Here is a 101,111-nt window from a genome sequence, read left to right as displayed (position 1 = left end):
ATCCGAAAACAATCAGTCCAGACTCATATAAATATTACGTGGAAAAAGCTCTCTATCAAAATAACTAACATTTTTTATAGATTTAATAAACCATCATATGCTTTAATACGTTAAACATTCCCTATACATTTAACAAAGTGCCTTATACATTTCATTGAACCACCTAATGTTTTAATATGATAATTATCAGATAGTTATATAGTGCGCTGATAGATTTGGGTCTAACACTGGAATTTAAATGTTATATGGAAATTTGATAAAATTGAATTTGTGAGGAATGCAACATTCAACATGATAACCATATAAGCAAATACAAATATTTGTATTTGATATAAGTTTGATATACTTTTGAAAGTCTAATGTAGCAATCATTGGAAATTCCAATAGTGGTGAGTTACATGAATATCGCATAATATGGATGTAGCGATTCCGCTCAGTGTAGTGCAGAGTGCCGTATTTTTTACAGCGGATTGTTGCTGTCAAAAGAAAACAGCTGTCATATGTGTCACTGCATTAAATTTTGTCTGAGAGCCTCTCTTTATAATATTTCGCTCGTACATCGAATTTCTGTCATGTGAGATATTTTTTTTCTTTCGCCCATCGTTGACTACTAAGCACGTCAAATCACCAGCTAGCAGCTACTTTTTAGTAGTGGACGAGAGCAGCCGACGAACGGAGTTGCAACAACAGCAGCAGTTAGTGAACTTCATTTTTCTCCGGTAAGAGGAAATCCCGAATTAAAATCTTTCCTATTTTTAGTTTTAATCCTGTTTTAAACGCAATATTAAAAGGTTGGAGAAGGAATGTTACATTTTGTATTTTGTTCGATTTTTTTTCAGTTGAACAGTTTCCGCAAACCCCGCTGGCAAAATGGCCCTGAGCGACGCAGATGTCCAGAAGCAGGTGAGTGTTACCTCTGGAGCTGGTTAAACTAGGATATAATTGTTGCGTAATGTGCACGCTTACCCCAGGATATTCTGGTTTATCTGCAAGAAAATCCACTGAAGGGATCAATGTGTTTTTCGCTTGTCAGAACGAGAAAAATCTGGTTGAAACTACGAATGTTTCAGTCCGGAGAATCCACGGAGTGAGCTATCGACGGGAACACCGATATATCCGATATTGGCCAAACGTACAATATTGTGAATTATATTCGTATCTTTCCAAAACGAAAAGATTCCTACCCTGCTGGTCACGGGACTCGTCATGTGAAATGAATGACATCGTCAATCGTGTGTATGTGTGTGGGAATACTTTCGATTACAGAAGATAAAAGCGATAATTTGCCTTTTAACGATATCTGGCAAGTTTTAATTCGATGGAAAATTTCAAGATTCAAATAGATCGAAATGGATCCATTTGGATCTGGTAGATGCTGCCAGATATGGATCCAAAATTCTAATCTTCAATCATCGGTCCGGGAACGAGCGAAAACAAAAGTGTCACATGACCACTACCATCGTAGTCGTAGCGTAAAGTGTAAAAGAGCAGCGCCATGTTATTGAGGCGCGTTTCCAATGCATGTGTGCACTAGGTTGATTTTGACTACAGACTACAAAGTGACCGATAGTGGCCCAGGCTGAAGAGACGTTCTAACGAACTGTTTCATTTTTTGGAAAGAGGGCACATCAAACGTAATAACACTTTCAACATTTCATGTTGCATTTTTTCGTTGTAAATAGTGCTGAAAATGCATTCCATTTTATAGGCCCATCGTGCCATATGTTCTACTTGTAATTTGAAATGTTAGTTTTATCAGTCTTAGTTGGGTTACAAATGAAGAGATAAAAGAGTGAAACTTGTTTATTGGATAACCCTCCGGAATGTTAGGAAATTTAGATGAATGGGACCACAGGGAACAGACGTGTTAGCTCGAACCAAATTTATTTAAATACTATAGCCGTCTTTTAGTTCTTGTTTGCTGAAAATCAGTAAAGAGTAAATATCAGCTGGTATCAGGACCGATCGTATAGACTTAACATAAGCCTTCCAATATACTTTTTCAGTTCAATTCAAATATCCTTAAAAACGTGTGGCTAACTACTGCCGTCTACTCAACTTTTTGATACACGCCCAACCAAAAAATTGGTTGATTTTTTTATTTGGATTAATATTTCAGCGAATATAGTTCTTGTTTAAAACAATAATCTGGCGCTCATTTTAATTTCGGACATGAAATCCTTCAGAGGTCAGTAATTGAAAAACATAACATATACGTTACATATAAAAAACTCCTTAAACGGGCTTATTCCAAATGGCCTATGTCAGGCCATTTGGAATAAGCCCGTTTGGCATACTGTCGTTTAGCATAAAAGTCATTATGCGTAAAGTCAACTGGGATAATGGTCATTTGGCATAATGGTAATTTGGTATAACGGGCGCTTGGTATAATAGTATTTGACATAAGGTTCATTTGGCATAAGGAAAGTGGCGTAGCTACATTAGACGGCAGCAAATATCAGGCCCTATTCTCACAGTCACGTCACTTGGTGACTAGAAGGAAATTTTCTTCTAGTCACTAGGTGACGTGACTGCGAGAATAGGGCCCGATCTTTTAATTTAGAGCATTGGAAGCAACGGTACATCGCAAGCAAACCTGTAATCCACTCGGATTACTCAAACATAGGGGCTATCGCTAGTTTAAGTCCGACTGAGCGGTAGCGAAGTCGGACAGCACGATTGGAAAGCGATGTGGTGTAGCCACATTAGGCGGTGGTATTTTTTAAATTTATTTATAGTGTCGGAAGCAGCCAGCAAACCTGTAATCGCAACACGATTTTCTTTTGATTTTGTAATTATTATTCCGTCCAAAGTATTCGTTTCAGTGCAGTGATTATGCCGTATAATCATTATATCAAATAACCTTTATGCCAAACGGCCGTTATGCCAAATGACCGTTGTGTCAAATAAATTTAAAGAAACCTTATGCCAAATGAGGTCCAATCGTTATGGGTACTTAGTTCTATGATATTGTCAATTGTTATCCTACAAGATGTTCATTTACATTATCCGGGATTAGTAGGTGAAGATTCGGCATGCCGCCTTATCAGCACTGCGATATCTAGCGTCGGCATTGGGCTACCAACTTAATTATAGCTAACGAGGTACCGCATTTATCCTTCCATCTCCCCATTTCGGGTCAGATTCTGTTTCGAGCCGCTCGTAACACGGACAATTTTTTGCACTCCCCCTCCCGCCGGTTTTGTCGTAGCCTAGTTGACACCGCGGGTAGATAAGAATTATGAATTCTGTATCAGAGGCTTTTGACCACATAGTAATACCTCATGTTGCAGGATGATACAGCTTTGCCATGAAATTTTATATAATGCAAATTTCGAGTAGATTGGCAGCAAATTACATCGGGTGTCTTTTGTCGCTAATGTACAACATCGTTTTCTCGAACCGGCTGCCCATAACTATACCAGGAATGGTAGACCGCCTTCATTCTAAAATCCTTAGTTTCACCTTCTACATGGTTTTGATTTGCTGGTGAAAGTACACACCCTGTTCATCGCTTTTGTCAGCTAGATTTTCTGAAGAAAAAAAATCGAATGTGAGTGCAAGATATACATTTTCGAAGAAATATTTGCCGTTGTTATTAGAGAAAAGTAAAAACAATTAGGAAATACGAAAAAGTGCAATATGAGATTTTATTGAAAGCATACCTATGCTCCTACATGTTGCTAGCAAATCTTTGACGATTCGGCTTCTTGAAATACCCAAGGCATGTTTGTATATGACTTGACGAGAAATATTTTGTTCGATGATAATATGATTTATTTCTCTTACAAAGTGAAAATTACCGTAAAATGTGGTTTGGAAATGTATTTATGCATTACAATCATATGTTTTCTATGTCTTATGCCATTTGAATGGATATAGTCCAAAAGGGGGTAACTCACGTCAATATGCAAGCGGTCACACGGTTATACAAGCGAATTTATACACGCAAAGTTACATACACGCGACACACGCTCTCGCAATCAAACTCGTTTACATACAAACGCTCGAGATCAGCATGATAATACAGCATTGGTAACAACTGCGAACATGCTTCGCGATTACCCACACACACCTACACCCACGATATCGCAACTATGAAAGCGCCTCAGTGTTAAAATGTTTAACACCTACGAATTTATGAACGCAATCTCAAGTCATGCCTTCGGTTACACCATTCTAATAAAAAAACAGTCATACACTAGGCAACCAATTTCAGAACAAGCTTGCTGGGAACTCTAGTGATTATGATAACTCACTCTCTTCTAGCATCTGAATCGTGCACTCAAAATTTAAACATCCGCGTCGCGATTCGCGAAACATTCAAGATGCGACAAATGGCGGATGACCACACAGTTATACAATCGAATTTACACATGCGAATTCACATATACACTGGCATACGAGACATACAAACACTCGCGCGTCTAAAAACGTTAGCATATAAACACTCGAGTCCTTCGCGATCATCGTCGTCTACGCCACACCTACGCTAAAATCGCAAAAATGAAAATCGTTGAACGTTTAGCATTATAAACAGTTGGCATCAAAAATACAACTTTGATTTCTGAAATTTTATTTACTCCTCCCTCCTTTGAACATTTTTCAGGTTCTGTTTGCGCTATTCGACACAACTTTAGAACAGCTTTAAAAAGTATTGGAACATCCATATTGACTATTGCACAACAACCCCCCCCCCCCTCCCCCCTCAGAAAAGTTTAGCAACACCTAGGAAAGGGTCAAAATCCTGATTAGCTACATATTTGCTCTCTTCAGTTAAGTTGTTCTTTCGGCTAAGGACGTCTGTCAGGTGAACATTTTAGTTTAGAATTCTGTCACTACTTGGCTCTAGTGTACACGTAAAGTTGTGTACTTCAACTTGTTCAATCTCGTTTTCCTGACGTCCTAGAAGTTTCGGGTTTTCAGAAAAATTATTCAAAAGGTCATACCCATTAGCATGCCAATCATTTTAACTCGGTGCTCTGTCAACCCGTGGTGCTAGCGTATGTGTGAAATAATAATACATTATTGTACGTGTTTTTTCGGTGATTCTGGGGTGACATTAGGGATCATCCATAAATAACGTAGCATTATATGGGGGAGGGGGAGTTTTGTATTTTGTGATGATGTGTGACGACAGGAGGTAGGGGGTCATATCATACTACGTAGCTTTACCCGTTTCATCTAACATCGTTTTTTTTATTTTTTAAGAATTTTTACGGGGTCAAGGGGGGGAGGTTTACCGTCAGGCTACGTAATAACCAGGGGGTATTTAGGGGTTTGTGACGAAATTCTACGATGGAGGAGGGGGGTGTTAAAAATCACTCAAAAAATGCTACGTCATTTATGAATGATCCCTGATGGAACCATTTCGAATCGACTTTTTCATACAAGCTTGCATACAATAAACCTTTCGTTTCGAGATGTGTCACCCCTGGGGCCACATTATGTGTACGTTGGAGTTCATGAATTTTATAATTTGACTTTGACCACCTGAGCTCTGAATATTCTCGTCTTCATCGAAATTGTGTAGAAGGCAAATACGATTTTTTTTTGTTGCGGGGAAACTGAGACCACTATTTATCTTTTGTAGCTGCCCCTGTTACAAAATGCCCGAATCCAATGTAGTTGGAAGCGAGTTGTTTGTCACATGTGTCGTCCCAACCGGGTAGTACATTATTAATGCAGCTGCGAATCCATTTGGGATAGGTATGGCATACCTCGTGAGGCGTCATAAGGTGCCTTCCGAAGTATCGCTCCCTTCGATGTAATAATACCACAGACTAACAGACATAACACTCGAAAATAATGCTTCGCCCACTTTAACGGTCATTTTAAATATATTTGTAGTTGGGACTGTGGCCGCTTTTGAAATTATGGCGCCACTGAAATATGAACAAGCATATGGGGGATAGACCACTAGCGAAAAATTGTTCCCAAGCCTGAGGGGTAACCCACCAGCAAATGAGTGTTTGGGACTGTGAATAAAAGGTGGAGCTAGTGTTCTGGGAAAATTGCCGGATCGATATTTTTTAAGAAATTCCCTCATAGTGTTATGCCTGTTAGTCTGTGATAATACTGCACAATGGCAGAGAATATGTTCCGAGCTCTCGGGCTCGTAGTTACAGAATCGACAAAAGGGATCTTTAGGGGTGTGCGGGTTAAGGCATTTTCTGATGCAGGTTGGTGCCGTTAGTAATTATCTCAACCTTTTTCTATTTTTAAGCCAGAAACTATTGAAAAAACATTTTTAGTTTGTTTCCTTTTAGGACAATAACACATCCAAACCCATGCGACTTGCACGACTCTACAGGTTGCCTCATCAGATCAACCATAGTTTACAGATGAAATTTGGGATAGCAGGCTGCTAGCGGATCGAAAAAGTTCCAGATCATGCTATCCCGGTTAACAATGAGGCGAACGAAAATTTTCATTTTGCATTTGCACGTCATTAAGTAAGAAAACTGTCAGTTAGTTGGCTGAATTTAATTTGGTTTCTTTAAATTTAAAAATCAGAAAAGAATAATCAAGGTTTAAAAATGATATGAGTGTACTCGTAAGGACACCCGCTATCAATACATATGAAAAACTGACACAATTTTTCCAAATTAAAGATCCCTAATGTCATCTTGACTTCTAGAAACAATGTCCCGCAAATAAACCTGTGATTATTCGTATTTTTTTCGTTTTAGATCCATTAGTTTTTTGGCTCTCGTATCTGGATGTATGAATTTCTTGGCTTGTCAAGCGCCTACAACGTTACGCCAGTCGTTTAGTAGTCGGTCTCTTGCCCAAGCCGAAAGTTCTAGTTTGATGGCACAGATAGATATCTCGCGTGTTTTTGAAGGGGCTAATAAGCATGCTGTCAAAATTTACTTTGAGAAAATATTCGTCGGACGGGTTTCCTGTTCTCAGGGGCAGAGCAAAACAAACGTGTTGACAAAACCTACCGCTGAATTGTCAAACAAACGTCTTGTGCAATCGATTCAACTCTGCATGACAAGACAGACCTAAAGGTTATTGATTAAGAGTCGATGCAACATGTTTACGTGCCAGAATAATAGCAAAAACTAGCTACATATAAAAAATTGAAATAAATGCGTGATTTTCTATTATTCTGTACTGATTATTAGAAAGGTACACAACTCAATTTACGTTTTTCGAATTCACAGAGAGCTACATAGCTTTGTTAATCTGACTGCCAAAGCTAGTAGCGTTGACGGCACCGGTGGTGACCGCCACTCATTCCAGTTGGTCTGGGTTCAATCCCAACCGAGGTCGTTGAGCTTTTTCTGAGGTGAGAAAATATGTGGTCACATCTACCTTGGGAAGGAAAGTAAAGCCGTTGGTCCCCGGTCCATGAGTTGATGGATCGATATCTAGTCCAGATAGTTGAGTCACCTCTCTGGTGTCGGTAATGAAGAAGTAGAATCCAACTTCTATACTTACTAACAAATATCTTCCTCCCGTGATACTTGTGGATTGCGCAGTAGTATATACGACCTCTAGCAAATGCAAGTATTGGACTAACATTCCTTCCCTTTCCTTCCGCGATCTACGTTCGGGCCTGGCCTGGCCGGCGCCTGTATCGGTCAATAAACACTGTAGGATTACCATCGCTACACCAAAGCATAATTATCTACTGATTCCCTTGCAACTTCAGCTAGTCCAGATCGATAACGGAGTAGCAGCCAGGGGTGGCCGCACAAGCTCAAGCTCATAGAAAGCTACGTAGCTTTGCTTGGAACCCTACTCCACCATCGTCACAAAATATCTAACTACCCCCCAACCCCTTCAATGCTATGTCATTTATGGATGAAGCCAAACATGTTTGATGAACCGCGCCTGGCTAATTCGTCGGCCACTTTGTTACCATCGATTCCTTGGTCGCCTGGTACCCAGAATATCATTACCTTATTCCGCGTTACCAGTTGTTATAATCTCAATATAATTTGAGCTTATCGTGAGATATACCATTTTGAAGCGAAACCAATTTCCCATATAAAATCGCAAGCGCACAGTGAAAAAATCCAACTTTAGTATACTGAGTTCACACACACGATCGTGACGAATGAAATTTTTTTTAAAGTCGCGTAAATAAAAATAAAATAAGAAAAAGTGAAGCACACAAGAATTGACGTTTTGCCTCTAGTAGATCAGGGTCGGTTTTTATGACCATTCGAAGATTTTCTCAATATTTGTCGATAAAAATGGAATTGAATATGGTAAAATGCGAGTTTTTTCCTTCAGGATGGTATATCTCGGGATTTACTAAAATTATATAGAGACTAGAAGTGTTGTGTTTTTATGTAAAAATGTCTGAGGAACACGATGGAATTAGAATTTTTAAAATTAAAATATGTGTATTGCAAGCAAAATGAACCTTTAATTTTTACCTGAAAAAATAGCATAGTTGACAGCACTGCCGCTCAAAACTAACATTTTTCCAGACTCCTTGAACAATTTTCTTATAAAAACATCTTGCGGTTTGATTTTAGAGTAAATAGAACCGAAAATATAAAAGAAAATCAATGGATTTAGCAATTTGTCAAAACGGGGGGTGTTCCCATGACCGAGGGGTGATTCAACTGACACAAAAATTTAGATTTCCAAGTATTGGCCCTAGATGAATAGTTGCTCCAAAATTGGTTAAAATCTGTGAAGGTCGATTTCAAGTTTCCATCTTTTTTTAATCACTTCGCGCGGAATGATCCATGTTTAATAAACTAAACTGCCTTGTCAGTGTAATGAGTAACCAGAGAAGAGCCTAAAGACTTCATTTATCCCAATACAGTAATAATGTGGCGCAGTTTGTACACAAATGGCATGTTGAGCCCATTTTCGTCAACATTGATGCTAGAGATTCAACACCCCTTGCGAGCAATATCGAAATATGGTTGAGCACTGGTTGCTTCCAAATGTTGTTACGTAAGATTTGGAAGAACTTTTAATGGTCTTTTGGCATAATTTGAAATATACATTGAGTTCTCTCTTATTAGTCTTTAAGTTTGGTGCTGACTTAAACTAGTTACAAGGGGCCGCCGTTTCTGACAGCGGATCGGAGCCACCAAACCCGGCAGATCCTCATCGGCTTCGCGTCGCTTCGGATCGTTGCTCTCGCGTATACGGCAAAGCCAAGGGCTATATGATATTTAGATAATAAACTGTTCATGTTTGAAAGAAGAGTCATTATGTTTAAGTAAACTGGGCGAACGAGCAGTTCAACAGTTTGCTTGCAAACTTATTTGGCATGCAAATTCAAAGAACTGCTCATGTTTAAGATGAAGACACGTGGAAGCCAGGAACGCACGCTTGTTGCTAGGCACCAACGCGCTTGTTTACATCGAGAAAAAGTGGAATTCGATGTGAAAATTCAAACGCACAAATGGGAGTTTTCGAACATTTTCCTTCGGTCATCTGCACACTGGCAGAAAATTTGAAGTTTTGTTAGTAAACGATTAAAGTTTCGCGGGTGTTTTGCAGTGGTGTGTGATTAAAATGCATTTGAAAAAGTGCACTGAAAATGAGAAGAAGAAACATAAGTGTTTCGAAAAGAAACCCTAAGGGAAGAGAGGTGATATTTTCGCACAAAATAAGAGCTACAGATGGCATTCCGTCAAAAACTCGGGTTGATTGTATAGGAGAATGTTCTAGCTTCCTCAAGTAGCAGTTTCGTGGTACACCGGCAGGGTTAGTGTATTGAAAAATGTATTTTTACATTTACTCATGTCAGATACATGGTTAGGCAGGGGAGAGGAGTGTGTGCGGCGTAGGATCTATGTTGTGGCTCGCTTGTATACTGCCGTTCTACGCATAATTGTCCCATGTTGCTTTTTGGTCATTTTCACTTTTTTTCATCAAACAGTCCCTTTTGATGTATATTTTCAGAAAACATATCCAAATCATACAGTTTGTTCGAAGACTTCGTGAAAAAATACCAAGTCTGTTTGTCCCATTGTTGATATTCTACGCATAATTGTCCCACTAACAAAAATCCCAAAAAAGTGCATAATAAAAAATAATTACGTAGCGTTTACTTAAGAAGTACATTACGCTAGATGTCGGGCACTGAAAAAAATGATGGAAAAATACAGGTTCATTAAAAAAAGAGATGGCAGTGGCAATATTAATCACAACAGTGAGAACAATCCTGTAAAGCTCTTCATCACTATCGTCGCTTGCATAACATGGTGAACGCATCTAGGATAATGAGCCTATTTTCGAAATGTTTCTATTATCACGCTACCTATTTGAAGCCGTTGGTAAGTGCAGCGTTTGCTAACTTTGTTCAACACTTTGGGTCAAATGGTAGGGCGACAATTGGGGCACTCGATTGGAGCTTTTGTTGCAATCAAACACTAGCATTTTAACGTTTTTAGGCCATTTATGTTATTAGATTGGTTTTTAAGAACGAAGCAAGGTTGTGGTTGCCAATTTATATGCACTCTATCGAGTGTAGTCAGAGTAATTAATGATTTTATGAGGTACACTTCTAAATAGAGCAAAAATAGGTACTTTACCCTATTTCCAATTTTGATGAAGCAAAAAACTTCGCGAGTAACATAAAAACTCACGACATACACTTTTTTAAAAAAATGAGTTATGAGCATCGTTTTCATAGATCGTTATGGGACTGATATGCGTAGAATTTTCCAGTTTCCGTTCGATTTCTCGGCATAACAGTCCCACTTAACATTTTTCGTAAACATTAACGTTAATTGGATCTCTATACTAAAAAACTGGACTGATTACATTGAAAACGATAGCTATGAACGTAATTCTAGACAATAAAGCTTTATTTGTTACGCCGTTTCCCTCCAGATTGCTAATACAATTTTCATCTTCAATCGCGTTTTTCTCAGTTGCCAGTTTTGCAACATGGGACAATTGGGCCTAGAACGGCAGTATAATGTCCTTAAAAGAAGGGATCAACCCCTAAGTTTGCGTCAACCGGGCAAACGAGTGGATCACCAGTCTAAATGCGGGTGCTATGTGGTATACAAATTTAAAGAAGAGCTCGTAACTGAAAGGAGGAATCAACACTTATGTTTCTGGCAAATATAAACAAAGCCGCTGAGGATCCGCCGGGCGAGGTGGCCGCCGACCCGACGTCACCTGCTATTATGCCAAATGAACATTATACCAAATAAACTTATGCCAAACGACGTGCTCCCTAATGGCGTTTTAGCTTGAACCCGAAACTGAGTCAGGTTCTAACCCCAACCGCTGTCAGTTCATATATTTTGACAGCAGTTGGGGTTTGAAACTGACTCAGTTTCGCTTCACGCAAAAACGACATAATAAAACATCGTTAAAAAAATGAAGGTGATGTACACTAGAAAAACTATTGAAAGAGAACTGCGGAGAGAAAAACGGCATTTTTGGCAACGTATGCCCGAGGGATTGCCCTTCCTATGATGATTCTCAGGGATAGACCGTTCCAACATCAAATTATGGCCTTGTCAAATTTTGGTCTTGTCAAACAGCAAATGACGTGAAAACCCAAGATGATATCAGATAAGGTATAGGCATACATAAAGCGAGAGTTTTGGTTTTACAATCGGCAACATCTATATTGCGTAAATATTGGTTTACTTCCAGAAAAAAAAAGTTGTTAAAATCGAAATTAATTAAAACAATGTTTTGAATATAGAAACTAGTGCTTTCAGCCTTTTTGAGGTTCTCAAGGCGTTTGCCACCAATAATATTATTGTACACACTTGCATGCACCTTATGCAGATTATCTTGAATCTGTTTTGCGCTTGTCAAATCTGCCACTCTTCTTATTCTTATCCGGGCACGCTCTTCTTCTCTTTGGGGCAGACCCTCGCGTATGCCCCGGCGTTGTACGTCCAATGTTATAAGTATAGGCAGTGCGCGATTGGATTCGCTTTTTGACAGCAAAACACGAATCCAATCGACTCAAACTGGAGTCTCCGCAGTTCTCTTTCTAGAGTTTTAGGGTAAGTTACTCTTCTAGCATCTAAACCGTTCACTGAAAATAAACTATCAGATTCAAAGTTCATTCAACAACTCATGCAAATATGGGAAATGCCACACAGTTATAAAATCGAATTTATACACGCGAATTTACAACACACTGACACTCGTGACTCACAAACGCCTATGTGATCGAACACGATAGCGTACAAACGCTTGAGCTTTTCGCGATAATCTTCACATACCTACGTACACAAAAATGATTGGACGATTAAGGGAACGCTATAGCACTTATAATCTGATCACGTTGTCTCAAGCATGAAAAAACTAACGCTCATTCCCACGCGATCATGAAGTCCCTTCGCCAGCACAGCTGAACTGAACGGTCAATATTACAATCAGAAGTTAAGCAGTGTCTCGTCTGCAATAATTGCAGTGAGTATATCTGACAGGGAACCAAGCTCTACAGCTCCAGTTGGAACACTCTAAAAAAATAAAATAAATGTTTATCACTGTACTGAGGCCTAAAATGCTGTAAAATATTATTACAAGATAATAATCTTCATTGTTTATCGTTTAATTAAGTAGAATATCTCCCCAGTAGAATTTTAAAAGTTTGAATCTGAGCGGTTCCGCCTAAAGACGGTTGAAGTAATGCCATCAAGGCCTAAACTGACTCAGTTCTTGTTCGCTATAAAGCCTTTTCTTTGCTGAAAGTTTGGACCTGTGTTTACTACGATACTGAAAACCTTTGAAGTTCAAATGTGCAAAATATATCTGATTGAAATATCAATATTTTAGACAATTCGCTATTTCATAAAATGATGTAAACGCATATGCATTAAAATCGTTTCCTTCGTTCTGCAGATCAAGCACATGATGGCCTTCATCGAGCAGGAGGCCAACGAGAAGGCGGAAGAAATCGACGCCAAAGCCGAGGAAGAATTCAACATAGAAAAGGGTCGTCTGGTGCAACAGCAGCGCCTGAAGATCATGGAGTACTATGAGAAGAAGGAAAAACAGGTCGAACTACAGAAGAAGATCCAGTCTTCGAATATGCTGAATCAGGCTCGTCTGAAGGTACGTTCCAATCGACAATTTCTATACTATTTCATAGGTCTACTGTTAGTGTTTGGTTACTTCGGATTGTAGGTACTGAAGGTACGCGAAGATCATGTCGCCAGCGTGCTTGAAGAATGCAGACGTCGGTTGGGAGAGGTCACCCGTGATCCGGCCCGTTACGGTGAAGTTCTCTCCGCTCTCATCACTCAGGGATTGCTTCAGGTAGGTTCTTGAATATAGCAGCACCTACCTACGTTTTAATATTCGATTATCTCTTCAACAGTTAATGGAGCACAACGTGTTCGTTCGTGGCCGACAGGTTGATGCTCAGCTAATTCAGAATATTCTGCCGTCGGCTGTCGAGGCCTACAAGAAAACGTCCGGCAAGGATGTAGTCGTGATTCTCGACACCGATACGTATCTGCCAGCGGATACCACCGGTGGAATCGATCTGATCACTCAAACAGGACGTATTAAGGTAATGCAATTGCTAGCTGTGTTTGTGTTGCAAAGAACGCAAATTTAATAGAAACAATTTCCTAGATCTCCAACACCCTGGAGTCCCGGCTTGAGCTTATCGCCCAGCAGCTGATACCTGCGATTCGTAACGCATTGTTCGGCCGCAACATCAACCGCAAGTTCACCGACTAAACAGTAGCTGCCAGTGTCGCTTCACCACACACCAACAGTTTTCTTTATTTTCGTCATTTTACCCTACAAAGAGACAACATCTGGTTAGCATAGGTAGTATAATACAGTTACAAAAAGAAACGCAGGAAAAACAATGCAGAGTAGGGAAGCCAAGCCACCATGGTCAAATGTCTTCAAGCAGCATGGATATCAGCTGCTGTGCTTGCTTCTGCGAGATGTTTGAGGTCAGTTCCACCATCAGATTCTAAGTTTACGCTATATCTACTACACAAACACACAGCAAAAGTCGTAGAGGTAAAAAAAACACCGAAAAGAACCTAATCACAAGTTGATCAATGTTTAGCCCAAAATAACCGCGCATTCTACTCAAAACCGTTTACTGTTGTTTTTGCGCCCCCGAAACGTCATCTTTTACGGGGGTTCTTTTATGCCATTCAGTGGTCACCTTTTGGTTGAAGGTTCACTTTGATGTTTGATATAAAAAAGAACTATTAGTTTTCTATCTATCATAATCGATGTTTTCGTGCTACTTGTTTTTTTTTTGTTTTGGTATTTCATTTAATAGATTGTATAGAGTTTGTTATACTTTTAGTACGTTAAGACATAAATCATCGTTATTTAGTAAACCGCAAGCGTTAAAGATTGTCCATTATACACCTCATGCCCGCATTAAAATCGCGTAGTTATTTTTCACAAGAACGGTAAATTTAACTAAAAATACATTCCTTTGTCAGCATCCAATAGTTCTATCAAGACTTTTAAAGGTTGCCAGGAAGATGAACTTGAACAAATTTTATTTACTACCGGCTGAAAAACTATCACATTTCTCGGTTTGATCGCACCTGAAAGCCTCTGATTCATATCTGGAGCAAAATGTTATTGAATTTAACCAATGTCATTTCGGTAGAACTCCGACGGGATGGAGAGAATGATTTTTGAGACACTCTGTCACAGCATCTTGCTTTGCTTTCACCAAATTTCTTCAGTATGAGTCATTTGCTGAACGTCAAAGCAACGACGTGTGTCTCAACAATCGCGATTACAATCCCTTGAAAGGAAAAAAATACTTTAATGTGTGTGAATGTCGTTTACAGTACCACTCTTGTATTGGTGTGTGAAGAACAAAGAAATATTTTCAGTACATGCTACCAACGTCACGTCACCTGTTGGCCAGAGAACGAATCAAAGAGGACGAAAGGCACAAAACAGGCAGTCAAACAAATTTATTTTACTCTTGTTTAATCGTTATTATCACTGTTTGCTTCCTTTGAAACTTTGGTTGAATTTTCCTTCAACACAAACTTGAACATAAAATAACTAGACTTAAACTATGGTAATGCTAGAAACAAAATATATATAAAAATAATGTGTAATTTATATATAGGTATTGTTGTAATCATTATGGAAATAATAGTTAATCCTTAAATTTAAAGAAATATATTGATCAATAATACATCATTAGTAACGATATAGCTTACCAACAACAAAGCTATAGTTTGGGAGACGCTTTCCGTGGAATCAATTATATATCTATAATAAAATAGTCTTAAACACATTTCCACAATCACGTATTGGTTGAACTGATTAGTCTCGGTTTTAGACAACAAATTAAATTATGCCAACAGAAGATTTCCGACCCTCTTGAACTATGTAGATGAGTACATATTAAAGTTGACAAGAAAAAATAACACAATTCATAGAAAAGGTAAAATATATGGAACAACCAACGAGCAGATGGTGCATTGAATTGAAATCACCCACTAACAGTACAATGTGAACCAACCAGCACATAAACACACAAAATTAATAAAATACCAATAACACATATTCAATGGAGCTACTATGTATGGATAATGAGAACCAGCTGTGTAAATCTATGGAGCAGGACAAAAATTAACAAAAATACAGAAAAACAGTGGTATGGGATGAAGAGCAAACCCTGGGGCAAATGATTATTTCTATGGTAGAATGTTAGAGAAACTCGGATTCGTCACTTTTCAATTGAAAGAGATATTCGCTCGTTGGTAGCACGTCGTTTGGCATAAGTTCATTTGGTATAATGTTCATTTGGCATACCAGCATGTGACACATGCTTTCGTTTGGCATAATTTGAAATATACATTGAGTTCTCTCAGAGCCATAGCCAGGATTATGTTTCGGGAGGGGCTTTAAAAAATTATTGCATAAAGCTTTTAATTCTGATGACTTGATATAGTCACCAGAAACTAAATAAAATTTTGAAAAGTTCTTAATGAAAACAATTCCAAATCTAAACCAATGCTAAACCATGTTCTTTGTCACAAGATAGGCTATAGTGCAATAACGAATTATTGATGTTAAATTTGATTTTTATTATTCATTTACAAGTTACAATTAATTCTCGTTACAACAGTGGATATTCTAGAGTTCACAGTATTTCGGCGCTTACCGAATATGACAATCCTTGACAGTGCTGTAAAACGCAAGGTGTTCTAAGCTACACGTTTAAAAGGTGTAGAAGACGCTAAATCGAAGAGAGTAGAAAAATATCCATAAAATGTTCGTACGAAGAGACTGTCGAAATTTGCGCAAAACCTTTGCGATTTGTAGATGCGGAGAAACGGCTCAACTCCTATTTTCTTGATCTTGCGCCCTGCAACTATTACCAGTTCTAAGGTATCATGCTAACACAATTTTTTATATATTCTATTTAAATGAAACCATTTCCAAGACTGACCTTGGCCTGGCAGGTCAGGCAGACACATTTAGGAAGGATTTTTGGTGATCAATAGAATCAAAATATATATTTCAATGATTTAATCAACTAAAGGAAACTACCCAGAATTTAATTTATTAAAAAAGATGGGTGGGTAATGTCATAGACATAACCGGAGTGAAGTATAATACACATTAGGCTGCTAATACGAATGCTACAATTTTGACTATCTTGTGATAAGTTACTATTTCGTTATTTCTAATGGAAAAAACGAAACCTAAAATATTCGAACAGAGCACTTAATGAGAGTGAAACAATTCATTTGGCAACAGCAGAGAATCGGATATACTTGTACCGTTATTTCGCTATTTCCATTAGAAACACCAAAATAACTTATTTTAATAATACCTTTCAGAAATTAGTAAAAATTGTAGCATTCGTATTAACAGCTTAAAATGTATGCTACTTCATTTCGGTAATGTCGTTGACATTACCTACCCATCTTTCTAATCTAACGCAGAAAAATTGTTTTGAAAACTCAATAATTGCATAACCTAAAGCGATTTAAAACTACACTTTTGTGAAATCCCGGCAAAAAACAAAATTACATCTTTGTCCAACGAGCTTTCTGTCCCGTTGTTGTAGTGAATTATGCCCCCTTGATGTGGTGAAGTTTATCACCGCAAAAGTGCGTTTTGCCTTGCCCATTTTTCAAAGCGTAATTTATAATGATTTTGAAACATTGCAAATTTTACGTGTTTTTGAACATTTTGCAAAGCGTTTTGATGGCGATTACAGGGTGAAATGTTGGTTGAATTATATTTATTAGATTCTCCTAATTAATGTTCTATAGCGCTAAACTATGATCATATTTCCTTGGAGGGCGTGATGTACCTCATGTTTTCATAAAGATTAATATATTCAAACCATAACTTCTCTGTGGCTTAACCAAGCAGATATCATAGAGTGGAATTTTCACAATAACCCTGCAATTGTCACGTATGATAATCGACAACGAATTCAGTACCAGGACATGACTTTTAATGGAGCTTTTCACTTGTGTAGTCGCAAACAAAATAAGTAAAACCACATTGAGTCATTTAGCCGCACATAAAATAAGTCGGGCTTAATGTGGATACAATTCATCTGGTTTTATGGATCGCTATTTAACTGTGTTTATAGCATGATGACATGTAAAACTTTTTTTCAGTTTGCTCCGAGAACCGAATATTTTAAGTTTCTCCTGGTAGTGTAAAAATGCTCTATAAACTTGTAAATAAACTTTCCGAAGTAACTTGTATCAAATCATCAACAGAAAATCATAATATCAGCATCCAATAAGCCAATACCATCTCCTTTACACAACGAAACAACTAGTGCTTTACACAACGAAACAACCAATTACCAGAGGAAAACATACCAAAGAGCACATGCTAGTTACAACTTCATTATATACACCACAGCGCACTGTGGTGTCTATAATGAAGTTGTAACCAAACCACCCCATTGCCAATCCATTTATTCAGCTCTAAAAGAAAGAGCTTTCTGCTTTTTCTGTGGTATGTCATGATTGCATCTTCCGTGTAAGCATGAAACTGGCACGCCCGTGCATCATTAGAATGGAATGCTATCAGCAGCACCTGGCGGCAATCATGAGATTTATCACCTACCACCGAAGAATGAGAGCTGACATGAAACGCAGCAGCTGCTGCGCTTACAACGTCAGAACACAAACTAACGAATTTTTCTTATGTTCCCTTTTTATACGTGTCGCAGCTCATTCGATGAGAAAGAGGCAGTCTTAGCAACGCTTGCTACTTGAGCGAATTGTACCGACCAATCATGGATCAGATAATTACTACTTTCATAAAATCCATTATTTCCGTTATTTTACATATTTGTACATATTTCCAATCAGATAGCGCAATAGTCTTATTTTTCCATTCAGAACAATGGCACATATTCACGTTCAAAAATATTCTTCGGGTGGGATATTTTTGTTCCAATTGTTCCTGCTTTTTAACACGGAGCTGCACAAATTAATCCACGGAGATGAATCCTGATAATCACCTTCTCTCCCAGTGTTGAAACTATCTAATAGTGCCAATTGAAACTATCTAATAGCGTGAGTGGTGATAATAACTAGCGTTATCTAGGTAGAGTCTGAGCTAGAAACATCTAGTTTTAATAAATGAGCAATATGGGACATACAAATTAAAAAGTAACGAAAAAACATCGATTCGCGAATCTCGTCCCAGGTTGTAAGCATGACATCACCAGGCCGCAATAGGCTCGGTGCGTCGCACGAATGACTGGAGATACCAGCTGTGTTAATTTAGCTAGTAACTTGCAAGAAGGAACCAACTGGAAAAGAATATGAGAATCTCGATTATTTAGTTACATTTTATTGCGTCTAAAGAACTCCTGTACACTATATGACCAATTTCAAGCAGCAGCTGTTGTTGCCACCTTATCACCCTCCTCGCCAGCAGCCACCAGTTCCTTAGTGTCCTCTGGTTTATTTGACGGTGGTTCATCATCCATTCTGTACGTTATATAGGCCGGAGACTTAGGTGGCATCCAATCGGGTATTATTTTTTCGTGCAGCCGCCAAACGCCGTACTCGTTGGACAAATGCTTCTCAAACACAACGTATTCCAAGCAATCCTTGGCAATAGTTTCGCTTCCGTGCATCAATCGACCAAAGCGATCATAGATGGCCAGCTTCTGTTGTGTATGGAATCGAACTGTGACCTGGGCGAACAGGTTTTCTTTGGTAATCACATCGGTGACACGGGCATGAACTACACGCGGCGGTTCAAGCGATTTCAAAAATGTCCAATGGATAGTCTTATCGGCGATGTTGTGCATCAGCTCCGGATATGCCCGTTCGGTAACTATTTCCCGAAGTTTATATTTGTTTTTCTCAGCCAGAATATTGTGAGCGCTGATGTAGATATCTTGAGCCTGCGCCGCAAACTCCGGGGTTTCAAAATCTTCATCATAGTTACGAATCTTCCGAACAGCCATCATAGATTTGGTTTTCTTCTCAAGCAGTTCAAACTTCTGCTTGGCGCCTACCTTCGAAATGGCAGACATTTTACCGTCGCCCTCTGGTGGGACGTAGGGCTCAAATACTCCACCGGTACAACTGATATGAAACGGTCGTTCCATCCACGGCCGCGGCGGAAGCAGTCCTCGTTCTTTTAGTTTTGATTTTACCTGTTCCTGGGTGAGATCTTCGGCCCGTTCGTTTAGGTTGGGAATGTCAATTTTCACGAACTTGGCTTTACGCAATCTTTTCCACTTTGGGTCCCAGTGTTTTGTGCGACGGTGACGAACCTGCTGTTGCTGACTTATTGTATTCTGAAGACACGGTACCAGGAATCCCGGTTGCGGAAGCTGGAAAAAATCGTGTGCGAGTTTATCTTTTTGATAATTGTATTTTATTACCTGAAGGAATTTGATTCCTAAGCGAGTGATGATAGAAATCGATGCCATGGTTTTACGAAAAATTCGGTGTTTTTGTCGTTTTTGTGACACTAGAAATTTTGCAGTTGTTATGACAGCAACATCAGATTTTGAACCGGTTCGTTAATGCCCGAAATTTCAGGGTTAAAATTTGGCACGAATTTATTCATAAACTCCTGGACGTACACTGAAACGAACAGCATATTAGGATTTCTGGCCAGAGTAAAAAAAAGCCTTCCTTATTTTCTAATATCAGAAGAAAATGACAAGAGTGAATGACAAGAACTTTTCGAAAACTAAAGTAAGACAACGGCCTACGACAAAGCATACGTGTAAATTCTTTTTCATTGTTTCCTTTACAAACTCGTTTTCGCTTTGAGATTGAGAACGATAATAATACAACAGACTAACAGACATAACACTCGAAAACAATGCTTCGCCCGCTTTAACGGTCATTTTAAATATATTTGTAGTTGGGACTGTGGCCACCGCCAAATTATGGCGCCACTGACATATGAAGAAGCATATGGGGGATAGACCACTAGTGAAAAATTGTTCCCAAACCTGAGGGGTATAACCCTTCAACAAATGAGTGTTTGGGACTGTGAATAAAAGGTGGAGCTAGTGTTCTGAGAAAATTGCCGGATCGATGATTTTTGAGGGAATCCCCTCATAGTGTTATGTCTGTTAGTCTGTGTTAATATTCATATTCACGATCTTCAACAATCAACATAGTGCTTGGGGAAAAATACAATAGTGTTGCATGTGGCATAAAAAACTGGATTCTAACCGTACTGCGCACCTACTATTCTTCTCGAGAGGCAAGCACTAAATCTTCAATACGACGCAGTGCCAAAAGTAGTATATAATTAGTTACTTTAAGTACCATTAAACACCATAAAGTACATTAAGTACCGCAAATATTCAAAAAAGTACGTGCCAAATTCATTGTACTTTTTTTTTCAGAAAAGATTTTAAGTACAGTCCCTTCGTACTTTAAATATGCAAAATATTTGAAGTATCTCCAATATGTACTGTTAGCGACGCAACGTCTACCAGCAAGCTAATGTCTGTGTCACCCTGCATACCCCTGGATGAAGCGACCGAGGTGAGCGTTGGCTGCACCCATGGATCGACGAAGGGATCGGCAGCCTAAAAGAAGGTCAAAACGAACATACATTGGCAGGAAGAACGTGGAGACAAAAAATTGATTACTGTTAAATTTATTACTCCTACTTTAAAATTATATTATTTACATATATCTACCTAAATTGTTTATTCTACCTAACTAAACGGTAAGAGAATTATACAGTGAACTTAATATCTATCGAATTAAACCTAAATACACACTATTAATCACAGGAATTGCTACAAAATAAGTGATCGAAGAGCATATGTAAGATTTCAACTTACTGAACATTAGGTGAGAAATGGAAAATAGCACTTAACCTAAAGCAAAATTATTAAAAGGCTTATTTATTAAGGTTTCTACGGCTATATATATATATACATACAGTTAAAACGTTATATTGTTGCGCGATAGCGAGGAAAGTACTACAGTAGGTATGCATTTAATATCAGATAACCTCAAACTGATGCCTTTTATGTACTATCGCAGGAATTTTGTAATCTTCGCAAATATATTGACAGAATTGGAAACTTCGCCTTTTTATCGCCAACAAAATTTACAAAATTCTGTATCGATCTGAGGAATGGCAAGTCGACAGTCAAAAGACAGGTCCCAGAAGCGACGGGCAAAGGGTAGCTCGACCCATGTTGGAGGTGCGGGCCCGAATAATGCGAACCATTCGGTGGAATCAGTTAAACCGGAGATGATAAGACAATTGGAGAATGCCGCTCAACCTAATCCTATAGTTCAGGTGAACTCAGTACCGCAACAGGTAATCCAGCCCGGCAATGGGAGTCGTTCAACGGTCGCAGTTATTACCTGCCCTAAGCAACAAGCCGCCGGAACAGGGAACGAGAATAAAGGAGCAATACCCAAGACTACTGATTTAAAACCTATTGGAAAGGTTGCGAATAAAGCTGGTAGCTGTGGGTTATGCAACGAGCCCGACAAAGACGGAATGGTTCAGTGCGACAAATGCGACACGTGGTACCATTTCTGCTGCGTTGATGTGGGTGATTCAGTCGCTGAAGTAAGTTGGTTGTGCCCCGGTTGTGCATACGTGGCAGAAACGACTGCCAGCACGACCAGTAAACCAGTCAGTGATTCCGCGTTGCGAGAAATTACCCAAAGGAAGCAAAATTCACGGACCAACGATGAAATTTCGGCTAAATCATCATGTATTACAAGTAGGCGTAGCGAGACGAAGGGAAAAATTAAGCTACAGCTTGCAAAACTCGAAGAAGAAAGAGCATACCAGATGAAATACCTGGAACAAAAGTACAACCTGCTGCACGAGCTAGAGAGTGAGGGTTCGTCTGTAGCAAGCGAGATAGAATCATTGGTAGAAAATGTGTCGAAGATACAGCAGTGGATGGAAGGTACGGAAAACTGTGGCGAAGACTCCGGTCTCGTCGATTTATATCCCGAAGACGATCCTGTACCGAGTCTCCTCCACACACGTCAAAAGCGCCTACAGGAAAGATCTACTGACAACGCACTCCCAGCTCGAGTTAACTTGCAGATGGCAATTGATCGTCGGAGTAAACAACAGGATTACGTCAGTGTGAACTCGAGGAATAATGCAGAGCCACGAGTAACGTTTGGCAGCACACGACCAGATACTGGCGTAGCATCTGGGGCTCCTGTAATCCTGAGTAGGACCTTTGACCAAGGAATTCCTTCTCTGCATCAACGAGAGGCTCCGTCACCAAAGTTTCAGCGCTCGCAACGACTACAAGATGCTCGCCCTGAGGCAAGTTCTTATCCCATGAATCGAGGGGAAACTGGAACGTTTGCTGGTGGGTTGAACTTCATACCCAGACAAGGATCTACTCCGGTTCGTCAGTCGCTGCCGAGAATCATAGACTACACCATGGAAAACGAAGGGGTAGAAACTGTGTGCCCGCTGAATCGAAGTCAGCTAGCCGCTAGGCAAGCCGTATCGAAGGATCTGCCGGATTTTGGTGGAAATCCAGAAGACTGGCCTCTTTTCCTCTCGATCTTCAACTCGTCTACCCAGCTCTGTGGATTTTCAGATGAGGCTGCGTAAATGCCTCAAAAACAAAGCTTTGGAAGCTGTAAAATGCCGTCTACTCCATCCATCAAACGTGCAAGGGGTTATGTCAACCCTCAAGATGCTATACGGACGCCCGGAGTCAATTATTCAGGTAATCGTCAGGAAAGTGCGTTCACTACCACCCCCAAGCATTGAAAGACTGGATACTGTAATTCAATTTGCGCTAAGCGTAGACAATCTCGTGGCGACAGTCGAGGCTTGTGAAATAAGAGATTTTATGTACAACGCATCATTGAGGTACGAACTGGTAGAAAGGCTACCACCAACCCTAAAGCTGGATTGGGCAAAAAACTCTCGTAATAACCCTACTCCTAACCTTCTGGACTTCAGTTCGTGGTTACGCTTCGTTGCAGAAGACGCCTGTGCCGTTTCGATTTCCGCAGGAAGCGACCTCGTTAGAATGACCAAGAGAGATGGATACTTGAATTTTCATTCAGAAGAGAATCTTCAATCAGTAAGAAAACCAGAGTTTGGTCAAGTAAAAAACAAACCACTCGCTTCAAATAAAATTGTCAAAGAATGCCTCGGCTGCAAGGGAAGTTGTCCAACCTTAGCCCAGTGTAAACGGTTCAAGGAGCTTAGTTACGACTCTAAATGGGCGGTAATACGAGAGTTCAGCCTGTGTCGAAAATGCTTAAGAAAGCACAAGGGCCCATGCAAACACAATAAGGAGTGCGGTACTGACGGGTGCTCCTACCGGCACCATCCTCTTCTACACTGTGAGGGAAGGCAATACACGCGTCCATCTCCTACTTCGATGACAATTCCTCCGCCAGTAAGAGGAAATCAACGTAATAATACCAGCTGCAACGTCCACCTGGGACAGTCTGAAATTTTACTAAGAATAGTCCCAGTCCTCCTTCACGATCCATCAAAGACGCTTCGAACTTACGCCTTTTTGGACGATGGATCAGAACTCACGCTGATGGAGCAAAGTTTGGCCGACGAGTTAGGGGTGCAAGGACCCCTGAAATCCCTATGCCTGCGATGGACTGGAGGCACTACAAGAACGGAGGATCTGTCTCAAAAAGTTAGTTTCCAAATTTCGAGCGTTGCTAATCCCTGTAAGAAATTTCCGTTGTCCGAAGTGCATACTGTCGGAAACCTGCAACTCCGCTCTCAGACGCTACTAGTACCCGAGATGCGAGAAAAATATCGTTATCTGGAAGGTCTACCACTTGAGTCATACGAAGAAGTAAGCCCACGTCTTTTGATTGGGCTGGATCATGCAATACTGGGCAACGTAACGAAATGTCGAGAAGGTAAGCCGAGCGAGCCTATAGCAGTCAAGACTCGATTAGGATGGATGGTTTACGGGTGTTGCTCCAGGGATGTGAATTCATACAGTCAACTAAATCACCACAGTGTCCAGCGATGTCAATGTGACAACAAATCCAACGAGGATCTACACGAGGCCATGAAGCAGTACTTCTCAATGGAAAGTCTCGGAATCAGTAAGCCAAATAAACTGCTGCTATCCAAAGACGACCAAAGGGCGAATGAGCTTTTGCAGTCCTTAACCAAACGCACGAGTGGTCGATATGAGTCCGGCCTTTTGTGGCGATACGACAACGTGAGGCTTCCAGACAGCGAGCAAATGGCGCTAAGGCGCTGGGAATGCCTCGATAGACGAATGTTCAAGGATCACGAGTTATCTCGAGCATTGACCTCCAAGATGAACGACTACATAGCTCAAGGATATATAAGGAAACTCACTGCCGAGGAGTTGGGTACAGCTCACAGCCGAATCTGGTACCTTCCGATGTTTCCGATAGTGAACCCTAACAAACCCGGCAAAATACGACTCGTGTGGGACGCGGCTGCAACTTCCTACGGCGTTTCATTGAATTCCGTACTCCTCAAAGGACCTGATCAATTGACGTCCCTCATGTCGGTCCTAATTCGGTTCCGGGAGTTTCGTGTCGCGGTTTCCGGAGACATACGGGAGATGTATCATCAAGTCCAGATGATCCCTGCGGACCAGCACTGTCAACGCTTTCTATGGAAAGAGAAGAGGACAGATATAACTCCCAGTACGTACGTTCTGCAAGTGATGTCGTTCGGAGCATCTTGCTCTCCAAGTACCGCCCAATTCGTTAAGAACACCCATGCAGCTCAATTCGAACAGGATTATCCGGAGGCTGTCCACGCTATTGTTCACCAGCACTATGTGGACGATATGCTGATCAGTGCAGAGACGAAGGAGAAAGCAGTACAACTGGCGACTGATGTAAAGATGATTCATGGATCCGGGAGCTTCGAAATGCGAAACTGGATCTCGAACTCCCCGGCGGTCGTTGCTGCGCTAGACTCAGAGGAAATCAAGGAGAAGAGCATGGGCATCGGAGAACCAGGCACCACCGAGAAAATTCTTGGGATGTGGTGGGACACTACTGCGGACTGTTTTACGTACAAGCTATCTACCCGTCACGATCCCGCGTTATTGTCCGGGAAGAAAAGACCGACGAAGCGTGAGGTTCTACGAACACTAATGATGGTTTTCGACCCACTCGGTTTGATAAGCCACTTTATGATGTTTCTCCGAATTCTTTTGCAAGAGATTTGGAGATCATCCATCGACTGGGACGAGCAGATCAATGATTCTCATTTCGAAAAATGGCTGACGTGGCTGCGGATCCTCCCCCAGGTGTCCGATATCAAGATACCTCGCTGTTACAGGACCAATACATCGGCCGATGATAGCAACGAAGTGGAAATGCACACATTTGTAGACGCAAGCGAGAATGGATTTGCGGCTGTTGTCTACCTACGCTTCAGAGAAGGCAACACAGTGGAATGCGCTCTAGTGGCAGCAAAAACTAGGGTTGCACCGCTGAAATTCCTGTCCATACCCCGCTCCGAACTACAAGCAGCTGTCATCGGGGTGCGACTGGCGGACACGATTCTAGAATCCCTCACGATTAAGGTACGAAAACGCCATTTCTGGACAGACTCGAGGGATGTCATATGCTGGATTCATTCGGATCACCGACGGTACAGTCAATACGTGGGAGTGCGTATAAGCGAAATCTTAGAATCCACAAATGTGCGAGAGTGGCAATGGGTCCCAACGAAACTAAATGTGGCAGACGAGGGAACAAAGTGGAAAGGCACTCCTGACCTCAGTAACACTAGCCGTTGGTTTCGTGGGCTCGATATACTCTGGAAACCGAAAGAAGAGTGGCCAGCCAAATTGCAACCTGTTGGCGTTACCGACACGGAACTCCGCCCGCACATGCAGTTTCATCTTAAGGGTCTCGAACCAATAATCGATACGAACAGATTTAGCCAGTGGTCTATTCTTCTAAAGACTACAGCATATGTTTTCAGAGCCATCAGGAACTTCCAGAGGTCCACTCGGAAGACACCAAAGGCCAATGGACCACTTACACATGTCGAATTAGTCAAGGCCGAATGCTACCTGTACAAGATAGCGCAGAGAAGTGCATATGCCGGAGAGATTTCAACAACGTCTGCAAATCTACCAGAGCAGTCAAGAAACAAAATTCGGAAGGGAAATCCTCTATTCGGTCTCCATCTGTTCATAGACGGAAACGGTGTCCTGAGAAATCGCGGACGAACAAACGCTTGCCAGTTCATCAATAGCAGCGCAGCTAATCCCATCGTCCTCCCTCAAAAACACAGCGTAACCAGACTTCTAATTATGGACTTTCATAAGAAGTTTCTCCATCAAAACCATGAGACTACAATAAATGAGATCAAGCAGCGCTACTACATACCCCGCTTGAAAGTCGCCTACAAATCAGTACGCAACAGCTGCCAGTTCTGCAAAAACGAACGTGCTCGCCCGCAGCCGCCACTGATGAGCGACTTGCCATCTCCACGCCTTGCGGCTTACAGCCGCCCCTTCAGCCACATGGGAGTGGACTACTTCGGTCCAATGACAGTACGTGTCGGCCGCCGAACGGAAAAACGTTGGGGTGTCTTGGTCACTTGCCTCACGATACGTGCCATTCATTTGGAGGTCGCACACTCGCTCACAGCAGACTCTTGCATTATGGCTCTACGCAGCGTAATCGCTAGGAGGGGTATTCCGATTGCCATATATAGTGACCGCGGCACGAATTTCGTGGGAGCCAACAAAGAATTAACAACAGCTCTCAATGGACTGGATCATGAGAAGATCGTGTCAGAACTTACCACACCGTTCACTACGTGGAGTTTCTTCCCTCCTATTTCTCCTCATATGGGAGGAGCGTGGGAGAGGTTAATCCGTACAGTCAAGCAAAATCTGAACAAGCTACTCCCGGATCGTGTGCCAACTGATGAAATGCTAAGGAGTACACTCATAGAGGTAGAATACATCGTCAACTCGAGACCTCTGACCGACATCCCCCTTGATAATGACGAATCGCCGGTGCCAACCCCTAACCATTTCATCATTGGAACATCCAACGGGCTACCTCCGTGGACCTGTTTCGATGATAACCCTGCCACATTGAAACAGAACTGGCGTCTGTCCCAAATCATGGCAAACCAGTTCTGGCGCCAATGGCTTCACGATTACCTCCCGACGTTGACACGGAGAGCAAAATGGTTCACAAAAGTGAAACCGATTGAGATCAACGACATCGTGGTGATCGTCGACTCGAGATTCCCCCGCAATCGCTGGCCAAAAGGCCGAGTGATTGCCACCAAGGTAGCACCAGACGGTCAAGTCAGATGGGCCACGGTACAAACTATACATGGAATATACGAGCGACCTGCCGTAAAGCTCGCCGTGTTAGACGTTGGCGTAGGAAGAAATGCCACTCAGTTAGACCTTCGAGGCATTGAAGGGGGGAGTGTTAGCGACGCAACGTCTACCAGCAAGCTAATGTCTGTGTCACCCTGCATACCCCTGGATGAAGCGACCGAGGTGAGCGTTGGCTGCACCCATGGATCGACGAAGGGATCGGCAGCCTAAAAGAAGGTCAAAACGAACATACATTGGCAGGAAGAACGTGGAGACAAAAAATTGATTACTGTTAAATTTATTACTCCTACTTTAAAATTATATTATTTACATATATCTACCTAAATTGTTTATTCTACCTAACTAAACGGTAAGAGAATTATACAGTGAACTTAATATCTATCGAATTAAACCTAAATACACACTATTAATCACAGGAATTGCTACAAAATAAGTGATCGAAGAGCATATGTAAGATTTCAACTTACTGAACATTAGGTGAGAAATGGAAAATAGCACTTAACCTAAAGCAAAATTATTAAAAGGCTTATTTATTAAGGTTTCTACGGCTATATATATATATATACATACAGTTAAAACGTTATATTGTTGCGCGATAGCGAGGAAAGTACTACAGTAGGTATGCATTTAATATCAGATAACCTCAAACTGATGCCTTTTATGTACTATCGCAGGAATTTTGTAATCTTCGCAAATATATTGACAGAATTGGAAACTTCGCCTTTTTATCGCCAACATGTACTTTAAATACTTTAAGTATTTACATATCGACATTAACTGCATTAAGTACATTATTAAGTACAACAGAAGTATTTTAAAATACTTTCATTATTTACCTCAATTGGGTCATTAAATGAGAAAAAAAATCTCGTTTTATTACATATATCGATAAAGCTGATTTTCGTTATTACAACAATATTTTTTTCCAACTCAGGAAACGTGAAAATACAATTTAAATTTAAAATAAAGAAATATGTTGACAGTCTTGATTTGACACTATCAGAAGCATTTGACATATCGAATTTCATGACAAATGATGCCCCAACGACACGACTAGACACTGGCATTCCAAAACTGTATCGCAAATCTGACTACCCCTCAGTGACTCAGGTAACTGGTACTGTCAAATTAGAAACTTCATGAGAAAATGCATGAAACTAGCAACACTTTGGAATCTGTTACTTATTTCAAATAGTTACCGTGGCTACGAAGGGAAAACTAAAGCAACAACAAAACAAACCCAAAGTTCTACAGAGGAATTTATTTAATGTTCAGTAAAATGTGTAAAAACGGTGAATATCTCGGCAAGAAATGGTAGATGTATGCAGATAGTCCGACACATCTGGTACACTGATAAACATTAACAGCGGAATGGATTTCGAGTCAGTTGAATTGACTCAAAAACTCGCAACAATTCCCAACAAATCTGGACCCAGATTACAAACAACGGGGGTACATTGTCAGTAGCACGGCGCAGTAACTGGACGTCAAGCAATCCAGAGGAATCCAATCAAATGTAAATTCTGCGATTTCAAGACCGTAGACCTCGTAGTGGGGCATCGATCATACGATACGATCATCACCAGCTAGGGCCCAGGATGTCACTGTTAATATTACGTACAGCGCTACGTTGGTCCTTCAAGGCCAGCGGATACAGACGTACAAAAAACTGAACATGCTGAAAACCGGACGACGCTCAAACATGGCAAAGAACAGTACCAACATCTATTGCCCAATTCATAATTTACCTAAATTACTAAAAAAAATCAAAGTGAAATGAAGGCAGTCCTCGATGATTTTTTCTGTTTTCACATAATTGATTGTTTTCTGCATGTATTTTTAATAGCAAAGCACCATTTCGAATAACTCGAATGATAAGTTATCTGCTAGATTTTTATTTAATCGGAACATGATACGTTTTGAAATTTGTTTCAACTGTTTTTTTTTATAATATTAGCCCTAGAATAAACTGGAATTTACAGCAATTTGAAGTTTTCTACACTAATTTACCTTTGAATTTAGTTATTTTTTCTCCGTGTACGCTCATATGTGCATATATTGCGGTTGATAGTCAGAACCAGGATTTTCCTGCCCCCACATATTGCTTTGCTTCCTAACTGAAAACAACTAAACAAATCGTCCATGTAGCAGCCGAAAAATAACCCGGTGTCAGTCACCAATGAATTTTAGAGAAATTTAAACTTCAACGATTCGCTGTATGAACTTATTATTTTAAAGCTTTTCGGATAAATAAAACCAGTTATACATAACTCAATAATCTTTCTATTTAATGACTATTATTGTGCATCAACAAACAAACAACACCTACACTATTGTAAAATAATCGCATTGTGAGAAACTGCGCGCTGCTGTGGTTTTTGCTAGGTATTTTAGAAACCAGTATAAACTGCTTCAAATGCTACAGAATGTCTTACGGATAGTGTTGCATTTGAAATAGCCCCCTAATTGCCAGCAGTTCCGATTATAGCCAGCAGCCAGATTGAATGGAGTCGAATGTCGTCCATCCCGATCACAATTTACGTTTCACCGGATTTGAGAGCTCAATCCGTCGAACCGTATCTAGATCACCGGCTTTGGCTGCTTCCAAGAGTTAGCACTCTAGATCGATTGTGTCTGAAGGCGGATCTTGAAAATTTTTCAGCTCATTTTCTGTAGCAAACTGGGCGGCCCTGCAGAGATACAATGCTGGGTATCGATGTTGTACGATAGTAACAGTCGACAGGCTTGAATATTATCTTCCCTAGTTCATCGATTTAGCGTTGTTTGATGATGATTCGATTTAGCACGTCCATTATCTTGTAGTGTGAGTTATCAGCTGCAATGTGCAACAGTGTTAGGAAGTCTTTAATTTGCTTGTTCAACTGAGCGCCTTTACGAAATTTCGAGAACTTGTTTTCGCTTCGGGTACATTGAGTGGGGTACTGCATGTAATGGTATGTCACCACTGTACGGGTGTACAGCTTTGAGTTCGGTTGAGGTTCTTTTTCAGTCGCTGAATATCAACCTAACAAGCATCCAACACACAGTGCTTCTTCCCGGTCAAACCACTCGGAAGCCTAAATGGAGTCAGTATGGATTCCAGCGCAAATGCAACAACCGATTCCGAATCCGGTCGGAATCGATTGTTGCATTTGAATTGGAAACCATACTGACTCCATTCAGAAATCCGAACCGGTTGGGGAATGGGTTTAACTGTGTTGTATTTATCAGAAAATTTGCGTTTGGAATTCAAAATATTACCATATTTTATAGCTTAAACTTCTACTCACATGTAATTTTTTCCTACAATTCCCGTTCAGTTCGGTTACTTCGAGATACTAAAGGAATCAAAGAATTGTAACCGGCAGCCAGATGAAGTGGGGTGGATTCGCGCCACACGACCGCCACCACGACATTCAGTGGTGTCTAGCAATTTTCAATTTCGTCCGAGTTCTCCGCATCTAGCAACTGAATCTTTTTCCGGAAGTGTTTTTTGATTGATCTGCAAATCATCATGCTTCGATCACTGTCCACTAGGTTGATGGTGATACCGTTCTGTTAAAGAAGTGGGAAGAAATACAATCTATAGGATCACAAGAATGAGTCATATTTACCGAATCTACCGGTGCGTCTAATTCGATGTAGATACGTTTCGCAATCGGCTCGTCCCTGCTGATCCATCGGCAGGTCGAAGTTGACGACAATGGTCACCTGTTCGACGTCGATACCTAAGACGAAAGAATCTCTCCGTAACCTGGTGCTGTAGCCAGAATCAAGTGGTGGAACTTACTCCTGGACAAAACGTACGTTATAATCTGTACCTTCACTAGTCCGGTTCGGAATCGATCCAGAGCGTCCAACCGTTGCTCCACCGTTAGATCACCGGACAGTACCGCTACCGAGTGACCATCCTGGGACATCCTGCCGGTCAACCAGCCGGCCGTTTTGCGTACCTGTTTCGATCGATTAACAGTTCTGAAAATAAGTTTACTTGGAGTTTACAACTGTCCTATACATCATATGACAGAAAATGATCGCTTGTCCGACGGTAATCACACAATTTCTCGTCCTGGTTGCGGAACTTGACGTAGTACTGTTTGATGTTATCGAGTGATTCTTGCTCCCGCGCCTGCCGAATCGGATTGGGTACGATGTACTCGGCAAACTCCATCACCTCGCGCTCGTACGTGGCCAAGAAGAACACCGACCATAACACCCGCCTCGTCCAGAACAAAAAGGGAAAACTAGGTCATACGTCCTGAACTTTATACCCCTGTCCATTAGTTTGCCGGGTGTTCCGATGATATGATTAGTCAGCTTCGCCCCTTTGACGGTCTCCTCACCGCGAATGGCGTAAGGAAGTTTGATTTCCGGACAAAACTTTGCCATTTTGGCAGCTACTTCCCCCTTCTGAATTGCCAGCTCATATGTGGGGAAAGGCAAATCACCTGCAGATAGTTTTTTAACTGATGGACTCAACTGAGCATTGCCAGCACGAAGGCAGCGGTTTTTCCTATTCCCGACTGACTCTGGGCGATTATATTCCGTGGCGGACCGGCCAACAGAGTAGGTAGAGCATCTCCTGAATCTTGGAAGGGGCGTTGAAACCCATCGCATAGACTCTCTGTAGTAATTCCTGCTTCATGTGCAAAGCTTCGAAAGTTTTAACCAACCATTCGCGAAGAAGAATCCTTCCGCTGCACCTCCAGATCCAGCTTTGATTCTATTAGACCTTAGTGAACATCTTTCATTAGCAAACTTGCATCCGCCGGGCTAAAAGATAAGTCATGGATAATTTTAAAGCTGATACAGAATATTTCGGGAGAAAATTTAGAATAGGACGTAAACAACAATGAGATTCTCTTTGGGGTCTTTCTCTTCTGTTTATTACTCGGTCGTTTCAATATTTAGTACTCAACTCTTTGCCTAATATTTTAGTAAAAACCATCGGCTATGTACTGGAAAATTAGTGCAAAGTGTTATAGTGACGTCATAATAATCGAAAGAGAAAGTAAACAAAGCGAGGCTCGCAATGTTCCTTATGTCCTAATCAAAATTTTCTGCAGATTTCGACTTACTTGAATGCCTCTGCATCTTCCGCGAAGGAAGCTGTTTCTCCATTTTCTCTTGCAGCTTGTTTTTCTTCAGGAGCTGCTAGAGTCAGTAGCTACCGAACTCCAAACATCAGGTGCAGCTTTGGTTCTACTGCCGGTGGACTAGGTTTTTCCGAATTCTCTTTCTCTGGACTGCCAGCCGCCGGCTCTGAATCCTTATCCTTGGTGATATGTACTCAGTTCGCTAACCTATTTGTATTAAAAAGAAAAATTCAAATCCCATCCCAATGATCGCTTCAAAAATAGGTTATAACAAAAAAACACCGAGTGCAGAAATTTCTTGATCCGTCGTCTTTTTGACCCAGTTATCGGCAGCGCTTGCCATCGTTTCGATCGGGTATTAAAATTCAATAGCAAGGTACAAAGTATGGGAAATCGTCCTGAATCAGCACGGGTACTGTCCCTTGGGTGGTTTATTCCTTGCAATTCGCTGAAATTTTGACCAGAGCGACCTTGCGGAAAAAACGATCCAGCAAAAGCTTCCCTTGTCCGAGTTCGCGTTTGATTCTTGCAGCAAACAAAACAGAATATTTTCTTTCCTAGCTGTTACGGATGTTGGTTGCTAGGGTATGCAAATAAACATTAAGAAAATTGAGACAGTGTTGCGCGAGAAATTCATATTTTATCATTACCGAGGGGTCGCTCAATGTACTGGTAACTGGCGATTAATTTCGTGAGCACTTTTTTTTCGGAATTTTTCATGAAGTGTCAGGTCGTGTCGTTGACGAAACTGTCCTAGTGGATTTTCTACATGCAGAGCTAAACGAACATCATCCGAAATACAACGTGATTCGGTTCACTTTGAATGCAGATTTGTTCGCTAGGTGCATTGTGACATTATTTTTCTATGTTGCACGTCTTTATAGGAAAAAAAATCTCATATTTAAGGAAACAATTTTTTTATTACGAAAACATAAACCCAGAGAGAGAAAAATACAAGATAAAAGCTCACTTTGATCGAAATCTCATCTCAAATTTACTTAGACAATGTATTTATCAATCTTTTACACTACTATCGTCTTCTTTGGAGAATTTTCGACATTTGTCAGTTGGTCCAACTAGTGAATAAAGTTCGTTAGTTTTGTATTGCTTTTGCTTTAGTGTAGTCAAATTCTCTAGAAATAAAACAGAAAAAATTTTGCAAAGAAAAAAATTCAAACCAGCAGTGATTTCTCGAAAATCAATTACACCCCTGATCACTTCCGCTGATTGCGCTAGTGTGGGTTCGGTTATTTCAACCGGTTCATATCCGTACACGTGCGATTAACCCACACAGCTTCAATTTACTACGCCCAACACTGCCGACACACCCACACTACCGTTACGAACCAAATCCGCTTTCCGTGGTGACCTGTTCGAAGCAACGGGGAGTTTTCTTTCATCAATCAACGCGTGTGGTGTGAAGTATTCGGTTGTGTGAACTATTCCCGTTTTTCTATCGTTGCTCTCCGCGAGTTATCCTAGATACAAAAAATCTGTAAGTAAAATCGCGATTTTGAAGCCATTTTCTTCTCTGTTCTGTGGCGTTTTATCAGTTTTCCGTTCGTGTTCGCGGTTTTATCGAAAAAGAGTGCTTTTTCTGGGGGTATTTTCCCCACGATTTCGTAACGCGTCTTTTTTTGTTCATTCGGTTAGAAAATGGCAGATTTTTACACGAATTCATGGTCGAAATTTTCTGTCCTTCGGATGTTAGAGGCGGATCATTGTGACTTCAAGGTTTTTTCGTTACGATGTACCGTATTCGGTCATAGTAGGGCTATACATTGTACTCATTTTTTCTCGCGTGTTTTATTCTATTTTTTTTTTGATTAGTTTCCTTTGTATAAATGGCGAAAGCAAACGACAAAAGTTCGATTCCTAGGTTCATGAATGTGTGTACGTGTGTCGCGAATTGTACACCAATATGTAGAGGTAGTGTGTGAACCGGTACTTCCGCAAAGATGTGTGTAGTAAATTCCGTGTTTCAAGGAAGAGAAACTAGCGGAACAGAGTAAAGTAGCGAACATTTCGAATCCGCGACAACGAAGACGTGAACCGCTAGTTTCCACGTTTTTAAACGACGTGTGCGCGCAACCCGCTAGATTATAATTCACACCTTTCCGTGTATTGTAGATATTCATTAATATACAGCATAATTTGTATAGTACCACGCTTACAAAGATTTTTGTTTTGTTCTAGTGCTACCAGGAATTGTGATATTTTTTAGTTTTTGAACTTAATTTATTTTTTGTATCGGAACCGGACAGAACAGAACACAAATTATTGTTCCCACTTTCATTCGGACCCGTGTATTTCGAGGAATCCCCGTTAATAAGTAAGCTTTTGTTCCTTTTTTATTTTATCCTTAAACCATAGCAGTTAAGTTCGTCAGCTCATTGTTTTTTATGCTTTCTTAGCGAGCCGCAGTATAATATCTTGCCTGAATTCAAGTTCCTTGTTCCACATGGACGACGGCGCACTATGCAAGCAGATTAGTCACTCCATCAGTCACCATTTTATTTTATGAACCTTTGTGTGCATTTTATATAGGTATCAGATTCGTCATATCTTGAGTGCGTAGTTATTTCCAAACAAAGGAGAAATTGTGCTTCGACCTTTAAAAGTCTGTTTCGCAGTTTTTCGCATAATGTTGAACGGGACTTAAAAAAGCACAAGAGAAATCGAAGATGTGATTCATTACATTACATTTTGCCTTTCTCATATAGAAAGGTTATGTTTTCCCCTAAAATAGCGTGCCCTACATTCGAAACAAAACGGTACTTAAAACAAAGAAATTCGAAATGACAAAGGCAGTAGATACTTACGTGGCGCATTCACTTTCACTCCGAAATGATTGTCTCGATTAGATATTAGCACTGGAAATCTTTAATTTTGTAGTAAACATTTTTATTACTTTACACGGATAAGTCGCCACGGAACTTTTACATATTTTCTTAAATAGCAGAGAAATGAACAAGGAGCACCCCATCGCAATTCATATTCCAACATTTCGTCATCCCCCTGAACTTGCCTACAATTGCCAAAAATTCCATATTCAAAAAAAGAACCACTAGCATTACCAGATGTTAAAACTTCATATTGCTTGAATTAGATTTCGTTGTAAATTAATTATTAGACCAGTAATGAAGCGGTCGATTTACCATAAGAAAAATTCTTTTTCTGTTCATTATCAGGTAAAGCGTGTATAGTTCGCAATCAACGAAAGGGGCTACGTGCCTGTGATCGTGGTTCATAAGGTATAGCAGAAGACGGAAGTAGTGAAAGTTACAACTAATTAACTGCCCCTAGGGCTTTTGTCGTATTATATGACGCTTACTGTCAGTTGAAACCGCAATTACCATGTGATCATGAATGCCATCTTTCGATCATCGAGGTTTTTTATTAATCCGGGTGTTGCGAACTTCATTGATATGCGTGTCAAATGCGAGCCTAACATTCCGACGTTTTTTACTGTAAGACATTCCACGTGGACGCTTTTTGAGTTGACAGAATTATTGTTAAACTTGAATGATTAGATAGCTACTGATACGTTGATTGAAAACGTCTCAAAGAATGTAATTGTGCATTACGACGCTTTAATTTTTCAAATCGATCGTAAACCGACAAATGGGCGAAACTAACAAATATACACAAACAGAGATTTGATTAATATCTGAAAGAGGAGTAAAAATACTTTATAAAAAATATAAAAACTCATTTATAAATATTTCACACTTCATGAAAATCAATAAAAAACAAAACGGCGGATCCGACTTTCAACTGTAAACAAAAAGCCAGGCGGGTTACGCCTCTGCATTTCTATGGTAGTGTATACAGGCGAAATTGACAGCATCATTGTTTACAAGGTCCGTAAACAGAATCGCCCTAAACAAAAACCAAGTGCTTGTTACGCCCAGGGAGAATAACAAATTTTCCCCTCCAGCGAGCACGGCGAAAGCCACATTTGATTTTTGTTTTTTGGCGACACTGCAGGGCGAAATTGAGAGTCGTCAAAACAAGAGGGCGACTCAAAAATGGCCTAATCAACATTTCATAACAACACTCGGCGAAATAATCTGTTTTCAATTTTATCAACGAAAACGTTATTATATAAAACATTTTAGTTATGCTTCCGAAAACTAGTATTGTTTCAAAGTGTTTCAATACATTTGAAGGCGCAGTATGCAAACACTGTTAAAATACGATTTAATTTTCTGAACCGAATTTCCAAAGCTATTTTTCTCGATTCGATATCATTGCGACTTCGGCCCTTTGGTCGATTCATGATCGAAATGTTCGAATCCGATTCGCTTTTGATTTCTCTGTTGCTAGCCTGCTAGGCGGATGGAAGCATTTGCAACTTACGAAAGCGATTATGCATCGAACGCACGATTGTCGGCCTTCCAAGCGTTTTCAATGCCTACTTGTAAAAGAAAATCTGATCAAGTTCGCACCATTCGGCTACAGATTTGAATTTTAAAATTAGGCCTGCCGTTTCGTAAGTGACGGAATATTTTGTTTGGCCCGTTAAGTTTGATTCGCTCAATATATCAGCTTCCGCCAACATAACACAACTAGAGGTGCGCGGCGTGCTCCTCTAAACACAACGACACCGTTCCATCAGGATAAGTTGAATTCCTTTCCCGTGTGCACATTCACACTTTCCGTCAGAATGTTTCGTGACGTTTGCGTCAGAATGTTTCGTGACGTTTTCGTTTTTATCCGATTCTACACCGGTGTAGTGCAAAAAAGAGATAAACTGCGTTCTAAAAATCAAACCACCGTAGTAAAGAAAAAGACTGGCTAATTCCATTGCATTCTTCACCGTGTTATCGAGAGGAATGTTCGAAAATAGAATAGAATGGAAACACGGTTTCGTGAATTTGTCAAATCTGGCACGTATGGTTTTGTGGAAGGTCATCTTGAGTTTAGTGTTTGAAGGCGTCCATTGTTATTCTGCGTTCACACGAGTTCACGTTCGTCGTAAATGTACTAAGAAATTTTATTGTTCGTTCTCACATAGCTTATAAAAATATTTCTTGCTCCGGTAGCTTATTCGCGACAGTCGTGGTCCACAGATTGAACAAACCTCCAGTTTCTTCTGTGGTTAATCCCCTTGTTTGGGAAACTGTCAAAGCAAATCCAAAACAGCCTGTGCTTAGCTATGTTATGCGAGCGATTCCCACACGCTCGATTGTAACACGCAGCCTCGCTACAGTTTCGTACTTTTTTTTTTTTCTTAAAGAGCACCCCCTCAGCTACCATCGGCAGGGAATATTTTTATCTTAGTAGATAATCTTGCGTCGTGTAGCCAAACGAACCGAAAGAATGTAGGTCAATGAAGCTGACGAAACAAACAACTGTTCTCCTTGTTCAATCTCGTCTACTAGATTTTTCTTCGCGGAGACGGAAAACTCCGTGTATTATATTAAATGTTAATGCAGTAAAATTTTCTTTTTTTTCCTTTCCTCTGCGTCTTGACCGACGTACATCATCGCCTTCGCCACTGTTGTCCGGTTCGATGGAGCGCAGTAATTTGTTGTATGAGTCAGAAAGCCGAAAGACCAGTACTATCAGGTCAACGCATCAAGACCAGGAAAAGGGGTAAGTAGATTAGATTTGGTTAAGCCAGGACGTCCCTACGTCTTGTAGAATATTTTTTAATGAAAGAGAATAATTCCCTTGTCCTGATACTAGGTGTAAACCAACAGAATGCCGTATTCAATAAAATTACAAGTACAGTGAAGACCGACTATCAGTCTCTTGGCGTATTTCAAGCTGATAAAATAAGGATTTTTTTTTCTTTTAAGTCATGGTTGTTAAAATATTCTTTAGTCGTAAAATGGAGCTTCCTAACCCTTTTATTATTTAAAATATGTTTTCTTAAAGTTATCTTCCAGAGCAAAATTTAATAAAAGAAAGTTCTATGTTTTATTTTTACGTATTTTGGACTTTTAAGATAAGAGAGATATAAGGACGATTCAGACGATACATCAGCTTCCGTCAACGTTAACGGAAAGTCACCGTTCCGTCAGGATAAGTTTGATATTTTTCTCTTGTGCCCGTTCACACGTGCCGTACGTCAAAACGTTCCGTGCCGTTGATGTTGTGTGTGAATGCTTTCATTTAACTGCATGTAACTAATCTTGACGTTCCGTACCGGTGACGGAAGCCTGATGTATCGTGTGAATCGTACGATACTCTAGAAAGGATTTCCTCGCATTTGACTAGGTTCGTCTGCTAGAACCCATCAAACAGATTTCGACGTCAACGTTTCATAAGGCATTATATACAATATGCTCATATTGAGAAAATGGCGTCTGAAAAATTATCTCGTACTTTATATTCCCATTTACGAACAGGAGCTTGATTGAAGGACCAAACAACTCAATGCCGTGTTAAATTAACCATTTTTTCCGAATAATATACCAGATTTATTAAAAAAAATTGTATTTTGAACGATTTTTGTAGATAAATGTTTTGGTCCCTTTTGAAACATCGCACTGGTTTTGTGTCCTCTCCCATAATCCCTTTTCGGCGAGACGTTAGCTTATAGTGCGTGCGGGTGAGCCCTTTTGTTTACAGCAAATGATTATGTTACGTTTATTTTAATCCCTTTCTTGGTGTTGCGATGTTTTTGTTCCCTTTTCAAGTATAGTCTTTTTCATTAAGAAAAGGGCCCATAAACAAACTTTTCCGTTTTGTTGTTTGGTGTATATGAACCGTTAATTTTTGAGGGGAAGTGAAAGGGAACATAAGCAAAACAAGTTATTTTGCTTATGTGCCTTTTCGGTAAACCATTATTTCGCCAACAGCCAGGCTTCAAAATCGGCTTATTTAAGGTGTGTATAAAGCCTTGTTAGTGTCCATTTTGAAGTAAGTATTAACCGGAATTGTTTACGTTTTGTTTATCGGCCCATTTGAAATGTTCTCGTCGATTTTCTCTGGAGGCTGAATCGGGGGCAGACAAAATCGGGTCTTCACTGTATTTAAAGATGATAACAGCTATCAACGTTACTCAACCTGCCAGCTGTTATAATCATAGATCGTGGCTACAAACTCAATCACATTTGGTACGATGTGCAGTGACAAGTTTAGTAAAGTGGACGATATTTGAAAATATTTCTTTAAAAACATCCTAGCGTGTTCAAAGTTAAATAAAGAAAAACAACGTAAGGAAATGTTTGCAAAATAAAGCAAGAATAACACACACATGTATCATTTTCTATTATAAACACAAGCGCGATGCATAGTGGTCTCAAAGTTCAAGCTCAAGTTTTCCCGAATTTCACCAAAACATTTCTTAGAATATAAAATGCTGAATATTCTTCCCAGAAAACCATTCTTCTGAAATCACGTATTTTCATAAACCATGTAGCCTCGATTTCCATTGCTTTTGTAGTTTCGTTTTAACATTTGGATTAATGCACGACCACTATAGGGAATCATTACCGATAAGGATTCCAGGAGAAGCTGGGTGATACAGCGGTGTAGTGTAAAAAATAGACGCACTCAAATACGAATGAGTGTATCAACGACTACACCGCCCATAAAAGCATAAGAGTCCCATGTTGAAAAACAGCAAACCGAGAAAAACGCAGTTCAAGATTGTCCCATCCATTGAGTCAAATGGATGGGACAACCATGTTTTGGTATTTTGTTTTTTTTTTTTTGATATTTTCTAAACAAACCCGGTAATCTTATTTGTGCAATGTGATTCAGTGGTGATACAGAATACAATCCAACGGATAACTCATTTTCGACAAAAATCCACATGGGACTCTTATGCTTTAATGGACAGTATACCGTTTTATTGCAATTACCCTTATTCTTGTTTACGACGAACGCAAGATTCGTTCGAAAGCGATTCGAATGATTAGTAAGGCCATTTGATTTTGCTGCCGTAAACGGGAATACAAACCACTTTCGAACGAATCTCGCATTCGTCGTAAACAAGAATAAGGGTGAATATCAAAAGCAAAAAAGTCACCGGATTGGTAGTGCACTACACCGGTGTAGCCGGTGTAATAAGTTTATATCTTGACATGTTGTATAAGAGTATCTACAACTAAAATTCATTCTTTAAAAATGACGTGAGCGACAAAATTGATGTCGAATAAGAACTCCGATTCTCAAGATAAGACCTATTCATGATGGCATTCATGAACAGCCACATTCGCTATAACCTTGAAACAATTGGTAATTTGTTGGTTTTCTGTAGATTTCTCTGAAGTTTGCTAAAGGTTTTTGGATTTTACTAAATTTGTAGGAATTGCCAGTAGTGTAGAATATTCTTTAAACTATTGAGACCGGGATTCTTTCAAACTTACTTTCCTGAAGGTCCAATCAGTCTAAGTCCGTTGTATGTATCAAGAAGTCGTCTCCAGTTCACTCGGTCATGGCTGTTTGTCACCAGCCTCGCAGGACACGAAGACTCCTCAGTTCCCCTTTCACCTTATCGATTCGCCTTGTTCGCTGTGCATCTCTCGTCCTTATACCTGGCAGATTAATTTCGGGAATCATTTTACCGGGTCGTCGTTTACCGTACTGACGACCTGCCAAGACTACCGCTGCCGATTTTCGCTGTGATTATCCACGCAACTGTTGCAATTCGTGGTTCATATGCCGTCTGCTTATTCCGACTTCCATCGGCACTTCACCGTAGATCGTTCGCCCCCCCTTCGGTTTGGAAACACTAAGAGCGCGTAGGTCCTCCGCCTGCACAGTCTAGATTTTGCGGCCATAGCGTTCTATATTCGGCTGAAGTATATTTCGCAGCTTAAGGCTCAAGTTACCTCAAGGCTTGGTAGTATGCGTAAGAAAAATTGTGTTCAGCTTTGCCACCAGATTATCCATTTAAACCTTTTCAAAACTCTAAAAGAAGAATATCAGTCGATTTATTAGATCATCACGATTCAATTCATGCAAAATACCTGCTGGAAAAATCATCGGCTTAGCTGGATGGTGCTTTTGAAAAAGTGGCTGTGATTTTTTATCACACTACCACACCGAGCTGGGGTACGCAACACAACTGTGCAATGAAAAAACCACAGCCACCTTTTCAAAAGCACCATTTAGCTAAGCCGATGGTTTTTCCAGCAGGTATTTTGCATGAATTGAATCGTGATGATCTAATAAATCGACTGATATTCTTCTTTTAGAGTTTTAAAAAGGTTTAAATGGATAATTCGGTGGCAAAGCTGAACACAAATTTTCCTACGCACACTACCAAGCGTTCAATTCTAACACATGCTTAAAAAGGTAACTTGAACCTTAATGTAACCACGATTACCTGCTAGAATACGTCTCTGTCGCATGTCGCTGAATGCACGAACTTACCAACCATCTCAATATGACAATATCAATCGGTGGGAGGCATAATCTTTCTATTTTCGAATCATAGTCCAAATCGTTTTGCTTCAACCTTCTATCGGATGGAATGTCTTCAACAACGTCTCAAAAATATGTGCCACAATATCAACGTCGTCAGCGAAGATAAAAGCTGATTTTATCGCACCATCTACCACAGCCCTATTACACAACACTTTCGTTCTATCGTCGGTTTAATCAATTTTAGCAGTTTATCCGGGAACTCGAATTCGTGCATTGTATGCCCTAGTTGGTCTCGAACGAATGTATCATATGCGGTTATGAAATCTAATTACAGGTAATCAGTGGATACGTCGTATTCGCAACACTTTTGTAGCACTTGTCGAATCGCGAATATTTTGTCCATAGTTGCACGAGCACCAGTAAAACCTGCTTGTTATTATCCTACGAGCTCTTGTTAACTGTTTTTGCTCGGTAGTTACAGCAATTCAGCTTACTATCTTTTTATAGATAGTACATACTGTTCCCTCTATTCAATCTTCCGGTAAACTCTTGTCCTCCCAAATCTTCGAAATCACCCATTCGAGTGCTCTAGCCAATGCCTCTCCTCCATGTTTGAGGAGCTCTCGTAACAGTTGATCATTGCTAAGGGATTTTTTTTATATTTCTCACCGTCCGATTTCCTCTTGAATCTCAGGAAGATCGGGTGCTGGGAATTTGTTGACAGCTGCGCATGTCCCCAGGCTTGTTATCTACTGTTTTGTCCTATAGAATGTTCGTCGTAAACTACTTTCCATCTATCGATCATCATAAACTCGTTCGTAAAAGGTCCTCATACCCGTCTCTACACATGTCAACATTCAGCACATAGCGTTTGCGCGAGCGATTCACCTTCTCGTAGGATTTCTGTGTGTCTGATACAGTACAACTGCTGCATCACCCAGTTATTTCGATCTTCCTGTATTCCTGCTACTCGCCGTCAAACTAGTTAGCCTCGAGTCGGAGGTCACGTACCTAGTACAGCAGCTAGTGTTACATATGGCGATTCGTATGTTGCTCCAACCATCCTAAAGAGTAGCTGCAGCTAGCTGATCTTCCGCTGGTAGCGTCTTTGCTTTTTATACCGTCGTCCCATTTTTCGAGTTTTTTTTTTTGTTGGAGACGAACCACTGTGACCAGTATTTAGATCTATTGTGATAACTTTCGGGTTAGAAAAACCTCTAGAAAAATTTCTAACACTGTGGAGTTGGGAATCAAACCCAGACCTATCCAGCAGGTTCATTTTACCGCTGGCGAGCTTAATATTCCGCAATGGGCTGTTGTCACGTTCAGCTCCGCTTAAAATAAATCTTTCTCATCCTCGTGTCTCGCAATGTTACTGCAATGCACGTTGATGATGCTGTAGTCGAAGAAAAGGTCTTCAATCCTCGCTACACATATCCTTACGCTGATCGTTTGTCTCTCGATCACTCATTGGCGCATTCCCAGGTCCTTTATTTTGTCTCCGCTCTAGTAGAATGTAATCGCTCCGATGCCCAGGTTTCAACACCTTTCTAGTCATGCAAAGTTCTTGCTTCGAAGTTGCAAATTGGCAGCTCATGCAGGATTCGAGCGAAACCGGGGAAAGCCAAGAAACTTGCAGTTTCATGTTTTTTTTGAAAGCACTAATAGGAGAACGTTTTATAGGATTAGACAAACTGGAATAAACACCACACTCTTTAAAGGAAAGTGAGTTTTGAGTGATACAAGAATTTTGTCGATGGACAATACTGCGTCAATCTGACTCGAATTGTTTGGAATCTTATGGCATTTTCGTTTTTGACGGTGCACTACACCGGTGGAAACGGTGCTACACTCATTCAAACTAGGGTGTAGTCAGTCTCTTTTTTTTTGCACTACACCGGTGTGGCACCAGGAAAAAACGAAACGCTATTATTTACACTATCCATATTTGGTTTATTGTTCGATCTATATTTCTGGTCGTGTGGGTTCCGCTTAAGACAAACATGCGCAAAATTTGGAACTTCTTTCCGAGGACCGAGATTTACTTGATATGGCAGACATACGTCACTTCGTCCGATTTTACACTAAAAAATTCCAAAATACTCTGAGATCTAGTTCCACTTTTCCGAATAAATATATAAACCAAAATTCAATAATCCGCATACCACTAAGAATTCCCGCTGTGAAAATGAAAATGTGTGGTTATTTTAGCAGTGATTTGTGTGATATTCAAAAATAAAATTTTCGTTACTCTTATGACAGCTATCACCAAATACATATTTGTATTTGGTATCACTTTGCTGAATAGTTCAGAATTGAATGTTAGGTTACAAATTCATAATTGTGTAACAATGAAAATAATACTACCTCTTCCGCCGGCCGCATTAATAAAAAGTTTACGAGAGTTTAATTTGAAAATTGAAATGTAAGTAGGTACGCTTTTTGTTTTATCATTTTTCTGATAGGTGACAAATCTTAACCGAATTTGTTCGGTTGTTATGATCGAACTTATCTTCATCAGACGGTTCCGTTTGAATAAATGACGACAGAAGCGATAACTTTATCTTATAAAATAATGACAAATTCGAAGGAATCCGGTTCGAAACAAATTCAAGATGGTATTACGTAGCAGCAACACATCCCGATAACTTCAGAACAATCAGCAATTGATCGCGTCTTATCATGCAGTAGCACCTGAGAGCTATTGTTAAAAACTGATCAGAAGGATTCGTTCCTATTTTGCCAAAATGTTTCTTTGATTCCCTTTTTATATTTTTGTAAATTGAACTCACACTGGGAACTGTATGATGTACCAAACATTTCTGGTGAGCCTTTTTCAAAGATTATCTTCTAGAAATTCTTTAATCTGATATCTTCAATTTCCTATAATGAAACAAAATAAATATACCGGCCTGTTAAAGATGTTTTGGATGGACACACAGCAGTTTTGGTAATTTGTAAAATACTTCGTGAGCCCTCATATTATGCCGAGTTAAGTATGGGAAAAAATAAAATAACCACTTTGGAACGTTTTGTTGCGAAAAAAACTAACGTATGAAATTTCATACGCTGGGCTGATAGGGTATCAAAAAATCATCACAGAGAAAATTCGGCTAAAATCTTTATATTCAGCATAAAATCGAATATCTTCAACCTTGCGAGATCATTCGTTTAGCAGCTTTTTTGAATGATTTTAACACTTCTCTCCTCTCTCGTGCCGTTTCGTCTCGTGATTGGTTCGTTGCATTAAACTATCTTTCCCTTAAACTTTGTAATTATTTTAAGAAAAAGATCATTTTCTCACGAAAATTTACATAAAAAATATTCTGGGTGGAACCAGGTATGATTTGCTACGTATTAAGCATTTGTTAGCTTTGAATGCACTGATTCAACGTTAAAATCAGCGAGAAAGTTGTGAATCCCCTCCCGGTCCTAAATAAGAAATAATTTTGCCTTAGGAAAAAAGATATCGGTTCAGCCTAGCGTATGAAATTTCATACCTTGAACTACCAGCAGAATTTTCGCAATTGTTTCACCAATTTCTTCCATTTTTTCGCACTGAGCCACATCTTTTACACCTCTCATGGCCATTCGTCCACAATCCGAAACAAGAATTAGTGATTTAGAAGAGAAAATAAATAATATGTATTGTTCATCTTTTTGTTTGAATTTTGTCCAATTTTGACATTTGAAAATACAACGGAATTTTATAAAAAAAAAGATTATTGAGCAAACACATTATAAACTATAGGGTATTATTTAACGTTCATAGAAGACCAGAAGTTTGAAAACGCCTTTATTGTATAACAAGTATGATCCAGAAATGTGTTGTTTTTGCGTATGAAATTTCATACGCTAGGACATAATGGGTTAATAGCACATGCGTTCAATATTACAGACTAGATCGTGGCATCAATGTTACTTTGTCCGGGAGAAATTTGCTTACTGAATCAAAACAAACACTTTCTTTCCAATGACCAGTTGATTTAAGGTCGGTCATATTGTGCAGTTTCAGCTCGACGATCTGGTCTTGTGATCCAAAATGGATTTTTTTAGAAGTGTTTTATGATTATTATGTACTTTGCTTTGTATCTGCAGCATAATCAATCCATTCGCAAGTATAATCAATATTATGGATTAATTAATCAGTTCAAGTAAAAAACAACCAAACTAATGATTCAAAACTTACTTGGTGGTACCGTTATCTTATAACTAATGGAACAAATAGTATCGTGGATCAACTTTGTCAATTTCATTGATATTCTAAAGGTAATTTTCTTTATTATTTTAACCCTTACAGGCGCAAAGCATTTTTTTTTCAAATTTTCTGAAAATTGTCTAACAGTTTTAATACGCTACTATGATAATTTTGAGATGGTTTTCGCAATATGTTTTAAAACAACATTGCGCATTTAAGGGTTAAAGATCGTATAGGGTCATTCGTTTGTTCAAGGGCACGTTTACTTATATTAAAGCAAAACATCATTTTGGATGCCTCATAGTATTTTGCCCCGGATGGTCATCTTGCTTCGTCATACCATACCGATTATCGAGTTAATTCTTGAACACCTGAATAATTAATATGGAAGTCTGGAAAAATCTCCAAATTCGGGGAATTTTATTTTCGGGAATGAGTGACCCCTGTAAATGAATTGTATTCTGTCAAAAGGTCTCTTGCTAAAAAATGTTGCTTAGGGACCGTTCATAAACTACGTAACGCTTTTAGGGGGGAAGGGGTATGACAAATTGTGACATATTGTGAAGTATGGGAATGGGGGAGTAAACTAGAACGTTACTTAACATGTTTTTACAGAAGAAAAATTTTTTCGAAGAATTTGTTACGTAATAAAGGGGGGGGGGGTAGAGAAATTCGTGACAACTTGTGACATGGGGGGAGGGGGAGTCAATTTTGGGCATTTTTTGCGTTATGTAATTTAAAAAAAAATAAAATTTTGCGCAAAAATTGCCCAAAATTCTCTCCCCCCCCCTCCCCCATGTAACAAATTGTCACAAATTTCTCCATCCCCCCCTCCTCTATTACGTAACAAATTCTCAGAAATTTTTTTTCTTCGGTGAAAACATGTTACGTAACGATCTAGCTAACTCCCCCTCCCCCTATGTCACAACTTGTTAATTAAATTTGAATTGATTGGTGCAATGGTTTTTTGAAAAGTTTTCACTGCACTTGAGAAAACGAGTTTTTATATTTACAACGTAATAAAAGCGTTCACGCATGATAATTTTTGAGGTTCTCTGACTCCTAATCGAGGATTCATTTCAGTTACACTGCCCATGATCGCAAATCAGTCCCATAGATAGGAAATCCCATAGAAAACGGGACAAATAAGTGATCATGGGCAGTACAGCTTCTTTAATAGTGGTAAATTCTAGAGAAAATTTTCAATAGGACGTAAGTAACAATGAGAGATTCTCTTTGAGGTCTTTCTCTTCTGTTCATTACTCGGCCATTTCAACATTTACTACTCTACTCTTTACATAATATTGTAGTAAAAACCGTCGGCTTTCGATATGTACTGGAAAATTAGTACAAAGTGTTGTAATGACGTCGTAATAAACGAAAGAGAAAGTAAACAAAGAGAGGCTTTCAATGTTACTTACGTCCTATTGAAAATTTTCTCTAGAATTATCAAAAAATTATGCTGGAATAAAACTAAATATTGTGTTCAGTTCCATATGGCACTCTTATTCATCGCCGTTCCGCCACCCATTTCATTTTCCGATGAGCTCTACAGGACGGTTTATCTATAGGCATTCTTTAAGAATACATGAAAAAGGCACAATATTCCTCAAATGCACTTCTGATGAGATGAATAAGGGAGCATCTACTTTGCGCTCAAAATGATATGTAATGGAATTATAAGTTTTATAATTTAGTAGAAAAAGTTCGGATAATATTTGAGTATTGCATTCGCAATGCGGCCAGGCGCCACACGGAACTGTTTTTATTGTTATGCAATAAAGTAATACAGTAATGCCACGTTTTTATCAGCCCCTTGGTGAATTTAAGTCTGATAACACCGGGACATTGATAAAATCGGGACATATATTTTTCCTTCTTTTTAAGAAACCGAAGCTCTTAAAATATTATTCTTTAGTCCCTAGATATAGCCTCATAACCTTTCCTGATTATTTAGCTTAAACTTCCCTTAAGCGGGTCCGACAGCGCAAAATTTAAATAAAAAATTAAAAAAAAGATCGCATATTTCGGGTCTCTGAGATAAGAAAAATATCCTCAAGCTCGAATTCAATTTGATTCGTCTGCTAGAGCCCATCAAACTACCAACTATCAATTTTCATATGAAGTTGATAAAATCGGGTCAAATAGCTGATAAAATCGGGGGCTGATAACATCGGGTGCTGATAACATCGGGTCTTCACTGTATTCCGAAATGTATACTTGACTATTAAACATAATAGATACCAAATAACCGTAAAATTAAATTACAGTTCTAGTGAAAAAAACAGGGCCATTTGAAGTTAGATATTTACTGACGTTGCAAGCTTTCGTTTTCTTTTCGCGCAAAATATCAATGGTACCATTTCATCCATCCAAACTGTTTCTAAGTAAAAGTTCTTTAAATATTTATGTTATCCGTGTCCTTGTAGTTTTATTCCCTGAAGATACACGTAGAACACTATACAACCGTGAATTGAATTGCGAAGAGTTCAATATTCAATTAATACAAGTTCAATCAATAATTTTGTGTGCCACCTACTAGAGATCGACATTCCTCTTTCCAAGTTTACTGCCTTCATTGTACCTACCTACCTCTACACCCTCTATTGACATTCAAACGAACACCAGCCATAATGCGGCTTCGCCCCATCGTCGTCAGTTTGTTGCTATAGCTTGTTGGTGTGTATATAGTGTGTGGCCTTGTTTTTAACCGCCGTCAATGAAACGAAGTTGAAGGAGAACCGGTTGGACTTGAGACTGGCTAGATTAAACTGCTTCTAGTTGTTTACATGTAATACAGCGCGGCACTGTCCACGATTCAAATCCCTTCCGGTACTGTAGTGACCTGCACCTGCGTTGGTTCGGGTATTTCCTGCAAAACAGCCATCGATCCATAACGACTAGTGTGCTACGGCAGATCTATCTGTAGCATTTCTGAAACTTATGGTACATTAAAGTCGTGATTGAATGCCTAAAATAGTTTCTCTGAAATAACTTCTGAGAAACTAACCTGGTATTTGTCACTACAACATATAATTGCAGAGACATCGCAGAGAATATCGAAATGATGCAAGGTGCTACATGAGGTATAAACAATTCATTTATTAGCTGTTCTTCGTCAGCTCATCTGTATTACAGTAACAAATATTCAGAAATGCGCAGGACGTACTTACCATGTAATAATAATCCAGCAACCCTAAATTCATACCGACATAACACACTGCTGACGACCATATCGTTATATGAGAACGGATCAGCATATTCTACCGAAGTATCCTCAATTATCAGGGACAGTTCGTTTTCACTATGCTGAGAATAAAACAACACCTATCATACGTCACTCGTAAGGTTTCCTTCACTCAGTAAGGTAAATCTTTCTTGACCAGGTGAACAACTGCTGCAAACAGGTCACAACTTTCGGTACAATCCCTATCCACAATGCTACAGCACTTCCAGTCTACCGGGATGTCCTACCTTACTCCAGGGACGTTGCGTTTTCACAGTGCTAAGAGCGAATCATTCCTCCACCCGCCCTTTTTCGCCACTCCCCTGGTGACTGGGGCTAAATAGAGGAAAGAACATTTTTAAGGATTGTTACGAAAATGGGTTTGTGACTCGTTTGCAAATGTTACGATTTTACCTAATCTGTTCTATCTTGTAACGATGTGTGCGACTAGTGAGCGTTACCTGACCGGTTTGTATGAGTTCACTGTTTGAGCTACTTTAATGTTGTAGCAAATTTCTTATCGACCATGCGTTGTATCACGTGAAGCAATCATTTGTAATCACAGCCTTTCCATAAACTTTCAACACACAATGGCCACAAATGAAATAGCAAACTTCGCCCACGACGCCATAGAAGGATGAAATGCGAAGGATCCATCTTCCTCTGCCCCCACATCGCAGCATATTTTACTTCTCGCAAAGTCACGTTGTTTCCAACGGAGTTCACGTTATTCATCGCTGCTTGCGTCACCGCAGATGCACGGTTCGCATCGACCACAGAATGAATAATGTCTATCATCTGGTATTAATGTATTGAGGGCACTAGACTGCAGAATAATAGTTGTATTTTATGTCTGCTCAATTCCAAGTTGTCTTTTGCATATTTTCCATCTTATTTATGGCTATGTTGTTTGTGAGCCTGTTTGTTTGACTCATGGCACAAATAGGCATCTCGTACAAAAACATTCAGCTAGCTATCCAGAGACGATGACACTTTAACCTTGAACCCGCAGATTTACTTCGTAGCCTCGTGTATTGACGCAATCTCCACTTGTTACCCTCTTATTTATTGCGATACGCAATTCACTGCGGTTTCTGCAGTTTTTTTTTTTGCTTCACCCAATCCCCCCGTTGCTTTATGTTAGCTAACCGTACGATACTAATTCATATAACTATTCTTTTTTTTCCTGTTACAGATGAAAGAGAGAAGAATGATCCCACGGGATTCCGTGACGCGGTCATTGCAGGTCTTGAAGCAGCTGACGATCTAGAGCAAATTTCCAAGTTTTTAGACAGTGCCGGTAACAAACTTGACTATCGTCGCTACGGAGAAGTATTATTCGATATTCTGATTGCTGGTGGATTACTTGGTATGTATTGTTGCAACATCGAGTCCAATAACAGATTTTGAGTTTCCTCTCGACTAACCGTGGGTGTACATTTTGTGCTTTCATCTTATTTGCAGTACCCGGAGGATCTATCTCACAAGATGGCGAGAAACCACGTACCGATCGCTGTCTATTCGCAGCACCGGAAGACATGGAATCGATGCGTAACCATGAGCAGGTAAGTTTGTTTTCAATCAAATCTTTAAACTGAAAGGAATTGAAATTGTGGAAGTGAATGTAGAATCTATAACAGACTGGAAATCAGAGCGTGCATATTGCCAATTTGCGATACACTATAAAATTATGTGTCACATATTTTGAAATTATGCCATGTAACTTAGATATAATATTCCGTAACTAATAAAGGCACTGTTACAGTACTGTGCTACATACTTGATAATTTACTGACTTATTCGATATGATAAGTTTTGTCACATGGATTTAGAAAATGGGTAAAATTGAAGTGCCAGGCTAAACTCCACTCTATTTAGAATTTAACCGCTAAAAACGGGAATTTTTTCCAGGACGAAATCACGTACAAAACACCGATTTTGTTGCTGCATTTCTATAATTTTTGTTTGATAACTGACCAAATTTGTCAATTTTCGACATGGTGGTTGATTTTTTGTCGTAACTAACGACTCACTTTTCAAGGGGTTGCTTTTCAAAATTTAGAATGAAAATTTGTGCGAGGTTTGCAACGTTCATATCTTTTGTTGTACTGCATGGAATTAATCAATTTTTTCGCCTTTTTGTCAGAAATATGTTCAGACATGTATTAAAATTTGGAGATCGCAGAAAAAATATCTGGAAAAGTACACGGAAACGATTTTTTTAGCTAATCGGTCAGAGCCATCAATATGGTGCACAAACCGTACACTCAAATGATTAACTATTTTTAAAGTAAGTCCGCTATAGATTTCTTTCTATTATCATTCGCATTTGGTGCGAACGAAGCAACGAATCAACCAACCTTGTCAGATGTCCGGAGACTGCCAGTCAACACCGCGACAGAAGCTGATTGTTAGAATTCGTCTCCGTGGATTAGTTTGTGCAGCTATACGTGCGCTATCAAAGCACCCAAACGAATTAAATTAGAAAATCTTTTCCTTCGCCAACTATCATTCTTATTTTCGATGGGTGGAAAGAAGCATACATATGGATAAAATCTTTCCTTCACCAACTATTATTGCTTTTATTCGAGTTGTGCTGAATGAACAAATTAGCTGTTTGTGCTATCTGATTGGAAAACAATTTGGTACCTAATTCCGTAGAATGTATGGGCTCACGTCAAATTTGTAAAAAATTCGAAAGGTTCCGTCGTTGGTCTGTACTTAAAAAGATTTTAAGATCAAAGTTTGTTTTATTATGATGAGTTGTTGTGAACTTCTGAAATTTATGAAAACAAGTACATGTTATGCGCGATGAAAAACATCAGTTTTAGTGATAGGCAACTTGAATTTTTCAAGCAACCGTGTTTTATTTGTGTCGAAGAATGTAAGAGACGAGAGTGTAAAGCAAGTATGATTGTCAAGATTTTTAAATCGAAGCAAAAGTTTTACGATTCGTGGTGGAGAACGTCCTATTCGTGGTCGAGAAACTTCAGCGAAGTATACGTGCTCACATCTATTATTTTGCTGGAGATTAGTCTTACATGAAACGTAACAGTGAAAATAAGTGTGCTGTTTTCAAGAATAAATGCTGATGCTGATCATCAAACGTAGCTGTTGGGAATCGAAAGAGTTTTAATGTGATTTAAAATCAATTATCTGGTGAGATCAATCCAATTCATATTTCTTTTTCATCTGTCAATTATATAGTTCTAGCGACTATTGTATGTTTATGTAATTGTCATATCTTCAAAATGAAAATATATGAAACGTTTTAAAGTAATTGTGCAATCGATATTGGTTTCCGATTGACGTGTTAGTGATTTGTACATGTTCATGCCAATGCGCCGTTGTACGGAGGAGTTCGATTTTGACTATTTCGATCCCGTCAAATTAAAAAAAATACAACTTCCAGTGCTGGAGAATTCTTTCACCCACTGATGCTTCCTTGAGTCCTATTCCATGCATGCCTATTTAACTCTTTTACAATTTTTCAGCGAACCACCCACTGCATTGAGCTACTGTGGCTTTGCTCTGCCAACAGAACCCTCGACTTTGCCATCGGCATTCGTTCGACATTGAACAATTGGATATTTTAATACCTGCCTTCCTATTTGCAGTGTGATCGTTAACGGCCATGACGTTCATTGTTTTGGTCAATACTAGAAAGTGTAGACAAAAGTATTGAACGCGCAATGGAAAAATAGAGCGAGTAAAGGCGCTTTAACCTAGGCTTATTAGCCAGGGCAAGGTGTAAATACCTCTGTCCCATCCCAACGGACCAAAGGAGTGACATTAACCTTCTTAGCAAAGTCACTCCAAACGATTTATTATATCCCCTTTAAATTGAAACGGTCGGTACGGTTGTCCTCGTTTCTTCCTACTTCACGATTCAAAATAAATCGTTAATTAAATTATGTATTAAATGCATAATTTAATTTCCGTTTAATTTTGAAACATCTTCAAACCCAACTCTGTACAGTAGGCCTGGCCGTTTTAATATTTGCGACATATGAAAATCTGCTTCAAATATTAATCTTGACAAGAAAAACATTTCAGAATAACTGCAGTGTTTTCCAGGATGCTTTTCAATACTGGCTGTATAAGGGTTAGAATAGAACAGAATAATTCCGTAGAATGTACAATTACTGAAAACAACGGAAATAATAGATTTTGTGAAAGCGGTTATTTTCTGCGCCATGATTGGTCCGCCGTGCATTTCGATTATTGGACCAAGCGAACCAGACTAGTATTCGTTTGAAGCCCTACCTCTTTGATGATGGAAATAAACTGTTTTGGTTCGATGGTTTGTTTTTTAGACTTGCGAACGCAAAAAATATGCAAGATATAGATGAAAACTTCCTCACCATTGGCAATATGTTATCGGTTTTCTTATCACAACAAAAACTAAAATATTTTTCTCAAATAAAAGAAAAAAATGGGTATTAGAAGGAAAATTTGGGATTTATCTTAGTATTCATAGTTTAGAGCAGTGGTTCTCAAACTTTTTTTGTACCACGGACCTCTTCGAGATCGTCCTGGGCTGTTGCGGATCCCCAAGGCCTGTTACAAAAAATTTTTAAAATTCCAATATACATCTGTAAAAAGAATCTACACGCACCCCCAGAAACTCCCTCACGACTCCCAAGAGGTTTGAAGTTTGAAAGTGTTTAAAATCGTTGACTTAGAGTATACTTAGAAACGTGTTTCATTAAAGCAGCATTCCTTTTTTTTCACTGCGAGATACATTTATTGAACATTTCAATTGAAGAGTTGATGATAGACCCGTTACTTCGCACACCAGACCTTCATATCGGACATTCCATCGACCTTCCATCCTGATGCTTGATTTTGATCAAAATATATTCCTGAGATTTATCGAGGATTGCCAGTGGAGTGAATATTTGATCTGTCAAGAATCATCCTTATCGACAGCCGATTGGTTGGTCTTCGATAAAGGATTGTAAATGAGCGTATCACATAAAACAGGCAACCACTTTGAAGACGATTTTTAGGAGGAGCGCGTCGTTTGGCATAATGGTCATTTGGCATAACCTGAAATATAGATTGAATTCTCTGTTATTAGGCGTTGATGCCTAATGTGGCTAGGCAACATCGCTTTAACTTTGATGCTGGAAAACGAGTGGATCACAGGATGGTCTCGCTCATGCGACAAAGCCAAGGGCTCTGTTTGAAAGAAGAATCAACCTTTATATTTAAGTGGGTGGGTGGGGTAAGGGTTTCAGCGTGAAAAACACACTTTTTTGCGGATTTTCTTCAAACTTTGCGTGAAGCAAATTGATCAAAACTTTTGTGCATTATAGTATATCATTTCAATAACATTCTGTAATTTTTCTATGCAAAAATATCGACAAACGACTCGGTGACGAAGCTTTTTGTAAACGTCTCTGGAAAAACATGATTTGCGGTGTTACCTGCCATTCCAAAACTACAGGACCAAATTTTTTCAAACTTTGCATACACATTCTATGTTAAAATACCTAACCCCTACGTTGAGTTTTTGATGTAAATTTTCAATTAAGGGGCTTTTTTACTCATTTACAATAAAAATTACTTTTTTCCACGATAAATTCCGCGTTTTTATGAGCAAACACCCCCTTTAATGAAAAATTATCCTAAAAACTCAACGAAGGGGTTATGTATTTTTAACATATAATGTGTATGCAAAGTTTGAAAGAAATCGGTGAACTGGTTTTTGAATGACAGGTAACGCCACAAATCATGTTTTTTTCCAGAAACGTTCTACAAAAAGCTTCGTCACCGAGTCGTTTGTCAATATTTTTTCAAAGAAAAATTACAGAGTATTTTTAAAATGATTCACTATAATGTACAAAAGTTTAAATTTGCTTAACGCAGAGTTCTAAAAAAAATCGCAAAAGAAGTGCTGAAAGCAGGGGTTGTAATTCTCTCTCCATCACGCGAGAAGTAGCTTATCCGATGTCCAACTTTTCCGAGATAAGATGAGTCGCAAAATTCTCCGTCTCCACAAATAGCGTGAGAATGATTTTCCGGATAAAATTTATTTGACTTTTTCCTTCTCACCGGAGAAGGTGATAAAATTTTAATTTCGTGGGAATCAATAAAAACTTCAAAAAATACACTTAATTACAAAGAAAAGCGGCAAAGAAGTATGATGGACTTGTTTTATCGTGTTTTGGAATAACGACAGCAAAGCAGGGAACGCCAAAAGGATACCGTGATAAACTCATTCACTCATTCTCCGGCTGTTTTATTTATCCGGAGAAATAACACGTTGTATTTATCCGGAGAAGTTGTGTGAGTGCCAATAACTTTTCGTGTGAAAATGTGAGTTTTTATTGTCGCAGTAGCAAACTATCCGGGCGCATTTACTCATATGAGCGATAAATGCAATGCCTGGCTGAAACCTTTACGCATTCCCCCCCCTCCCCCTTAAGTTACCCGAGCAAACAGTTTGCTTGAGAACTTTTTGGCATGAAGATTCAAAAACTTCATGTTTGAAAGGAGTCAACCCCTAAGTTTTGTACACCGGTTAAAAGAGTGGATCACCGGTCTTCTTGCGAGGGCTATTTGGCATACAAATTTAATGAACAGCTCATGACTGAAAGAAGGAATCAACCCTTATGTTTCTGGCAAATATATACATATATTTTTCAAATTCATAAGGGTTGTTTCCATTTTTCAGACATGAGCAATCCTATGAATTTGTATACAAAACAGCCCTCGCAATTAAGCTAGTGATCCACTCGTTTGCCCGGTTTACTCAAGTCTAGGGGTTGATGATTCCTCCGCTGGAATATGAGCAGTTCGTTGAATCCAAATACCAAATAGCCCTTGGCTTTGTCTTATAACTGAGACCAAGGATCCGAAGTCGCGCAAATCCGCTGAGGATCCGCCAGACGAGGTGACTATCGTCGGAAGCGGCGACCCTCGCAAGCAAACCTATGATCAACTCGTTTGCCCAGGTTACTCGAACATATGGGCTAGCAACTAGTTTAAGTCCGACGGAGCACAGTGATGTCGGATAGCACCATACTTAAAGCGATGTGGCGTAGCCACATTTTGTGTCAACGCGTAATATAACACAGATTTCAATGTATACTTCTAATTATGCTAAACGACCATTATGCCAACTGAGCATTATGCCAAACGAAAGCTTGTGTCACCTGCTGTTATGCCAAATGAACATTAACGAATTAATGAACATACTGACTTATGCCAAACGACGTGCTCCTATTTTCGGGAGTGCTGTTTTCATAGTCATGACATCATTAGAGATCATTCCGTACACGCAGCGGATTGTTTCGTACAGACGATTACTCTCGATTTGTATAGGTTCGATCAAGTTTATTTATTTCCCATTGCCATTTACCAGTTTTCAGCACCCGAATAGTCTGCTTCTAGTATCGGTAGAACATCATCATCTGTCATTCACCGTACTAACGTTTATTACGCGAGTGAAGTTATGACTCTTCGCACAATTGAAATCAACCGCTTAGTTTCGAAAATATCACGCAAAATGCCATTACTAGTTTGTCCCGTCCATAAGACTCAATAAGAAAGTAAATGATGATGTAAGATGAAGATCAGCGTTTTTCTCAGCCTGCTGTTACTCATTGTAGGACCTTTATGCATTAAAGGCTGTATAGTCACTGCAGACAATCGGCTCCTAGTTTGGTATTTCTACCTGCCGTTTCCTGGTGGTACCCAACACATCTGTGGGACTGTGGCTGTTGTACTGAGCAGTTCATGTACCTGTTATCTCTCAATTAGAGTTTCCGAACACAATTGTGCGCCGACAGTCGCTGTGTTATGTACAGTCTTCAGTGGTTCTTTTACGGTTTCTCATCATCATCATCATTGCCGAACAATCCGGGTACTCCGAAGCATGACCAAATCTATTTTAGATTGTCAGGTTACTGGATCTTGGCCGGTATGCCTCCAGTCTTCTTTAACGACTTAGGCTTAGATTTCAGTGTAGCTTCGACGCTCCGCAGGTGTCTGGGGAAAGCTCGCTTGTTTTGCTGTTTGTATTCGTGGCTGAGTTGAAAGTAGTGATTTCGTGACGCTAGTGTCTTATGGTTCGAGATTTGAGTAAGCATTCAATGAGTCCGAATAGACCGAATATGTCCAATGCATACAATTTACAGCAGAAGGGTGTTCAATAAAAACACAATGGCGGCTTAAAAGACCACTTCTCCACTCACGTACAGAGGATCGGGACTATTGCTGAACGCTGGCGGCAAAGGCTCGACTGTGGTGGGGGATCCAGGGCTTCCATGATACCAAACGAGTTGCGTCTCAGTATGCGCTCGACATCGACACTCCTTCACAATGGCGATTTAGTTTGATATAGCGGCATTGCTATTCGTTGCCGTGTCTTCTATAGGATCGTAGATGGGCCTAGTTGAATCAATGGATTGCATGTTTCCTTTGAAGTCGGAGGGAAATCGGTCAGTATGTACCATATGTTTTGGATACGGCTATCCTCGAATGCCCTGAACAAAGTATGCCTTGCGGCCATGTATCTGAATTAAGAGCCGACATAAAAGGTACTGACGTCAATTTTTTCATCAGCGGAATAACTTCAATAGGCTCGTTGCAGTTCAGTGTTTCTTTGGTCATTCTTTCGACCGTCTCTGGGATGAAAGCGGGGAAAATATACCAAAAGCAACCGCGTTGCTTTCGACCATAGACAGTTCTTGTATCATACCCCATCGATTTCCACATTGTAACCAACACCGTTCGGACTGCCTTGTTCTCTACCAACTATCAAGTACTTTGTCTTGTCAGAGTTTAATCACATTGTCGCAGTCTCACCTTTAAAAGACCAAAAGGCCTCTTCCACTGCTCTGCGATCAACACCAATGATGTCGATGTCTTCCGCGAAGTCCAGAAGCATGTGAGATCTCGTATTGATGGTTTCGTTCCTTTGTGCAAATTCTGCGTATCGTACCAACGAGTGCTATGTTGAACAATAGATTAGAGCGTGCGCCACTCTGCTTCAATACATCTAACGTGACAAACGAGTCGGATGTCTCTGCTCTCAGACTATTTTGAGCTTGATTTCGATCCATCCAGCGTTATACGAGTCAGCTTAACCAGTTTTGTCGGGAAACCATGTTCAAGCATTATCTGCTATAGTTCGTTTTGTGTCACTGAATCGTACGCCGCCTTGAAATCCACAAACTGGTGGTGAGTCCGCAGGTTGTTTTCCCTGGATTTATCCAGAATTTGTTGCAGCGTAAACATTTGGGCCATCGTTGATCGTTTTTCTCGAAACACGTTCATTGTTCTTCTTGAAACCTGTAACGTTTGTTTAAGACGTTGAAAGGATCATCCACAATCAAGAAAACGCCAGACAACATTTATTGACTCCCTTCAATATCAGTTTGACTTTATTACGGGCAGCTTGTGAAAACTGTCGAATATGAGTTGACAACAGCGTAAAATAACGTATGATGTGGTTCCAAAGGTGTTTAATCCGTGAGTAACTTGGATTCTGCATCCAGCCTAGCATAAGCTAAGCTTCTTGGATGGTTACGGTTCAACTGAGAAATTTTCAAAAGGCGGCTTTAATCTTTTAATACGAAAAACGCAGTTTTTTCGCTACGTTCTACACATTATTCTTAAAAATCAATTAATATATGTGGGGAATTGTTAGAAAACTTTTAACGAAAAACTTGTTTATAGTTTCTAAAGATGGCCGCTTTTCGAGGCTTTCTAAGTTGAATCTCGATGTAAGACAATTTCAAATCCGCGTTTAAGACTGTAATTGCGCTATTTTTCGCTACAATCGATACTTCGGAATAAAACTATCTAGACCCAGTAATATTTCCACGCGTTTATTCCAGATAGCAAAATTTTGTGCGACTGATTCTAGAAATCTGAATTGCACCACTTACCAAAACAGAAATATACGCAGTTCTTGGATATTGCTCGTTTGGTTGTTTGAATGCAAGGAACAAAAACATGAACCATATTGAAACGGAACTATAATTTCTGCACATACTTAGCTAGAGCCAGTTAATGTAACTAACCAATTTATCTGGTGTGGACAATTGTGCAACAGTAAACGGAATCTTTTGCTTGAATTCATTCCCTTTCAAATGCTTTGGGATTGAACCATTTCTAGGATTCCAACAAAAAAAAATTAGAAGGCATCTAAATTGGTGGCCTAGATCGCACCGGAATCCACATTCATCTGATCATTTTTTTTACCTTTTCCAGATCTTCACCCGGCTTATGCGTCGATACAAGTACCTCGAGAAAATGTTTGAGGAGGAAATGAAGAAGGTCTTAATCTTCATCAAGGGTTTTACTCCACTGGAAAGACTCAAGCTAGCTCGTATGACTGCGTTGTGGATTGGTAAGTGTTATTCATATTGAAAAACAAAACTGCTTTGGCACCTGGATCCCCGGATATTTGAAACAATGCGACAAATTGATGGTCTTTAATACAAAATTGTGTGCCTATACTAAATATCCCTATCCTTTTGCTTACATTCTTTCTCTTCTTGTATCAGAAATGAGATTGCGATGTCAATGAGGGCTAGGACAATTCTTTCAGTAACACGAACGATGTTACTCAAACCTTGATGCTCATTCGAAGGAAGAATATAACTAATCGTTTTTTCGTTCAACAGTAAACAATTCCATACCGCCACACGTGCTGCTTGTGTTGAACAACGAGCACCTGACGAAGGATGGTCTCGCACTCGAGTTCCTGCTCGAGGTGTTCGTCACCTTCAAGCAGGAAAAGGGCGCGTCCCAGCTAGTAGCGGTTCTGCGCAAGGGCGGTCTCGACATCCGTCTACTGGACTTCTTGCCGATCAATAAACGCAGTGAGGAGTACCTCAAAGCCGTTTTCTTCGAGAAGGACCTGGCGGACATCTTCAAGCTTCACATGGCTCAGGCGAGCCAGGAAGCGAAACGCGAATTGACGCAGGTAGGTTGACATTCTCTCGGTACATGTTGATTGATCGCTGGCGGAAGCACCTAATTAGAGCCCGCCGATCTTGGTTTTCAATCTGTCGGTGGGTGTCGTCTGTGTGCAATATTAATTCGGGTGTGTTTTTGTTGCTCTTGTTTGTTTTCTCTTCGGAGTGACAAAGAGGAGTACTCTCTGCCGCCTAATGCACAGCTTTTCAAACGGTTATTGTATTTTAACTGGGAGGAGGTGGTTCATTTTCTGAGCTAGAGTTAAAAATACATTCGGACACAAACGACGCAGAAAGCGCGTGCTAATTTGTTTGCGTTAAAAAATAGACACGTCCATCAAAGTTTGCAATGTTGTTGATACTTTTGAAAACAAAACATAATTAGAAATCATGTGATTCACTTTGACTTGGTAACCATTTCGATAATAACTCTGTCCACCTATTAAGCAGAACGAATGCATCCCTTCACCTGTGCTTTGTTCAGTCCGGTGGCCTAGATCAAACTGTTCCTGTCATAGTGCCTGCTGGAAGAGTTACCACTTCCTCGCAGGTCTCTAATGGTTCAGACAATCGTTGAATAAAACATTGTAAAAATCAATCTCTCTGTCAAGTGAAGAATCGCATGATATAACGCACATTATTAGTAGAACTGGTCGCAATTCTCTCCGGTAGAGCGATCGGTGTGGAACCATGTGCCAGAGTAAATCAGGTCAACCTTGTTTCAGTGGATGATCCTCTTTTCCGCGTGACAAGTATGGAGCATCCACCAGCCTCAAGTTTGACACAGTTAGCTGTTGCAATCTTTGACGAATTCACGTGTCTGTTTTTTTCTAGCACATAAAAGCTGTTATTAAATGGGCCTTTGCTTATACAAAGGAAATAAGTTGAACGACTATTTTCAGAATTTTGGTTAGTACATCAACTTTCCCAATAGATGATGCACATTTGCTAATTCTGGAAAAATAAAACTAAATCATACTGAACTCGACGGTTTAAATTAGTACTGTCGCGTGCATCAAGATTTATAACAGACTTTTTAATTGTATTGCAGCAGTATTATTGTAGTTTCGTTAATTTGCTAATGCATTTCCTTCTATATTCAGCTACTGGTCGACGATATTAACGATAACAAATCAGCTAAAGATATTATAGCCGACATTAAGGATATGTCGGCCAGATCAAACATTCCCGAACATGAAGTCATCGGTCTTGTAAGTATTGACGCTTCTAGCACTATTAAATTGTTATCATTTCGTAACGGAGTGGCACCTAGACAAATCCGTTTTCGAAGATTCTTAAACTTCAGGATGGTTCCAAATGGCTGCCATATCAAAGGGTGGTTTCCGAAGGAAATGTGTTGTATTGTTGGTTCCAAACAAATGTGTTCTTCGGAATCCTACACCTGTTAAGATCATTAGCGGATATTTCAACAGTTTGAATACAAATTACAACCCGTATGCTTTTCCTCCAGATTTGGAACACCATAATGTCGCTAGCCGAGTGGAACAAGAAGGAAGAATTGGTGGCTGAACAAGCGCTGAAGCACTTGCGTACCTACACGCAACTGTTCGAAGCATTCACCAGCACCGATCGCTCGGAGATGGCTCTGCTATTGAAGGTGCAGGAGTTCTGCTACGAAAACATGAACTTTATGAAGGCGTTCCAAAAGATCGTGCTGCTGTTCTACAAAAGTACGTTTTCTATTTCACTGATGTTGCGATAGAGTGATTAATTTTGTACATCTCTTTTTCTCAACAGCCGAGGTTGTTTCTGAGGACTCGATCCTTAAATGGTACAAGGAAGGACACTCGAACAAGGGCAAAATGCACTTTTTAGAGCAGATGAAGAAGTTTATCGAATGGCTGCAAAGTGCCGAAGAAGGTAAGTGATCTCGATTCGTGGCAATTGAACCGCATCGCGTAAACCCCGGACTTTGATCCTCCTTTTGGAACTGTCGCTGTCTGGTCGTAATCGGATGCTACAGTAAATTTGATTCCGTTTCACCGCCGACAGGCATTTTAACACAAGCCTATCTGTGGTTAAAGGAGTCGATACAACTTCTTGCGAATCCTGTTTAACGGGGAAGTTTGATGTTACAGTTTCTAAATTGTTGATTGAACTGGCCATTTTTCTTTTGGTAAAATTCAATATTAATTCTTCAATAGGGTTAAAAGACTATAACGATCGTTTGGCTGATTTCTCTTAAACTTCTATAATTTCAACGTAAAAAGTTTGTAGCCTTGCTGTACTATGATGATGGGTGGTAATGTATTTCACGAGAAATGCCACTCTACAGCGAAAAGAAGTTGATAATAATCTAGCCATTTGTAAAATTAATATTGAATTTTATTATTCCTGTTTGCAAAATACACCCAGGTTTTTTTTACGCGGAGGATACATGCCGCGTAAATCAAAACCGCGTAAATTTCAAAATCCGCGTAAATGAAAACCGCGTAAATTTCAAAATCCGCGTAAATGAAGTCCACTTAAATTTAAGAATTCGCGTTAAAGGTAACCTCGTTGATGGCTACCGCGTAAATTCCAAAATCCGCGTAAATTTCAAAAATTGCGTAAATTTCAAAATCCGCGTAAATGAAAACCGCGTAAATTTCAAAATCCGCGTAATTGAAACCGCGTAAATTTCAAAATCCGCGTAAATAAACCGAGTAAAAAATACCGCGCGAAAAAAACCGCGTAAAAAAAACTTGAGTGTATATTAGAAAGGAATTGGCGATGATGGTTATTTTTTTTTGTAAGATTATCAACTTAATCATTTTTGCGAATTTATATTAAATATTATAAACTAATAATGTTTCAAGGTCGTCAACTACACTTAATGTAAGCTGCGAATGACCTGTTAGATGACTATGAAACCTGCTGGAAAACAAATAACGCCTTGCTTTGAGTAGGGATTCATGATAGCTAGTCCTAGTGTTTCCCAAATTGTGCGAGGCTACAGAAAAAAATCCTTGCTTAGATTCATGACCAATCATCAAATTGGTCAGCTATGAATCTAATGATACTCTCGAGCAAGGAAATACGAAAGAATAAATAAGGGCTCCCCTCTCGTTTCACCGTTGAAAAATCTCATGTCAAGCTTTAAATTTTTCTCATCACTTCTATTATTTATTATTTATTCAACAGAAAGCGAATCTGAAGAGGAGGATTAAACAGCGCTCCCCTATGATGAGCTCACAACTTTATAACGATTATCGTGAAGCAACGACGAGACTCTTAAAACCACACACACGCGCATACATTATCTACCACGCGAAATGCAGCATTATTTATTCACAAACAACCAAACTATCATGAGACAAAAAGAGAGAAAATATTCTGGCGAATTGTGAGCCAAAGCGAAATCATACGTGGAATGACCGTAAATTTTATCTGGGATATATAAACACTCGTGGAGAGCATCAAACTCATCTCTAGATTTCTAGGAAGTACGATAGAAAAAAACGGCAAACCGTTGAAACAAATTTATACAAAAAAGCGTAATAAAAACTGCTAAACAGTAAACCGAACCCAAAAACCCCCGATTGCCATTTTTCTGCAGAGATCACAACTCGAACAAGTTGAACGAAAAAGAAATTACACCAACAACAGAAAAAAACGTAACAACCAAACTACCATTATTCGAATATAGAAATTGTGAATCGTTAATCCGGTTATACCTCCACGGGAAAGAAAATCGTGCTGCCTAAATGAATGAATTGGGGCCAGTCTAGGCACATACCCACAACTTTTGCTCGTCGCAGGAAACCGACTAGCGGCATCAATTCTAAATCAAACGAACTTATTAGCCGCAGGTAGTCACTGTTTGTTGTCACGGATAAACCGTTTCGTGTAAATGTTAGGGTAACTAAAAAAACTCCGCTCTCCCGACGAATACACAACATCTCCCGGAGAAAATTGCACACATTTAAGGTAGTTGGTGCTGGTTTCGGACGGTGACCGAGACACACCTTTGACACTACTGACGCAAACCAAAGTTTGCGAGTCTTCCACTTTTTTTGCTAACCGAATTATAGTCAAGTGAAACTCAAACGTAACGTAATAGAACCGAAACATAAGAGAATCCGTATAAACGAATTAGTAGGTATAATACATACCCATACAAGACCAATAAAGATCATTTCTGGCGATAATGTGGCGTGATGCAACTGATTTGAACTAGAGACACACTAATCATAGCTTCGGAGTTGAGTATAACAATTTAAATTAAATATTTTAAAATATGAACCATACAGTTTGTTTAATTCAAACAAAGAAATGTGTTGAGAAACCCATTATTAAATTCAGTGATAGTTACGAGCCCGAATAGTCCAGGTCTCGTGGTCGTAGAGGATCACCGGTCCAATCAGCGTCTTGTAGATAATCAACTTCGTGCGGCGGTGAATTTTTTTTCTATCAGAGCGTCCTCCGGAGTTCAAAGTAGGCACGATTTCCCGCCAGGATCCGTCTCTGAATTTCTCTGCTGGTATCATTGTCGGCGGTTACCAGTGAGCCCAAATACACGAATTCGTCGACCATCTCGATTTCGTCACCGTCAATTCAAACTCGTGATGGGAGGTTCACATTGTCGTCTCTACAACCTCTTCCTCCCATGTATTTTGTCTTCGAAACGTTGATGGCAAGTCCAATTTAGGCTGATGTACGTTTCCAACATCGCCTCAAAATTCTGTGCCATTATGTCAATGTCGTCGGCGACGCCAAGAAGCTGGACGGGCTTCCTGAAGATCGTGTCATTCGTGTCTATCCCCGCTCTCTTTATTACACCTTCTAACGCAACGTTGAACAGCAGGCATGATAGACCATCACCTTGCCGTAATCCTCTTCGAGATTCAAAGGAACTCGAGAGTGTCCCTACTCGAACAACGCACATCACCTGATCTATCGTCGCTTTGACTAATCCGCAAAACCGTACTCGTGCATTATCTGCCATAGCTGATCTCGATCGATTGTGTCATGCCGATTTGAAATCGATGAACGAATGATGTGTGGGCACGTTGTATTCGCGGTACTTCTGCCGAATTGCAAATATTTGGTCCGTGGTGGCGTGGGAACCCTTGAATCCCGCTTGGTAGTGCCCCAAGAACTCCCTTGCAAATCGGCGGTAAAGAATTTGGGAGAGGACCTTGTAGGCGGGGCTAAGTAGTATGATCGCGCGGTAGTTGCTGCAATACAACTTGTCACTCTTGTAGATTGGGCAAACGACACCCTCCATCCACTTCTCCGGAAGAATCTCCTCCTCCCAAATTTTGGCGATTACCCAGTGCAGTGGCCTAGCCAGTGTTTCACCATCGTATTTTGATAGCTTGCTGGATTGTTGATCTACACCGGGGGCTTTGTTGTTTTTCAGCCGATCGATCTCCTCCTTGACTTCATGGAGATCAGGGGCCGGCAGCCTATCGTCTTCTGCGCGTGCTCCAAGATCCGTTCCCATACCGCCTTCGTCCTCGGCTGTTTCACCGTTGAGGTGCTCGTCATAGTACTCTCAATCACCTCACACTCGTTCGTAAGAAGGTTGCCGTCTAAGTTCAGTAGAACTTACGTGTATCGTTTACAATTGTTCCATCGCTTCGCGATCTTGCCCCTCCTGTTGGCGTTTCTTTCTCCGGAGGACCGAGGTTTGTCTGTTCCGTGCTTGTTTGTATCGCTCCACATTCTGTCTCGTTCCGTGCTGCAACATTCTTGCCCGTGCTGCATTCTTCTCCTCTATTAACCCCGATTATATGCGGGGTACAATCGTCCCTTCAATTGAGTTTGTCCGGCAGAGTTATAAACTTCTGCTCCGATAGTCAGGCTGCAATCAAGGCCCTTAGCTCAAACAAATCCCGGTCCAAGCTAGTGATCGCGTGCCGAACCCAAATCGAAGAACTAAGCATTGTCAACACTATCTACCTTGTCTGGGTGCCCGGACATTCTGGTATTACTGGAAATGAATGAGCTGACGAATTGGGCAGGTCGGGTTCAGCGATTGACTTCGTTGGTCCTGAGCCCGCGCTGCCAATTTCGACAAGTTGGATACCGCCATTATTGGAGAAATCTACAAACGTGTCGCCAAACAAAGGCGTTTTCTAGAACAACCGTGCCCAGTGATCTCGAAAAATCTCCTACATTTTTCGAAGCTCCACTGCGGCATGCTGACCAGGGCTTTAACCGGCCACTGCAAACTCAATTATCACATGGCAACTATTCAGCGCGCTGAGTCTTTTTCATGTGATCTTTGTGAATCCGACTACGGAACCTCATATCATCTGATATGCAACTGTCCAGCGGTAGCGCAATTGCGATTTCGAGTCTTCGGCCGTCCTTATATAGACGAAACCATGTTTGGACGACTGAAACTCAGAGACATACTAAAGTTTCTTATCCAATGTGGTAAAGAGCTTTAGGCTTATTCGCAGGCAAGTTGAACTACTTGTGAGTTTAACTTACCTGTTGTTTATTTTTGTTTTTGTGCTGTTATTTTTCCCACCCTTCTACTTCCCCACGCCTCCTTTCCTTTCGTTCAGGAAATGATGAAAACACACGGCAAGGCACAAATCCCCGACTACATACGGGGAACGTGCCATTTAAGCCAATATATTCTGATTCCTGATTCCAACGCTTCGCGATCTTGCTCCTCCTGTTGGCGTTTCTTTCTCCGGAGGACCGAGGTTTGCTTGTTCCGTGCTTGTTTGTATCGCTCCACATTTTGTCTCGATCCGTGCTGCAGCATTCTTGCCCGTGCTGCATTCTTCTCCTCTATTAACTGCTTACATTCGTCATCGAACCAGTACTTCCTATGGCGGAACGGATCTCCCTCCAGCCATCTTCAAGAGTAGCTGCGCCCAGCTATTCTTCTGTGGGTAGTGCTGCTTCCAGCCGCTGTGCGTAGTCTTGGGCAACCTTGGCGTCCCGAAGCTGCGCGATATTGGTCCTTGACGTCCGACTACGGTGAGTGTTGTACACATTCGAGAGCTTTGAGCGCATTCATACTGCAACTAGGTAGGGGAACTGGTGGTAAAATGAACACGTTAAGCAAAGTCATTATTTTCTAACTAATAAGTGATTGAAATACTACAATCACCTTATACATTTCTTGTTAGACATGTTTTGTACATATTTGGTGAAAATATTTCGACATAAACACAAGTTTTCAAACATTATTTTTGATTTCAAAACATGTCCAAAAAAGAAACATGTTTATAGCGTGTGGGTAAAATGAACATGTGCTGGTGGTAAAATGAACATCTTCCAGTGACCTGCAAAATGTTCTGTATGTATGCAATGCTTAGCGTTGAAAAGCAATTTCCGAGCAATGCTGATGTCCCAGCGGCTCATGAGCATTGCATACACACAGGGCATTTTGTAGGCAAAAAAACTTGTCACGGAAAAATTAAATTTTCATGTAATACTAACCAATTTACAATTCCGTGACATGGAAACACATCTACAAACTTGGGGCTATCCATAGGTGTTTAAAATTTAAGGATCTGTTGGAGAACAGTGAAGATATAGCAACTTGAACTTAGCGATTAATTTTGAGGCTTGGCACTTGGTGCAGCAAGATGGTTCATATTACCCCCACTACAACCTGTTCATTTAACCCCCTAAGACATTTTATTTTCAAACAGCCGTTTCGATTGAGCCGATTTGTCCTGATCCCTACTTATTGCTGTGAAATATCTGCGAGAGGTTCAACTACTGTCATGTAACACCATTTTCACAATAAAATTAAAATTTCACCACAAAAGACCTTATATTCTACATGACGAATTTAACATCAGCGACAAACATGAATGCCGATTTTGGTTTTCATCATATTTATTTCACATTCGACAGCTTTTTATCAAAATAAATTATTTCAATATCCTTTGAATACTTGGCAGGTCACGTTTCTGTGAAGTTTGTTATAAATTTAACTAACATTGACTTGGTTTGGCTACCTGTTCATTTTACCCCCCCTGTTCATTTTACCCACAAGTCCCCTAAAGGTCCGAATCAATATTTGCACTGCGGTATAGGTACGAACGTTAGTCTCAGGTCAGGCGTTATTGTCTGACTTGTCCACCCTCTCTACAGGATGGCGATCTGTTTCTTTGAGTCGTTGAACTTGTCAATGCCTAGCGTCTTCAACACACTTTAGTTGCTCTCAAACAATAATGGATCTAGATGCTGCTCGCCGAAGCCAGCTTCTAGCAAAGCCATTATTTTCTCTAGCCGATAATGAGACATCGTACAATTGGCGATTCTACTTGCATTCCCGCCCATTCAGCGTCGGAATTTCCAAAGTAAACCACAATGCTCCGCTTTTCTCTTGAAGAAGATTGAAAAAATAAAGGTTGCATACTCGCAGGCGTTTGGCTCTTCTGCCAAAAGACAAGAGTTCGTTTTACCTTTCTCGTCTGCGACCTAGAGCTTCTGTGCTTGTCTAACCGAGCTACCACTGTGATCTGTTTGGATTTAAAGTCTAACTGGAGCCGATTTGGTATTAGTTTGGATATATCGTCTAACTGGCTGCAAGTTGGTGTCAGTTACTGACGAATTCATCCGTTTTTTCCTTTAGGAAAATAAAGGGTAGGCTTTGCTATATTGCGAAACTCCTTCCTGCACTGAAATCCGGACGGTATCGTGGCACTGAACACAGCGATTCTGTCGTTTCTGGACATGTTCAGAATAGTACTACAGAAATACCTGGACAGATTGTAGATCCAGAAGCTGGTGTTGCTGCCAAAAGCAGGAAAGCTACAAAAAGATCCAGCATCGTATCGGCCTATTTACCTACTGGATATTATTGGTAAACATCTGGAAAGAGCCATCCTCAACAGGCCGACCAACTACGCTGAAAATAAGAAAGGATTATCGCAAAGGCATTTCGGACTCCGAAAAGGGATTTCGACGATGGACGCCATCCGCAATCATCGCGAGTGCGGAGAAAGCATTTAAGCAAAAGAGAAGGGGTAATCGCTACTGTGAAGAACGCTTCGACGCGAAGAAAGCTTTAAACCGTGCCAGTTGGGTGGCTATAGTCGTAGCGAGTCCCAGATTATTTGTGCAAGATTTTAAACAGTTTCAGAACACAGTACTGGTCTACAACATGAGGTCGATTGGGGTCACGCGGGAGTACCTTAGATCTTCATACTCGGCGCAACACTCTGGAACATAATGTACAAACGAGTGTTAACTCTGTAATTGGGCAGAGGAGTTGGGATCGTCGACATTGAAGATGAGGTTGTCCTGACGATAACCGACGAGACCCTTAAGTAGATGAAGATATTGACGGCAGAGACAATAGGCATCGTGGAAACCTGGATGACTGATGCCAACTTGCAACTGGCTTACCACAAGATGGAGGCAGTGCAGGCCAGCAACTAAAAAACCCATCGCGTCGTAATCAACGTCGGGGGACACTCAATCCCATCAATACGTGCACTGAAGCACCTGAATGTGATGGTCGACGATCGGTTAAATTACAACAACCATGTCGACTATATACGTAAAAAGGTTGCGAGGACAATTAATGTATTGGCTAGAATCACGCCGAACATTGGAGGAGCAAGATGCAGCACGGGACATCTCCTGGTGGGTGTTTCAATACTGAGATATGGCGTACCGGCCAGGGCTCATAGCGGTGAATATATCGGTGTATCCAATGAACGGAATATGTTTTGCGGAATTCATAATTTCTGTCCTAAAAAATACCAATAGCGACTAGAACAGGGATTATCAATTTTAAGAGAACATATATCACAGTATACTGCCGCGTGACAGTCCCATTTACTATGAATTTCCTCTGCAGGTTAATACTGTTAGTATATTTCATCATATTTATTAACAATCGATTGATCCTCTACAAACCTAGGAGACGAGAAAGGAGTACAGAAACATGACAGAAGCGGATAGAGTTGTTACCTCTGGTGAGCAGAGTTAAAAATAATCGAAGCTCTTTTTTGACGGCTGAAAATGAACCCGATTCGACTCGCGGTGAATAGAAAAAATACTCATTCAAATATCCATGTTGTTCATTCAGTTGAATATCGTAGGCTGCATCAGCCCGTTAAAAATGTTATTCCCTGATGATCGTTCTAAGAAGGGCAGAATTCGCGGCACTATATTTCCATTATCTTCCCCTGATATTGTTTGAGTAATGATACAGTGGGTTCATATAACCAAGTCGTCTCAATACTAATGCAATTATTTGACGTTCGAGAAATGTTCGAAATGTTTGTTTTGCTTCTCGAGCAATTCCCGCTTATCGAAGTGTACGTCGATACGCACTTGTGTTGAATCCGTGTATTACTATTTCAATGTCCCCACTGTTGGAAATCTGTATCGACTCGTTCGAATCAGCCTTGGCTGCCATACGAGGAGGTGCCGATCGTCTGGAACTTTGTGCCGCACTCAGCGAGGGTGGTTTAACCCCATTGATTGGACTACTCCGAGAGGTGCGGAACTTTGTGCTGACGAACGATTACCGGACACAGCTGTACGCGATGATTCGTTGCCGCCGGGGGAGCGATTTTTGCTACAGCGACATGGAGATGAAGATTATGGTGCATGATTTGAAATTGCTAGCCGAAAACGGTGCCGATGGTTTTGTGTTTGGTGCGTTGACCGACGGTGGAGAAATCCATTCCGAGCATTGCCGATTGATTGTGAAGGAAACACAGGCTGTTGGAAAACCGGTTACATTCCACAGAGCCTTCGATTGTACCGCTGTGGAGAAAATGGTGCAGAACCTAAAAGTTATTGCTTCACTAGGTTTCAGCACTATTCTTACTAGTGGCTTTGAACGTACAGCCATTGAAGGGGTGAATAATGTGGCCCGCTTGGTGGATATAACTGAAGTAATTGGCTTCGTTGTTGCTATAATCGTGGTTTTGATGTAATTTTCCAATAACTACATATACTTATAGGAAGAAGAAATATCGATTGTCATTATGCCTGGATCTGGAATTACATCGGCTAATGCGAAGGAGATTGTCCAAAAAACAAAGTGCGCAGCGGTTCATGCGTCGGCAAGGTCAACAAAGAAGACTGGCTGCTCAAATGCACTCCCAATGGGTAGTATCTCTAAGGACGATAACGGTTTACTAGTCTGCGATGAAAATATTGTTAGAGCAATCAAAAATCTAATTGTTCTGAACTGATTCTAGGATGTGATAAGACTACGAATTCGGTCAGTAAGCGATTGCAAATAAATCATATAATTAAATACTGTTTGATTCAGTGTATAACAGGTCAACTCTGAGAGTTTCATTTGATCAGTTTAATGGCATCACTTTTCCACTTGTTATTCTAGAAACAAAGAATTTTCAACCCATAAGAATAATATTAATATTGATTGAACTTACCAACGACTTAATGGCATTTTCAGCGTAAAATCGCTCTTCTGTTCCTGCATCCAGAGTATTCCGATAGCTCTCTAGTTCAGTACGATCCTTTAAAGCCACCAGTGCATCAACGATAGCTTTTTTAGCATTAACTTTTTTCGCTAATGCCAATCTTCGCTGAGGATCTTCTACTTTACCAAGAAAGTTACTCAGTACTGGATCCGGTGCATGTAAGGCAAACAAACGCAGAATCGTTTTATCCAGCGGAATATGTATGTTGAAAGATTTTTGCTTCAGAATAAGCCACGCTTTCTTTTCGAAAATGTATTCAAAGTCAAGCCAAGCCTGTCGTTTTGCTCGTTCATTCAGAGCAATCCACTCAAATTGCGATTGAGCTACCTGGTGCGCTTCTACCAGCTTGAAGGGGTTCTCGTTGGTCTGCAGTGAAGTATCTCCCCATTTGTACTTTCCACAGACATAGAATAGCGTATTGAGCACAGAGCTGTCTAGAATGGAACCGACTGTCGAACTGTTTGAATGTTGTTCAGCTATTTGAAACTCTGAAAGAGTAAATCGCGTGGCGTTCATTTCGTTTGGTAAATTTATAATTTTTAAACATACCTATCAGGTTAATGTAATTCGCTACAAGTTGAGCGTAAAAGACATTCGCTCCAGGCTGTGAAAAGTAATCAGCATAGATCTTTTTCAATCTTTGTCGCTTGAACTCAATGTTTGTTGTGCTTCGAACATAGATAGAAAATTGCAATAGCTAAAGAAATTGGTATCATTACATTTTTGTTGGATCCTTATAATCCAACTATACTTACGCTAGCTTCGTGATGTCTGCCAAGGAACCTATAAACAAGTAATAAATTCATGGAATAATGATTTCAATGAAATGTGAGTGAAATTTTCACTTCTCTTACACCAGCAGATCCGTACACTCGGTAACCCTCAGCCGTATCGACATATAATTCACATAATGACTGACAGCTTCGGGACGAGTCTGGAGCAATCTATAGAAAAGCTTCTTTTTCAGCGTCCGTTCCAAAAAGAGTACCACCTTCATAATGGCATTTCCGTTCCCGCTAGCAATTGCTTCGTCTAGTAGTTCTTCTTTTTCATGTAACGAACGAAACATTTCCAATGAACAGGGCTTCCCTAGTATCAGCATTGCCAGCACCGCACCAGTCGATGGAGCATAGCTAAATTGCTGCAACTTTTTCCTGAGCAGTTTTACCTCCTCATCCAGGCTTATTCCTTTGGGCAGAGCCTTTTCGTTTCGCGATTGATCCGCTAGCACGTCAGCTAAATTTGCATCGGAAATGATCATATGCAGTGGAAGTTCGTTTTGAACACTGCAGTAATTCACTTCCGAAGCGGTGCCTTCGCCAAAAAGGCTTTGCCGGTTAGTGCTAGGAATTTCCAAGACTGCCACCTGTGGCGCGAAGTAAATATTATTAAATTTATATGACACTTTTTTCGAACAATGAATACCTCATCATCATCGAAATTAAATGATTTGTTTGCTGTATCATTCCAGTATTCGTCATCTTTAGATTCCATTAATAAATCCAATTAAATTGGTCGAAGTTTACGAAACTAGCCGACCGCAAAGATGCAAGTACAAAATGTAAATAAAAACAATCCGAAAAGTCCCGTTTTTGCCCTTGTGAACGTGACCTGCTCAGCACGAGGGGTGCATGCACTATTCTGAGAGATTGTGAAATTTGTGAGCGTGTTCCATGGTTAAAAAAGCGATAATCTACACGCCTCCGAAAAACTACCTACAATTGAGTATTTTTGACTCAATCTCGTGGTATCGTGCAGGAAGGTAATATTAGGTAAACCGTGTTGAAGGTAGTTTCTAGAAAAACTGTAGTAAGAGAACTGCGGAGAGAAAAACAGCATTTTTGGCAACGTATGCCCCGGCGTCGTATGGCAACACGTCCAATAGGATAGGCAATGTTCGATTGGATTCGCTTTTTGACAGCTAAACGCGAATCTAATCGATCCAAAATGGAGTCTCCGCAGTTCTCTTTCTCGAGTTTTTCTAGTAGTTTCCATTTAACTACGGCAAAAATAATAACTCAACCTTGAGTTTAATTTACATAAATTTAAGAAGAATTTACCTAATTTTGAGTATACCCCAAACCAGTGGCGGATCCAGGGAGGGGGGGGGGGGTCTTGGGGGTCCGGACCCCCCCGAAAATTTTTAAGTTCTTGAGAAATTTTAAAATAGTTTCTATTTTAAATTCATTCCAAGTTCAAAATCATTCCAAACTAGATTCCAAACCCGATTTTAATTAAATGAGGGTATTTCATATTACGTATTGCACAATGAACATTTCAAAGTTGAAATTTTGGCCCTTTCCGAAATTTTTTTCTGGATCCGCTCCTGCCCCAAACAACTCAAAAGTACCTTACTGCACGGAAGACCTCGACTGAGTCGAATCTCTCGTTTTGTTTTTGACAACACTAATAAGTGCGAAAGCGACGCACAGCTCAAAAGTACCTACATTTAAGTTAAAAGAACTTATTCTGTAAGTTATTTTATGGTTGCGTGTACCAAAGGGTCTAAGCTGCCAACGTAGCTATGATTATGAAAATACTGGTGAAAATATCAATTTTCTGATTACAAATTACCCGACACCCATGCGGTTTGAACGTCAATGTAATCAATGTTTCGAGGTCGTCAATGTTTTTCATTGCTCTTCAAAATTCAAAAGTCAAGAAGTGCAGCCCAAGGGACTCCCTTAATAATTTTTCCTTCAAGAATATAAAGAAGTTCAATTACCTATCTTTAACGTCAGCTTCAACGGTAACGACTAAAAATAGCATATTGACCTTTCTACTCCCGTTAAAAAAGAAATGGTGCCGAATTATTTCGTGGGGAAAACAAAAAAAGTTGCAAAGCAAAAACCGGTTGAGGTTAGGTATTTCGTGAGGCAAACAAACCAAACTCCTTTGGTTTGATTTTGCATCTGTGGTTGTAAATGAGCTGTCAGAAATCTTAATGGGTTACTGTCGTAATTGGTCATAGAGCATTGCTTAAAACTGCTTGTGATGCTTTTTTTATAAATCAACCAAATCCAATACACTTTTTTCCGTTTCGTGTAAGGGGTCAAAGCCCTGCAGGAAACTTATACTAGATTAAACAGGACATCCAATCAAGTTGATCAGAGTACATGTAGCACTTTATTTAGTCATCGTTAGCACGAATGGATGTTGCATTAGCAAGAGAGAAACAGTGTTCCAGATTTTCAATACCTTTATTTTGACATGGGAAAAAATCCTGCAAGTATAAGAAGTCTCGAATAGGTACTACTGTGCGGTGAAGTACACGTGTTCGCAGCACTAATGTAGTCGTCTTCTGGCGTGATGGTTCCACATAGGCCCTTTTGTATTCGCAAGAATGATGATGCTCTTTTCCAGCGACACTCAGTGTATAATTTGGGATATTGATGCCAATTTGTTCCTTCATGCGCAAACGTTTCCCTTAGATATCACTGATAAAAAATCACCCCAAAAAACCATATAAAATTTAACATCATTTTCATGTTGAAAAGTAAAACAAAAGATTTCCCTTTCACATTAAAATCTATTAAAACGCAGCTCATGTGGTGTTTCAAATTATATTCATACAACTTTCACATGAATACGGCATGTTTTACCAATAAATGTTGGTCGCGATGCTGTTGAATCGCATAGAATGAACTTTTCACATAGTATTAATGTGAAAAACATATAGTGACTCACCTTTTGTAGTGTTTCGTGGGAGTGAAATGTTGGAATCGACCGACATTTCCGAATGACAATATGTGCTACACTGAAAAAAACTGGAAAGTTAACATCATGTTTGGATTGATTCAATTGTAAAACACATGAAAATGATGCGTTTGACATTTCAATATTTAATGGAGTCTGGACATTGTGATTTTCAAGTGGAATTCTTACGAAAATTGTGTGTAAATCACATAAACAATAAGAAATACCGTTGAGTAAGATTTCCAAATTAATTACACGTGGATATCGATTAGTTTTACCTATAGAGTTAATTAGCAGAAGGATCGATGAAGTCAATTGTTTTACATATGGATACACCGAGGGCGTGACACTCTTTTATAAAAATATTTCACCTCGTTTTATATTTTTTATATCCCCTTATAATTATTTATAATAGTCTATAAAAGTTATAACTATATTCGAATCGTTGAAAGCTCGAAAAAAATTCGAACAACCGTTACCATAGTCTTAGTTACGCGAGTGGTTAAAAACAATGAAAAAATGGTGTCGCATTGACGAAAAAAGGTTAGTATCCAAATATTTATATTTTTTTCTTTTTTTGCTGACAATCCATTTATCCCACGGGTTGGAGGTTGTCAAAAATAGCAAATTCAGCTAATCAATCGGATGGTAAATTTTCTTGCCACGCAACAGGCACAGCTAAACGAAAACAAACCAGCTCTGCAGCCGTACGTCCTCACCACTTCACAGTCTGGGAAGAAAATCAACATCCAAAGAATTATTACAAATGCAAATCCAGCCGTTACACCTACGCAATCATCCCGTGTTAAACATCAGCAACAGCTGCTGCAGGCTCATAAACCAAGCAGCGGTACTAAAATTGCTCAAATCAAGACCACAGATTCCCCCAACAACAACCAGATGCCACGAAACATTTCTTTACTAATATCGATCCAACATTCTGGATCGGATAACCTATCTCAACATTCAATTGATTCAACAGCGGCGGCATCAACAACAAAAGCAACTTCTAATCCAGCAGCTACCAAAACCGTCAAAAAAGAACCATAACAATTGCAGTTAAGAACCCAGAAATTAACAACATACTCGTCGATTTCGTTACTCAGATCCTGCAGGAAAAGTAATTCCAGCATCACAAACAACAACACACCGTTCAAACCAGATACCAGAACGCCTTATTGTGTATGGATTGACGGCAATTCAATGCACTACGGCGTTGTACTGAGGCACCGGGGTGAGATATTAGTAACATAAAAACAGCCTTGATTTTGAAGCACACGGTAAAAATTCAAATGGTCGCAGACCAAACGCATTAACCCAGGACAATTGTGGTCTTCTGGCCGCAGCAGGATATGCGCATGTTTTTGTGGAAAATCGTTTTCAAATTGACATTCTGACGGATCTCAATGACCTGCAAAAAGTGGGGACCACCACAAGCGGCGATATAGTGATACTTCGTCACTCAAAGTTTGTCAACAAAGTGCACGAGAAAGAGAACTGTTTTCACCGGAAGAAGCAGAATACGGAAACAATAATTGTAACACTTCTGCCGGTGGCAGCAGTTCCGGTAACAAAGAGCTCCGCACAAAAATCGATTGTTTCCCGTTATACTCGCCCATGCTTTCAGTACCGTAAGTAATGAATGTTTATTTTTAGATCCAATACCGACGGGTGTTCCCAGAGCGCAGAATTACACTACCCGGATCGAGGATCGATACCAGTAGCGGAAGTTCCACTAATGAAATGTGATACTTTTTCTGATGAAGAAGAGCTTAAGAAATCTCAACATAGACGCTGATGTGACTACGAGCGCATTGAAACAAACGATGCATCAAATTGGTATTTTTTTCAGATGGGATTCTAGAAATTTATCCTCATCAACCAAATTAACCGTTTGCCATTCAACAAGCATTGTCGAAGAGATTGTCAGTCGACAACGTCACCACAGTATCACTGTTATCACGAAAATTACGTTACAGCTGCAAAAGGCGGTTTATACGAATTGAGGTAAACCTTCAAATACATGGACCAAGGCCTTGAGGAAAACATGATCGCTCATAATGTTCCGGACGTTTTAAAATAATAAATTTTTACACTACTATCTGGAGTACTACAATATGCTGTGTAACAAGTGTAACGATTTACCAATGAATAAATAAAACTTTCTCCGATTATTGCAAACATTATTTTATTTTAATGATCTCAATTATATGATCCATATCCACACAGACCTACCCACAGAATCGGAGTGTTTGTTGGAGTCATCAGGTGAGCCAAAACCTTGAGGTGAGTACATGCGGTAGTCTGAACGGAGCCAACACAGTACCCCTTTAGCGTCAGTCTAAAAAAACGATGTACTATTTAGATTTTCTTCCTGAATACTTTTAGAGAAGTGGGAGCCGACCACAGTCACTTGGAGCTCCAGACGAGAAATCGATACGAATTTGAGAGAAGCGACTCTTGTTTTTGCATCGACCAAAGCACACTCGATGGGATCATCTTGTTCAAATCGTAAGTAGGATAAGTAAGTTTTAGCTTTTTCTGGTTAGACAAATCACTTGATAAAAATCTCTTACCTCCTATGTGCGTGTTGGGAATTGAACTCATGTGAGCTGCATACAAGGTAATACGCTTCAGCACGTATCAATAAATTGATCAGAAGCAATCAGTTCGGCTGAATGCAGCTTAATTCAGGACGTATCTAGGGGCAGATCACTCCAAGAATGTATAAAAAAATCCATTTTTGCGTCAACCTTGCACTCCCACGCAGAAAAGCGTCCTACGCTGAGCCACTTTGTTCGACGTTTTGTTGAATGTAGGGCTAGTTTTTTATTGGATTTTGACGTCTTACATGCAACGCAAAACACATTATTAAGAATTTCTATTTTGATGGAAAAAAATGCATGTAATTTCGCTGATATTTTAAAATGCGTAACAAGCTTGATAATAAGTGATCTGCCCCTAGGGACGTACACACATACCCAGTTAAACTCATTCCGGAACCGGTTCGGATTTCTAAATGGAATCATTATGGATTCCAAATCAAATGCAACAACCGATTCCGACTCAGAATCGGTGGTTGCATTTGATTTGGAATCCATACTGACTCCATTCAGGATTCCGAATCAAATTCCTAATGGTTTGACCGGGTAGTTGAGCTCAGCAATTTCCCGCACAGCCGAGTAATCAGTAAATACTTATACTGATATCTCGGAGAAGTGTTTGATTTTCAGCGAAATATTTCCCGACACTCAGAAAGCAATTGAAGCTTCCCAGTAAAGCTCAGACGGGAATGGGCCGGAATACCGGCTGGTTCCAGTTAGTACTCCGGCTCCAGTGACATAAACGATTTAAACTAGAATCGGTTGTGTCACTGGAGCCGGAGTACTAACTGGAACCAGCCGGGATTCCGGGTGAATTTTACTAGGTTTTATTGAGATCTCAGCGAAAAATAAATTTACCGAGTGCTCGGCTGTTCAAATCTCGGCAAAAGTTGCAAAAAATGATGAGATTCGGCAGAAAAAAAATTCCGAATGTTATTCCGAAAAAATAGCACGCTGAACAGTCCATTTTTGATTAATTGGGGCTACATTTTCTCAGTGTGCTTTCAGCAAATTAAAAACAGTTGAGTTGAGGTACCTAAAGCAAAAAAGAACATTTATTCAGCATATTGTTCAGACAATACATGTAATTTGAACAGTCGTGCTACTAGTTAAGGATACGTTTATTCAGCCCAATTTTCAGTTCATCGTATGATTCTGAATAATAGTTTATGATTTACTAACAAAACCTTTGTTCATAGCATAGTCCAGCTATACTGTTTATACAGCAGCGGTTGCTTTTATTAGGCATTTATTCAGTAAATCGTTTTATACTCGCTTCGAAATTGTTCCTAGGGAGTAGCCTAACTCTCTAGCATCCACAAAGGTATGGAACTCGATCATCTCGTCTCCGGTTGACCTCGAAATATAGCACTGAGAAATATGTACCGAATTCGCTTGTGACATAAAAGAAATAAATACTAGAGGCCTAATTTTTTCAATTTTCAAACAAACTAAGTTACACCTAAAGCGCTATCTGGCGAAGAATGGGTGTGCAAATGCGCCCGCAACAAAGCAGACAACAATTCCGGTTCTTTTCACAAGACCATAGTAGGTATTGGGTCTCTGGTTATTATTTTCTGTATGCTTGTGGAACTGCCAAACGCAACCAGTCCGCTTAAAAAATGTTAGACACAACGAAAGGTTATGCAAGACGAAAGATAAAATGATTAGAAAAGAGGAAAACGAAAGCAACTATCCGCAGGTATTGTCCCAGGACAGAATACGTTCAATGCATAAGATTTACAGAAGAAGAAAAGAGAAGCTGATAGAAAAATATGCTAACGACGACTAATGCCGTTTTAGCGTGATTCTGATCCTGAATCAGTTTGTAACATTTTGACAACAGTTGGGGTTAGAACCTGCCTTAATTTCGCTTCTCGTGAAAACAGCATAGATAAAGTTCTTCCTGTAGGAAAAATAATTATTCCATTTCTGTCGTTTTCGAGAGCATGTCCTTTGGCATAAGTTCGTTTGGCATAAGTTGATTTAGTATAACAGCAGGTGACACATACGTTCGTTTGGGATAATGTTCATTTGACATAATGGTCGTTTGGTATAATGGTCATTTGGTATAATGGTCGTTTGGCATAATTTAAAAAATACATTGAATTTTCTGTTACTAGGTGTTGACGCCTAATGTGGCTATGCCACATCGCTTTAAGCCTCCCAGTTAAGGTCAGTCGGAAATGAACCGGAACTCAGGTTGGTTCCAGTTCGTATTTCGGCTCCAGTGACACAACCGGCAATATCGCATAACCGAGACCAAGGATCCAAAGCAGCGCAAAACCGCTAAGGATCCGCCGGGCAAGGTGGCTTCGGCCATGGATCCGCCGTCGGAAGCGGCGACCCCACACAAGCAAACCTATGACCCACTCGTTTGCCCGGGTTACTCAAACATAGGGGCTATCAACTAGTTTAAGTCCGACGTCGAACAGCACCATACTTAAAGCGATGTGGCGTAGCAGTCGTAGGCGTCAACGTTTAATATTACAGTGATTACAATGTATATTTCAAATTATGCCAAACGCCTATTATGCCAAACGACCATTATGCCAAATGAACATTATGCCAACCGAAAGCATGTATCACCTGCTGTTATGCCATATGAACATTATGCCAAATGAACTTATGCCAAACTAGAAAAACTCTAGTAAGAGAACTGCGGAGAGAAAAACAGCATTTTTGGCAACGTATTCCCCGGCATTGTATGGCAACACGTCCAATGTTATAAGGATAGGCAATGTTCGATTGGATTCGTTTTTTGACAGCTAAACGCGAATCCAATCGATCCAAAATGGAGTCTCCGCAGTTCTCTTTCTAGAGTTTTTCTATGCCAAACGACGTTCTCTCGTCGTTTTCCGGTACACTCAAAAAAATTTAAACGCTATTCCTATTGATTTCACACATAGATTTTTGCAATTAGTGGGGGCAGATAGACATTATTTACTGGCACATAAACCTAATGTGTGTATTTATAAGAAATATTAATCTTACATTCACCATTCGTAACTATAAGGCACATAAAACCCGATTCTATAACAATACGAACATGTAACTTATGTGTTTACATCAGCCCCGTGAAAAATGTTTGTTGCCTGAAGCTGCCACCAAATGCCAGTAGCGCTAACTACGTTTCAAATGTTCAAGGTCTGTTCACATGAACTGTATAACACTGTTTAAAAGTTGGAATGACAATATATGAGAATCCACGCTTTCTCTTGCATCGCTTCTTCTCCACAAAATCCGAACGCTTTTATATCCTGAGTACCAGTTAAGCACATCAAAATTAAGTTTGTTTGCATTCAAAAAGTTTCAGGTTGAGTTAACAACATTGGCTCGTAGCAATGTGAACGTTGCTTAAAGCGCGTTCGCTGTCATTTTTGAAAACTAGCCGAGCCAGAAAGCCAGCTTGTGTTGGCTTCACTCATTTTTCAAAGAAACGTCAAAACATTCATCCTCTTGGTGTACATACATAGTTTATACAGTTTACACATAGATGTTATGTATGCGCGTGATAACATTAGCATTTCTTCTTCGTATGAATTTCAAGTGGTTTGGCAAATAAAATTACGTTTCGATTTTTATCAGAGCGGCAAATTTAAATTTACTATGGATGGATGGATTTTAAGAGTGTATGCATTTTAATACTTGTGAACGCGCTCCTCTATTTTGAAATTTACCACTGGTGACAAAGTGACGTTTTTAGATTGCATTTTTTTTCATTTTTGTGTATTCTTCGAATCCTGTTCGATCATCCTACAACTTTTTGCTAAATCTCAGCTGATTACTCGTAATTATTTTAATTGCTGTGTATCACTTTTTTCACAACTTTATAACAGTTTACAAATAAGAACTATTTGAAACCACGAAATAACTTTAACCTGACGAGAAATAACGGCGGTTGAAAGTTTGGCTGTAGGGAAGTTGTTTTGTGCCACATTGTGAAATATTCGAGAATTTTGCAAGGAGGTCGATTGGTACGAGATCCACTTAACAAGATGACTGAATTACCGAAACTTTCCTGTTCCATGCGTGCCAACACGGATTTGGACATTAATCGTGAGCTATCAAACCGGCCGGAAGATAGGCCTGCTTTGCAGATATTTCGAACCAAAGAGGCTCGAAGGTAAATGGTTCATAAAATAATCATTTCGTTTATTGAAGATTAAATTTCATGTGTATATAAAATATTTATTTTTAGTGGAGTTTCGTGGAAAGAATTGAAACTGTTTATCAACAAACAAATGGAAACTAAGGTAGCTTCACGAGTAACCAATCAGCTGCGAGAATTGTGGGCCTACTGTCGAGAAATGTTGGGAAGTGAAGAAAATGCTGCGCTAGTAGACGATGCTGCGATATTCATCCTGCGGCTATTTATAGATCAAAAAATTGTTATGCTGAAGCACACTTCACGTATCAAGAAGATGTTTGGCCAAGTACCGAATGCTCTAATCAACAAAATGTGCCAGGTAAGGGCTCCGAATTTTATCGTTTTGATTATATTGGTTATAATTGTTTTGCAATTTTAAGGTTGTCAATGAAATAAGCAGCCACCTGAACGAAGACTGTCGTAAATACCTTGAAGAGACTGACAGTACCCAGGATAGTGAATCGAAACAGATCTGGGGAATGCATATCAAATGTAGTGTGCCCGATGGTTTAAGGAATGACTTTAGTTTGTTAACTGTAACTTATTTATAATGCTAAACAAAATCTGTAGACTGAATGATATTGATTTCTAGGATCTTTCGCCTGCGCAACCCGCAGAGGCCAAATCAGCAGTCAGCTTCTCAATGAAGTACGATAGTCAAAAGCAACAGCAGTTACCACAGCCGTGTTCCAGTTCTTCCAGTGCGGCAGATGAAAAGTACACTCGAGCCTGGCTAGCGAAACGAATGCTTCCAGAGTTGATCGATAATTTGGTGGAGTTGTTGAAATCTCCAAAAACGAACGACGAACTTCAGAATGAACTTTTCGATTACTTGGGATTTGATATGTTTGAATTGATCGAAGAGGTGCTTCAGAATCGGAAGCATATAATAGAGAGAGTAAAGGCGATGGCGCAAATTAATGTTTTCAAGGAAAAGGCTGTTAAAAAGTTAGAAGCTATGCAACACGCGCCTGCTTATCTAATGCCAGTTATGATCCAATCTGAATCGGAAAAGCAACTTCGGAAACAGGTGAATAAGGAGGAGAAAAAACTGAAAAAGTTTCTCAATGCCGTTGGTGGGGTGGAGGAAGAAGAGGAAGAACTGGATCCAATGAAGATGAGACTGAACTATCAACAAAGTTTGCTCATAGCAGCCCAAATGACTCCGTTGCTGGATGATAGACCTCCGCGGACAATGGCGCCGAAGCCTCCCAAGCCGGTTAAGTATCCAAACGTATACGACTCGTACAGCGAAGCTAAGGCGCACGTGGGGTTTATCGCCGGTGGTAAATTGCTGTTGCCAGATAATGTTGAACGAAATGACAACAAACTGTACGAAGAGGTTAAAATTCCAGCAACAGATCCACCGCCGCTCTCGATTGGAAACAATCGTATTCTTGTGAGTTCAATGGACGAGATTAGTCAAATAGCATTCAAAGGTTGCAAAGAGCTCAATCGGATCCAGAGTATAGTTTATCCGGCCGCCTACCATAGCAACGAGAATTTGCTGGTATGTGCCCCTACCGGAGCCGGTAAAACTAATGTCGCCATGTTGACAATCGTGAACACTATTCGGCAATACGTGGACCAGGGAGTCATTCACCGTGATCAATTCAAAATTGTTTACGTTGCACCTATGAAAGCACTCGCCGCTGAAATGACCAGTAATTTTGGCAAAAGACTCGCTCCTCTAGGAATATCCGTTCGAGAACTAACTGGCGATATGCAACTGACTAAAACAGAAATGCAGCAAACTCAGATGATCGTGACTACGCCAGAAAAGTGGGACGTCGTAACAAGAAAAGGCGCTGGTGATGTCGCATTCATTAGTCTTGTGAAGCTGCTCATCATCGATGAGGTCCACTTGTTGCATGGAGAACGTGGTCCCGTGGTGGAGGCGCTGGTCGCACGTACGCTTCGACTGGTAGAATCTTCCCAGAGTATGATTCGGATCGTGGGTCTGTCTGCTACTCTGCCGAACTACATTGACGTCGCCCGGTTCCTACGGGTCAATCCGATGATTGGTCTCTTCTTTTTCGATTCCCGCTTTCGACCGGTACCTCTGAGTACCGATTTTATCGGAGTTAAATCACTGAAGGCTCTTCAACAAATGGCCGACATGGATACGATCTGCTACGATCGCTGTATCGATATGGTACGTCAGGGACACCAGGTGATGGTGTTTGTGCATGCACGAAACGCAACAGCTCGGATGGCAACTGTCATTAAGGAGTTTGCCCAGCAGAAGGGTCACATCCAGTTGTTGACCCCCGACAGTAATCCGGACTATGGGAATGCAATTAAAGCAATGTCAAAAAGTCGCAACAAGCAGCTAGTTGAGCTGTTTCAGAACGGACTGGCAATGCATCACGCTGGAATGTTGCGACAGGATAGGAATCTTGTGGAGAAGTACTTTGGCGATGGAATCATTAAGGTAATGTTTTATTTCTACTCGAACTTATTTTGTAAATGTTTTTTATGGCATGTTGAGCAGTTTTTGTGTAGGAGTTTCATGTGGAATCAATTTTACTCCCAAAAAAAGCTTTTTGTTTTATAATTTCGAACAGTTTTATTTTTAAAACTAGTACTTTGTTGCTTAGTTCTTCATTTGAAACACATTCATGTTTTAAGAGCCAGTTTCCACTAATTGAAATTGTATTGCGATCCTAGCAGCCTAGACTCATGCTTTCAGTTGGACCAATAAAACAATGACGCTCATATTCACTAGACAACACGTTTCATGGCGACATGACCGGGAACTCTAGTGAAATGGAAGAACTTTCTCTCTCTTCTAGCATCTGAACCATACACTAAAAATTAAGTTCACGGTCCGCGTGCGATCATTCAAGAACACACGAAGATGCGTTTGGCTACACGGTTATAAAAAATAATGTATATACGCAAAGTTACATACACGCTAGCACATGCGACAAAAACGATAACATACAAACGTTCGAGTCCTTCGCAATCATCCACACAGACCTACGGCCGCGATCTTTCAAACAGGATAACACCTCGGTGACTAAGTGAACGTTTTAGCACTTATAAATTTACAAACGCGGTATCAGGAGTGAACCTACAAACGCCTGTGTTCGCGCGATCATTAAACGGTTACGTCCGGATGTCTCTATCGTCGGCCCTAGTAGCCTTCAGGTGGACCAAACAAAAAAATGACGCTCTTATCTACTAAACAACATATTATTATTGGTAAGCATCGTTCCGTACGGTCTAAACAGCGCGCGTTCTCGAATTTCGAAAGACAAGTGAAGTGGTTCTTAAGCGACTAACAGCGAAAAATTGGTGCAAATCGGTGAAGAAACGACTGAAATAAGTGGATTTTAGTTTACCCACGCGGCAATAAAATCACAACAAACAGCCATCGCTGTGGCTGCCAGTGCGGTCACCCGGCCAGTTTCATTCACTGGCTGTGCCTTCTGCGTGTATGACGGTGACGGTGGGTTGGAAGCAAGTTTTTTTTCAAGTTGGAAAATTGACGAAAAGTTTTTAACAAAAGAAAAATATATTTCTTGAGCGTTTTTTCAAAACGTCATATCTGCAATGAGTTACTCTCTTTGTTTACTTTCTCTTCTGTTAATAATTCGGTGACTTTAACATTTATCCCTCAACTCTTTGCATAATATGCTATTTAAAACCACCGTCTTTCGGTCTGTACTGTAAAATAAGTGAAAAGTGTTATATTGACGCCGTAAAAATCGAAAGAGAAAGTAAACAAAGAGAGTAACTCATTGCAGATATGACGTTTTGAAAAAACGCTCAAGATTTTTTCTTGCTTTGATCTGCCGAAGAGAGTGGTACAGTACAGTGTGAATAGACTTTTCTACGGCTCATGTACGTACACATCACATGACACAAATACTACATTATAAGCTGGTGGAAAATAATAAACAAAGACGGCAAAAGTAAATGGGAATGTTTTCAACCAGGAAACTTCATTAGTGTTCGTGAGACCGGTCGCAAAGAACTCAATTGGACGCCACAGTGCGTGCCAAAAGTATTGGAAAGGCGAAAAAAGGAATAAATTGCAAAGTGGTTTTCTTGCGCGTTTTATTCATTAAAGGCAACGTAGAAGTGGAAAAAAGGTAGTTGCGACTCTGCTTACCTACAGTGTGTCCCAAAAGTGTGGGAACACTTCAAAAAAGTCGACGTTGAAGGGGCAAATAAGGTAAGATCTTTCCTTTTCTTCACCTTTACTGTCCATTTGGGGTTGGTATCGGGTGACCGTGCCACACGGTATTCTCCAACGTCTGGTGGTGTGATTCAAAATGGCGGCGCTACTAGGGGTCCGGGAGGGTCGAGTAAGAGAAGACTACCAGAGTACATGGACCCTACGAACAAATTCGGCGAATTGACGTTCTTGCAGTTAACTGGCAAAGACGGTGTACCTTTGCCAAGAAACCCGTTCATTATTGGCAAATCGATTGAGGATGCGTTGGAGGTCCAATTCAAGGTGTGAATACCGAAGCTCAAGGGACACGGTATACCCTTCGAGTTCGGAACCCTGTCCAAGTGGCCAAACTGACAAAAATGACCAAGCTAATTGACGGTACTGATGTTGTCGTTGAATCTCATCCGAATCTGAACGTAAGCAGATGCGTAATTTCCTGCTACGATCTGATTCAACTTGAAGAGAAGGAGTTTTTACAAGAAATTATAAGCCAGGGTGTGATTCGTGTACAGCGAATTACACGAAAGGAAGAGGAGAAAAGAGTGAATACGCCAGCGCTTATCCTGACCTTCTGCAAGACCAGGAATACATGAAGATCGGTTTGCTTTGCGTCCCTACCAGCCCGTACTTCACAAACCCGATGTGTTCTTATGGTTGCTTCAAATACGTACGCGTGTTCGCTGTCCTGGCCCGCAACGTTATGCTAACACTGCTCTGAAGAACATTAAGTCGAAGAAAATTGTCGAGCAGCCCAGTTTTGCCTAAATTGTAAAGGTGATCAACCAACAAGCCGCCAATATCCAAATTACAAAAAGGAAGTAGAGGTCATAAAAATAAAAATCCGCGACAATTTGACATTCCCGGAAGCGCGCGAACGGGCTGAACAGCAAAATCTAGGAAGTTACGCCCAGGCTGCAGCGCAATCAAACGAAATCCTGAATAAATTGAAAGCACTGGAGCAGACAATGAAGAAGAAGGATGAGCAGATCGTTAAACTTCTGGCAGAGAACAAACGCAAGGACGAGAAAATTGAGCGAATGATGGAGTACTTCAAACAACAGTCCGCCAGCCAAGAAAAACTACAGAACAGCAAAGAACAGAAGCAAACAAACCAGCCAATCGGGCCTGTAACGAGATCCAGGAACAACTCACCAGCGACTAATACGGATTCAAAACGAGGAAGACCGCAGAAACACATACCCCGTTCAACAAACCCACGACAGCTTAACCGGATAACTTAAGTCCACCACCAAAAAGAACCGCTGCCACTACCGCCAACGAAACTATGGATTATTCAGATGATGAAATTGAGACGCCTCCTAGCCAGCCTCTTCGATAATTCTCATTTTCATCAACGTTTGGATACCAAGGACATCCCACGCACGAATACTGACCACGAGATAGATCACAGCAGGATGAAGGAACTATCCGGGCCGTCATACCCCAACCCGTTGACAGTGAATTCACCTCTGTGGCCGATAGGAACACCGATTTCACCACTTTAACCAACAAACCTGCAAACCAGAGCAACCCGATCGTCATCTACAAGAAAACGGGCATAACTACACAAAGTCTATCCCCAGTGCCGACCGCAGTCGGTGTTCGTGAGCATAATAGTGTTGTTTGTACGACAGCGGTTGGCACTGTGGGGCTGGACCTTCCTCAGGTCAGTTCCGAAGTTGTCAATCTCCTCGTAGGTACTGTTTGTTTTGATGTTCTTTCAGGTTTGAATGACAACATCGACGATACGCTCCTTCCACATCATCACTTGCTATCGCCCGGAGAAGGCTCATCGAGATCACCGTTTCGAGATGGAACAGCTATAACAACGAAAACTACACAAAGTCTTTCCCCAGTGCCGGTCGCTGTCAGTAGTTCTGGAAGTAATCGTGTAGTAGTTTCGACAGCGGCTGGCACTGTGGGGCTAGACGTCCCACAGGTCAGTCCATCTTCAATTCATCTCCGAGCGAATTCTGTTGCGGCTTCTACCGTTACAGATGTGACTAGCAGTAACTGGTTTGGGGAAGAAGAGAAGAAAGTAGCTTCCCCACTTCATCATGAAGGGATCGACCGGGGGAAGAGGACTGTCCCTACTTCCCTGATATACAGTCCTCGCATTTCTCCTCCTGGCTTTCCGCCGGCGAAGATACACCGCAACAACAGCGGAAGCATCGATATCCCGGTTAAAATCAGCGCAACCACGTCCCGGTATCAAAGGAGCACTCCGGCGAGAACTCGCAGGCAATCATCTTCGCCATTAACATCGTCTTCGTCAGTGACTTTCGCCAATCGAGACAGCAGATGCTTCGCCCTTCAATCCGGGGCCTGCGAAGCAATATCAGCGAGCTTAAACAGCTGATCTGCGAGTACGGACCGAGCCTGATAGTGCTTCAGGAAATAAAAGTTGACAACCGAGTAGTCGCAGCAGATTTCATCGGCAACAACTACCCTCTGTTGCTGAAAACTGGGAGTTGTCGATACTGGCAACAAGGAGCAGGTCTTGCCATCCGGGATGATGTTCCATTTGAACGAATTGATATCGACGACAGTATACAAGCTATTGCAGTTCGGATCCAACTGCCACAACAAATGACGGTGGTGTCGATCCACGTCCCTCCCAATACTCAACAGTGTCAAGAACAGCTGGGCGACTTCCTCGAAAAGCTTCCACGTCCAGTGCTTGTACTAGGCGACTTCAATGCGCACCATATTTGCTGGGGTTCCACGAAATCTACCGCACTAGGCCATTTCATCGCAGAAAAAACTTTGACGGTCACATACCAGAATTGATCCAGCTTCCGGTACCACATCAACCATCGATCTCACAATCTGCTCCGAAGCTGTGGCCTCGAAATTCATCTGGCGAACGCTTCCGGATACCCACAACAGTGACCACTTCCCCATAGTCGTCTCAATCCCCGGATTGTCTCAGGTTCCAACAAAAAGGCGGCAATGGTTGTACAACCAAGCGGATTGGACAGCTTACGAACGACTGACTGCCAGCGCTATACGACCGGGCGTCGATATCTCAACAGAGCGTTTCGTCGAGCAGTTGATCACTGCTGCAAATACTGCTATACTGCAATACCACACACTACTGGTAAGGTAGGGCCCAAAGCTGTTCCATGGTGTTGTCCGGAGGTGAAAGCAGCCATCAAAAAACGTAGGAAAACACTCAGAGCACTGAGACGTATCCAGGCAGAAGACCCACAAAAAAACTGATGCACTTAAAAGCTTCCAAGAATCGCGAGCGGCAGCGAAAAAGTCAATTCAGAACGCCAAGCAGCGATCATGAGAAGACTTTGTTGCGAAGATATCCCCAAGTAGCTGATGAACTGGCACAACACTACAGCAAAATATCCGCAGCCTCCAGCTATCCCCAACCGTTCCAACGGAAGAAGGAAAAGGCCGAACGAAACCGAATACAATTTTCACCAGACTCCGACGACATATATAATTCCGACTTCACACTGAATGAGTTGCTGTGGGCACTTGACAGAGGGCGGAGCGGGTCTTCAGGACCGGACTGCATCGGTTATCCAATGCTTCAGCGACTGCCATTGTCGGTTAAAATCGCCATGCTAGAGCTCTTCAACAGAATATGGTGCAATGGCGTATTCCCATCCTGTTGGAGAACTGGCATAATTGTGCCAATCCCAAAGCCAAATTCGAGCGACACGACACCATCTGCTTTCCGACCAATCACGTTAACGAACTGTATGGCAAAGGTATGTGAGCGTATGGTGAATCGACGGTTGACTACCGAGCTAGAGTCGAACGGGCGTCTCGACAAACGACAACCCGCCTTCAGGTCCGGTCGAGGTACTGACACATACTTCGCGGAACTAGAGAGGACTCTACCTGACCGCGATGAACATTGTTGGATAGCGTCTCTTGATTTGTCGAAGGCTTACGACACCACTTGGAGATATGGCATATTACGCACACTAAAGAAATGGCAGATACGTGGAAGAATGATAAACATCCTGAACAGTTTTCTGGCCGAGAGAACGTTCCAGGTCAACGTGGAGGGGCATTTGTCGCCAGCACATCCGCCACAGGGCTCAGTGCTCTCGGTTACGCTGTTTCTCGTGACTATTCAACCCATCTTTCGCGTGGTTCCGAACTCCGTACAGATATTACTGTACGCTGACGACATTCTGCTTCTAGTATGGGGGAAGAAAGACCAGTCGCTCCTTAGAAAACTTCAATCCGCAGTGAAAGCCGATAAAATGGTCCAGAAGCATTTTCTATTGCAGCCCAAATGCCCCCCGCGAACCCACGTGTGTAACTATTCCGACACAAACGCTGCTGAAAACACTCGTTGTTACCCTCGACCGCTCGCTCAACTTTAAAGCGCATTGTAAAATGACGAAGAAGGCTTGCGAATCCAGGTTGCGTATCCTGAAGATAATCGGTGCCAAATTACCTCGTGGTCATCGTGCGTCTCTACTGCAAATCGGGTCAGCAATTGTTACCTCTCCACTGCTCTACGGCATGGGGCTCGTAAGCAGAGGAGGAGATGCAGTCATCCAAATTCTCGCACCTGCCTACAACAGTATGATAAGATTCGCATCTGGAGTATATGTCACGAGCCCATTATGGCTGAAGCAGGTACTTTGCCGTTCGATCTAATTGTTCTCCAAACAATTGCACGATTGGCAATCCGCATGATGAAAAAAAGAAAGGATAACGCTGATCTTCCCTTGGTGCATCGAGCTTCCGCTCGTTTGACAGAGGTGGTCGGAGGTTCTCTTCCAAATACTCTCGACCGACCCGACGGGTTTCGGGTCGGGTTCGGGTTCTGTAAATTTAAGCTTCTCGGGTTCGGGTCGGGTTCCGGGTTTTCAAATTTGAAATTCTCGGGTTCGGGTCGGGTCCGGGTTTATGAAATTTTGGACTTTCGAGCTCGGGTCGGGTTCGGCTTTTTCAAATTAGGAATTATCGGGGTCGGGTCGGGTTCGGGTTTTGAACAAAACAACCCATCCATTTCATGACACTGTTTGCGTCTTTACACAAAACGCAGTCTTTTTTGTAGTAGTGAATTATACTTCGTAATACGAATGGATGACACATATAACCGTACCAAATGTTAGCACCTCTGAATCGCTAAAATTCGTCGTATTTTCTGGTGCTCAAATATTGTATTTTTTCATTCTTGCATAAAATTCCGTCTCTTCAGATTCGCAAACTGCCTGAATTATTTAATTTTTTAAACGAACATTCATGAAAGACCATTCAACAATACGTGTTTCACATCTAAAATCTCTTTGCGTATTATTTTTCATGATAATTAGTAATAAACCAAGTCATCAGGAATTTATCGGAAAATATCGGTTCAACTTTCTATAATGGAATATAAATTTCGACAAGTACTTTAAAACTGATACTTAGGCCGCGGCGACTTTTTCTCTACGTAAACGGTTTTGTGGGGTACATTCGTACCCCAGAACGAAATTAAATTTATAATTAAAATCATTCGTAAAGTAACCTGTAAGTAAGTAAATATTCGTGTTTTGGCTATTTAATTAGGTAATATTCCATTTTGTATAGAACAAGTCTTTAAAATACGTCAAAATTCTCTTTTTTTCGTCATATTGCTATAACTCCGGTAGTTTCAAATCGATTTTGACCATTTATACGACGTTGTAAAGCTTATTAAATTTCTTTTTGAACAATTTTTTTCAAAAACCGGTCAAAAAGTATATTTATTCCGATGCTTTTTTAAAACCAAACGCCAATACAAACGTTAAAAATACAGCAATATGCAGTAACAGAGATGAAACAGGAAGGCGTCGAAGGAATACGTAGAGCCGGTGCATTGTACGTGTATATAAAGTAAGTATGTTCCAGAGCCTGGGCTGCAGAAGATAACGATTCGAATGATGCGTCTTGCATAGTATATACAAATCATATTCACGAATGTGTTTTTCATTCGCAAAAGCAAAAATTACGATACCGATCCAAACGCATTTTCTAGTTGCTTTGCTATAGTGCTTTGTTATACCAAATAACAGATACTATTATTCAGCAGAGTTTATACTTATACAATTTTATACAAGTTTCTCGCTTACTATGTATCGATATTTTGCTTTTAAAAATATATATAATTTTTTTTTTTTGAATTCTGTACACATGACAAAACACTAACGCTAACGGTCTTGTGGGGTACATTTGGACCCCAAACAAACTTTAAGCAAGCACTGTTAAATTGGTCAAATGAAACAAATAGGTTGTACCTGCCTTCACGGAAGTTTAATAATCAAATTGATTTATTATAAAGATTTCTTGCAATTCGTGCAATAAACTGTAACGGAAAAATAAGGATTTGGACTCATAAATTTGGTGGTACTTTGGTGTCATTATGGCGGCTGAAATTTAAAAGAGGGCACATTATTTTTTTTAAAAGCAGATAGCTTAGGCCAAATTTATTTTCTAGAAACTGTCTTTGTTCCATCAGACCTAAACCTAGCTTCACTTCCGCCAGGTTTTGTTGTTCATGACACTCATATGGTGATGGGATAATAGCACCATTATCAAATCAGTGGTACATATATGAAACAAGCACTTCCTGTCAGATTGTTTCCGGGCTGAGCTGTTGCATGATCCGGATTCCTTCATGAAAATACATGAATTTCCACGAACTTAACGAAATGATCGCAAAAATTTTGTGTGTTCTGTTGAAGCCATTAACGGATTTTTAAGTTTGGAGTCGTTCCGAGAGCTCCATTGGAGATGTCGAAGCATCTCTATTAGCGCGCATACCGTATAATATGAAGCATAAAATATCGTCAGAAAATGATTGATACCCTTCGATACAGGTTTGACCGTTCCAACCGGTTCCAACGTGGGTGACGTCATGTAAACTATCGAATACGAATTGCCATAGCTTAATTTAATACATGTAATAAATTATACGAAACTGCCTTGCAGGAATGGTTTCTGATAAAAAAAATCAGAAATTTTGGTTAATTACGACGGGCAAGGTTGTTGGAAACTGTGACCATTAAGCTTTCTGTTTCCCCATGAGTTGGCCGCCGATTTAACTTAATTTCCGGTTAAGATATCAATGATTTATCAAGTTTCTCAGCACGTTACAAATTTGACGTTCAATAATAGTAAATATAAATGCGGATTCTACTCGGTAGTGATTTGTTTTTCCAAATGCAGATATAACTCAATGCGTATGGTGCTACTTCAGATTCGAGTGATTCTACTATTCTTAGATTAGTCAAGGGTCCAGCTCGGGTGCCTAGAATTAAAAATCTTCGAGATCTTTGGTTGATTCTCCGTATTAGCAAGTTGGATTCGGATCGGGCTTCTCAAATTTTAAATTTTCGGGTTCGGGTCGGGTTCGGGTTTTCAAATTTTAAAATTCTCGGGTCGGGTCGGGTTCGGGTTTTACAAAATTTTCATTCTCGGGTACGGGTCGGGTTCGGGTTTTTAAGTTTTAAAATGTTCGGGCTCGGGTCGGGTTCGGGTTTTTCAAATTTTATAATTTCGGGCTCGGGTCGGGTTCGGGTTTTTAAATTTTCATGCGTTCGGGTTCGTGTCGGGTTCGGGTTCGAAAAAATTTAAACCCGACCATCTCTAGTGTACACAGATGGCTCGAAAGACGATATCGCTGTCGGCGCGGGAGTTTTCGGAGAACACTTCCAACAATCGGTTGGCCTTCCGCTGCAATGCAGTGTCTTCTGCGCCGAGGCTTTCGCAATAAGAACAGTGCTAATTGCGTGCCACATGTCAAGAGATCTGCTAATAATATCAGATTAAGCTAGCTGTCTATCAGCAATCGAAGCTGGCACATCCCAGCACCCGTGGATCCAGGACATTGAGAACATGTTTCGAAGCCGTCCAATTAAGCTGTGTTGGATTCCGGGTCACGCTGGCATCCGCGGTAATGAAGATGCAGATCGACTAGCTGGAGAAGCCAGGGGCATAGCTCCATTGAATATATCTGTTCCGGGTGCAGACGCCGTCTACCAAATCAAAACAGTCATCCGAAACCAATGGTTCAATCGGTGGTCAGCGTCCACTGAAGTCAAGCTTCGTGAAATCAAATTTGACACGGTGAAGTGGACTGACCGCGAGAGCTCGGCTGATCAGCGAGTGCTTACCCGATTCCGAATTGGACATACCCGACTAACGTACGAGTTCCTATTGAAGAAAGAAGCCCCACCAATCTGCGAATGCTGCGGGGTAACTGTTGACGTCCATCATGTGATCCTCCACTGCAGGAGATACGACGAAGCTAGGAAAAAGAACGACATTGATTCGACGAGTCTACGAGTGGCTTTATGCAACGTAGGAGAAAACGAAGAGAAACTGCTGAACTTCCTCAAGGAAGCAAATTTGTATAAAGAAATGTGAAAAATTTGACATGTATATTGTATATTTATGCAATTGAATGCGAAATTTGAAACTAATTTTCTTCCGACACGAATGCACTCATCCGGTTTAAAGTGTCGTTAATAAATAACAACTAAACAACACGTTCCATGGCGATAAAAAATCCATTAACGTTCAAATGCTTGAGCCCTTCGCGATCATCCAAGAACACACGCGAATATGCGAAAAGACACACTGCCATAAAATAGAATTTCTATACGCGAAGTTACATACACGTTAGCACACGCGACATACACGTTAACACGTTAACGTACAAACGCTCGAGTCCTTCGCGATGATACCCGCGATCACGAAGTCCTTACGTCCGCACCTATCTGAACTGTACAATGAATATCACATTCAGAATCATGGCCTCCTGCAATTGGTCTTAAACAGTATTTTTAGTGGGTGACATTTCCCGTCTCGTCTGCAGTTGTAGTGAGTGATACTGAGAGGAAACCCTCCCGAGAACTTAGCTCTACAGCTCCAGTAGGACCACTCTCGACAAAAATTTAAAAAACGATGAATAAAAAAATACCTTGTATTATATATTGTCATATATTTTTATAATATTATCTCGTCCATGTGAGACTAATTTTGAATATTATAATGAAATAAAACTTTTGGGCGAATTGTTCATTCTGCCTCAACAGAGTTCTAATTAACAAACATGGTAAAAAGCAAGTTAAAACTCTTACATTAAATGATCGTTTTCAAATATACCTCACCTTTAGTTATCAAAAACTTTCTAGGGAATCCTTGAACGTTTCTAATATCTATTTGCAGTTGAACAATATATTGGCATCTATCAAAGTAAAACACGTATACACGTTCTTACTCGTTGCAGGTCCTTGTGTGCACAGCAACTCTCGCCTGGGGTGTCAACCTACCGGCTCACGCGGTCATCATCAAGGGTACGGAGATCTACGACTCCAAGCATGGTACCTTCGTCGATTTGGGCATTCTAGATGTGCTGCAAATTTTCGGACGTGCTGGGCGACCTCAGTTCGATAAAAGCGGTGTCGGTACGATTATCACGACGCATGATAAGCTGAACCATTACTTGTCGCTTTTGACGAACCAGTTTCCGATCGAGTCGAACTTTATCCAATGCCTGGCGGATAACTTGAACGCCGAGGTTACGCTCGGTACAATTAGCAACATTGACGAGGCTATTGAGTGGCTCAGTTATACGTATCTGTTTGTACGGATGCGGATGAATCCGCAGTGCTACGGTTTAAACTATCAGGATCTGCAGGATGATCCGATGTTGGAGGGGAAAAGAAGGCAATTGATTAGTACAGCTGCAATGGCTCTGGATAAGGCCCGAATGGTTAGGTATAACGAGCGAACGGGTGACTTAAATGTAACGGATTTGGGAAGGACGGCTTCGCATTTCTACATCAAGTACGATACAGTGGAAGTATTCAACGAGATGCTAAAACCCATTATGAACGAAGCGGATATTATAGCGATGATGTCAAATGCGCAAGAATTTGAACAGTTGAAAGTGAGAGATGATGAGATGGATGAGTTGGACGATTTGACCCGAGTCTGCTGTGAAGTACCGGTTCGAGGTGGCAGCGAGAATATCCATGGGAAGGTGAACATATTGATGCAAACTTATCTGTCCAAGGGATGGGTAAAATCGTTTTCTCTGATTTCGGATATGTCTTACATCACACAAAACGCGGTAAGGATAGCGCGAGCGTTGTTTACTATCGTTCTTCGGCAGAACAATCCGATTCTCGCAGGAAGGATGTTGAACATTAGTAAAATGTTCGAGAAGCAGATGTGGGAGTTTATGACACCCTTGCACCAGTTTCCAATACTACCAATGGACGTGATAGAAAAGATCGAACACCGAGGCCTTAGTATTCTAGCTTTGAGGGATATGGATCAGCAGGAAATCGGTGAAATGGTGAGAAATCATCGTCACGCAGCAGTGGTGAAGCGATGTGCTGAAGAATTTCCACTGTTGGAAATTGAAGCAACACTGCAACCAATTACGAGAACAGTCTTAAGAATTCGTATATTCATCACACCTTCCTTCAAGTGGAATGACCGTGTTCATGGAAAGACTGCCGAATCATTCTGGATCTGGATTGAAGACCCGGAAAGTAATTTTATTTATCATTCCGAGTATTTCCAGATGACTAAAAAACAAACCATCCGAAAAGAAGTACAAGAACTGGTTATGACAATCCCATTGAAAGATCCTTTACCGCCACAGTATTACATAAGAGCTACTAGCGACACCTGGCTCGGAAGTTCTAACTTGATTCCGTTATCTTTCAAACACCTTATTTTACCGGAAGTTCACCCGCCTCATACAGAACTCCTCCCACTGCAACCGTTACCAGTGACGGTTCTAAACAATCGAAAGTTTGAATCTCTGTATACTTTCACTCATTTTAATCCCATTCAGACTCAGATTTTCCACTGTCTGTATCACACTGACAACAACGTCCTGCTAGGAGCTCCCACAGGTTCTGGTAAGACAATTGCTGCGGAAATTGCAATGTTTCGGGTGTTTAAAACTCTACCGAAGGGAAAAGTAGTTTACATCGCGCCTCTCAAAGCACTAGTCAAGGAACGCATAGATGACTGGAAAATAAGATTGGAGAAGAAACTAGGTAAAAAGGTCGTCGAACTGACCGGTGATGTTACTCCGGATATTAAGGCAATACGTGAGTCACACGTAATCGTCACCACACCGGAAAAATGGGACGGAATCAGTCGATCCTGGCAGACGCGTGACTACGTGAGGGATGTTGCTCTGATTGTTATTGATGAAATCCATCTTCTCGGAGAAGATCGAGGCCCGGTGTTGGAAGTGATTGTTTCTCGGACCAACTTCATCGCTTCTCATACTGAGCGTACGCTACGAATTGTTGGATTGTCCACTGCTTTGGCGAACGCTCGTGATCTTGCCAACTGGTTGGGAATTGGAATGATGGGTTTGTACAATTTTAAACCCTCAGTCCGTCCGGTACCATTATCTGTGCACATTCAAGGATTCCCGGGAAAGCACTACTGTCCTCGAATGGCTACCATGAATCGACCAGCATTTCAAGCCATTCGTCAGTATTCGCCCTGCACTCCGGCTTTGATTTTTGTAGCATCTCGTAAGCAGACTCGTATCACCGCACTGGATTTGATCGCGTTCTTGGCCGGAGAAGACAATCCGAAACAGTTCCTGCACCTCCCGGAACAAGAATTAGACCAGATTCTGATGAACATCAAAGATAACAATCTAAAGCTAACATTGGCGTTCGGCATAGGGATTCACCATGCTGGTTTACAAGAGCGAGATCGAAAAACCGCCGAAGAACTATTTCTCCATAGAAAGATCCAGGTACTGATAGCTACTGCCACTTTGGCGTGGGGTGTCAATCTTCCCGCCCACTTGGTAATTATCAAGGGAACTGAGTTCTTCGATGGTAAACTGAAGCGATATGTCGATATGCCAATCACGGATGTGCTGCAGATGATGGGTCGTGCTGGGCGACCGCAGTTCGGAAACGAAGGAATTGCTTGTGTGTTCGTACACGATGTAAAGAAGAACTTCTACAAAAAGTTCCTATACGATCCGTTCCCGGTGGAATCGAGTCTTTTGCAAGTGTTACCCGATCACATAAATGCGGAAATTGTTGCCGGCACCGTTCAGACGAAACAGGGTGTGTTGGACTATTTAACGTGGACGTACTTCTTCCGTCGGCTACTGCGGAATCCGGCCTATTACGAGTTGGAGAACATCGAACAAGCTGAGGTCAATCAGTTTCTTTCGACGCTGGTTCAGAAGGTTTTGGACACCTTGTTACGAGCCGGCTGTATTGAGATAGATGTAGATGAACGCGGATTGATCCCCACATCAATGGGAAGAATATCATCGTACTATTATCTCTCGCATCAGAGCATGCGACACTTTGCGGACACGCTACGGTACGATATGAGCTTCGAGGAACTACTTCGAGCAATGGTAGATGCCTGGGAATTTGAGCAGCAACCCGTACGACACCACGAGGATGTTTACAACACGTAAGTAATCAAATCGAAGTCAAATTTTAGATAATAGCAACTTTTAAACATTTAGAGAACTTTCGAAGCTCTGTCGACTTAAAGTCGATCCTCTCTCGGTGGATAATCCTCATACCAAGGTCTTCCTTTTGATGCAATCCCACCTGTCCCGTTTACCATTGCCAAATTCTGACTACGGTACCGATACAAAATCTGTACTGGATCAATCCATTCGAATTATACAGGTAAGGAAAAATATTATCTATTTCTACGCAGTTGTATAATTAGTATACTCTATTCAAAAGGCTATGATAGACATAAGCGCCGAACGAGGCTGGCTGGCCAGCACCCTAAGGATCCAACAGTTGATGCAGTGCATAATCCAAGCGCGTTGGCTAGACGATTCTGTTGTGATGACTTTACCTCACGTTGAACCGCACAATGCACATGTCTTCAGTCACGTGCAATTGGAGTAAGTTATTTGTCTTCGTCGCCTTAGAAAGCTTTTACAAACAATTCATATTTTTTCCTTTTATAGTGCCCCATTCCTTACGCTTCCGGCACTAAAGGAAAAATGTAATCGACGCTACGAAACCTTGGCGGGTCCATTAAGGCAAGAGTTCGAAGAACCGGAAATTGAACAAATCTACAAAGTTATCTGCAGTCTGCCGTCTATCAACGTACAACTCTCAGTTCGCGGTCCCTACGGATCCGATGCAAGTGTCGACCGTTCCGTAACACAACCCCAAGCACGTGACACCTGGATGGAGTTGTACGCTGAACAAGAGTATGTACTGAACGTGCAATTAATTCGTTTGGGTAGCTTCGACACACTGAATATCCACTGCCCTAAGTTTCCCAAAGGCAAAGACGAAGGTTGGTTCCTGACGCTGGGTCATCAGGCTCAAGGAGAATTGGTTGCTATGAAACGTTGCGTGTACCGAAGCAACAAAAGCTCACATCAACTGTGTTTCGTGGCTCCTCGGCGGCTGGGTAACTAATCATTTTTTCTGGTGCTAAGTAACATAAATTAAAGTAAGTAATCTTCCCTAGGCCGTTGTATTTATACGGTTTACCTCATGTCGGATGGATACATTGGTCTGGATCAACAATACGACATTCACTTGGAGGTAGTTGCACCTCCACCCGATATACAGGAATCTATGGCAAATGACAGTGAGGGAGACTATTTTTCGCTTCAAAAGGAAAAATTGTAAATCATTCAATCAGAGGTCTTATCTAATAATTCCACGCTAAGTTCGATTAACGAATAACCTAGAAGCTTAGCTCGAGCGAAAGTTAAGCGCAAAAACTGTAATGTGATTCGTTGTTGCGTAGGTAATCTTTTTGATCTTTTTACGCTGAATTATTTGTTTTGTAAGTAAATATAGAGATATTTATTATATCTTGCCCATAAATCTATTTCGTAAAGTAGAGCAAAAAGAATTTATAAAGTGGTTTTCAGCTAAGTAGATGCACATAGGATGATCATGCATATAACGGCAGTTTAATTGCTTAAAATTTCCGCATAATGCATTTTGCCTATGTAAATGCATAATACTATAGTAATTTTATTCTAGAAGTATTGGGCCAAGTTGGTTAAAGCCTGCAATTTAATAAATAAATATTCTAGAAGTCAACAAGTAAACTCAACCATATTCGATCGCATTTTTACTATTCTTTTAAAAGAAAATTGTAGACACCGGCGGTATTCTTTTAAAAGAAAATTGTAGACACCGTTCAAACTTTGAAGAATTTATCCGAGGCCTCAAAGATTGACTCAGCTCGACGAATTGGGACAACGTCTTTGTGTGCATGTTCGTTCTTAAATCACCTCTTAGTCTTTTTTCGCGCTTCTTCTCTACGGAGTTACATCAAAGTATTACTTCGTGGGGGCTCGTTGTGCTTTCTTCGCTCATCTTCCTTTTGTTCACAAGTTTTCCGCAGCTATCTCGAAGCGTCGCTTGAAATGGCTGGACCATTGAGCCATTTACTGCCCATAAACGCATAAGAGTCCCATGTGGATTTTTGTCGAAAATGAGTTATCCGTTGGATTGTATTCTGTATCACCACTGAATCACACTGCACAATTAAGATTACCGGGTTTGTTCAGAAAATATCAAAAAAAATACCAAAACATGGT

The 101,111-nt window shown here is 40.6% G+C and overlaps 8 protein-coding genes across 9 annotated transcripts; 5 read left to right on the top strand and 3 right to left on the bottom strand.

Annotated features, from left to right (window-relative positions):
- The first annotated feature begins 562 nt into the window (after window positions 1-562).
- Window positions 563-15,590, top strand: LOC131684021 (V-type proton ATPase subunit E). The gene is made up of 6 exons (XM_058966489.1): window positions 563-719; window positions 840-903; window positions 12,808-13,020; window positions 13,093-13,224; window positions 13,286-13,480; window positions 13,546-15,590. Exons 2-6 carry the CDS (start codon window positions 871-873, stop codon window positions 13,651-13,653), a joined length of 681 nt encoding a protein of 226 aa, XP_058822472.1. The 5' UTR covers window positions 563-719; window positions 840-870; the 3' UTR covers window positions 13,654-15,590.
- A 3,147-nt stretch (window positions 15,591-18,737) lies between these two features.
- LOC131684020 (large ribosomal subunit protein mL45) lies at window positions 18,738-19,935 on the bottom strand. The gene is made up of 2 exons (XM_058966488.1): window positions 19,802-19,935; window positions 18,738-19,750 (listed from the first exon to the last, which is right to left on the bottom strand). Exons 1-2 carry the CDS (start codon window positions 19,847-19,849, stop codon window positions 18,794-18,796), a joined length of 1,005 nt encoding a protein of 334 aa, XP_058822471.1. The 5' UTR covers window positions 19,850-19,935; the 3' UTR covers window positions 18,738-18,793.
- Window positions 19,936-23,083: 3,148 nt separating this feature from the next.
- LOC131680612 (uncharacterized) lies at window positions 23,084-27,952 on the top strand. The gene has a single exon (XM_058961326.1). The coding sequence runs from the start codon at window positions 23,084-23,086 to the stop codon at window positions 27,950-27,952; it is 4,869 nt and encodes a 1,622-aa protein (XP_058817309.1).
- A 3,313-nt stretch (window positions 27,953-31,265) lies between these two features.
- Window positions 31,266-31,913, bottom strand: LOC131680611 (DEAD-box helicase Dbp80-like). The gene is made up of 4 exons (XM_058961325.1): window positions 31,801-31,913; window positions 31,533-31,717; window positions 31,357-31,470; window positions 31,266-31,297 (listed from the first exon to the last, which is right to left on the bottom strand). The coding sequence occupies exons 1-4, from the start codon at window positions 31,911-31,913 to the stop codon at window positions 31,266-31,268; spliced, it is 444 nt and encodes a 147-aa protein (XP_058817308.1).
- A 2,261-nt stretch (window positions 31,914-34,174) lies between these two features.
- On the top strand, window positions 34,175-64,064 carry LOC131684019 (protein krasavietz). 2 transcript variants are annotated; one of them, XM_058966486.1, is made up of 11 exons: window positions 34,175-34,333; window positions 35,035-35,170; window positions 38,368-38,439; window positions 50,788-50,961; window positions 51,057-51,157; window positions 59,820-59,958; window positions 60,236-60,537; window positions 61,633-61,740; window positions 62,001-62,220; window positions 62,288-62,410; window positions 63,674-64,064. In XM_058966486.1, the coding sequence occupies exons 3-11, from the start codon at window positions 38,379-38,381 to the stop codon at window positions 63,697-63,699; spliced, it is 1,254 nt and encodes a 417-aa protein (XP_058822469.1). In that variant the 5' UTR covers window positions 34,175-34,333; window positions 35,035-35,170; window positions 38,368-38,378; the 3' UTR covers window positions 63,700-64,064. The 2 variants fall into 2 exon arrangements, with proteins under 2 accessions (XP_058822469.1, XP_058822470.1); XM_058966487.1 differs by lacking the exon at window positions 35,035-35,170 and having other exon boundaries at window positions 34,183-34,333.
- Window positions 64,065-70,729: 6,665 nt separating this feature from the next.
- Window positions 70,730-71,821, top strand: LOC131684018 (copper homeostasis protein cutC homolog). The gene is made up of 2 exons (XM_058966485.1): window positions 70,730-71,367; window positions 71,437-71,821. The coding sequence occupies exons 1-2, from the start codon at window positions 70,828-70,830 to the stop codon at window positions 71,668-71,670; spliced, it is 774 nt and encodes a 257-aa protein (XP_058822468.1). The 5' UTR covers window positions 70,730-70,827; the 3' UTR covers window positions 71,671-71,821.
- Window positions 71,725-73,471, bottom strand: LOC131684017 (vacuolar protein sorting-associated protein 16B). Its single transcript, XM_058966484.1, has 6 exons — window positions 73,351-73,471; window positions 72,780-73,291; window positions 72,681-72,708; window positions 72,475-72,622; window positions 71,875-72,413; window positions 71,725-71,818 (listed from the first exon to the last, which is right to left on the bottom strand). The coding sequence occupies exons 1-6, from the start codon at window positions 73,417-73,419 to the stop codon at window positions 71,777-71,779; spliced, it is 1,338 nt and encodes a 445-aa protein (XP_058822467.1). The 5' UTR covers window positions 73,420-73,471; the 3' UTR covers window positions 71,725-71,776.
- Window positions 73,472-81,957: 8,486 nt separating this feature from the next.
- Window positions 81,958-100,579, top strand: LOC131684016 (activating signal cointegrator 1 complex subunit 3). The gene is made up of 9 exons (XM_058966483.1): window positions 81,958-82,350; window positions 82,426-82,693; window positions 82,755-82,910; window positions 82,967-84,808; window positions 95,796-98,989; window positions 99,045-99,213; window positions 99,274-99,440; window positions 99,507-99,961; window positions 100,022-100,579. Exons 1-9 carry the CDS (start codon window positions 82,223-82,225, stop codon window positions 100,183-100,185), a joined length of 6,543 nt encoding a protein of 2,180 aa, XP_058822466.1. The 5' UTR covers window positions 81,958-82,222; the 3' UTR covers window positions 100,186-100,579.
- Window positions 100,580-101,111: the final 532 nt, after the last annotated feature.

The sequence above is a fragment of the Topomyia yanbarensis genome, chromosome 2 (assembly GCF_030247195.1).
Source record: "Topomyia yanbarensis strain Yona2022 chromosome 2, ASM3024719v1, whole genome shotgun sequence".
Lineage (NCBI taxonomy): Eukaryota > Metazoa > Arthropoda > Insecta > Diptera > Culicidae > Topomyia > Topomyia yanbarensis.
The sequence above is the reverse complement of the archived record's forward strand: the minus strand, read 5'-3'. Positions and strand labels throughout refer to the sequence as shown.

Bases quoted from the DNA above. Each gene is read 5' to 3' on its own strand.
- LOC131684018 (XM_058966485.1), top strand. From the start codon at position 70,828: ATGTCCCCACTGTTGGAAATCTGTATCGACTCGTTCGAATCAGCCTTG. The intron at 71,368-71,436 runs GTAATTGGCTTC...ATATACTTATAG, and splicing joins GCTTGGTGGATATAACTGAA to GAAGAAGAAATATCGATTGT.
- LOC131684019 (XM_058966486.1), top strand. From the start codon at position 38,379: ATGAGTCAGAAAGCCGAAAGACCAGTACTATCAGGTCAACGCATCAAG. The intron at 38,440-50,787 runs GTAAGTAGATTA...TTCCTGTTACAG, and splicing joins CATCAAGACCAGGAAAAGGG to ATGAAAGAGAGAAGAATGAT. The intron at 61,741-62,000 runs GTAAGTATTGAC...CTTTTCCTCCAG, and splicing joins AACATGAAGTCATCGGTCTT to ATTTGGAACACCATAATGTC.
- LOC131684017 (XM_058966484.1), bottom strand. From the start codon at position 73,419: ATGGAATCTAAAGATGACGAATACTGGAATGATACAGCAAACAAATCA. The intron at 72,709-72,779 runs GTAAGAGAAGTG...ACTTGTTTATAG, and splicing joins GAGTGTACGGATCTGCTGGT to GTTCCTTGGCAGACATCACG. The intron at 72,623-72,680 runs GTAAGTATAGTT...CAATTTCTTTAG, and splicing joins GCAGACATCACGAAGCTAGC to CTATTGCAATTTTCTATCTA.
- LOC131680611 (XM_058961325.1), bottom strand. From the start codon at position 31,913: ATGGAGTTTGCCGAGTACATCGTACCCAATCCGATTCGGCAGGCGCGG. The intron at 31,718-31,800 runs GTGTGATTACCG...ACTTATTTTCAG, and splicing joins CGCAACCAGGACGAGAAATT to AACTGTTAATCGATCGAAAC. The intron at 31,471-31,532 runs GTAAGTTCCACC...CTTTCGTCTTAG, and splicing joins AACGTACGTTTTGTCCAGGA to GTATCGACGTCGAACAGGTG.
- LOC131680612 (XM_058961326.1), top strand. From the start codon at position 23,084: ATGCTATACGGACGCCCGGAGTCAATTATTCAGGTAATCGTCAGGAAA.
- LOC131684021 (XM_058966489.1), top strand. From the start codon at position 871: ATGGCCCTGAGCGACGCAGATGTCCAGAAGCAG. The intron at 13,021-13,092 runs GTACGTTCCAAT...TTCGGATTGTAG, and splicing joins TGAATCAGGCTCGTCTGAAG to GTACTGAAGGTACGCGAAGA. The intron at 13,225-13,285 runs GTAGGTTCTTGA...TCTCTTCAACAG, and splicing joins TCACTCAGGGATTGCTTCAG to TTAATGGAGCACAACGTGTT.
- LOC131684016 (XM_058966483.1), top strand. From the start codon at position 82,223: ATGACTGAATTACCGAAACTTTCCTGTTCCATGCGTGCCAACACGGAT. The intron at 84,809-95,795 runs GTAATGTTTTAT...TACTCGTTGCAG, and splicing joins TTGGCGATGGAATCATTAAG to GTCCTTGTGTGCACAGCAAC. The intron at 99,441-99,506 runs GTAAGTTATTTG...TTCCTTTTATAG, and splicing joins TTCAGTCACGTGCAATTGGA to TGCCCCATTCCTTACGCTTC.
- LOC131684020 (XM_058966488.1), bottom strand. From the start codon at position 19,849: ATGGCATCGATTTCTATCATCACTCGCTTAGGAATCAAATTCCTTCAG. The intron at 19,751-19,801 runs GTAATAAAATAC...GATTTTTTCCAG, and splicing joins TAGGAATCAAATTCCTTCAG to CTTCCGCAACCGGGATTCCT.